We start from the raw sequence: 110,109 nt of genomic DNA, 5'->3' as shown, positions 1-110,109 counted from the left end.
TTACACTCTGTATAGGTACCTATATTATTGGTACCGTCAGTTGCATTTGTTTAATTATTATTTTAGTATAAAATAATATGTATAGGTATATATATATTTAAACATACGTACACTATCTAGACATTAAGTTTTTAACTATTTTGTTTAATATAAAAATCAACTGATTATTTTATTCAGTTATAATTTGAATAATAACGGTCATGTGTTCATAGTTTTTTGTTTAAATTAAAAACATTAAAACAATAGAGATGAACTGTTAAAAATCAAAAAAAAAAATTACGGAGAATTCTAACACTAATTCCAAATCCTCTTATACAGATCAAATACCTTTAAAACGGTATAGTTTAAAAGTTTTAATTTTCCTTCCTGTAGCAATTAAAGAATAGTTGAAAATAATTTATGCAGATGAGTTTATATAATGATCTATACAACTATTAAGAATTTTGTTAATTTTCAAATAATAACTATCCATAAAATTTAACATAATATCATAATTAAATGTTGTTTGTTGAATATTAGATTTTAAGAACGGATTACAAATCGATTGATGCCTAGCGTATTTATACCAGTTTATTTATATATAGTACCTTTTTTTTTTTTGCTGCACCGAACAGCAGGTGCGAACTGTTTGCTTGCGCAACACATTACTTGCATGATGGAGTTATGGTGGGCCAATCCCCCACTCGATAATTCTTACAAAGTTAGATATATAGAAAAACTCTTGGGGCTCTATCCCCAAAAAATTGCCCTTCGCGGGCCACATTAGTGAACTACTTAACTACATGGATTGTAATCTTCTTTCGTCCGCCTCTTTCGTGGACAGCACCGCTGTAATGAACTTGCTGACCAGGTCCCACTTTATCTTCGATTACATCATTGCCTCAACCATATTCTCTGGGCTCAGCTCCACGCCCAACGTCGTCTGTAACTCTCTTCTTGGCCTCCACCACCTATCCCATTCCACGAGTGTGTGCTCCGCATCGTCGCTTGGGCTCATGCAATACACGCACACAGCATCGTTCCTACGTTTGAACCGACAGAAGTATTCATTGAAGAATCCATGGCCGGTCAGAAACTGGGTGACGTGGTACGTCACCTGACCATGCTTCCTGGCAAGCCACCGTCTGACATCTGGTATCAGCCTGAATGTCCATCGCCCCTTCGTCGCCGTGCTCCACTGCTCCTGCCACTTGTCCGTTGTACGACATCTCGCTTCACTACGTCTATGGCCCGGCCATTTGCTTTGGCCCGTTCTATCTCGGCTCTCTCAGCGGCGAGTAAGTGAATCGGAATGATGCCCGACACTACCAGTACTGCCTCGATATGACCATCCGGTACGCACTGCATGTCTCATGTACAGTACCTATACACTTATATTTTACGACACTACATGGTCGATTGGTCAAATAATTAGACATGGAATATAGTTCAGGAGATAAATGTGCATATCCCAAATTTAATATATATACACCATTGTTTTCGGTTATAAATATTTTTTAGAAATCGCACACCATAGTGTATAGATAAAAAGAGGTTTTATCATCAAATATTTAAAAAAAATTCTATAGTTTAACATATTGTACAAAGAAAAATATTATCTACTTTTTTACCAAAGGATTTTATTATATCTAAACGACTAAACAAAATATTTATCTAACGACCGATATTTTTGTTTTCAACTACTTTTAAATGATCAACTATAAATTAGTACTTTCAAATTTAATTTGATCACAAAAATATCTGGCCAAAACAACAATATTGTTTTATATAATGAAAAAGAGCGAAAATCCTTAATTTACAATTTTGTCTGAATAATAACTATGTGAAACTTTAGTGAAAATAATTTGAGATTCGATAAGTCCCCAATATCAATTCGATAAGATTACGTTTATGATCATTAGTCCAACTGTCTTCGTACATAGGTTAAATTTGTAATTTTAGCGTTCGACAGTGTTCTTATATTAATGGGTTTTTTTAGGTTATACAACAAAATATCTTCTGTCAAAATATCTTCTGTCAAAATATCTCAATCAATTTATCTCTAATGAAAAATGTCTCCGATAAAATCATCTTCGTAAAAAATATAACGATTAGACATTAGTACTAATGATTGCACTTTGTAGTTCCGTCTAACATGGTCCAGTGGTCCACTTATAACCAATACAGATAAGATAGCTAAGACTGTATGACACAGTATTACAGTCATTACAAACTACAGTGACAATCATAACTGTTTATGTTACTCAAATGTGTTAATGTATCACGTTAAAATGCCTTTAAAATTTGTAAAGAGCCAAAAAGGTAAACAAATTTTAATAAACAACGGGTATAGGTATGCATTTATATTATAGAAAAGGAAGGTAGCGATAAATTTACCTGGCGTTGTGACGATTATCAAAAATATAAATGCAGTTCATCCTTTACATCAACAATGGATGAAACCGGTATGTAAATTACTTATATTTTTTTTAACAATATTTGTATTTTAAATTAAAGGGACAATTATTAAAGGTTCGGTTCATACACATGCGCCAGATATTTCAAATTTCCAGGCAAAAATAGTTATAGAACAATTGAAAGAAAACGCTATAACCGCGGAATTATCATAAAAAAACATGATTAGTAGAATAAAGTGTAGTTAACCAGTTACCAAGTATATAACTTCGATCTAAGGAGTAAGAGCAAAAAATGAAAAACCACCTGAAAACCGATCAACTATTCACGAGTCGGTCTTACCTGATGAGTAGGGTTAGGATATTTATGACTTTTGCATATTTTTTCTTTTAGTCGTGCACATTCAGGGACGGATTGGCCCACAGGGAAATTGGAAAATTCCCGGTGGGCCGCTGTCTACATTTATAATTCAATATTATTAACTATAATCTTGTAATATAATTATCTCGTCAGGAGATTCAAAAATAAAAATGAACTCTTCTTTTAGTGCCGGTTCTTTTGGTTATAGTAGTAATAAATAAAAATAAGTATTAACTTATACGACTATATATGCGTATATAGCACCAGTCCCTAAAATATTCAAATTTTCGTACTACACACATAGTTTCAAATCAGTTAAATCTAAATTATACATAGTACCTATCAAAATAATAATATGTATTTACAACAAATAATTTTATTTAAATAAAGTAAAACCTCTATTTAACAAATTTAAAGGTTCTTTAAAAAAAATTGTAAAATATAAATTTTGTTGAAAAACAATTGTTTTTTTATATAAAACTCATTTTAAGGCTTCTAACACATTTTTACAATAGCAGGTGAAAAATAAATATATTGGCACAATTTTTATTTACGAGCATTCAAAGTTTGAATTTTGACAACATAAGTAAAAATCACGAAAATTCACAAATTATTTTTAACTAGAAATTCATAAAAATTGTTCTTTTTAAATCTAAGATTTGAAAATTTTTTAATAATCTATAATATATCCTAGACAGATAAACTGTCTTCGCTCAGAATCGTTTTTCGTATACAATGATATAATATCATTGGGTTCAAATTTAATTCCATCCATTACCCATTTGTAACCTACTGTACAGCAGAGCGACATCCATGATACTTACCCGCTTTTTTAAATATGAAATTATTTTTGTTAGGTCATTGTATACGAAAAACGATTTTGAGCGAAGACGGTTTATCTGTCTAGAATATATTATAGATTAAATTAAAATTTTCAAATCTTAGATTTAAAAAGAAAAATTTTTATGAATTTCTAGTTTAAAATAATTTGCGCGAATTTTCGTGATTTTCGTGATTTTTACACATATTGTCAAAATTCAAACTTTGAATGCTTTTAAAAAAAATTGTGACTATTATTATTTTTTAACTGCTATTGTAACGATATGTTAAGAGCCTTGTATTAAATTTTCAAGCTTTTCTGCCTAACAAATAATTTTTTATCGATATTAATTTAAAAAATCTAATAATGATCGAAAATTTCAAATGCCTATGAATAGTTCAACTTAAGTCGAACATTTTTGAAAATTGTATGGTGGATAGAATATACTTATATAAACATTCGGTGAAAATTGCATGTATCTATGGTGATTTGTTTTAAAGTTACATCAAAAACCAAAATCGATTTTGTCGAAAAATGAGTGTGCGTAAAATTTCCCGTTTTCCCCTTAATTTTTAGTTTGTTTTTCTCGATTATTTAGAAAAGTATAAAGAATTTTTTACTTTTGACCCCCCGAAGTACCAACTAGATTCACTTTCTGATCGAACGAGGTACTGAAGTCAAAAATCGAAGCACTTTTACTGCCCCAAAACGTGATGATAGAAAAAAAAACAATAAAATAAAAAAAACACATATCATGGTAAAATCAATACATTTATCACTCCGTTCAGAATCTAATACGTCGAAAGAAAGCAGTGAATACAACATAATATCTAAATTGAAATAGGCTGACAACTAATCAAACTCATACCTCGCGTTTTATACTAAAATTTAAAAAAAAACTACGTTTTTTGAAAAGTAATTTTTATTATGTTGAAAAAATACTATACATAACTCCCAATTAACCAATATTTCTTCATAGACAATATTATTAATTTTTTCACTAGGGGCATATACCTATGTATAAGTTTTTTTCTGGGAGCAGGCAACATAAAATTTCCATGAGTGAAGAAGGAATCGCTGATGTCATTACCTGCAACTTCCATTGTCTGTCCTTGTGCCTTATTAATTGACAGAGTAAAAAAAAAGTTTAATAGGAAATCGGACACGTTTAAATTCAAAGGGATACTCGTTTGTTATCATTGGTGTTCGTATTCATGAGATATATACAATTTGACTACTCGCTGAGCTGATAAATGATTTTATTAGGTATCACACGGTACCGGTCCAAAAACTGTTTAAGAAATATAATAGCATAAAATACCGTTTGGTCGGTTTATTGTGAAATTTATTAGGATTCATAAATGGCATTATTATCAAAATAAATAAATAAAGCGTTAAATTTTCCGCATCCTCGGGGAATGGCGTTTGATTTGTGGCGTATTTTTTCCACCCAATAATATTCTTTCCACATCGATTGTCGGAAGACGAAGTTATGCTATCAGACCGACCGATCATATCTATAACATAATATTATTGTCATCTCAGATTTGTTTGATTTTCTTTCCGCTTGTGTACTCAAAAAATACTATGGTATAAAAATACTATATTATTACTATTATTATTATTATTATCAATAAATTATTTCTATATAAACGAACAAGATCAAGTCTTTTTTCAAATGTTGGCTCTTTTGCATATACCTTGAAAAAATTATCCAAATGACAAATAAAAATTCACCATTATCCAAAAATAAAATTTTCACCCAACAATAAAATTTTTCCGCGTGTCCAAAATTTGCTGCTTTACATTTATCATACTTTTCAGTTCCCTAAAACTCACCTGATGCGTACTATCAGATTTCATCCATAGTTATACCTTGGCGAAGTATTAAAAGCAACCACTCCGCTAATAAACTACTTTGTTATAAAACAATAATTATTACTTATTGAACATAATTTTGATAAACAAATTCTTTTTATCTTATTGTGAATCAAACAAGTACATACAATTAGTTCAATAAACATTAGAACAAAAAGTGCAATAATATTAAGTAATGGTATTTATTAATCACAATTTATTTCGAATATATTATATTTTACAAACAGGTACATCGAATGTCCACACATCGATAGTTTCATCACGTATCTCATACCGATCTCATTCCCATAAATAAACAATTTCAGACCGTTCGATTTCCCATACGCGAACGAGACGGTCATTTTTAGAATGATAGTTTTCTTGCATAATTATATATTGGCACAAACATCAGTTCATGGTGGTCATTACAATCCTCGATTTTAGAAAGTGTAAAACTTGAATAACAATGGGCACTTTTTTTAAATGAAATTATAGACTATTAAACTGCATATACAGGGTGATTCATGAGGCGTAAAACATTCATTATTTATAAAAACTATTTACTTTTTTCAATTTTTTTTTTTTCAAAATTTTATTAACATGCTGCTCTAAAACTATATAAATTTTCAATAGTTTTTACCCTTATATTTATTAGGTAAACCACTATCAACTTTTGATTTTTAAATGGCAACCTATATTAACAATATCATAAATTAATAAGGCTAGGTTAGAATGAATTATTATTATGAAATTCACGCTTAAATTCATTAAAAAAATAGCCTTATTAATTTATGATATTGTTAATATAGGTTGCCATTTAAAAATCAAAAGTTGATAGTGGTTTACTTAATAAATATAAGGGTAAAAACTATTGAAAATTTATATAGTTTTAGAACAGCATGTTAATAAAATTTTGAAAAAAAAAAAATTCGAAAATAGTAAATATTTTTATTAATAGTGAGTGTTTTACGCCTCACAAATCATCCTGTATAACATGTACAATTAAATTTATTTAGGTAAGATATTATACTGAGGTGTATGACATTAATTAATGTAACTACTTTTATTTTTTTGTTAATTGTAATTAACAATAAAATAAAAGCAGGTACATGAATTAAATATCATACGCCAGAGTAGATACTTAACCTAATTAAATTTGAATTGTACACGTATAAATATACCGATTAATAGTCTATAATATTTTCATTAAACATCATCTTATTCATCAAAATAATAATTGAGAATTAAAATGGCAATCTTCTTTTTGGCCGCTTTTTTTGATGGTGCTGCAAAATTAAAAATTAAAGGCAATGTTAACTAATTATTATAGAACAATTTTAAATATCAATACTAAAATTCGTCCAACCAATATTTGTTGGTGGTAATCATACAATACAAAATTATTACCGTATGCACAAAAAGAATGTCCATCTATCTCACATTCAACCTTGTACTGTGGAGGATAATCTTTGTCCTCTAGAGTTGTAATAATGTTGAGACAGGGGGATAACTCATTTAAAAGAAGCAGCGGATGGTTCTTTCTCTTATCATCAATGATCTTCATCTTCTAAAATAAAAGAGCTCAAATTATAATTTTTACTTATATATTATATTACTAACAACAAACAGGCAATTAATATTACGAATTAACATTCATATTCTTAATCTTATATAAAATCTATTCTTATTTACCTTCGGTATCGACTTTATTGGTCTGTTGCTCGGTATCCTCGTAATTGATTTCATATCGTCTGGAATGTTCTAAAACAGATTACATACCATTTATGATTAATGATATGTGCAATAAATTTGATAATTTACACAAGTTTTTTTTTAAATCCTATCTCTTATTCATTTTATGTGGTTTTGATTGCAGTATACTTTTATATATATATATATAGAAAGATAACGGTTAAAATATACTTAGTAATATGTATATATACAACGATATTCAATTTAGTTAAACATAATGTAATTTAATTCATTTATCGAGAACAGTATGGACAATTCAAATATTCGATTGAAAGATATTTATGTGTATCGATATTTATATTTAATCTATGTATATTCTGACCATAAATCTAATATATTTTTGTACCAAATTGTTTTCATAGCAATTAATTAAGCCATTTAGAAATACAAATAGGACAAGCAGACAGAAAACCATTTATATATATATATAGGTTTATAAAATTAGCTTTAGAAGTCATCGTCCACAGGTGGTGAGCTGTACAGTGAACGAAACAATCCTGTATGTTTGCATGAGTAATGTTACAGGATAAACAAAATATTATAAGTACCAAACTTATTTATAAGATATTCAAAATTATTATGTTTATTTATTAATTTGGCTTAAATGTTATACACAGAAATAATCTAACATTTTTATAAAAATAATAAACTATTATTATTTTATTACAAAACATTGTTTCTCTGCCATAACAGCCATTTAGAAATTACCGTATCTACATTAAATTAATTATTTGAATATAAGAATAATACAACTATACCAACATTAAATCATGTAATGTCCTCGTCCCCCAAGATAATTATTAAGAATTTAAATTTTTAGATACTATTCAATAAGTACCTACTATTGAGTATAAACTTTCTATTATAATCTAAAATCAATTGTTACCACGAATGTTGGAGATGGAGACACTGGTCTAGTAATCTCTTCCACTATGGTCGATTCTGATTGCATAACTATTTCCACGTCGGTTGGCTTGATCGGTTGATCGATTTGAATGATTGAGTTTGTTAAATCACCATCTTTTAACAATTTCTTCTGCTTGGTTATATAATTATACAAAAATCCTAATGCACTAATAGCGCCAAATGCAAGACTTGCACAGATAATTCTTCTTGACATTTTTTTTAATGCTATTTTCAAAGTAAACGGATGTATTGAAATGAACAATAATATTAACGTTTAAATTGAATCAAATAATAGCTCATTCGTTGTTATGTATTTTAGTATTTATTATAATAATATATTTTGTCTCCAATCAGCGTTGCCCGGACAAAAATTGTTTTTTGTTTAAATGCATAAGCATTTATTATAAATACTATACAGTATATTTTATTATCAATGATATAATTTTTATTATTAATCCTAAGTCCGGGAACAATAACTATTTGTTTCTGAAATTAGCGAATAAAATACAATGATTTATCTTTCTCCTATTACTATTATATTACGATAATCTGTATGCTGTAACCAAAAGCAACTATTTATTTTCATCTTAAATCTCAAAAAAAACATTTCTCAAATGTTCAATAAAAAAAAAAGCGGGTTAGTCGTAGATGTCGCTCTGCTGTACTGTAGGTTACTGTAATGTATGGGATTAAATTTGAATGCAATGATAGGTATCATTGTATACGAAAAACGATTCTGAACGGAGATGATTTGTCAGTCTAGGATATATTATATTTAAATATTGTCATATATTCTATTTTGAAACAAATATTTTATTTTTCAATTAGGACGCATTTTGCATATGGCATGGTTAATCAATTAGTGTAGTTATCATGTAGTTATCATAATTCATAATACCTTATATTATCATAGATATACGAATACCTGGTTTGAGGATAAATCGTTATCATTACGCGATTTCATAAAAATTTAAAACTCAAACGCTCAAAACATTTTTCCTATAATGACGCTTCAAATTTTCTCTATTGCTATTTGAAGCAACACTTATGGAAAACTTGGTATTAAATTTTATAACCTTAGATATAAATACAAACAATATTATGAATTTTGAACTACAAAATAATTTGCAAATATTCATGGTTTTGACGAATTTTTGTCAATATTTGAAATTCAAATGCTAATAAAAATTTAATTTGAATTTCCGGTGGAAATTTTTTTGTGATAAAGATTGACAAATTTGTAAGGAATCTTGTATTAAATTTTCAAAGCTTAGTTTAAAAAAGAAAATTTTTTATGAATTTCTAGCTTATAATAATTTGCGAATTTTCGTAATTTTTACGTATTTAGACAAAATTTTAACTTTAAATGCTTATAAAAAAAAAATGTGACTATACATTTCTTGATTTTTCAACTGCTATTGCAGAACTATTTTATGAGCCTTGTATTAAATTCTCAAATCTTAGAATTAAAAAGAAAAACTTTTATGAATTTCGATCTAAGATAATTTGAACATTGCCGTAATTTTTATGTATTTAGTCAAAATTTGAACTGTAAATGCTAATAAAAAATATGTGTGACTATATATATCTTTTATTTTTCAAATGCTATTGTAAAAATATTTTAGGAGCCTTGTATAAAATTTTCAAATCTTAGATATAAAAGGAAAAGTTTTTATGAATTTCTAGGATAAAATAATTTACAAATTTTTGTGATTTTAACGTATGTTGTCAAAATTAAAATTTGAATACATGTAAAAAAATAATTGTGACTATACATTTATTTTATTTTTCAAATGCTATTGTAAAAATATATTATGAGCCTTGTATTAAATTCTCAAATCTTAGAATTAAAAAGAAAAACTTTTATGAATTTCGATCTAAGATAATTTGAAAATTGCCGTAATTTTTACGTATTAAGTCAATATTTGAACTTCAAATCCTAATAAAAAAAAATCGTGCCTATGTATTTTTATAATTTTTTAATCACTATAAGAATAACTTATGAGGAACTTTGTATTAAATTTTCAAGTATTTAGATAGGACCAAAAAATTTTTATCGACACTTCAAAAAAAAATTTTTAGACAAATTGAAAATTTCAGTCGTCTATAAATATCTCAAAAAAAGTCAAAATATTTTGAAAATTAAATCATGTAAAGAAAATGCCAATCTCAATAACTGATAAAATTTTCAAGTATCTACGAATTATACTTTTTGAATAATAACAAATGTTTAAAATCGTTTGAGGATAAATCGTTATCGTTACGCTATTTCGTATAAAAATTTAAAATTCAAACGCACTTAAAATTTTTCCTATAATGATGCTTCGAGTTTTCTCTATAGCTACTTGAAGGAAAACTTAGTGTTGTATTTTTAATCCTTAGTTATAAACACAAAACATTTTATGATTTTTCAACTTCAAAATTACTTGCAAATTTTCGCGTTTTCGACAGATTTCGTAAAAATTTGAACTATATACGCTTATAAAAAAAATTGCGACTAATGATTTTTAATTTTTTTTTAGCTACAATAAGAACAACTCATAAGAAACCTTGTATTAAATTTTCAACTTTTTTTGGTCATCCAACATTTTTTTACTGACACTTCAAAAAAAAAAAAATTCTCAGAAAAATTGAAAATGTCAGTGGTCTATAAATAACTCAAAAAAAGTCGAAAAATTTTGAAAATTAAACTGTATATAGATAACACTAACATAAACATTAGTGAAAATTTCAAGTATTTACAGATTAGTTTTTGAATTATAACCATATAAAAAAAAATCGATTTGGTCGAAAACTGGTTTTGCGTAAAAATTCCCGTTTTTCTGTCATTTTTTTTTGTTTTTCTCGATTTTTTTGAAAAATGTTGGAAATTATGTACTTTTAACCTCTATAATGCACCAAGGATCTTCACTTTTTTTCGTGTGTGTATGGCAAACAATAATATATTAATAAATTGTAATAACAGATGGTGATTTAAATGATCCATTTCACAAAATACGTTAAAATGCAAATTTTTCTTTTTAAATCTAAGATTTGAAAATTTTTAATATTCTATAATATATCCTATACAGATAAACTGTCTTCGCTCAGAATCGTTTTTTGTATACAATGATATAATATCATTGGATTCAAATTTAATTCCATCCATTACAGTAACCCACTTGTAACCTACTGTACAGCAGAGCGACATCCACGACTTACCCGCTTTTTTAAATATGAAATTATTTTTGTTAGGTCATTGTATACGAAAAACGATTCTCAAGTTGATTTTGTATTGTAATAACTAAAATGCTATGTTATAGTTTTTCGTTTATGTAAGAATTAAATTATATTAATTATTATTAATAGGTTATACTTTTTTGTCATTATGTATTATAAGATAATGTTAAAGGACCCCCCCCTCCCACCAGAAAAAATTCCAAAAACCGCCACTGCGTTCAGTAATTTTATTGGGCCGTTAAAATATAGGATACCAGCTCATTAAACTAATGGGCCGATTTCGGGTCTTTAAATTTTAATGATTCGATAATTCTTCAGTTATCACGTATAGTCACTGTGCCCTGTAGTTAGTAGATGGCACTCGCTATCATTTTACCTTTATATTATACCTTAAAAAATAAAAAGTCAAGTTTCGATACAAGTTTGTCAATTTCCGATGATGAATTTGTTCTGGATATTTTATATTTTTTACCTAGACCAAGGTTATTTAGAGATCGATCGAATCCTTTGGAGGAATTTGACGTCATTGATTTCAAGTGTCGCTTTAGGCAAGTTATTTTAAACACGTATTAAGTATAGGTACTTACTACCTGTACCTATATATAATATAACGTATGAATATATATATATATAAATAGTACTTAAATTGTACCTACTACCTATACAAATTAACAGCTGTTGACATGATCTCCAAAGATGTTATCACTTTTTCTGTGATGAGCTTAAAATTCTACACAAACTTTGATATCATGTTTAATACCAATATATTTTTATTGTACGGTTTGTGCAACCCAAACGCCCCTGTAAAAATATTTAACGGTTCTATAAAATTATTCATTAAATAAATTTAAAGTTCGGTTTCATGCAACCCGACATAAAAATTTTAGTAAGTTTATAATATAATGGTAAATACAAATAGGCCTCTGCAGTGTACCGTATTTTTAATTTCCCCGGCCGAATTTTGATCCCAATCCGTCCTTGTGCACATTGCAGACCAAGTTATAAATTCGTTTTGTGCGACATAGAATCAGATACATTCAATTTTATTTTGCATATTTTTGCATATTTAGGGATTTTTAAGAATAAATGCATATTTCGCCAAAAATAACTTAAATACAATATACAATATTGTATACCTCAATAAAAACCCATAGGTAGGCACAGCCGGTTTCACATTTAACGAAAATGAGAAAATATGAAACCCGTTGTTTATAATTAACAATTGTGGCGAGAACTGCAGGCTATAACTACAATACAGGAAAAATCCATCGATGATCCAATTTTTTCTATTCAAATTCGTTTACTACCAGCACTTGCTTGTTTGTTCCAATAAATTACGTTGAAAAAGAATTTGTGAATACCTACTGAACAGTGAACACTACAAGGAACATGAGTATTTTTTTCAACCAATAGTAGTCAGTTTTGAAGAAAAATGGATAGGCAGACCATCTCAAAGACAGGGAAGAAGAGATTCAATATTTTCAATTCAGATGTGGAATTGTTACTAAGCAACAAAACACGGATTACCAAAAACAAATAATTCTATTGAAGGTAATCAGAAATTAGTTAATAACTTGCAATTATACATATTATACATATTTTATACTTAATCGTTTAGGCTGAATAGAGGCTTCAATCGTCTATTAGGATCATGTAATCCAACAATTTAGAAGTTCATAAAAGCTCTTAAAAATCAACACTCAACAGACGTTAATGAATATACAGTTATTACATAAAATTACTATATATTATGGCATACGTACGTCAAATAAAAAAATAATATGTAATGTTTCTGCGGAAAAACAAAAAAATATAGTTAATGGTTATTTTAATATTTCGACACTTCAATGTTTGAAAGGTATCAAGTATTATTTTTCATTGCAAGCAAATATGAAAATATTTTATTTTAATTATAATTTATATGATACACATTTATGTTATGTTATTTTATTTAAATTGTATTTGAAACACATATAAATTTATTAATTCAATATTCAATAAGTATTTTAACTATGAACCTATTTTATTTTAATTATAGGTATTTTAACATTATATATTTATAACTTTTAATAAAAATACCACCAACATATTTTTCCTTTTCAGATACAGTACCAGTGGCGGATTTAGGGGGGATGCTTGGGAGCTGAAGCACCCACTGTTCCGCGTCTTTAAGTATACACTTACAGTTCTAAACAGGTTCTATCTAGTGCAATGGAAAATGTCAAAAATATACTTAATGTGTTTGAAGACATTCGTAAAAATCCTGATACAACATTCATCACTTTATTTGAAAGTGCAGCTCAAAAATTACAAACATTTGATGAAGAATTAAAAGTTCCTCTACTTAGTGGTCATCAAACAAAAAAGAATAACATTAGTGCCAAATGCCAATATCAACCATAGTCCAAAATCCTATAGAGTGGTTGTGGTTTAAAATAACAATTTTTATACCATATTATCCAAGAGTTAAAATCAAGGTTTAGTGATAAATTTGTTAAAGTTATTCCACTCGAAGGTCTCATTCCAATTCACAAAGATTCATATAGCACCGAAGCTAGGTATATTAAATGCTGCAATGGTCTATGACCAAGATTTACTTTCAAGTTTAGATTTAGTATTAAAAGCAGAAATAAATCTTTGGAAAACTAAATGGAATAAAATAAAAACAAATATTCCCTCATACTACTGTTACATCAGTCCTATACTTTAATTTGTTTATAATTTTTATATTGCTTAATTATGTTTAAGTATTAAATTATTAATTTTTTTCCCTCCAAATTGTACTTGATAAGTACGTTAAGACTATTATTGTATACAAAATAGCACCCACTATAAAAAAATTCTAGATCCGCCATTGTACAGTACAATTTAAAAATGAACCTACCACTGCTCATACTTTATAATATACAGCCTTGCCTGACTGCCTGTTATTGTTCCTTCTAAACAGCTGCATACGAACTGAGTCTCATTAAAATCTTTTAAGACGAATTTAGTACCTTTGAATTTATAAAGTCTGGAATTTTTTTAAGCACATTTTATTTTGCATAATATACAACACAACATTCAGTTGTCTTATCTGGTTTTTTCTTATTAAATATACAATATTTAATACAAATATCTCATGCACTTAAAAACATTATGATATATTTACAGATTTTTTAATCACAACAAATAATCATAATATTTAATGGAAATACACTTTCCAATGTAAAAATTCAAGCTGATGAAATAGATTTTGAAAAAAAATGCAAAATGTACACCAGGTTCCACCGAGATTTGAACTCGGATCGCTGGATTCAGAGTCCAGAGTGCTAACCATTACACCATGGAACCGTCATGAAGGCCATTCTATTAATTTAATTTTATAAGCAAACGGAGAACAGACAATGGTATTAACATTAAGTGTAATTATTTTATTGTTTATTTAAATACGGCGAAGGTTCTAAGAGTAGTGGAATTGCATAATTTAGTCCATACAATATTGTTTTCAATATATTATTATTTCTAAAAAAATTTAATCATAGGAATACCGAATAATAATATTATGTAATAATATTATATAGGTAGCCATATTATAGCCATATAGGTATAATTTAGAAAAAAAGCATAAGAAAATAAAATAAAATTAAGCCACTAATAATGTAAAAAATAAGCGGGTAAGTATAGTGGATGTCGCTCTGCTGTACAGTGGGTTTCTGTAATGGATGGAATTAAATTTGAATCCAATAATATTATATCATTTTATACGAAAAACGATTCTGAGCGGAGAGGATTTATCTGTCTAGGATATACGAGTACTAGTGATTATAAAAAATGTTCAAATCTTAGATTTAAAAAGTCACTCAAATGTTTTGAAAATTTTACCATGTCTAGGTAAGGATAATATAAGTAAATAACCCAAATTTCAAGTTTTCACAAATGTTTTAAACCGAATTACAAAAAAAAATTCCCAAAACTAAAATGTCTATAAATAGCTAAAAAATGGCTAAATTTGTTCGAACTTTAAACTGTAAGGAACAAAATCTAGAATACAACACAAAAGATCTCTTGTCATTATTCATTAGAAGCAATATTTCTGGTAGAAAATGTCGTCCGTAATTATTTTAGAAAGAGAAAAAGTGTTTGCAGAATAAAAAAGAAATAAAAATCATTCTAAAACCAATACAATCTAAAATTGTTAACATATATATATTTGTAAAAAAATTTCTAAAGCTAATGGCTTATAATATGTTGCCGAAGCTATGATGATCAATAAAAAAAAAAAAATTATGTATAACTGTATAAGTATAAAATTTAATCTAAATGTGTAATGAGTTACATGTTTACTCTTGTAACAACAACTAGCTTAAAACAATGATAATATTAAAAACATGTTTGCATAATATGGATAAATCCAATGGTTTTCTTAGACTAAGTTGTACATACTACATAGTACATACCCGTGATCTGTCCTATCAATAAGTTTTAAAAATGTAATGATTTTGTCGGTGATGTCTTCGATTGGGCTCAGAGCTTCAAAGAGGTTTTTCTAATTTCTATAGTATGCTCTTCCAGCAATAGACAAAGAGGTGCTTGACTGTAATAATAGATTCTCTGCAGTGCGCAGGACTGGCTGCGGCACATTACAAGTAATATTCTTCACATAAGAAACACATCTTTGAGCGACCTACAATTTGTAATCTGTTAATATAAATAAATAACGGACGTCATTTAAATATTTGCCAGGCGGTAGGTTATAGGGGACCCGGCGTTCTGAGTCCATGTGAAAATCGCGAAAAAGAAAACGCGAAAGTAAAAATCGCGAAATGTTTTAACAGCGAAAACATAAATAGCGAAAAGTAAGAAATTATTTTCGTTAGTGGATATACCTTTATAATATAATAATTAATAAGTAATAATAAACATTAAAATACAAATAAAATCAAAATACTGTATAAAATAAAATTCTATGTTTTTTTGACTTTGAATAAACTCCATTAGGAATGAATTAGGTACGTATGAATATGGCAACGGACGACTCGGTAATGGTTATAAGACTGATTAATATTGTTATTATTTACTATGAAAAAGCTTGACAGCGGTTAGGTTTAACCACGGCTTATCTTTATTACATGATCCAAGACGCAAAAGTACAAAATTACATTATTGATTATCTAGTATTATTATTACTTATTATATTATAAAGGTATACCCACTAACGAAAATAATTTCTTACTTTTCGCTATTTATGTTTTCGCTGTTAAAACATTTCGCGATTTTTATTTTCGCTGTTTTATTTTCGCGATTTTTACTTTCGCGATTTTAACTGGCACCCCGGCGTCTGTACCAGGGCGAAAAACGTGATGATGTGGTGGGCCTGGCTAGATCCCCAACCATCATTATATTATATTATAATTATATTCACTGAAAGCACTATACTTGTGATTCTTCCTAAGCTGATTTTAGATTCTGAACGAAGTGATGAATGTACTTATTATATTGATTTTACAATGATGTGTGTTTTTTTTTCTTGTTTTAGTGTCTGTGTACAGCATAACTAGTCGAAATAATGCTTCAATTTCAAACTTTGGGGGTGGTTTCCGATGTAAAAGTGAATATCCTTGGGGCAAAAGTAAACATTTTTCAACAGTTTTCTAAAAAATCGAGAAAAACAAAAAAAAAATGACAGAAAAACGGGAATTTTTACGCAAAACCAGTTTTCGACCAAATCGATTTTTTTTTATATGGTTATAATTCAAAAACTAATCTGTAAATAGGTACTTGAAATTTTCACTAATGTTTATGTTAGTGTTATCTATATACAGTTTAATTTTCAAAATTTTTCGACTTTTTTGAGTTATTTATAGACCACTGACATTTTCAATTTTTCTGAGAATTTTTTTTTTTTTGAAGTGTCAGTAAAAAAATGTTGGATGACCAAAAAAAGTTGAAAATTTAATACAAGGTTTCTTATGAGTTGTTCTTATTGTAGCTAAAAAAAAATTAAAAATCATTAGTCGCAATTTTTTTTATAAGCGTATATAGTTCAAATTTTTACGAAATCTGTCGAAAACGCGAACATTTGCAAGTAATTTTGAAGTTGAAAAATCATAAAATGTTTTGTGTTTATAACTAAGGATTAAAAATACAACACTAAGTTTTCCTTCAAGTAGCTATAGAGAAAACTCGAAGCATCATTATAGGAAAAATTTTAAGTGCGTTTGAATTTTAAATTTTTATACGAAATAGCGTAACGATAACGATTTATCCTCAAACGATTTTAAACATTTGTTATTATTCAAAAAGTATAAGTCGTAGATACTTGAAAATATTACCAGTTATTCAGATTGGTATTTTCTTTACATGATTTAATTCAAAATATTCTGACTTTTTTTGAGGTATTTATAGACAACTGAAATTGTCATTTTTCTAAAAAAAATTTTGAAGTGTCGATAAAATTTTTTTGGCCCTATCAAAATACTTGGAAATTGAATACAAAGTTTCTCATAAGTTCCTCTTATAGTGATTAAAAAATTATAAGAATGCATACAAACAATTTTTTTTAAATTAGCATTTGAAGTTCAAATATTGACAAAAATTCGTCAAAACCATGAATATTTGCAAATTATTTTGTAGTTCAAAATTCATTTGAGTTTTAAATTTTTATGAAATCGCGTAACGATAACGATTTATCCTCAAACCTGGTATATGTATATCTATGATAATGATAATATAAGGTATTATGAATTATGATAACTACATGCAATGTTTTTGGAAAAATTGATTAACCATTCCTTATGCAAAATGCGTCCTAATTAAAAAATAAAATATTTGTTCAAAATAGAATATATGACAATATTTAAATATAATATATATCCTAGACTGACAAATCATATCCGTTCGGAATCGTTTTTCGTATACAATGATACCTATCATTGCATTCAAATCTAACCTACCCTAGTCAAACGTCCACCATACCACCTAATGTACAGCAGAGCGACATTCACTTACCCACTTTTTTAACGATAAGCTTTGGATATTGGGCTGAAAACCAATTTATATACTGCAGAATTGAGTTAACTTTTACCTCTATACCTTAAATCGTAATACTAAGTGATAATATTAAATTATGGCTCAGATACTTGGAAGGTCTTCCCACTCATTTTGCCACTTGGTACAGAGACATTGCGCCATCCATATTTCCTCTCCTTTGGTTTGATAAATCTAAACTATGTCGCAAGAATATTTCCCCTTTCTCTAATCTCCGCTTCGGACACACCTTACTACCTTCGCACTCATTTAAGCTCGGCCTAAATGATTCTCCCCTATGCACCCGCCATTCCATCCCACCACTTGCAATATCACTCACATCTTTTTTAACTGCCCATATATCTTCTCTCAATGCAAAATCTTTCTCTCCTTAATTAATACTCTAAATATTCCAGACAATCCTTAATCTATCCTTTCTTGCAATTCTCAATCTGTTATTTTATCGACACTTAATTTATTCAACCAGGCTGGTTTCATAATTTAAATTTAAAAAAAAAAAATGTTTTCCTAATTTAGTAGATACTAGATATTATATATTCATATATGTTTATTGTAATTGTCGAAACTTATAGTTCTCACCAAAAATAACAAGCTTCTATAAAGTACTTTAGCTATATACTACTATTTATATATACCTATTATTATTTTATAAAAAAATTCTTGGCAAAATTATTTATTAAATTATTATTTCAGTTCTGCGATAGCAGTCAACCGGTGCGCACGCGTTCTCTCTGTGCGCCTCCAATGTGTTTACTGTTCTCCTTACCTACCTCAAATTTCACGAATTTGCTTACGGGTTGTAATGTTATTCAACTTCCTTCGGTTTTGTGCGATTTTTTAAGTTATCTTATTCACTTGCTTCGTTACAAGCATACAACACAAATAAATATTTCGCAAACCACCAGGTGTGCGTATACGCGTTATACGGTATACGTCGTTTCTTATCAAGTGCCGCCGCGGCGGCCTTGTAGTAATTTTAATTACTATTATATTAATAAATACGCTATCGCTGTCCAGTACTTCGATTCTACCGTAATTAAACTAATCACAGTTCTACCTGAAAATGACAAATCATAATAATAAATCTACTTCGTCCACAAACGTAAATAGAAATATTGGATCTCATTCAAACAGAAATACAAACAAAACTAGCAGTTCTTCAGACGGCGAGTGGAAAACTCAGCAAAAATCAAAAAGAATCCACTCAGACTCCTCAGTATCTGATAATCCTACTTCACCCAAATCCCAACAAATACGTAAAAAATTATTTTCTACAACAAATCGATTTGTAGTTCTCTCTCAAAATGATAACACAGACGAAAACTTGGACGACAATCTTATCGATTCAGAACCGCCGATTATTCCGGATACAATCAAACCACCTCCTCCTATATTCGTCAAAGGAGTTGAAGACTTCCCTGAACTTTGCCTGACCTTAATAGAACTTATTGGTGTCGATAACTTTATATGTAAGTCTACGTCTGATTGTTTAAAAATCCAAACGACGAACCCTGTTGCATACAGAGCATTAGTGCACTTTCTTAGAGATGAAAAAGCCGAGTTCCATACGTACCAGCTCAAGGAGGACAAGCCTTTACGAGTCGTTATTCGTAACCTCCACCCAACCACACCATTAAATTTAATCAAAGAAGAGTTAACTGTTCGCCTATTCGAGGTAAGACAAGTAACTAATGTTCTCCATAAGGTAACAAAAAACCGCCTCCCCCTCTTCTTCGTTGATCTTGAGCCTACTACTTTTGCAAATGAAATCTTCAAACTTACATCGCTATTGCACACCAAAATCAAAATAGAAGAACCGTATAAATCAAAAACTATTAGTCAATGCTTCAATTGCCAACAATATGGCCACACTAGAGCATATTGTGGCTATACATCCAGATGTGTCCGCTGTGGTGACGATCACCAGTCTTCTGATTGCCCTAACTCACGTGATCTTCCTCCAAAATGTGCACATTGTTCAGGAAACCATCCAGCCAACTACAAGGGCTGCTCAATTTACAAAGAGATTCAACGCCGGAAAAGACGCAGCCCAACAAGTAATTTTAATTTTATACACGATAACCTTAGATCTAAGCCTATAAATGTACAAGGTAGCCACCTTCCTGATCATACTTTACCTAGTCAACCACCACCTCTAACAAAAACATATGCTCAGGCTACGCACAATTTGCACACCAATAATAGTATACCAACTGCTCCAGAAACCAATGCTCCTGACATAAATAAAACGTTGTCATCGTTTCTTGATGAATTTAAATCTCTCATCCATCCTATGTTATCTCTTCTCACAAAATTAATCTCCAGCTTAATAGATAAAAACAATGCCTAATTCTAACAATAAAAATTCTGTCACTGACAACTCACTCTTAATACTACAATTCAATGCAAATGGACTTAAAAATCACGCCCTTGAACTAGAAACTGTTTTAAATAATAAGCGCATCGATATTGCGCTCATAACAGAAACTCATTTCACTAAATATTCTTATGTTCGTATCCCTGGGTATACATTAATCAAAACTAACCATCCAGATAACACTGCGCATGGGGGCGTTGCTATATTTGTAAAATCCACACTTGCTTTTCAACCTTTACCAAACTTTTGTCAAGATTTTCTCCAATCTTGTGCTATCAGTCTTATTGTAAATAACACTTCACTCACTGTTGCAGCAATATACTCTCCTCCAAAACACAATGTCACTAACACACAATTCACGGAGTACTTTAACACAATTAAAAATAACTTTATTATAGGCGGCGACTACAATGCAAAACATCAGTCTTGGGGCTGCCGTGTGAATAATCCGCGTGGTCTTACATTATATAATTTTATAAACACTAAAGGATTTAAAGTACTAGCTCCACCGGGGCCAACGTATTGGCCATCCTCCTCCTCAAAAAATCCAGATATATTAGATATCTTTGTGTCCAAAATCCCAAATAATTTATATTGCACCACTAAAAATATCCTTGATTTGAATTCAGATCACTCCTCTGTTCTTCTAACCCTTAATACAACTCCTACTAAAAAAGAAACACCACAACTTTTTAATAAATTTACAAATCTCCATCAATTTCACGATTTTGTAAATGCAGAAATTCAATTAAATATTAAACTAAAAACACCCGAAGACATAGATTTAGCGATAAATAATCTAACTAATATCATTCAAAGTGCTGCCTGGTCGGCTACAAACACAAATCCACCCCCTTCTATCCTAGACTCGCTTCCGATGTATATACGTACAAAAATTTCTGAAAAGCGAAGAGCCAGAGCCCTCTATCAACGCACTCGTCTTCCTTCCCACCGTCAAAATTATAACCATTTATCCAATTCCCTGAAAAAAATTCTTGTCAAATTTAAATCTACAGCCTTGCAAAACCATCTATCTAATCTTTCTCCAAAGGAAGGTACTCTTTGGAAAACAACAAAACAAATATTACGTTATAAAGCACCAAATCTCCCAATCAAAAAATCTGATGGCAGTTTAGCGTGCTCGGACACCGAAAAGGCTGATCTTTTTAAGCTTCATCTATTTAACACATTTCAGCCACACTCTAATATAAGTGATGATGCGCATTTGAATAAGGTCGATGAGTTTCTTAATTCTCCACTTCCCGTCTCTTTACCAGTCAAACCATTCACTCCAAGCGATATTAAATATACCATTCAAAAAAGCTCTCTGAATAAATCACCTGGCTTCGATCTTATAACTGCTGAAGTAGCTAGAAGTCTCCCAAAAAGAGCCATCGTCCACATCTCACACATATACAATGCAATTCTTAGACTTTCATATTTTCCACTTCTCTGGAAATTTTCAACTATAATATTAGTCCCTAAACCAAATAAACCTCCTGATCTTCCATCATCCTATCGTCCAATTAGTCTCTTACCATTCTTTGCTAAAATACTTGAAAGGTTAATTCTAAAACGTATACTACCCATTATTATTGAAAATAATGTACTACCTGATACCCAATTCGGATTTCGTGCTTCTCATTCGACTATACACCAAGTGCACAGATTAGTTGACGCTATTTCCTATGCACTGGAACAAAAATTATATTGTACGTGTGTGTTCTTAGACATCTCTCAAGCATTTGACAGAGTCTGGCATGATGGCCTACTGTATAAGCTTAAAAAATTCCTTCCACCTGCTTACTATCTAATTATAAAATCGTACCTCATAGAACGTCATTTTCAAATTCGCTACGGTTCTGCCTTCTCGGATATAGCAGTTATAAACGCTGGTGTTCCACAAGGTGGCATATTATCCCCTATCCTGTACAACATTTATGCTTCAGACCAACCAACCACTCCTTTTACGTCAGTAGCCGACTATGCAGATGACAAAGCGATAATTTCTATCAACAACGATCCCCTCATTGCCTCTTCAAATCTACAAAATCATCTTACCTACATGGAAAACTGGTTTACCATATGGCGTTTCAAAGTTAATCAAAGTAAATCTATCCACACTACCTTCACCCTCAGACAGGCTCCGTGTCCAAATGTTTCTCTATATGGCACACCCATTCCTACCTCTCCTACTGTTAAATACCTTGGTCTAACACTTGATCAAAGACTTACTTGGGCCCACCACATAAGAACCAAAAGACTAGCTCTAAATAATCGCCTACGCATGTTAAAAACGGTATTATGCAATAATAAATATACCTCCACGTCCACCAAACTTCTTATATATAAAAGTCTACTCAAACCAATGTGGACGTACGGTCTGCAGTTATGGGGTAGTGCAAAAAAAACAAACGTTAACAAAATTCAAGCATTCCAAAACATTGCCCTAAGGAAACTAACAAATGCACCTCCCTACGTCTCAAATTTTTCCCTTCATTCAGACCTAAAACTAAAAACAATAGCAGAGGAATCCAAATGTTTCTATAAAAGATTCTACAACCATCTAAGCACTCATGCGAATCCACTTATTAAAAAATTGGCCTCCGCTACTATACCAGGTAATCCCCCAAGACGCCTAAAGCGCAAGTGGTGTCGTGATTTGTTATAGTTATAATAATAATATATATAAAAAAAAAAAAAAAAATTAGTAAATAATTAAGAATTCACAGAAAGTGTCATCAATGGGTGGCTCCTTTCATCAAATTATTTTCCTGTCATATTTACTCTTAGCATATATTCTTATTGTATTATGTATTAATGATACAGATTGTATATTACTTGTAAAAATAAAAATAAAAAAAAATTATTATTTAAATATTTATATAAAAAATATATATAACAATTATATAATCATATAACAATGAATATGTTTAAGTTAAGTTAACCAAAAAAAAAACCATTTACATAAAAACTTTGACTTAAAAAATTGAATTAAACGAAATTGAGTTTTTTATTTATTGTAGGTATATTTATATATTTACAATGTTTAAAATTAAGGAATTGTTGTTCTTCTAAAATTGCATTAAAATATAATTATTCTCTTTGTCACTTTGCTTACTTTTGTTAGATTGAAAACATGTTTAAGAAGCAGAATGATGGGACAGGAACGTTTGACTGGTTAGACTTTGCTAAACATACACTATTCCATATCATAACCATATCAATATAGATGATATTATAAATTAATAGATTTATTAATACAAAATGTAGAAATATAGATTAATTTTTGTAAATATGTTTTTTTTTATCATTTTAGCTTAACTTATTACTTTATAGGTTATACTAGCCGACCCGTCACAGCTTCGCCCGTGATTGGTTGTTTATTTTGCCTTCGGACCATGATATGTAGAATTTTTTATTCAAATATTATTGTTTATTGTGATCGGCTAGTAAATATAAAAAACGGTTTCTAGCGTTATAAATGATAAAAATAAATACTGATAAAAAAGAAATAATTTATGGTTGATAAAGATTTATTAAAGAAAATTTATTAAAGATTTATTAAAATTTATTAAAGAAAAAAAAAGAATTAAAATATGAATTTTATAAGACTTCTGAGTATATGATGTTTTTTGTTATATTTCCTGTTGAAATTAAAATCATAAGATGACTCGGGTCTCCAGTTCGAGAAAATGCCACGTATAATTGCCCATGTGAAAAGCACTCTGTACGAAGATCTACGCCAACGTACTTGAATGTTTGACCTTGTGCTTTGTTTATGGTAATGGCAAAAGAAACTTTAACCGGGAATTGAAGCCGTTTGAAAGAAAACGGCAAGTCAGAGGGAATCATGGGAATTCTTGGAATAAATGCAATTTCTCCTTTCGCTGGCCCTGTAAGAATTACGGCTTCTATAATATTATTTCGCAACGATTTTATTTGTAATCTTGTACCGTTACATAAGTTCGGTGGTTGAAGATTACGTAATAATGTAATTGGAGCACCAATTTTTAATTTTAGTTTATGAGGAGGAAATCCCGAAGGAGAAAGAGAATTGAGAAATTCTTGTGGATAATGAATAGCATCATCTGTTGATGTAACTGTATCAATAGATAGATATTCACGTGAGTGTCCATCGAATTTTAGAAGGATGATATCATTAATTTCTTCTGCTGTTACATTTCTTGGAGAGATTATAGCTCTTTCACATAACCACTGATCTGATTTATTGGACAGATTAAAAATGTCTGGATAAACTGTAGAAATCAACTCTAACACGTTATTGACCACCCGTCCAATCGTGTGATTGACAGAAATGTAACCATTTTCATTTTCTAAAGTTCCATTTCCAATTTTCAACAACTGTGCTGGAAAAATATCGTCCCCTCCGCATAAATAAACTCTCATGTTTGTTCGCAAATAAAGTTTTTCAACATAGTTCCATATATGGGAAGATTTTAAGCAAGCATTAACATCAGCTCGAGTACCTTTAGGGATTACTGGTAAGGTTTGACGGAAATCACCAGCGAAAACGAATGTTATTGGATTAATAATATATATAATAATATATATATTAATGCATTGGCAGTTCTTCTGCTAATGCGTGCACTTTGCGCTCTCGGCATGATAATGAATTGGCCACTTACTCAAAATTTGGGTAAGAAAAAAAGGTAGAAAAACTAAGTACAAATTATGCCAGTGTGCTGATGCCAGTGACTGATGTTCTCTTAGATTGTTTACTATAATGTAATATTACAAAAACTTTAGCCACAGCAACGCGTGGCCGGGTCGGCTAGTAATATTATAATATACAAACATGCCCGATAAACCAATAGCAACCACTATATAATACACTGCTTATTATTATTTTAATCTGCAACAATAAACTAAATTTTTTATAATTTAGTTTGTTTTTTTCTAGACAGATGGCGCCACTGTTGTATTTTTGACATACAGATTTCCTACATTTCGGGTGGATTTTCATAAAATATTCTTTCATAATAACCTTGTCCTATCAGTAACCAATAGTAACTATATGTCATACGATAAGTTTACCATATGTTTCCATTTTATATAAGAACAACTCATCCTCTTTGGATCTGCAACCTATAGAACCGTAACAACTAAAAATATTTAGTATATTTTTTGGCCGAAAGAGGGCGCCACTACTTTGATTCTGTTTTTGATTTTGTATGAACTTTATACTTTTTTTTTATTGACAAAAGTGTTACTATAACCTTCAGCGGAGTGTCGGGTTTCAGCCAAAAAAAATTTCAACCAAATCGGTTCAGTAGTTTTCTCGGTTAGCGCGGTCTAAGAAAAACCCTTACAATTTTATATAATAGTATAGATTATACAGGTGCAATATAAAATTCATTATGTCTAGGTATAAGTTTGTGGGAGTGTTGCCGGTAGGATAGTCTTTTTCATTGATTATAGAATATTCTATTCTATAATCAATGGTCTTTTTAAAATCGTTAACCCCCTTAGACAAACTCTCAAATACGCCACTGTGTTTCCCGGACAAAGATTATTACTATTATTATTTTTTTATTATTATTGTATATGCAGTTTTATACAAGTTTTTTGTGTGAGTATCTAGTGTCTAGTAAAAACAAATGTTGACCTCAAATGAAAATTGATTTACATATAATTTACGGGAGTTTGTGATCTGCACCAAATAAAAGATATGTAATTTGCATTACTGTAGGTACTAGGTAGCCGAAAGTAGTGTTTGTAATTTACACCAAAATGATTATTTATATTTTCGACTAGATACAGTAGCGGATCTGAAGATCAATTGAGGAGGGGGTGCGTTGGTATCATAGATTGATATGTAATAATAAAGACGTAACCGAATACACATTTCCGATTTTCATATTAAAAAAAATACCTGTTTTGTATCATTTATTCATAAGTTTAATATTACAGCTATGACTTATGAATTTCATATTCTTTTTATCATACGGCGCTATATAGTTTAAGTAAAAAAATTCCCTAATGAGGGGTAATCGCCACGTCCCCCCCACGGGCGTCGTTTTTTTTCGGGTGTGCGAAGTTTCAAGCAGGCCATTTTGAAATTTAACCAGGCCATATAAAAATAGATATACATACGTATACGTATATTATCCTGCATTCAATTATTTCCATACATTATAGACCGGCTATTACAATTTGATTTTAATCATATAAATAATTGTGCATTCGTAGGTCATGCATTATTTTAGGCTTCAGCAAGGCGCAGGCCAATTGTAACATTCTAAAAGTAAGGGGTGCAACCGCACACCCTGCCACCATCCAAATGACGCCCCTGCCCCCCTCACAAATCCAACACTGACTAGATATCGAATATTCGGTTTTGAAATATTTGATTATTCCTCGATATCTTCGTTGACGTCAAGAATGACAATAATAATTTTTATATCAATAATAAATAATAATACAACTTTAATTTTACATAATATATTTTTTTTTAATTGGCTAACTTTTTTTACATTCATAATAATTATACAATTTTATATAAATTTACAAATTTACAATATGTGTATAAATAAAAACTAAGCTAAATTTATATTAAGATATATGTATAGAAACTTGTAAGTTGGGACTATCAAGATACTATTGAAAAAATAATCGATTTTAATTTTGGCGCCAATTAAAATTCCTATTTCTTACTACCTGAAGATTATGTAAATTACATATCCTTATTTTGGTGCAAATAACAAACGCATTAAAAAAAAAAAATGGTGCAAATTAGGTACACATGTTGTACATATTTTGGGTCAATTTTGATGCAAATTGACTACAGCCTAATTTACTCATTAAATAATCAATAGCTGTCGCGCCCAACAGATTTGTACTTTTTTCATAAATATATTCATAAAAAAATGAAAAACAAGTATGAGCTACTCTGAAGCTACCTATACAAAAATGAAAAATATAAAATATAAACATCCTCAAAGTCTCCAGAAATTTATTGGCTTAACTTTTATTGAAAACCATCTAGTAGTTCTTGAGTCTATTAACTTCGGATGGAAAACCACTTCAGTGGCGTGGTGAAAGGGATAATCCAGTGCCGACCGTATCACATTTTTTTAAGGGATGGTGGTTGGGTGGGCAGTAATTTAATTTCGTAAGAATGTTGTGCAACTTATATTTAACCCTATTACGTAGAGTACTAAAGACAATAGATGAAATATTGTTTCATTTCGTGTTATTTTAATTAATCTCATCATATAATATTATTTGTATGGTTTTAAACTCGCCCCTATACTTTCCATAATTGTATTTTTTTATAGAACAAATTTTAACAGAAGGATAAAACCACAGCGCTCAATAACAGATGTTGATGGTTCGTGGGTGCGTTATTGGGTAGGTTGATCGTAAACGTGATGGATGGGTATCGAACAATTAACTTGCCTCTGATAATCTTCGAGTTCGCCACGCCCGTGAAAAAAAATTAAAATATAACGTTCTATCCTACGCTTTTCCCTGTTATCTCCAAGAACGATTTGAAATTTCCATAAAATCGGTCAAGAAGTTTGTTTTTGAGTACCTGTCGCAAGCTAACAAACATACATTCAAATATTAACTCTCGTAAATATAAATTTTAATATATAATCTCTCATTTCAAAACCATAAACGTAACGACGTGACACACGTGATACCCGATTCGTTGTCTCCTTTTTACAACTACGGGGTGCAAGCCACGGTTTAAGGATATAATTATATTACATCGTGGCTGCAAGTAACGTAACCCGATGACCACAGATATGACGAAAAATCTCAACCTGCAAAACAGCTACTAAATACGTAAGTGAAAGCTTATGATGAGTGTTAGAGCAATGGAAAAAGAAACTAATTGTGAATGTAATAAAAAAAAAATGCAAAAAAGAACAAGGTCCCACCGAGATTTGAACTCGGATCGCTGGATTCAGAGTCCAGAGTGCTAACCATTACACCATGGGACCGTCACAACCAGGCGAGGTCATTTGAAGATATTTAAATTGAAATCCACTTACTTGCACGATATTTGATTTGATATATTTTTGTATGTATAGTATCATTATTTATTACTTCATTAGTATCATATCAATGATATAAATAAATTATTGACTAATTAGTAATTACAATCAAAAAACTAGTTAAGTAGTAAGTAGTCTAAACGACAGACGTCAAACATTGATCATCGATTAATTAATATTAAATAATCTGTGAGGATTTATATTTATTATCTTAATATAATAATATCTAACAGTTAAAATTATCTTCAATATTCAACAAACTCTGCTACAATTTACCTACCTACTATTCACTACATAACGGTAATAAAATATCATAACACAAAAAATAATTTTGTTTTTAAGTTTGAATGTTCGTACAAATTTAAGAAAAATTACGAAAAAAAACATTTGCACAGTTTCTATTCACATTATTTATTGAGTTTTAAGCCTATCGCAGTATCACACTATCACCTATGACTCTATGAGGAAACAGAGGAATTGAAAAGAGATGCCGAAACTCTTAAGTAGTTAATAGAGTAAAATCATAATATGTTATAGCCATAAAACTATTTAAGTACGAAGAACCAACTAACCTAATTTAAAATTAGTTTTATACTTTTATACCACCAATGATTTTATTATTCAATTTTTTTCTTGTGCTGGAGAATGAATCCGATGGATAGGTACTTATGAAGTGGTACAGTGGTCAGTGGAGCCAGAATTTCGATACGTTTATATTGTATTATTTTCTTTAACTTCATTAACTAAATTAAAAAACCGGTTCTTCATTTTTCGCAAGGGGTTGTGTTAATATTAATTTTCTCGATATTACACTTACACCATACCTACTGATCCAGAGGGACATTTAGATGAATATATTTTGAAGATTTTTCCGGGGGGGGGGGGGGGATTTTGGCCGTTTTACTCTGAGGACTCTATGCCCTATGCTATGAGGCGCAATAATATGGGAGTATGGGGCAAAGATAATATGATTATGACTAGGGCTCGGAAGTTGATGACCTTAAAAACAATAAAAAATGCCCTGAAAAACTATGTAGATATGACATAAAAATGGCTAGGTTAGGTTAGGTTAGGTTAGGTTAGGTTAGGTTAAAAAATTACAAATATTATTTTTATATTAATAAAATACATTTTTTTTTAAATATTTTACTCTATAATTCAAAATATGACAAAAATGTCCTTAAAATAGGAAGATAAAAAAATAAAAAAATTTGTATTATAAATTTATCAAAGCTTACAAATTATTTAAAAATTAAAATCATTGCATTGCACAATTAGAGCGTATTTTATGCTATCGAAAGTAAATTAACGACGATTATCTGTTAATAAATATTTATGATTGGAAAAAAACTTCTCTCTACGTCCACCGTCCGTTTAATTTTTTATTTTGATTGTGACATAAAAAATAAATTGTATAATTTTAGAAAAATGAATGCATAAATCATGTTATTTGAAAATTGCTTATCATTCTTTAATAAGTGCATAATTTTAGATATTTAGTGCATATAAATGCATATTTTCAAACTTTTTAAGGCATATTTTGCCAATTTGTGCATAAGTGCATGCTTATTTAGGCATTTTTTAGGCATGAACTTACAAGCCCTGTTAATAAGGATACTTACAATCCTAAAACAATAAATCATTTGCATTCCTATTGCAGACATAGCAGTGATTTAGAAATGATAGGTAAATTCTAATATAAAAATTGAGCATTATTGAGTACAAGTTGGCAGTTGCTAACCATTTTATTGCAATATTTTAAAACTAACATAATTTATAAACATTATTTGGTGTGATTTTGAAAGTATTAAAAAACGTATGTTGATTCTATTTAAAATTAAAATGAATCAAAAACAATGGAATTCTACCTAAATTGTATACTTAAATTATAGATGACCAATGACCAACCTAAAAATCTAGATATAAATATATATTGGAACAGAAGTAGGTCTATAATTAAATTAGATATATGAATTGAACCAATCAAATATTGTTTGGCATACAGAGTGTCCCGCAAGGATTTACCCATTGCAATATCTCATAAAATAAAGGAAATATCAAAATTCTGGTTTTATAATAAGACTCACAAGGATAATAACAACAATTATTTCATTTTTTAATTTATTTTAATGTGTTGGTAAAATATAAAGAATAAATATTTTTATTTAATTATTTCCAAAAATATTATTTTCATAAATTTCCTGATTTTTAATATTTTTTCTAATAAAATATGATCATAAATTATAACTAGGCACACTGAATGTGTTCAGGCCTGCCATATGAGAACATTGAGAACGCGCACGGTGCGGAGGGTCATGTGTTTAATAACATTACAGTGTTAAATAATTTGCAATTTTTTTCTACAAAATGGCAGCAGTCAATTTTTTTGGAAATAATTAAATTAAAAAAAAAAAATGTTTCTTAACTTTTTTTACCAAAACATTAAATAAATTAAAATATGAAATAATTGTAGTTCTTATTCCTGTGAGTCTTATTAAAAAACCAGAATTTTGATATAGCTATTATTTCGGTAAATATTTCAATGGGTAGATCCCCAAGGAACACCCTGTAGAGTCTAATGATGATACAATTTAAAGCACCAAGATGTTTATACAGTACATCATAGTCATCATACATACATCAAATTTAGCTGGTAATATAATTATTTTTTTACACTGCTTTAAAAAATATAATCAAGAAAATAACTGTCAAGAAAGTCTAAAATAATTAATTTCATAAAAACTTATATCATTAATTAGAATCTTTATACATATTATTGTTAAAAAAAGAGTAATTCAAATATTATATCATTTTAGCACAAATACAAAGGGTGATATGGAACTTTTAGAACAAAATCTAAAATAATTATTGAAAAAAATATACTAAAATGAATTAATCACATAAGAATGTAATCAAATAACATATAACTTTTTTCCAGCTAACGGGACGCAGAAAGTTAATTCAAAATATAAAATTGTATTAACATTATAACTAACAAAGTCAGTTTTGTTTTCTTTGTGATTTTAAGACACTTTTTTGATAATAATTAACAAAAATAAGTTTTGTAATATATTGGAAATAATGTACCTAAATTTACAAATTAAATTATAAAGTAATTGTACAAGATAATGTACATATATATTTCAGTCCACACTAATAACATTTAATTAAACAAATTGTTTTAAGCCAATGTGATTTTTTAACTTATCTAATGACAAACTTGATTCTTGATTGTTTTTATTTTGAGACTGATTTTGGTTCTTTGAATTGTCAGGCTTGAATAAATATATAGCATTTGGTAATAATGACAATTTCATTGGCTTAACTTCGTAATCCTCATTATCAATTGACAGCCATTTATTTTCCTAAAAAAACACATACAAAAGTTATTAAGGCGAAATTAATAATAAACAGTTTTAGTGAATTAAAAAAATATTAGTAATACATCATTAATATGAGGCGTCACAGTCACATCTTTAGCTTCTATAATGGAATTTTGAATTTCACTATTTTCATCTCTAAATTTTAAATAACCTTCTTTCACAAATTCAGTGTAAGAAATATTTTCTGGACCAACATTTATTTTTAAAACTGGTATCTGTTTGACATCCAAATTAATATTGACATTAAAAGTTCTAATGGGAACTTTTAAATAATTACTGCATTCAGGATTGATTATTTTTGAATAATCTGTACCACCTGTAATTATAACAATAAACATTTTTTAATATTTGAAATGAATATTTTGATACATTAATCAGCATTTGATACTCACCAGAATTTCTTTTAAATGAAAAAACCCAACTTATCCAGGAAAATAAATTTGACGATTCATTGATGCCAGTAGTAACTCTTTTATAGCAATTACTACAACCAGTGCATGGAGGGCTATATTCTAATTCGGCATCCACTGTGTAGTGGAGAAATTGGTTGCCAAATACAAAAGCAGCTAAATTTCTCAGTTTACCAAAATACCAATACTGATCACGGATCACTTTGGCCTCTCTCAATGCACCCCATTCAATACTATTTAAAGCATAGACACATTTTTCGGGATTTTGACTCTATAAAATTGAGTTAAGATTAAACTTGTATTATATAAATTGAATAAATTGATTTAAAAACTAATTAACAATAATAACCTCTAAATTTTCAATTTTCACAACAGGATGAGCAGAATTAACCTCATTTATTATAGCCATAGTTGCATTGGTAAGAAAATGCACATGATTGTCGTCCTGGGGTTGTAACAATTGTCGAGCAACATTGTTTGTACGCCCAAGAGGTAAAATTCCAATCGGTAAATGTTCTGTGAGAGATGTGTCACCTTTTAAACGTCTTAACAATCCAGTTACTACCTGCAAAAAAATTACACAATTATTATCAAATATTATTAATTGGTAATAAATTCTGTACTTTTTGTATTTTTATAACTAATATGTGTTTATATATGATTTTGAAAATATATCTAGGGAAGTTTGTTTTTGAATAAGTTATAACTAAGGTTACACTAATGTTTTTGGAACGACTGGAAAACAGTTCACAAATTATGTAATTTCAGTTGAGATAAGGATGAAGTGTATCATAACATTTTTATTTCATGCCCAACTTGTAAATTTTCAAAAATTGTATGCCTTCCCTCAAAATCATAAAGAATATATTATTATAATATATACTATATATATTTTTTTTTATTTATATGATTGTATAATACATCATGTGGAATGATTAATGAAGATAAAATATTTATTTAGTATATTATGTATGATTTGGCCAAGTAGTTGATGCTTTTATGTGTTGAATCTCAAATTTTACCATTTTACACATTGCTTATGAAATAGTCAAGTAGGGTGTTTACTAATACATTTTTTTTTTAACTCCTTGTACTTTCTAAGATATTAGTAAATTATTAAATAATCACACCTAATTGAACAAATTCAATATTTAGATTTTTAAATAATTTAAGAATTTGGAATGCCATTTCACAAGGCTGTTTGTATGGCTAACTGCTGTCAATATTTTATATTATTAAATAGTAAGGTAAAACTTACATTAACCTAAGTACATTTCTCTGTTAAGAAAAAAATCAGGGAGTAATCATGCTATAATAATATGGTTGATCCACTTTAACACAGAAATAGTTTTCAATAATATTAGTTAGATAAAGGGTGGATGAGATTCATTGCGGTGATAGGTACATTGCATTTTATTTAAAATATCACTTACACTTTTTTTTAAATTAAAATAATTAAATGTAATACATTAATACCAATATAAAAGTAATAATAATTTTAAAAATACCTCTGATAGAGTGCCATCACCTCCAGCTACAATAAGAGCATCTGTCTCACCGATTAAATTTTCTACCAAACTTCTGGCACCTCCTTCTCGTTCTGTTGTGAGGACTGTAACTGAGTAACCAGCCAAATATAAAAGAGGAGCACAATACTTTTCAAAATCGGATTTAGAGTTTCTGAATACAATACAAAACCAAATGAGTGTAATAGTTAATTATGTTTTACATAATTAACAGTTTTACAAATAAGATAATATACCTTTTGTTAGCTGCTGGGTTTAATATAACTGTTACTTTTTTTGGCTTTTTGTCAACCGATAATGGCATATCCCCATAGGCCGAAACAGTTCTGCAGCATTGAGACATAAACATGTGAGTCCTAAAAAAAAATTAATTCTAAATTTATAACACATATCAAATACCATACACCGAAGAATCACCAACGAGTTATGTTATTGCATAAATGGTTATGTTGAATGCAAATAACATTGATTGTTCTTTTTATATCAAACTTAAGGCTAACCAAAATGTGCTAAACTAATCAACATAGGGACGAGATAGTTTAGGTAGTTGTCGACAAGCAATAAACCATTGAAATCAGAAATATACAGGACGTAGGTACCTACTCTTTAACCGAGTGTAACTTGAATAATGAATAGCTTTAGTTTTCAAATCGCCTCGACAAAAATTTTAGATTAATTAGAACCTAATCGAAATCAATAATTACTAAAATTGTTAGGGACTCACTCATATTTTTCGTTGGCGAAATTGGCACCGTACGACAGGACGGCGGTGAAGAACACAGACTTTTTCCAGTTGTTCCTAATAGTCTTGAAAACTGCAAACACTTTAGCCATGTTGAACGTGAGGAGGCCAGAGTATCCATGAATCCGAGATAAATTTTAAACATTAATTTTAACTTATGTGATAAGTGATAACAGTTAATGTGATAAGTTCTATCGGTATAAATTAAAAACTATACCACTGATAAACAAATTACACGAAGGCGGAATGATCAAATTGGACTCGTAATAAACAAAATTGTCAATCGAAAAACACTAACAAAATAATGAACGATTGACAATGATCGCATATTTGCATACCGGTCAAAGTGTAGAGTATGTTGTAGACCACAAGTGAATGTTTAGAAGATCTTCATGATATTCTTAAACCGTTGTATAAAGGTATTGTCAAGATCTAAAATAAGATCCTACATAGTGGTGCAGTCTGTTGTGTAGACTATGAATTGGTAGTGGACAATAGACAATATTACATTGGACAAGGTTAGGTTGTTCTGTATCATAATTTTTAATGTCTATGGTGTAGACTAGGGTGACCATACGTCCTGTTTTTTACAGGATTGTCCTTTAATTCAGCGTTGTGTCCTGTTGTCCTGACAAACTTTATTCAGGACGCTTTTTGTCCTGTTTTTTTGATCAAACAATTTTGTTTTATTAATATGAATATGAAAACGAAACTTACAAAAGTAATGAATAATGATTATAATTGTAATCTTGTAATTGTCTGAATTTCTCAGTATGGGGTATGTCTACGAGTTATAGGAGCTTATCGGAGTTATCAGATTGACCGTTATCGGACTATATGCTTTCGATTCTATCTATTTATATCACTGAAAATACGTTTTGTGAATACGGTTATCGTTATTATAGCGAATAGCTATTGCTATTAGTTTGGTACCAACAATCGTTGAGTGTAGTCGACTTGTTAATAATCGTTAATATATACATATATATATATATATATATATATATTAAGTTTTAATAAAAAAAAATTAAATTATTATTAATTTTGTCCTGTATTTTTTTTTTTTTAATATGGTCACCCTAGTGTAGACTAATAGGGCTTGGGGAGATGAAAACTGTGCAAGTACGAAGTACCTCCAATACAAAATTTAGAATTAAGTACTTAGTACCCACCAGTGGCGTATTTAGGTTTTTGTCATGGGGGGGGGGGATATAACTTTTTTTGATAATTACTAACTTGGGGGGCTACGACCCTTCACCCCCCCCCACCCCAGTTTCCAGGAATTATAAAAGCTTATTAATATTAAATATACTTTATACGTTTGCTAAAATTATAATACACAACACATTACTTGAGATTAAATGTTTTATTAAACCAAAATCATGTTAATCATGTTATTACAATACAAGATACACAAAATATGAACTTCAAATGGTCATAAAAATTTAATTTGACTTTCTGGTAGATTTTTTTTTTGATAAAATTAGGCATACTTATGAAGAATCTTATATTAAATTTTCAAACCTTAGATTCAAAAAGAAACATTTTTATGAATTTCTAATTCAAAATAATTTGCTAATTTTCGTGTTTTTCCGTATTTTGTCAAGATTTGAACTTTAAATGGTTATAAAAAAAAAACTAAGGATGACTAAGGATTTTTAATATTTTTCAACCACTATTGTAACAATATATAAGAAACATTGTATTAAATGTTCAAGCTTTTTTACCCAACAAATAAAGTTTTATGTGGGTACTACACACAAAACATAGTATCTAAATTTTATTGTGGAGGAAGCCGTAGTCGTTCCATAACAATTTGAGCCATGGTGTAGACTGTAGAGGAGTAAACCAGACTACCAAAGTCTTAGTATACAATGAATTAGATAAGAATTAACATTTTAGCACCATTTCACCTTATGTCACTATCCAATGTTAAACGTTTATAATTTTCTTATATCATGAAGCTTAATAGATTTATATTATTTTCTATTATTTCAAGCATTATCTGTTTGATAAGCAAAGCAATGTAAAATATGTATTTTAAACATACATTTTCATGTTTAGATTATGAGACGAGTGAAGGAATTTTTAGTATAACATTTATCGAAAATTATCGATTGATTAATTAATATTGTATGTAGTATTTTTTTAATGTTTAAACATATAGATATATATTTCACAACATTTTGGTTGGAGTTAGGTCGAATGGATAGTTTTCAATTATTCTAAATCCTCCACATCCTAAAATATTTATGTTACACTTTAAATCGGTGTTCTTATTATGTTTTTAAAAACAATTACCCATTTATAACTCTATGGACATTAATTAAAACAATTTAAAAGTGTAAAATACAAACTGTGATGTGGAGATTTAATGATTAGTTGAAGGAACACTATAACAGATGTCACCCAGTGTAATTGATATAATTATTACATCAAGTCACAAGCAATTCTTATGATTTATGATCATGATATTGTTTTAAAAAGAAGAACAGGAGACATGCAGACAAAAATATTGTTTGATAATGACCTGTATTTAATTTCATAAACTATTTAATGTATACAATTGAACAGAAAAAAAATCATACTTTAAGCGAATTGCCCAACAATGTAATAACATACATAATTTGGAGTATATCTTGAATGAACACATACATTAATTAAAACATCTAAGTATCACTGTTTTAAGAACATGTGCTTATATGTGCATTAAAACGACAAAAAAATAATTATAATAATTAATAAGTTTACAAAAAATAATTAAATGTTATATAAATAACTATAGTTTTATTTGCTTAACAATAATAAATTCAATAACAATATTATTCTTATTATAATATCATGTGTCAACATTCACATTTGGTGTTCATTAAAAGGCACAATGATAGAAATGTGTTCATTTAAAAAAATAAATAAACAATTATATTATTCATTAATTAATGAAACTTTTATGACTTATGTGTAACAAATAATAATATGTAATATTAAAAGTAGAAATCGTAATAATATTTAATAATATAATGATAAAAGATAAAAAAAATTAGTATAACAACTTAATAATTAGATAGCTGTTACCTATGAGTAGTCATATTGGTAAGGTACTGAAATACTTCTGAGTTTTACATTAACAGTACATTTTCAATGTCTCTAAACGAAACAATAATAAGTAACTAATGATAATAATACTGTTAGTCGTTTACTTGCAAAATAGAAACATAAAATTATTTGCGTTTATCCAACTAAACAAACAACAAACATTGCATAATATTTATGGTTTTGATTGTTTGGGCCGATAATTTTGGTAAAACATATTAACTCTGCATAATATACCGACAAACAAATTTACAAAAAAAAAAAATAATAATAATAATAACTATGTAAACTTAGTTAATCTAAAATTATTAATTAACATAAAAGACAGTCTTTTGGCAATGTAATGTGTTAGTAAAAAATAAATAGCATTTACCTTGAATATAAAATAATAACTTAAAAGTATGTACTCAACTAATTCAAAAATATACAAGAAGTTAAATTGTAACGACACGAAACAACTGTGACTATTAGCAGGACACATTTATCTTAGTAAAACATTTATACACATATAATACATATAATATAATATATTAATAATATATAAAAATAATAATAATTAAAAAAAAAAAACAAAAATATGAACAACTGTTACATTCAGTCAGGGTGTTTATCGATGTTTTGGAAAAACCAGTGTGTGAAGTGTTTAAGTTGCTGTGCAGCGCTGTTAGATTCGTCTTGTAATCGACGATTTTCTTCTCTCAAATGTTTCACCTCGTTTTGCAATTCCATTCTCATTTCCATTTCACTTCGCAACATCATCTCCAAATCACCTGGACTCATGTTTGTTCTAATAAATACATATTTTAGGTTAAACGGGCTGTTTCAAAACTTAGTAAAATATCATAGAAAATACAATAATATTTACTTGTTTGTACTAGTAGAATTTAATATGGGAACACTACCATTCATGTCATTCCAACTTTGATCTTTGTTTTCATTGATAGTAGTAGTCTCTGGTTCTTTGATTTGAGCGCCAGCTGATACTTTACGTAACGCTTCAGTAGCTGTATCCACAAGAATTTTCCAATTCATTCGATCAATTGGAGTGTCTGGTAACGGCAAATCAGCCACACTAGAAAAATAAAAATAAATAATTTCATCAACACAGAGAACATATTTAATTTATAAAAAGTATATTAGATAATGATGGTATCTATAACACTTGATTGTTTTATTAATAATTATCATCAATATTTTTGATACCTTTCAACTTGATTCAGTGGTTTCATTTCACTCAGTGCTGGACTTGGTGCACTAGATATCACAGTGGCAGGACGAGCTTTGGTGAGAATAACTTGACCTTGCTCTACATTTGATACATTCTCTCTGGATGGATTCTTATTTATTGTGGTGTTTGTATCCTATTGATTAATAGTTATTTTAAATTTATATTTATATAATAGTTGTTAAGGGTAAAATTGGCAAGACTTACAATGAATGACGAATCTAAATTATAGTCAGGATCTATTAATTTCATCAGATCTTCTTGCAATGTACTCATATTTCCACTGAGTCTACTACTTGCATTCGAATTACGTCCAGAGATACCAGGTCTAAGTCTTGGTTCACCTCGATCCAATCCAGATCGAGGACTTTGGTTCCGACTGCCATTGTTCTTCAAGCTTTTGCGATGACTATGGGGTGAGCCAGTACTACTGCTTCCAATTGTAGAAACATCATCTTTAAAAAAAAAAATCAAATAAACATTATTATTTATTACTAATAACAAACCATTTAATTTAAATTATAGTGTTCTAGACAATTACCTTCACTAGCTACTAGGATTCTTTCATTCAATGTTTCTGGTATGTTACCGTTGCTCAAATTCTTTTTAAAATGATTGGTGTCAATCAAACCATTTGTCTTTTCTAATTCAGGGCCACTTGTTGCCTACAAAGTAACAAGAGTAAATAAAATACAAAAATGTTGATTATTTAAGTGTATCAATATTACTAACCTTAACTAATCGTTTTGTTGATCTTCGGGGTTGTTCTGATCGTTCATCAAATTGTCTATGGAGATCATTATTATGGTCAGAAGACTTGTTCATATAATCGTACTGTTGAGCAGCAACATTTTTACTACTCCGCAGATCCGAATATACAGAAAACGAATTATTCATAGTGGACAATGGTAACGAATTGCTGGCATGCACTTTAGAATGGGTTTTGGTTGATGTTGGTGTTAATCTCGTGGGGACTGGAGGAGGATCTTCTAATGGTACTTCTAACAGATCGTACCAACGATCATCAGACGAATGACCACTTGAAGAACTCGTCAATGTACCCTGTAAATAATATTATATGAATAACCTATATAAACATGGTATAAACTATAAAATAACTTACCTCAGGATTTTGGGGAAAACGAGAATCATTAGGTGTTGTGTAGGATTTATTACTTCCCATGGTACCATAACCTGAACTATTGCTAGATCTTGGTGGTGACATGCTGCGTTCATACCTATCAAAAAAATTGAGAGCTGTAAGTTAATAAATTCAAAATACCTTATTTACAACAATTACTACATACATTTTTCGATGATTCCCAGTAACTGGTTGTTGCAGTGCTGTCTGTTTTCTAGGACTAGTTACAGCTGTAATACCGGAAACATTTTCATACTCGCTCTCATATCCTTTTGGAGAACTACTACTGTCAGTGCGATAGGAACAATTTTCAATATGGCAACCTCTGAAATATAATTTATTAAATAATTTTACAAGCCTGCATTTTTTTATAGTCACATACCTTCTAGGTGAGCCATCTGAGAAAGGTGGTATTACAGTAACAGTGACAAGGACACTAGTCTTCAATAAATCCACCATTTGATCATGCGTGAGTGTGACAACAGCTACCTTGCATATCTATGATTGGACATTAATTAATAAAATACATTTAAAAAATTGAACTTATGCCAAGGACATCATACCTCTATAAGTCTGGAATTTTGCCTGAGACCAGCTTCCCATGCAAGACCGGATTTTTCCACTTGTGTAACAAGACCATCAGGTTGAACATGAAACCCTAACTGACCCAAAGAATTACGGTGTAATGAAAGTTCCTGGGCAACAGAACCCTGTGTAACTGCTCGTAATCTAACTACAACTTCCATTAATTCATCCCTATCGCCGTCACTGCAACCTTCATGCATATGTAAAGTAACACATTCACCCTCGTGGTAATATATTCTTAAGCTATTAACAAATAAATATTTTTAAATTTAAAAAATATTAAATAATAAATATACTAATTTCAATTTCAAAATGTATTTGTTACAACAAAAATATACCTATTAGTTTGAGTTGTCCAGCCTAATATAGACTTGCAAGGTACAACTAATAATATGTCATGGTTATTTTCTTCCACAAGGACCATGGAGTCTGATGATATGGCCAGAAGACAGTGTCCACCAATAACTCCATTACCTTCTTCTAAAACTACTTGCCAACAAATAGCACCTCTTTGCGACGCATCAGGCTGAAATCTTGGTCGCCATCTCTCTTTTTTCTTACTGCTAAATGACAGCATTGCTGTAAACAAGAAAATATTAATTTAATTAATGATCTTTATTTCTTACATCTAAGATTATGATTATTACAATTGACTTACAAAATTTCTGCACTGGTTCAATAGTAGTGTTTGATGAATGATTTAATGTTAAGTCTTTTAAGTATGCTTGCCTTGTACGAGTTGCCATTGTAGCAAATTTTTCGGATCTATGAGCCGCATTCTCAGCATTTATAACTGGAAGATTATCATTGTTATAAAAATATTTTAAAACAAACTTAGTCGGTAATGTTGTATACATACTTTTAGCTAATAAGAAGTCACTAAATTCTTTGGATTTTTTAAATATAGCTTCTGAAGGAATTGGAGGACCAAACATTTCAACCTCTTTAGATCTTGTTACTGCGACACTAAAATTGTGATTGAAAATAATGAAATCAAATCTACTTTAAGACACTAAATGTTCATTTAACAGCCATTAGTTATTACCTATACTGGGTATTTTCTGTACATGGATTTATGACTCTGACAACAATGAATACGTGTTGAAATTGAGAACGGATATTTTTCGGAGAAAATGGCTGAGCTCCAGGTTCTTGAAATACAATTGTAACAATATCATTTCCTATATGCCTCTTCCGAAGAAGCTAAACAATGTTGAAAAAAATTTACTTATTATATTGAATTGTACAAGAAAATGTTAATCAATATACCTGTTGCCTGTTGTTTGGAGTAAATGGCAACATGGTAGACACATGGAACATGATTTCACAGTTTTGAAATTGACTGTAGAATGAATAAAGTCCAGTGGAATCAGCTACAAGATAATATTATAATGTCAAGAAATTAACTCGGTATAGATTATACTTTGTAGTGAAAACTTACTCTTGTTATCTAATCCTGCTCTGTATTTGTTAAAACCTTTTAGGCGTACTCTTTGAGCAATACTGTCCATGAACTGATAAAATGCTAAGCCTGCTTCTTCATTGTTATACATGTGTTCTTCAGTAAATTGTCCTGCACGGCAATACATTACTCCAACTTTGTAGGTATGAGAAATGCCTTGTTCATCCAGACCTAACAATAGTTCTTCTACTCTGTTACTCGACACACCCAATCTTAAACTACAAATTCAAATTTAAAATTTAATTCATGATCATAATGTATTCCATAACTTCAATGTTACATTATTTTTTTACCTTGGAAGAGGAATTTCTGGAACAATATATTCTAAGACATCTTTTGTATTGATGTTTTTAGAACTGCTTGACATTTTGATATTAGGAATAGCATCTTCGAGAATAGAACCACGAAGAGTTTGCAACTAAAAAGTTTAAAATGAAATTAATGATATAAAAATAAATACAACTCAAAAACATATATTTACTTATTATTATTACTGTTATCATTAAAATTTACTTACTTCGCTAGTTCGGATGATAATCCGGTATCTAAACATTACTAATGGATTTGAACTACAACCGTTAGATGTTAAATCAGTTTCAACTTTTTCTCTTTTTAAGCTGATAGCAACAGGTCCCAACGTTTCATCCATTCCAAACCAATTCTGGTGTTCTAAAAAAAGGTATTAAAAATTTAAGTTTTTGTTGCTGATTGTTTAAAACTATAATATATTAGTTGTAATGCAAATAAACAAATATTTTAAGCTTCTTAAAAATATTCGTAGAAATTGTATTTAATTAATAATTATTTAATTTATTCCATGCAATTAGCTGCATCTTACTGAACAATTTTGATTTTTTGAATAAACATTTTGTCATAAATGTAAATATTATAATAAATTATAACTATGCATAGTCGATTTTAGGAAGTACTTAAAAATGAGAACTTAAAGTGCAAATCTATAAAATAATAATATATACACGTATATAGTATGATATAACTACATGTATCATATCAATAAGTTTGGATGAAAAAGTCTCATTTTTTCAAATATTTTTTCTCATTATCTTATTTTATCTGGAAAAAATAATATTAAATATGTGAATTATTATTTGTCATCCAAATATCCAATGAACAAATTAACACCAATAAACGTAGGCATCATAAATTATTATATATATTATATATAAAATCGAATTTAAAGAATTTTCAAAAGTTCTACAGATATAACATTTTTTTGTCTTAAAAATTATTTGTCGCTAAAAATAAAATAAAAATACATTGTAGAATACTTTCATGGATTATTAAACGCAAACATTTTACTGATGTTTGGTGAAATTGAAATTTTACGATTAATACAATTTTAAACATATTCTTTAAAAAAAAAAGTAAGATTTTATTTTAAGAATTAAAAATTTCGTTCTCTCTATATTGGGCGGTGAACCGTTTTCAAACAACTCAAGTCTTGTTTAATTTAGTTAATTTTATTTGTGAATAAGGGTTAGGATTTATCATTTTCCCAAGTCTACGACTTTTCAGCGTGCGGCGTATATATTTACCTATTCTAGAAGTAATAAAGAATTTGTTGCGACAATCCAAAACTTATGTATGAGAATCCGTGTTCATATACTACGCTATACCATTATTGGTTATAAATGGACTTGACTATAAACGAATGTGAGTATAAGCGATAGCGATGACACCTCCTGCCAAGCAGGCCATTTTTTTAAGGATGTTTTTTGTGTCTAAACGGACACACAATAAAGTCCAATGGACACCCAGTGGAGTAAAATGTTGATAACTTTGTGTTCACGAGAATAAATACTAGTAACTAATAACTATATAATACTCGTATGTTTATATAGTTATTATTTTTTAGACTTTTCTTCTTATATTATATTCTAAATAAATATCCAATGCGCCGACGCTTGGATTTCAAAATGGAATAAATGGAGAGAACACTAAGTTAAGGGAAGGGGGTTTTTCTACAAGTGAAACTTATTTATATGATGGGAGGAGGAGCGGACACGCAGTAAATACTTATTAAAAAATGGTCAGCTTACCAAATATATCAGTTACATAAAAATGGCTACTTAATATAATATATACGTATATTCAGTACAATTAGTTAGGTAAGGGAAAATTATTATATCAGCCGAATTAGGATTGGTCGATAACGCAGTGTATATATTACTAATATATTATATACAATATTTTATGGCGTATAATATTATGTTACCTTGACCGAAGAAGAACGAACGATAGTATAAATCTCCCTCGTCAGTGGTCTCGATCAGCCTCGAGTAGTTTTCGGGGCAGATGCTGTCGGTCCAGTGAGTCGCTCCGGATTGAAACTCGAGGACCGATATACCATAGGCCATGCGCGGCATGTGATACAGTTTTCCGTTGTTCAGTGTGGATATCTGTCCGGCTTGGGTCCTCTGCGTCAGGCTCACTTCCCGTTCGACCTCGCCACCGAGTTCGTTTCGAAAGAACGGACAGCTATCGTCAAATACAAAATCATATTATTCGGAGGACAGAAGAAGATATAATATTACATAACGCATAATTTATAACGCAATTATTAAGAGAATACAATCATATATTTTGGGTATTTACTCTACGCATATTCTAACAGTGGTTCAAATATCCCACATATCGATTTGTCTAAACATATTGTCTCAAAACAGTTTAAACATCATTTAAATTTGCAATATTTTGAAAGTCGAAAACAAAATCAAATAACAAACAAATATGATATCGACATATGTATGTCATTCCCTCGAAAATATTATTCTTTTTTGTAATGGTTGATTTCGTTCTAAGAATATTTATAAACGCAGAGAAAACGATTCTGCGTAAATGCGTTTTGTCCATGTTGAGCGTGGGCCAGAGACAGAAAACAAAAAGTGCGCCGACATCCTCTTAAGTATACGTGTCTCGTTATACAACGACACAACACCAAAACTAACGTCAACTAGGTGTACATCGTTTATACACGTTTAATTCGATCATTATGTACCTGTCCAGAAGATTGTTGTGTTTTCCGTCGCCGAGGTCTTCGTCACCGCTGTCGGGCGTCGACGAACGGGCGGACAGCATGGACGCGGCCGAAGCACCCGTGGCCGTGTTCCGCCGCCTGGACAACATGTTCTGGAGCCTCGATGGCAGGCCCACCGTGGCCGTCAGCGACTGGACGTCGTAATGGGCAAAGCCCCGACGCTTCTGCCGCTCATCTCCCGTGAAATCGGCGCATCCGACACCGGCCACCTGCGCGTTGGAAACGGGAGCGCCGGGAAGTCCGCCGGCGGCCGTGTCATCCGTGGTCCTAGAGAACTTGTTGTTGGCTCCCCAGAACTTGTGGAACTTGAGCCTGAGCTTTGGGCTGCTGGAATTGGGACCCTGAGGCGACGTGGTCGTCTTGTCTACGGCACTTGCGCCGTTGCTCATCGTCACGGACGCCGCGATCCGATCATCGGGCGGCGTGTCGACCGGCATCTCTCTATATCCGAATTCTCGGTTATTACCTGTACGCGGAAATAATACAAAACAACAAAACGGCATGAGAGACGGTAATTTTTAGAAACCTCGGTAGAATACATAGATGCTTTATTCTCCGTGTTCGAAAACCGATGGCAAACAAAATGTTTAGTTATATATAATATGCGAAAGCGGAGGCTACACGAGATAAGAGCGATTCCGGATTAAGGTGGTTGGGGGTCCCAGCGGCACGCTCTCGTTTGTTTTGGACGAGGGTTCTAAGTGAATTTCAAGAAATTTAAAATGTTCACAACACACGAAAAATTACTAGATTGTAAAATTATATTTGATGACAATATCTACTATCGTATTAAGAGGATTATGGAATAGAGTATAGATTTTCTGTCTTATAGTAAAGTACACAACGTGAAACATGGAGATTTAGACGTGTTTTATTCACAGATAATAATATATACATGGATGGGGCATATACTAGGTGACCAAGGTGGTTACATGTAATCAAGATGTGGTATGATAATATAAACTGTGATAAAACCACAAAAAACATTTATTTAAACCATTTTAGTTTGTAGGTTTTAATAATAACTAGTAAAACTGACAATTTATAGGTTCTAAACTAATAACAATGGTCAATAATATTAAAATTAAATATTTAGTTAACAATTGGGCAGATATAGGATTGATGAAAAATTGTCTGTATCTTTACCACTAAATTACTTAACCGTAGATATATATAATATATATACAATGCAAATGAGTAGACTCTTAGCCATTATTAACTATAATACATCTTAGTTCTTGCTTTTCGCCCACAGTATACCATGTATATATTAGGCATAGGGATGTCCTATCCATGTATATAATAATATTATCTATGGTTCTATTTCAAGCGTACCGATCAAACAGAAGTGAGCGATAGGCTTCTGCAAAAAATAGTTTTTAATTTTTCGTAAAGTCTACTTGAGATTGTCACATTTTTTATTTTATTCCGTTATACCCTAAAAAATTATATTAAAATATGTTTATCCTACTTATATTTTTGAATAAGTTGATATTAAAAAATCAAGAATGTGTTAAAGTCAATCTTAAGTAGATTTGACAACAAATTTCAATCCGCTATTAAAATTCTTATCGCTTCACTATATAATCGTCGATACATATTATCTATTCTTATGTTGCGCGTATGTTAGACAGAAAATCACTGCTTCCAATTACCTAATCATACCTGTTATTTAAGGAGTTAAGGGGTTTAGTAAAGTCAATTCTAATGACATTTTGAAAAGAATTTATTAATATGTTTAATCTTAAAATATATATTTAAATACAAATTCAAAATACCTTAAAAGTTGTCCTATTGGAGATCAAATGGGAAAATATTTACAGTTGATTTATCAAATTCTCACACTATATGTAGAACATAATTTTATCTGTGCCATAGTTTCTATTTCTTGATATCAATACTTAATAAATTTTAACAAACATTCAAAAAACAAATCAAAAAAATTAATCTGTACGAATTTGGATTGAACTTACAGTTACTATAAAAAAATTTAACAAATCACTAAGACATACATTTCTTCAATACGCATCGTAAAGAATTTGGTATAAGGCTATTGTGAATTGCGTCTTCGTAGGCTTGCCCCATGCAAAATCATTTTCATGGATAAATTAAGGGTTGCGTATGACGTTCTCTCAAGTTTGTAAATTAAAGAAAATGGGAGTTGTGAAGAACATAGCAGTTCAATTATTAAGTGAATTTTACGCTGTGGTATTGCCGATTAATTATATTATTTTGAAATATTAAATAATTAATTGATATTGGGCGATTTTGATGCATTTAAGGAAGGTATAACAGTATAATATATTTTGATATATTATAGTGTTGTAGAGGTCCAAACAAAATTTGTCAATGCAGCAGTGGCTGTGACTGGCTTTTACGACAATTGACTAAGTACGTACACGATTATATTACATCCATTGTTTAAAGTTTAAATAATTCCTAAATGTCACTTAACTATTTTGCCAGTCTCATCAATTATATATTTTATACGATACACAACCGTACACAACATGTACCTATAGTTATTGCTTCTGAAGTGAAAAGGGTCGAGAAGTTCGAAATAGTAGCATATAATAAGGAGCCCACCACTAAACCCTGTCAGATGTTCCGGGGCCCGATGGACTTCAATTAGGTCTTGGCGTCGAGAGGCGGACGGGATTATAGCCATCGGACAACTGCAGTAAACAACGGTAAATAATAACTCACTGTTACCATCGATCATGTCCAACACGGTAGGTCGGTAGTCCTGGAGCAGCGTGAAGAAGTTTTCACCGGCGGACGCCCTGCCGGCCGAATTCCTATCGGAAGATATGACGTCAATGGAACCGTGACTGCCGTATTCCCGTTTCAACAGCGGGCTGACCATCGGCCGGTCAGTGGCCGCGGCCCGGGAGTCGACGTACGCAGTGCTGCCGCCAAAGTGGTGGCCGACACCGACGCCTCGTTGTTGGTGGTGTTGTTGTTGTTGCTGCTGCTGCTGCTGCTGCTGATGGTGGTGATGGTGGTGGTGGTAGTCCGTGTGGTGTGTGAGCTCCAGACTGGAGTTGCTCCGGTACAACGGATCTTGGACAATCCTTTGCGGCTGGCCACGGGCCGACGACAGGCCGGCGTTGGTGCGGGCCCGCAACACGTTGCTGTTGTAGTAGTCCATCGCTTGGGCCGCATGTTGACGCGCCGTGCTAGTGGAGGTGGTGCCGCCGTTCCGCGTGCCTCCTTCTAGGCCTATCATCACAATCCACTGCGAACGAGAAAAAAAAATCGTGAGTACAGTGCTGTCGAAAACAACGTCATAAAAAATGTATACGCTTAATTACTATTTATGCAATATATAATATTATAATATGATGACAATATTATCTACCAAAATAACATAGTAATATGATATATTTTTTTCTTATATAAATTTTGTTTACAAAAATGACATGTACGACACAGGAAAACGGTTTTATACAGCGTACCATATAGACTTAATATTATATTATACTCAGTGGCGTAGCCAGGAATTTTGTATGGGGGGGGGGGGCTAAGTCTCACAAAAAATTCAAAAATACAAATAACATATTTCTTTTATTTACGTTTTTTTTTAAAAATTATATATACATATATAAACATTTTTATTTATTTATTATGCCTACAGGCTCCAATTTTTTAACTGCATCCTTCTTGGCTATAGCCTACAATAGCTAAAATAAACACAGTCAATGGGGGGGGGGACTATAGCCCTCTTAGCCCCCCCTGGCTACGCCACTGATTATACTAATAGCTTATACCTCGCGTTATCAGAAATTAATAAAGTGCCTTCTATTACGCACCTTCTATTCACCGATAATCGATGTACAAAAATCAGAGAAACCAAACTTTTACCTACCTAATATTGTAATACTAAAAAAATAAAAATAATTTATAGCTTCTAAAATATTTATACGATTTATTCCGGGCCTGGTGCAAATTAGCTCATTGCAGTCATGCGTTTTTATGATCTTCCACAAGTCTGCAACAAACATATATAATATATTTATGCAGTCGGTTAAAATGTATTGCACGTTTTTTTTGTTTTTTTTTTTTTCGAACGCTGTAAATAAGAATAAGGACAGCCGACGGCAAATCGCCCGCCGCTGGTGCAGCGCCGTGTATGACTGCTAATTATTGTACACCACGCGAATCTCTGATTGAAATGTGAGCTTACATAGTGTACCTATAATATTACATTATGAATAATTCATTCTCAATTCGCTCCGGCGCGTTGTGTTCGACGACTTCAATGGCGTTCACAGGAGTACCGCCGATTAATGAATAATACATTTTGAAAATTCGGCGGAAGTTTGAATTTGAGAATAATAATAAGAAAAAAAAATCAAATAAAAACGGTTGCCGGAAAACGTGTCGCTTGCTAAATATATATAGGAAATCGGTATAACACAATGTGCTCTTATTACGTAAGGATATGTTAAGAAATCTATCTTGTATATTTTTTCCGAATTACAAATAAAATATGTAAAAATATGTTAAAGTCCTCATAGTACTTTTATATGTTTAGGTACATTTATATATACATATCACGTGATATATCTGCTCGTTGAGTCTTAAGTTATGAACATTCATAATGTCACCTTTATAGATATATACCTATATTATGGTTATTGTGAACATAATATTGAAATTTAGTCAACGAAAGTAAAAAGTTATACAGTTGCAGACCTCGGGCGTATGGAAATTTGTGGTAATATTCAAAACTCAAAAATTTCACAAAAACACGTATATATGATTATGTTTTATCGTGTAGGGGGTATCCGATGAACGCTATATTACATTATTGAAATTACATTTGAATATGTCATAAATCTGTGACGTTTTGATACCCCGATATACCTTGTATTCTTCTAACCTCACGTATAATATAGGTACGAAAAAACGTCAGAAACTCTTTGACGTCAACGGAAACGATTATAGGTACCTAATGGTTTGGAAAAAAATGTTATGTTATATTCGTCCCAAAAACGAATATCAATTATTATAACACAGCGGCAAGTCAGCAAATGCGTAACGCAAACAATATCTTAGGACCGCAGAAAAAAATAAGGTGAATATCGATCAGCACGAGTCGATAGGTCTAAGGTTTCGAATACAAACAGTAAGTACTAAGTAGCAACGTCAGAAACAGGGGCACTAAACAAACGCGCAATAGTAAATTAGTTACCTATATAATAGAACTTAGATTATAATGGAAATTCATAGTATAATAGAAATTCGTTGATCTAGTGAACATATATGGTTATAAATTATAGTCAACTATTTTTAATTATTTATATTGTATAAGTGAGTTATTGTGTATAATATATATACGCCATTCGCTTATAATGCATACAATTATGCACATACATTGTAAGCACATTAGCTAAATTCATTTTCTTATTTTCTACGTCACAAACAGTCAAATATCAATTGTAGTTAATACTAATTACTGACGATTTAATTTATATTTTAATTTTAAAATTACTAAAATACTTAGGTACATTTAATTTTAAATAAATTTAATTCGTTTTACATTTTAATTTAATTACAATGGAATGTATATAGATATCACCTACCTATAAGCATTAAATCAATGATTTTTTTTTCATTCAGTAGATATTGTAAAAAAATCTACAAGTAAAAAATTATTGTTGTTATTATTATTATTATTATTATTAATATGATAAAATAATTAGAAACTATTAAATTATAATTCTGATATGTTACAGAGAAAACACCAGTAATATATTTGTATGCATAATATTATACAATCATACAATTTACAAGATTGTAATAAAACGTCTGCTTACGGGCATCCCTTAATAGCGGGCATATTCCTGTATGGTGTCCATTATATAAAGGTATTTATGAAGTATGCATAAGAAAAATGCTCTAATTCTTATAAAATACTTTTTTATGTATAATATATAAAAGTAATATACCTACAATAATTGGAATTATTTTAAAAGCTTAGGTAGCATAAAATTATCAACAAGTTTCTTGTACTGATATTCAATTTTATATTTATGTATACTGTATAGGTACAAGTTGGTCAAGTTGCATATTATCGACCTCGGTTTAGGGGTTTACCCCTCCCCCACCTCATAAACGAATTCTGCGAATGTCACCGAGTAGTCCGCATTGTTATTATCATTGCACCCATGGTCATCTCATGTTCTATATAATATGATTAATATAATATGATACACCAACATTAACCGCCATTAGAATATCAGAATTGACCGTCGTTGGCGCCTAGTAGGTTGTAACGGAAGACGCCCGTCTCAAAAAAACATAAAAACGTCAGCGATAAAAAAAAAATAACCTCTTACGCATACAACACTTGACCGATCACAATAATGCACATTTCGACACATTGTCACTGAGCGTAAATGCCTCTGCAGGGGCGTCATTTCACATTTTTTCATCGGATGCAAAACCAATATTGAAAATCTAAAGTAATATCAAAATTACTCGCATCGCTTGCATGATTGTGTACCATTTTATTATTTGTATCACAGATTATATAATATTATAAATTATAATAATCTGATTGAATAATACACGTGAACTATATTATATTTTTTATGCGTAGTGGTGCTCCACAAAATATTGTGATAAATAAAAAAAAAAAAAACTAAAATCATTGTTATTTGTTTTATACTATGATTCTATGAAAGAATCTACACAAAAAGTGTGTTAAAAAAAATTCATGGGATGCATTTGCACAGCACCCTTGCATCCCGCAAATGACGCCACTGAAATACCTCCCCACATTTTTATTGTATCGTGTTATTGTTTTTCCATCTCAAAATACGTTTTTTCAACGGTGTAAGTAACATTATATTATACTAACTATAAGCTATATTAAAAGATTATATCCAAGTAGATATTATCGAATTCATGTAAAATGCAATATATTGATCGTCGAAGATCGTAAACTAATAACTAACATAACCTATATATACTATAACAATAGTTAAGCATAATATTTAGAGTATTAAAACTCACAATATATAATAAACTGTACCAGTGGAGACAAATCAAAATAGTGCAAAGATGAAGCTGTCCGTTACTAGGTAATCAATGTATTTAAATTTAAATAAATATCATTGGTCAGGAAAAATCGAGGGAAAAATATCCATCTATTCCGCCTATTCAGTGAGACCGCGTGCACAATAAATAATTTTCCACGCAGCCATACATACTGTACATATCTATAGCTTATAGGTACCTATATATGATAATACAAATAAATTACCAATACCATGGTTACGCACAACGCATAAATGTATAATAACGAAAATCCTTCACCCTTTATTAAATCATTTAAGATCATCATAGCTCAAGCCTGCAGATGAAATGTTCTCTGCTATTAAATACGGAATGCCTACGGGCTGCCGCATTCCAAATGAAAATTAACTTTCTTTTATAAGGAATCTATTGATGATTATAGTAAAATGTATGGATTATGCTGCATAATCATGTGTATAAATGTATCATTAAGTTTAATAAAGGGTGAATTAATTTTTAAATCAATTTTGAAACTTCTCATATTTACACATATTTTAAATTCCGTCATATATATTTTATGCGTTTTATATAATCGCAAAGCGTATTTAATAATATTTTTAATTTAAAACATTTTACACTTGATGGATTTTTGGATTTTTTTTAATATTGCCAATTCTTTCAGAGTAATCTTACAGAGTATTCTAAACTGAATAATATTTTTAAATTTTAATGCATTAATTATAAGGGTATTTAGTGATAGGTTTTTATCGTACATTAAATTCAGAGAGTAATTATTATAACTATAACGACCATAACCCATAATTATATGCACATAACATTGTTGTAATACTGCTGAAACATTGTAAAAACATTATTAAGTATGTCGTTACAATCAATTCTAATAAATAATAAACAAAAAACCTAAACAAAAGTGATGGCCAAAAATTACTGACTACGTCACTCGCGATTATTGCAACGCACCCCCCCCCCCCCCCCAAACTTCGGAACGCTAGGCGGAATATCGTCGTCACTAGTCGCGGTCGAGGTATTTTCAAGGGTCCACAAAACTATACGCACAAACACAAAATGCACACCGGCCGACCGGGGAGACATCCTGCGGGGCAATAAAAGTCGGAATTCCGAGACGAAAACGCGTACGATACCTACCTAATACATATACGACGACGAACACATATAAAATAACACAATAAAGGACCGGCAGCATCAGAACTGTGCAAGTGGTGATCGAGAGAGACGACGAAGAGGTCTCCTATACTGGTGTGCGTCGCTGCAGCGTGTTCGGCGGACCAGTATGCCATCTGTCGCGCAGTCCTCTCGTTTAATACTACCATTATATTATTATTATATTTTATTTAACATTCTATATGGTAGGTATATATCATATACAGTATAATATACACGCCGAATACCATTGCGGCGGGGGCGGCTGCGCATTTTGACCTGTGAGCTGCAGGGTTGTGGGATGGCGAACAGATTTAATTGTCCGGAATGCCGCGAGGGGATCAGCAGGCCAATGGGCGTTGTTGAGGCGGGGTGTGGAAGATGAGGGAGGTTTTCGATGCACAGGAAATCGAATACAAGACGTAAAATAATAATAATACACCGATTAGAATGCGATGCGGGCCGCGACACGTACACCTAAAATTCAGGATGTAGCACGCAGCAGTTCTATCATCAGTGTATTTAATGCTTATCCTTTTTTGTTTGCTGGAAAAAAGAAAATCACGACTATTTACGTGTATACATAATATAATAAACCTAGGTAATACTACAGTTTACGTATAGTAAGTCCCAAAAGTATCATATCCACACCCAAATTGTACCTGTGTTCTATCGTTGGTTTTTATCTTAATAATTTACATCCTCATAACTTTAAAAAATATTAAAATATCGTAAAAAACCAATTACATAAATAATTTTGACCAAAGGATAATTCGTAAAAATAATTAAATTCAACAACACAAAATTATAAAATTCAACAGACTTTGTACCATTTTGTACGTTTATAAAATACAACACATGCGAGTATAGCAAGGACAACACAGGAAAAATTGTTTTACATGAGACAACTATACTCCCTCTGTATTTTGGTAATTCTACTAAAAATACTGAGAGAGTATAATTTAGTAATTTTATCCCGTGCAAAACAGTTTTGGCTGTGCCGTAAAAGACGGTGACAACACTGACAACACATGCGGGTTTAGCGTCCTCTTAAATTACAATAAAATTGTAATAGATATTAATGTCAAAAATCCACATTTAAATATATTGATATGTCACGGCCTCGCCAAGATACTTTGGGTGATAAGCTCTTTTACTTATATAAATATGCATATTATAAAAAATTATAAATTCATAATGCTTGAAACGATTCGCTGCGTTATCCATATTTTTCTAAATTGTCGAATATTTTCAACAGTAATCATAACTTATAAACTATTATAATATAACCGATATAAGCCATTATTTTTAATTAAGGCTAAATATAGTATATATTGTTAACAATTTCTTAATTCCATTCGTTTTACCATCATGTTCACTCTAAAATATGTTTATTTTAGTGGCCCTGTACCATTTCAAAGAAAAAAAAAATTAAAAAAACGAGATAACCTGAACACAAATTCTGATTTTCAAACATGATTCTGACTGTGACCTGTTGCTAAACCTCTAATATCATATCATATATTGTAAATATGAATATCAGTACTTAAAGCGTTCACTCATATTTAGTTATACAATATATTATATGAATTGAAGTGTTGTTGAACAACATTAGCAACTGCGTCTAAATAGAAACGTGGTTTCTCGGAGACATAATTGAGAGATGTCGAATTCGACATAAATAATGTATATAGACATGTTACATGTATATTATTATTATATTATATTGAACACTAAAATTGAGAACGATGAAAAGATCTTCTGTAATTGGAACGGACCGAGACGACTGCCGGACGTTGACACGACCAGTGTTATTGTCATCACGAAAAATTAATTAATATTAACTAGTATGATACGCATCGACATGAGTATATTGTAAGTCATCTAAAATTTTTTTTTTTTAAAGTTCACAAAAACAATTAAAATTGAGGAGCCGATTCAAAACCGTCGAAGAAAATATTAATAATATTGTATTGTCGTGGGGTTCCACTTCAGTATGTGACCGTGTGCAACACGTGAATTAATCTAGTTTTTCGTTTTCACATATGACATGTTAAATAAATTATAATGACAGCGAAACGGTATCTGTACGCATTCATAACGATCAACGATCTATGAGCTGTGGCACATTATGTGAGCAAGGCGCGTCCGTTCGTCCCATTCTCGTAACGTCGATAACACTTACACATACGCCGATGACAACGGTACGGTATAGAAATATTGTAGAATAGAATATACATTAAACATAATGTGTATCATCCATTCCAGACTTACGTAACTATTTAATCGTGCAAGTGCATTAGCTCGCCATGGCGTATACCTTATTCGTTAACCCGGTTTCCAATTCAACGACTAATCGATCTAAAAAATAGTATTATTTCGTTAGTAAAAGTGTAAACGCGTATTATCAGCTATAATATTATAGAGCATTGTATAACGCACAGGCGTGTGTTTAATGGTGCGACAATGTATAGAAAAAGTGTTTTAATTTAAATCGTATACTATGCGATTCACCAGTCACACAATAATAATAATAATAATAATACTAAATAATATATTATACTCTGATATCCAAATACGGATTTCGAGCGGTTTTGAATACAGTACACAAGCGAACGGGCGTGGACGCGACGATGTCACGAACGTCATGATAATTTATAAATTTGTATATTTTAATAACACTCATATATATTAATTATTATAATATATAATAATAAAAATACTGCACGATTATATACATCAGTGGTGTGTAAGAATAAAAAATTTAAACCTTTTATAGAATCGTCGTCATACAGTAAATTTGGATGTTGAGTGTTTCGACACGGTGGAAAGACTCGAGAGAGATGATACCACCGCGCTGCATAGTATCATATTGTGTTCCTGAAAAACGGACGAAAAATCAAACGGTTTGTAATATAACTATATATTATTTTAACAAGCACAAATAGCGGAACAATTTTATTAAAAACACATTGAACGGGCGTAACGAATAATGCGCAATTCATTTTTTTTCTCTACAGAAGTCATACTTGTGCGCGTAAAAATTTAACCGCGGAAAGTGGTTGTCGCTGCCAAGGACAAACTGTATAACATCGTGTGAGCGAGTGTATGTATGTAGTATTAGCGGTAATATGTATGACAATACAAGTTTGCTAATTATAGTATGGCTATAAATATAATTATTATATTTATGTACCTTTTTGTTCTCTATTTCTAGTCGCACACAAACACACATACATGAACTATGTGGTCGCGTGCTGCAATATTTATATTCACCGACCAAACAGAAAATAATTCATCACGAATCGAACCAGCATTTAGCTCGCCCGTTTAGTCATAACGACTTACAAGTTACGACATCCACAGTCGCAGTGGGTATTGTTTATTTACTTATGCATTATGTTTATATTATATTATTATTATGGTCGTATCCATTTTCCTTCATGCCAATGTGCCGTTTTTCTTAGAAAAAATTCAATTTTCCTTTAATTATAATAACAATAATATAATCTACTATGTGTCTGAACATTATTTTTTACTTTTTTTTTTTTAATATCATACATACTGTATTCGGTATTATTTAAATTCATTACATAGTATAAATTAGAACCGTTCATTAGTCAACTAATTACTAACAATATACTATTAAGCTTATTATAAACGATTTCATTCGATAAAATCAAGTGTTACCTCTGCAGGCTATATTATGCTTGTGTGAAAATATATTTACCTCATGATCAATTTTTCATTATGCTTTGTGTATTACGTAGCTCCTCGCAAATAAATTATAGAAATCAACCAATCATATTTTTTTAGGTAATTGATTGCAAAAAAATAAAATCAATACTAGTTTTTTCGGTAGAAAACAGTACCATGGATCCATGGAATTTAATTTTCGTTGTTATTGTCATTATTTAGAATACGTGGTAAGTATTAAGACGTAACCAAAACATAATTTGTAGATGCGAAGTATTGCTGTGAATTCGCACATAGCTGACTCACAGATAAGACTGTATAGGTAATAGTTGTATATAGGATGTATTATAGTGCCTACTGACTAGTAAATATTAATATAATAGTTGACCGCAACACGTCTGTGCAGTGTGTATAATAAATTATATTATAATGATATATTATGCACACGCCACGCGGTAATATAAATATTGAGAAACTTTAACAACAATAATAAAACAAATTACAGTGAACAGTAAATCTAACCGATATAATAAACATTACTTTAGAGACTTAGGGCCATTCTTACAATGATCGGTTAGTGCCTGATAACACTAACCGGAAGAATTTATCATGAGTTAACCGATAGAATTCTACCGGTTAGTCTTAACCGACACTTAACCGGACATTGTAAGAACGGCCTTTAGAGTATAATATAATAAATAATAATATCATTATAACGTCACTACCACACCACCTACTGCGGTTGTAGATTAATTTTGTAATAATCCGAATAAAACATGAATTTTTTGAATACAACGTCATATTGTATGTATACAGTTACTTAACAATATATTAATATATAACATAAACAATACAGTGAATATACTTATATACAGTGGTGTATTGGGGGGGTATACGGGGGTATACGGCGTATACCCAATACGCTATTTGTATCCATGGCGTATAGCTTATGACAAATTAATGATACGTGGGTATACGGCCGTATCTACCGTATATCCTATATGGCAATTTTAAATAATTTATAAATTATTGTAAAATACCTACATTTTGACGAGCGCGAATTGTAATATAGCCTATAGGCTATAGGCTATAGGACGTAAGTGGTAAGTCGTAACAAAGATTTTATATTTTTATATTACGAACAATTTAAAAATCAAGGGTATCACTTATCGCATTCAATTTAGTATATTGTAACACATAAATAAAAGTTGTAGTTCGAGCGAAGCGAGAAAATTTTTTTTAGTTCCTACCTGGTCGATTTCTTCATTATATATATCTACGTGAATAAGGCGTATACCCATGGTTTATTTTAGCAATACATCACTGCTTATATACTGTATATAAGGTTAGGTTAGGTATATAATATACATATACAAGTTGCGATTATTTGTAGTGTCCGAAGGTAATACCTACTTACTATTTACATGTTTTTTAAGCCATCTACCACAACAATGTTACGAATGGTGTAATGAAATTTCTTCGGTCCGACGAATAGACAAAACTTGTAAAATTTTGACACAAAATTCAAAGGATTATAGGGTGTGTATAAAACATTCATTTCATATTTTATACTTTGAGAATTTCCCGTTTCGTTTACATAGATATCTACATAAAAAGTTATTACAGCCACAGTACGACATTCGATCGATTATTTTCAATTATCTTACGTTTTATCAACAATGAAACACTATATTCGTATTTAACATTTTATTTTGAGCCGTTTCTATGGTATTTTTATACACATCAGATTTTAAATCTGAATGGTAATAAAAAAAGGGACATAAATATTGAGTAGATAATATACTACTACAAAACCCAATGCTTGAGCACAGAAAATGTCTTTACCTAAAAGTTTGATGATAGGTCAATTTACTTTAATATTATCAATACTTACAGCACACTATTGAAATTATGAACACAAAATGTGTATGTTATTGTACGTTCGTAAGTTGGAAACAACAAACGAATGAGTATAGCTTCAACTTAAGTGACAAAATACAATTAAAAAATTATATGAAACTTATGTAAATAAGTAAATTGACCAATCACTATCAAAACATACCTACAACGAAAAAAGGTAAAAAAAAAAGTATCTTAGAAAATTAAAATTTTTATCTACTATTTTACGTTATAAAACTATATATACTATGTAACTACTATAACTACCTATTTTATCTGTAAATATACTTTTTTGAATGATGATTTCTTCAATAATATTTTGACTTTGACTTCGTAGGAAATTTATTTTTATATTGTTGATATCAATCACAAATTTACTAAAAATTATAACCATAATTTACAATGAATAATATTTTTATCGGGAATAAAGATCACCTGTTTTATACACATCATCACCTAAATAATTACACACTAGTACTGAAGTACTAAAGTACCTACAAAATTATAACGTATTTTTCGTAATTTCTTACTACACGCCACAGTTGAACTTGAAATATTTATGTAGCTAATATTTTTAAACGGTAAATGGTCATCAAATATCAAAAAGCGAAAACAGTTTATCAGAGTGCATGACCCACAATTTTATTTATTCGACAAATGGAGTATATACCCATTAAATCATTTTCATGGATTTTTGTTCCACACATACAATACTATAACACATATAGCACAACTGCCATAACATAAGGATTAGATTAGCGTAAATATATCAGTAGCCTCTGGTGATGTTTAAATTATCACTGCATAATATGCGAAAGCCCTTAGGTAAATCGAAAAAAAAAATAATAAAAACATCTTAATAAATAAGGAATTATAATAATGCCTAATAATGGTATAATATGATTAAAGTATAATGTTTTTATAATTATAATAACATACACTTACTACATAATATTGCATAAAATAAACGAGTGAAAGAAAAGACGAAAATTACCCACTTCATATACTGAGGGATAAATTCGTTGTAAAACAACATGTTTATATTGGCTAATTACGTTTATTACGATTATGATTATTTATTATTACGTTTTTTTTTTCGTAATATTCTAAAGGGCATATTTTTACCAAGCCATTGCTAACCAAGCCTAAACTAAAAGTGACTTGAAAATTATATATTATACGTTTACAGATATTCCCACCATTCATTGTTTAAACTTTAAAACAATAAGAATAAAATCCTACTAAATTCTGAGAAGTGCTTGAAGGTCTTAAAAAACAATAATTATTATTGTAGTATTTTTTTTTCACATCAATGGTATTATTGTATTAAGTAGTGTGCAGTTGATCGCAAGTTCATTTGTTTTAGCTTCAAAATCGCAGTTGATATTATAATTAATGACTATTGAATATTGAAAATTGGTTAATTATTTTCTATTGAGTATTATGATTATAAAAAAATTAACGACATTTCTTTATTCTTAATCTAATTTGCAATTTCCTAGGTTTTTTCTTTCTTAAACTTTCATTTGTTTGTATTTTGTTTATATAGAAATAATTTCATCACCATATAAATGTATAACTATAAATTAATATATAATTAATAACACTATTTATACAATATTTAAAATACAAATATAACAAGTATAATGTAGTATGCATAACACCTTCGGTACCATACTTATTTTTTTTTTAGTTAAATTTAAATTAATATTTTAATATTAATTAATAATTATTTATTAACTAGGTACATCCATGTTAAATGATAATAATATTAAATGTTTAAATAATATTATTGCACCAGTAAAGAAAATCAATAATTATTAATTTCTTAATGTTTCACAAAACGTATATGAAACTGGGTTTTAAACTTCCACTGTGTTATACTGTGCTATATAAACGTGATGCCCGATGGACTTAATAAAAACTGTAGTAGGTATACCTAAAGTATTTTTGTTTTTCACTCTTTCGCAGAATACAACTATATTATTGTTCAAACGCGTATCATACGTATTATTGAGGGTATATATAATACTAAAAAATACCGTCTTTTGAGAATTTTTTTGAACCAGAATTGAGTACACCTATCTCGGTAGTTTTAAATGTTAATGTATTGCCAATCATGGCCGACCCCTCAGTCGAGTTTGAGTATATCTACGCAAAACATTATAAGTAAATAAAAAAAGCGCTTATATGACGGCGGCGGTGGCTGAACTCGAGCCAAGAAATGCGTGCAACGATTTTCCGGGTTGGAACAACCCACCCACCGGCCTCAACTGCATCGGCCTGGCCTATAAATCTCAGCCTTCGATGCGACTTAAATAACGAAACAGTATACACCACTATATATGCCGCATAATAATAATATATTATACCGTACAAATAAGTCGTCGTTTTTTTCACACCATTGTCGGTTTTCATGGACAGAAGTGAAAAATAGCAATATTACTTGGAAAAAATTCGGCCACCACTCTTAGTTTAGTGGTGAGGATGGACGGCGTATAAGTATATATATATATATATATATATGTTATATATCATCACCGCCATCGCAGTAGTGAAATAATCGCGAGCCGATTTCGATCATTAGGCTAAAATAGATATATAAATATACCCCGATCCTCTGTACACATTATACAAGAAGTATTATAGAAACTGAAAATGAATTTCCATCAAATACAGATTATATGATGCACTGAATGCAGCAGAGCAGCAACACTAGAGCTCAATCGACCGGACATTTTTGACCTACTTCTCTTATTGGCGGGCACGACGTTCCGTCGTGTACATACAAACGGCACGCATTTATATTATGTACAAATAACAAACGACGACGATTTTCTCTAGTCTCTCGTTAGTTTTATTAGCTCTATGCGACTTCATAACAAAGAAAATGGTTTGCAAAAACAAAAGAGTTATAAGACGTAAGAACAAAAAGTACAATAATATAATAATAATACATTAGTAACGATTATAATTTATATGTATAAAAAAAAGAACACGCATCTCTTGACAGTCTGCATAAGTGGACACGTGAAGCATATTCATTTTTAATTATACGAATACTTAAGTAGTGCTCGCGATGTTATTATGATAATTCAATGTAATGTTATACAACATTTAAATTTAAAATTTAAAATCAGAAAAAACGGTATGAACGTGGGCCTAGTGTATTTCTTATATTTTGACAGCGTCATTAACATGTTCCACCCTGAAACCGTGTACCTATCTAAAATTCAGATATGAAATGAGTGGTTAAATTAGATTAGTCTTCCTAAATAAGTAATGGACACTTATGATAATATGTGTATATACCATTTTATTTGAATTCAAAATGTTTTTGAACATTATACCTACCTAAAACATTATAACAAATTATATATACATTGTCTATATTAAGTAGGTATATTAACCATACGCGTATTCACATATTACCATTGATTATAGAATAATTCTATAATCAATGATATTACTAATAAACTATAACCTGGCATTTTAAATGTATTATATTCGTGAAATATACAATAATTTTATTCATTTATTTATTTTATTTAATTTTTATTTCTTGAAATGAAAATACTGGGTTTCTCGCGATGGTGCCAAGTAAAATCAAACGAATCGTTTGTTATTTTAATAAAAGTTTTCAACCAAATTCAATTGTAATTTAATAAAACACATTAAGTATAGTAAAATGTAATGTAGAACCTGCGAACCGAGTTAGTGAACATCGTTAATTTATCATTACTCATTATAATATAGTAAAAGCAGCTAGTGAAAAAATTTGAATATGCCTACGTAATCTTAGAACGACACAAAGTATAATACTATGAACAAAATAGGTGCAGTGCTGAGTTTGACAAATTATACAGAGCAAAGCTTAACACAAGTCGTCCTTGTGAAAACCATTTAGCGCGTTGCACTGCAGCTAAATGTAAAATAATATAGAGTATAAGTTGTGAATGAAATATACGAGTTTCACAAATTTTATTTTGTTGTTTCTTTCACTTAAAATAATAATAAATTATATCATGAAGCAAGAACGTAATACTAAGCAAATACAAATAAATGTAAATAACAAACCCGTGTACCGTCCATGGTGGACGTAACATTCAATTAAAGTAAGACCCGTGGTAACTTTATTTACAACACCCATAAGCAGTCTTATGTAGATACTAAGAAAAAGTAATAATGAAACGCATTTTATTTTTTGCAGGTTGTTGTTAATTGTAATCAACAAGTAGTAATGATTGGTAAACGCAATTTTTTTATAAAAAAAAAACACTATCGCGCACCTAACTTTAATTTTGAACAAACTAATAATGAATTTACAATGGAAAGCAAACTTATTTTTTAATGAAACTATGAAAAATGGTATTTAATAGGCAGCTATATTATAAGCAATATAATATATCATAAGCACTTAAAGCAATACATAGCGAGGTTTCGTTATTACTTATAATATATTTTGTATATCCATCGACGATAATTTTTTTTCAAATATTTCGAAAGGAGGCGGTTGGAAAATTAATTAACTGATACAAATCAACGAGTCGGCTAATAATCGTATGAAAACATAATATAATTGTGAGGTCGAAATCCTGTACACACACCAAACTCGGGTTCGTGGAAAAACGTCCATTGCGTCTTAATAAGACAAACCGTATATTAGTGTATGTGCGAAACAAGCCGACGCTGCGCTCATGCATGTGCACATTACGGACCACCGGCTGCAACGACATTGCAGTATAATAATAATATTAATAATAATAATATGCACCAGGAAAACCGAACGTCGTGTGATTCGTATCGGACACGTCACACGTGCGCAACGCGGTTGTTACGTTAGTCATCTCAGTATCATAATAGATATTAGAATAAAATAATATGGTACTGGATTCAGTTCGTCTACCAAACTTGAAGTGATCATCTATTCCATTTTTGTCGAATTATAATCCGCCAACTATACCACCCCATATAATTCGGAAAGAATTAGAATTTATTGGCAGTAGTATAACCGAAAAAATTTAAACTAGAGCAAGACAAAAAATGGATGACCCACTATGACGTACCCAAAATATGAAATTTTATGTCACATAAATAATTTTTTACAGCTAAAACAAAAAACGTTATATTTTTAAAATTTATCACACATCCTCCGATTTCAAGCTTAAGCGTTGCCTAAAAAACACCATTCTGATCACCACGCCTGCGGAACTAGGGACCTCCGGTAGTCTGTAACTATCTGCTGTATATAGTGATAAATGAAAAACACATAAAACTTTGAATCAACTTTGCCTTGTCCGTAACTGTTTATTATGGTGAAAAATATGTAGAAGGTTCACAAATTAGAGCTTTTGGCGGAACTTCATTCCTCTTTGATCGAAAAAGGCTGTAGTTGCAAATTGCAATAGAAGAATGGAGGAGACAAGATGATGATCCGTCAATATTAAATGATTCAATATTTAAAGATTTTTGAACGGCACGTGACATTAATCTTTTTGGAGAGTAATTTATTATTATTATTTTTAAGTAGGTGACAACATATTTTCAAGTGTATAACAACTTTTTAAAATAAAATTATATTTAATACAATTAAATTAAATAATATAATATAATTAATAGGTAAATCTTTATAAATTATTTGCAAGTATTTTTTGTATCCCTCCAAATATTTACCGGTAAAGTAGGTAAATCACTTACGACACGGTTACCAATACATAAGGATAACGTAGCAACGTTTCAAACTAAAGAATAAAAAAAAAAACTATTATTACGTAATTTTACCATTAGCTTTTTCCGATAAATTTCTTTTACACAATTGTTTTTGACAAAACACAACAAAGAATAACAACACATAAACGCAACGTCGATAACGTGTTGTACTTAAGGGAGAGAGGTACGTAAATTGTATTTTTACGAGTACGACGACCGCGTAGGCCGAGCATGTTATGGTACAACGATGCCGTGACGATATGGGGGGGGGGGCAAAGTAATGACGTTGTCGTTTGCTGTCCCGGGAGAGGAGGTCGTCACACGAAAACAGAACAAAAAAATAAATAAAAGCAAAATAATCTACTACCTACACCGCGGAGTTCCTACTTCCGATCCGTTGGCAACGGTGGTCGGCCGGCTGGATTGCCCCTCGGGGAAAATACTAGTAATATTAGAAAATACTAGAAAATATTAGTACAGTGCGTGCGAGTACATATAGTGTTATTATTATCTACCCGCCTGCCTGGTCGACAGTAAAAAATTTATATGAAAACGTCAATAGGAACGTCCTTGCGGTACGGAAAATCCGGTAAACGACGCCCCCGATCACGTGTCGTTACTACGGTTATCTTTCTCATCAAGAAAGTATAAATGGTCGTGGTTGGGTCGTTTACGCAGTCTTATCAAATCACGCACACATACGTCACACGTACACACACACACAAACAATACTGCACACCGTCAGTGTGATTTTTTTCCACATTTCTTCGATAATTAATTAATTCATAGTTACACTTTATTTTTGTTTCATCATTATACGCGGCAACACTTGACTGACGTCGTGTTAGTAACATCTGGCAGACACGGGAAGAAGAACGGGGAAGACGGTAAATAATAATAATTGTAATTATTATTATTTTTATCTCGACCGCCCGTAACGATGTATTCGCGTGGGAGGAGGACCTCGTTTTCGGTACGCACCGTATAAACGCGTTGCCCCGTGTCCGTTCTGCAGTGTTCGGACTGCAATAACTATAATCTTTTATAATAATAAATATATGATACTAAAATTCTAAACTACAACAGGCACTATAATAATAATAATAATATATATATAGGTACTAGAAGACGACAACGCGCTGCAGGTGAACGACCTACGTGTGGTATACAACTTCTACTATACTACTACTACTACTACCGTAGTTTTTATACCATACATTATGCCATTAAACATACTCACATTTAATACCGCGTTATTACTATTATAATATACTACATTATTACTATATGTACGACTTAAGTAGTTACGTAAGTATAACACTTATATCGTACAAGACACAAGACAAACCCAATCGGTACTGATATACCTACACCCGACTCGTATAATAATATAATGTTATTATAAAAAATTCATGCAATAAGCCAATAACGCACGAGCGGACCTCGACAACGTTTATGTTTGCCTTTGAGTATATGGTTATAATTATAATTAATAATCCTCTATCTATCTATAATTTCATCGGAAAAATATATTTAAAATTATAAATATAATGGTTATGAAAACTAGCTCAACAAATTTCAGGCTTCGCCGCACCGGCGCAGTAGGCTGCATATAAAAAATATAGCCTCGGTCTGAATTGCACTACCTCGTAATGTTATAATTACACATTATTTTTTTTGAATCCTTCGATGCGAGTCGTATGGACATTTAAAAATCACATTCACGTACACTTTACTGTGTTCAACATGTTGACCGTAATTACTCTTGTAATAATATATAACACATTATTGAGGTGATTATTTACGGCGCGACCACGCAAATATAATTTGTACTTAACGAGAAATGGGATTTCAAAAAGTTAACAATATTTTATATTATGTAGATTATGCCATCAAAACGTCGTTTCGTCTTTAATTATATGTCGCCAGTGGTCTAGACCAATTAGCATCAATATAGATAATACAAGTACCACGACGCCGTGTTACAAATGCCGATGGAAAGGAGAGTCGCCTGAAAACACATTTTATACCTATATAATATTATATCGTTATTAATCGATCAGCGAGTTAAGTCGACGTGGAACGGAAAAATCGGAAAACCCACCACACCTAGTAGATTTACGAACTGCATAAGCATTAAGCGTCGACCTGTGATTAGAATTTCCGCGCCGAATAAGCCGAATCCGGAAGAAGTGTTAAAGCAATGACGTGACTAAAAAAGAGCCATTACTTGAGTCCAGATGCAAAAAGAGGGATATAAAAATATAATAATTTTGCTTAAATTTAAATAAAAATGTCCTTAAATAATTCAAATACCAAGCACATTAGTTAGTTTAAAATTTTATGAACCTGTTATGCTGCAACAGTGTCAGTTTACGGCGAGGGTTACGGTGAGCGAGTGTTATGACTTTTTACGATTACTACAGGAAATTTAAAATGTTATCCAACAACTTTATATGTCCTTATGTGTAAGTATTTTTAATTTTGCAAAAAGCATTTAAGGTTGGGCACATTTAAAATCCGTTAAAATTCTGCTGAGTTCTCGCTCTAATTTCTATAATATATATTGTATATACCTACTATGTACTTTATACTATAAAATGACTATCGATAATTAATGTATTAAAATATGTAATAATATTTGAAAATTGTACGAAATGATTTTAGAAAAAAGATGTGCTGTACTTGGATGTCCGGTATATTTGAATGGATCGAGGAAGGGGCTGGCGAATATTTTTCTCAAAAAGTTCTAATTTAAGCTACAGGTTAAAAGACAAAAAGTTCATCGTACAAGGCGCATTTAAACCACTCACTCGGTCGGGTTGAATATCCGTCCGACTTTAAATTTCTTTCAAAATTTGTACCGGCAAGCCGCCCAACCCACGCCCGCCACCTGCACAGCGCACAACGCGTTTTAATTGTCGCGGCCGAAACGTGATTTTTATTGACCGGACGATTTGTGTGTACTGCAGTGTTTATAACGCGCTCTTATTCATGAGCACATAATAATATACGATATTATCTCCGCGCCGCTCCTACGGGCCGGTACAACATTGCGTCGTTCGAAATCACGTCGTCGTTTATATTATTAAATATTATTATTATTATTATTATTATCACTATTATATATTTTATATTCCAAGGCCGTCGGCCGCCCATATGCGCGGTGGTGGTCTGCGGGCGATGACGAGCGGGGGAAAGGCGTACGCGAGTCTTGAAGATGAGGTAGTGGAGTAAGAGGAGAAGGAGGACGACGTGTTGTTGTAGTCGTTGCCGTCGAACACGGTACGATGGTTTTCGGACACTCGCGAGACACCGGAGAGCATACAACGCGTGCACGTGTGCGCGCGCACTAAGGAGACCCGTTAAAAAACGAGCGCCTGTACAGACCGACAATACGCTTTTCTCGCGGTGGCAGTACACTAAGTGTACTACACTGCGAGTTGTGAGTTTGTGACGGTACATCTTACCCCGTTTTTCATTCCACAATATTATAATAATGGGTGTAAACATATAACAGTACCTATACGTTGTTTGTATTATTTTCTTCGCTCCTCCCCCTCTCTTTCTCACTCTTTTTTTGGTCCTCTCTCCGCCACCATCCAGTTTTCCTATGGTCACATACACCGCTCACACCGCCGTCCACATCTCTGCGGTCTAATGTTTACACGGCACGAACGATGAGCGATGGCGGTGGCCGGTGGTGTACGGGTGTAGGGAATTTTCCCCCTATTCGGCGACCGAAATCCAAACAATGTTTGTTCGAATTGCACTGCGTTTGTTTAGCGTACCGACAAACCACCGCCGCCACCGCAGCCCACACGATGCGAAGTCGGTGAGAAGGGAAGTTGCGGTGATCGAACGTAAAGCAATAATAATAATAATAATAATAATATGTATTTTCTATACGAGTGTGGGATACATGTTACACAAGAAAAACACCACCGCGTAGCCGTACTATCGCGGAAGCCTTGCAAGGGTTGACGCATCGACAAAACCTATGGCTGATTCGAATCGAACTAATATTGTAATATACCTTACTTTTAATCATATATGTTACTACACTTATTTTTTCACCTATACAGAATGCGTGTTGTGGTATTAAAATAAGTATTATCAGTATTGATGGAAAAATCGATACAATGAGGTGGTTCCATGATGGCGAGCAGAATGATTGGTAAACACGAAATACTGTTAATGTTCCATAAATTGAAAGGAAAACCAACTCTAAGAAAACAAGAACAAGAATAAGACGATTTTTCATGTACAAGCGGTAATAGGAGAGGGTGCGACTTCTCCAAAAATTATAACGTGGAATACATTGTATAGAATAAAATAGAGTAATTTTAAGTAAACCGTACAAGGAAAATTTCCAATTATACCCCTCGGGATGCTGTAGTTGATTGTCCAAGTCTTGTATTCATATTATGGGCATATGCGTCATTACATGCTAGTGGTAGCAATTGCTCCCCTACCATTTTTATTGGAGTAGCAAATTAATAGATATGCTACCCTACGAAGCAGTACGAAGTACGAGAAATTTATAAAAAAAAAATACAATTTTATTCAGAAAATCACTACAAGTATAATATTTTTATATTATTACTATTAAAAAAAATCTATTTCTACGACAGAAAAAAATTGTAGCGACTAATTTATTAATCAATTAATGTTGTCTTAATTAATTTAATGTTTAAGAGTTTTTTAAGATTCCACGTGGTCAATGGGGGGGGGGAGGGCTATAGCTCATTAGCTCATGACTTTACTCCAAATGCCGCCCCTGCGTATGGAAGCAGTTTTATGGTAAAACAAATCCATTAACTCAATCCGCTAAAAGGTTTTATACTTCCACGTACATCTCGTGCTGTTTTCATATAATATTATATATGACGTGGACAAGTGGCGTGGAGTCTATTGGAATCGAAATTTGGCGACATTTCGCCGACCTATACGCATCGACCTTCCCACACGCGTCCTCGTGTCTTGGCACATACGCACACTCTAAAATACAACGGGTTACCTAATACCGGATCTGACGAAAATTTTTATTGTTATCTCCTCTGATCCCAATAAATCCAATGCAAATAGTTAAATCACTTAAATCCACCCATTAGTGTGCATAATATAATTTTGTGATATAGATAGATATGGACATCCGAAAAACACATATCATTTATATGATATGACTATAGGCCAGGGGTGGCCAGCGAGAAAAGACTTGCGAGCCACCAAATATATTAATAAATATGGAAGAGCCAAAATGTAAAAAAAAAAAAGTTATATTATTATATAATTTTTATTTATATATATTTATATATATGATATTGTATTATTGTAAATAAGATAAGTTAAGGTATGGTATTTAATAAAATGTGAAGAATAAGATAACAATAATTGTACAATAATCTCAAATTAAATTTTATCTTCATAAATACCATAAATATCAAAATATCATACAGACATACAGACATAGACACACATGGATAATGGATATTATGTCTTCATAGTGTTTTTTGACGTCATGCGTGTAACAACACAACATGAATAAAATAATTATTATGTCTAAGAAACGCAAGTATGAAGAAGAACACAGAGAATTCAAATTACATTAAATGTTACGATAAGATGCGAGCCGCAAAAGTCTATGACACGAGCCGCGGTTTGGCCACCCCTGCTATAGACTATAATATAGTGTCACTAGTGGTGAGACCTAATAACAAAACAACAAAAGGACTACATATAAAAGAGTTATAACTACAATTTTTCCTAGACGAGGGTATGGTGGACAAAGATAACCCTAGCTGTTATATGTGAATTTATACAAAATGTGTTATCGTGTAACGTATACATGGCACCACAATGCCGTCTTCTCAGATCGAGCATGCATCATAATTATAAGTACGTCGTACACTATTGTTGTTCGCATATCGACAGCTCTTAAACAATGTTACGCCTTAACACCTACCTATAAATACGTATGAATAATGTATGATCTATGACCTACAGGCGCGTCATCATAATGCCATATAATATTAATTCACCCTAAAGAGACCTATACTTGTCTTGTATGATGCCGAGTTTTTAAGTCGTATCCGTACTCTATATATACATGGAACAATATGCAAGTAGAGGGGTTATTATCTATAAAGTTGATGGAGATTTATGAGAAAGAAAAAGTCATTTTATAAAGTGCACGATACACAGTCATCGTGATTTCGTTTATCGGTCGAGTCCTACTATTATTTTTTTTACAATTATTATTATGAACCCGGCCGATTACGAACTAGATCTCGTCCTATAAAATAATTAACAATTTCGCGTATATATACGTATATAACATTATAATGTTTAAACAAGTTGTGTGGACCAAATCGTAGCACAACCGCTTGTTAACATTTCTTTCGATTAAATTATGAATGAACATTTTTTCCGCGATTTTTAAAGTGTACGAGCCGTAAATACAATTATAATAAGTATTTGAGATTTTAACTTTTCACCTAGAAATTGATTTAAAACAGATTTTTCTATGGCATATATTGACATGTATTATGTTCAAAAAGTTTTTTACATTATAATTATATTATTTAATCCAGTTACGATACTATGACATTTGATTTAGGCAAAGGTGCGGCAAATCAAGAACATGAAAGAACAAGACTACATAGGCATAATATGACGACCTCTCACTGTACGCCAGATATAATTTTTTTTAAATTAAATAAAAAATTCGTGCGTGCGCATTTTTATTAGTTTTAAATTTAAACAACGCACGAGAAGTCAAGGCCGAGTTAATATATTTGTGTAACCCTGTATGACACTGATCATGCAATATTGGGCTTTGGCCGAGAAAAAACCCACCTACGTGTGTAAGAAAATATTGTATTCAACAGAAGGAGTAGAAAAAATACAGTTACTGCAACGATAGACTGGTTTATTGCTCCAGGCCAGGCTCACCGTGTTTTGTTCCGAATAATATTATTACTAAACCGGCTGCGTGGGTCATTTCGTTTGATAAATTCAGACACGTGCTCTTTTATTGTCAGTACTACAATATTCTCCACTGATTCCTCGCCTAGAGCAGAGTAAACAGAAAATAACGAAAAGCAGAAACGACATTTTCAAACATCGAAGTATTTCGGTACTTATAACCGGAACTAAAATGTTTTTTTTTTATCTAAAATAGGTAGGTATTACAAAAATATTTTACCAAGCTTTAAAATATACATTTTCTGAGCAGTGTTTATTTCGCAATATTGTTTTATATTTTAATTAATTAATAGTTGTTGGCTTGAGATTTGTCTTAAAAAATAGGTACCTATACATTTAGAAATTATTCATATTTTTTTTCTATTAGTCGTATTCGTATATTATAATATTTTTTATTTACAATGTGTACTTTCGTATACAGTTTAAATACACATAACTATTGGAAAATGTTTACAATTTAATAAGTTAAATAATATGAATTTGAAATTAGTACATATTATATTCATTAACACACCCATGCGATTTAAAAATATATAAAATATTTATGTTTATCTCAGAAGAAAAAAAGATTTACAGATGATGAAGTACTACCAACACATGTAATACAATGCATGGTGATATTATTGTGTAACTGATACAAAACATGATAATTTATAGACATCACCCTTATAATACTACATAATATTTTTTGGTAAAATACCAGACCATGGTTTAAGTCACTCATTATTAACGATTAGAATATTAGATTACCGTTTAAGTTGATATTAAAGACTCATCTGTCTGTAGACGTAGAGGGCAATAATTATTAATTATACGTTACAATGGACATATTATATACGATTGTAATATAAAACTGAACTAATATGAAATTAAATCATAAAATAACATTTATGATCTTCAATTATTGGTTTTAAGATCTATAAACATAAATAATTGATGCAGGAATGTAAAAATAAAAAAATTAGAATTTATTAACAATATAATGACGTTAAACACTGTAAGATAAATGTGTCATTGAGATCTCTCGCAGAAATAGCGGAATGAAACATGAGTCATCAGTGCGGATATATAAGAATTATTATTCAGGAATTTAACCATCACCTGTATTATATTATCATATTGATAGTTTCACAAAATAAAAAATAAGTAATTAAATGGTACGAGTCACTATTTCAATTCCAAACTTTAAAATATAAATATTATTACAATACACCTAATAGGTACTAAGATTGATTATAAATAGTATTAGGTGTTTATAAGTTTAACTTAGGTACGATTTATTATTATATAAACAATTCTAATAATTTTTAACTGAGTAACTACTAATAAAATAAATATAACGAAAACGTCGAAAACATAATATAAATGTTGTGACACATAATAAGTCAAGTTTTTAATATTATTATATTTTATTGTCTAACAAAGATTAGATCATTTGTTCTGATTACATTACAATAAGTTTTGATTTTAATCATTATTACTTTTGTTCTGTTCTCAAAATGGTTTTTATATTTTATAGATTAATTAATTAACCGTTATATGCAAAATAAAATATATAATTAATTATAAATAACTCATTTATAATTAGGTTCAATTAATTTTAGATGACCAGTAGGCTAAATTGTACAAGAACAAAAATAGCCTATGTTATAAATAATATAATTTATAAGTTTATAAGTTTATAAAAACTTAAAATAATAACGAAGATATATAATGTCATACTATCTATACTAACACACGAATCTATAATGACTATAATATTTTCATTATTTGACAAATGAAAGTCATATGAAACAGTATATCTACATACACACAAAACCATAACATTTTTTATATAAACACATACAAGTACCTACGTACCTTGGCCTTGCAAATGCATTTTAATTTTGAATAATAAAACGACTAGTTACAACTTAATTGCTTTATCTATATTATTATTCATTCAAAATATAACTACAAGTATGTCAACATTCATAAACACGCCGATAAAGTATTCAGAAAATCATGTATTAAGAGGACGCTACACGTAAAGCGAAAAGTATACAACGGCCGAGAGAACGCGCTGTTAAGTGTTTTGGCGATCCGCAAGCGCGCGGCGTTTAAGTCACGCCCACTACTCATAGTCCGTGGCACTGCTCATTCAGCGCGTCTGGCCGTTTCGGGAGCGCCGATTATTATTTCTTGAACGGTCGACCATGACGGATCGCATCAATATAAATTTCACACACGTAAACGCCGCGGTATTATTTTTAATATCCGTGCGTATCCATTCGAACTTTTTTTTTTTAAAGCTGCTGCTTACCTAAATATATGTAGCAATATTTATATAGTAAATACGGTAATACAACATAGCTTGATTTGTAGTTATTGAATTATTACTTATTCAAATATAATTATATAAAAAGCTACAATATTACTTATTGCGTGTGTCAATTCTATTTGAACAGAAACATATTATTTTTTATTCAAAAAAAACAAAAAGGTATTATAAATTAAAACAATTTTGTTTCAATTGCTGGTTTTATTGCCACAATACCTATAATAATATGGAATATTTACACAAATAAAAAAACATTTATAATTTTAACAGAAGTATTATTATAATTTGTTATTTTTTTTTTTTTTTGCATTTAAAATATGTTTTGGTTCTCTTATATCAGAGATACTTATTCGCTTTCCATATAGAGGGTCTATGATTTCGGGTAATAAACACTCAATATAAAACCTAAAAAAAATATAATAATATATTATTATATTACCTAATATATGTATAAAATATAATATATATAATATATTTAAATTTAAACATATATTGTTTAAATCACTCACAATTTTAGTTTATCGACCATTTTTTTCTGCCAAAAAGATACATCAAAATAGATTTTTTCAACATTAGTCCAATTGGGCGTGTGTATGACAAAATAGCATACATTTCTTCTTGTGACCCGTAATTGACCCATCACTTGGTAAAAGTATATATGGTCTTTTTTAAGTAAAATATTGCCTTGTTCGGTGATGGTGCAATATGATAGCTTAAAAATACAATTTTATGAAATTTAAAAATATCATTGCGATTATAGACTATGTATTAATTAATAAAATTGTACATATTTTTCCATAAAATATTTAAATTTTAAACTTATTCGATTTTAAACAAAGTAAAGAATGTATTGTTTTATACAAAATAATAAGAGATTTACCAATTTATTTTCCACTGCTTCAATGGCACTCTTCGTATTCTTTGCTACAAATGGACACTTAATTTCTAGTATTTCATCATCACCTATCAACCCATCTTGAACAATCCAATATAATATTTAAAGTTAAAAATAGTATTATGAATAAAAATAAATAATTTTTAGTTTTACCAGGGCTTGCAGCCAAATAAGGGAATTCTCGGTCAATAAACAAACCACAAGTACGTACGGTCAACCCATTCAATTCTTCAAACTGTCTCCTAGCATGAGGCTCCATTTCAATACCATAGCTCATTGATTTACACATTGTCGGATACTTATATAAAATGTTATGGACTTTGATTTTACAGCTAGTGTTCTCTCTCATTTTACATATTTCTCCAAACTTAGACGCTGTTAATCTTTTTCGACGCTCGTTTCTCCATGCATCACATTGACTTTGCCCTCTAGTTATTTGTTCAACCTCGTCTATGTCGACATCATTCAGTTTTTTTAAAAATGCGGTTTTTTTTTCAGCAAAAGCTTCTGGGCTGAGACTAAAGAGGTCATCCAAAGGCTCTGCTAAGCCATAGTCTTTGTCCGGCGCACTAGATTTTGTTTTCGGTTTGGATCGTACCACTCCCGCAGCGAAAAGTTTTCGTCGTCTCATTGTTGTGTTACTTCGTATCCGGTCTATATTATTTGAATATTTTTTAGCAAATTTTCCTATTATAAATATATTTTATTATTACAATGTACAGGTGCTTATGTATAAATAAATACTTTTAAATAATTTACCGGGGCTTTTTAGCATAATTTTCTTATTTATAGTTCGTATGTAGTTTCCTGAATTATGTGCAATAATAGCAGCATGGACCCGTGTTTGATAATTATTAGATTGTGTAAAATTAATTCGCTTGCCTCCGATATGCTTATTAATAAGGGAATTAAACTGCTCACACGGGTTGTTATCGACATCCTCTAACAAGCTATCAGCGTTTATTTGCAGCCTATATACTATGTTTCGGAATTCAGCCATAAAACCCGATATTTCTGCCTCAGGAACAAAATTTATTTTACCAACTTCTGGCCCCGTACAAAAGTATGAAGCACAACTGTCGTGTTGACCCAAACGGTGATATGGAGCGTTTGATATGTCTTTTCTAAGCCCTAAAAATATTGTTCAAACAAAATTAAAAACAAGGAAATATGAAATAACCATAAAAATGTTTAATGAAAATAATTTTTAGTTATTATATAGTTTTAGTTTTATAAATGTTATATATTTGTGTGTGTATAAATTTGGTAATTCCAAAATATTCATAAAATTTGATATATTTTTTTTTATGTTCACCTGTTGTTTTTTGCTGAAGTGTTAAATCCGTGCTCAAATGATATCTAACTGCTTTCCTAATATCAGACCGAAATCTCAGAGTGTTGTTTATTATAAAGTTACGTATGATAATGGGATATTCTGTTCTTTTTGAAAGGGCACTCAATTTCGTCATATAATTTCGCAGTAGATGATTTCTGCATTCAATTTTTTTAATTTTGAAATCTGGTCCATACGGCATAACTTCGTTTATTCGTTTGGTGACGCTACTGTCACCGTCACCTGAAAAATATAATTAATATATAATATAGAAAGTGGAAAATATAATTTCTTGAAAAATATAATTTACCAATTAATTTGTTATATTTTAAACCATGCATACTCATGCTGTTAAGAAATCCTTCCATTATTCCGTCCGCTTCCATTGCCGTTGATGCTTTATTCCAATTCAAAAAACATTTGTGAGTTGGTGCCTCTATATTTAAATTATTCGCCCGTTCACAAACGGAACAGTACCGATTGCGAATTCCAACGAATAACACCTTTTTGGTGTTATACCCTATAATAGTAGCCTGTAAAATTATTTAAAATTATATTATTAAAACAGGTACCTATACGAGATAACAAAATAATTTATAAATGTACACAATTTTAAATACAGCTACAGGTAAAAAAGATGTAAAAGCTTTGAATTTTTAGATTCTGAGTGAAACGATGAATGTATTGATTTTACAATGATCTGTGTTTTTTTTTATTTATTTCTTTTTTTTGTGTCTGTCATCACGTTTTAGGACAGTAAAAGTGCTTGGATTTTCTTCGACAGTATCTTTTCTGATAGGAAAGTGAGTCTAGTTGGTACTTTGGGGGGGTCAAAAGTTAAAATTTCCCAGTAGTTTTCAAAAGCGCCGTGAAAAACAAAAAAAAAATTAAGGAAAAACGGGAATTTTTACGCAAAATTTGTTTTACAGAAAATCGATTTTAGTTTTTGGTGTAACTTTAAAACAAATGACCGTAGATACATGAAATTTTCACTGGTTGTTTATATTTTATTTTTATAGTCATTTTAAGTTCGAATTTGGACGAAATTACTTAATAAAACAGTTTAGTCAAAAATATCCGGACAGAAAAAAGTCAACTTTAATATTATAATAGGTAATGTAAATACTTGTAGAATGTAATTATAACATAGCTAATTAAAATAATAAGGTACAAAAAAATAAAAACTATTGTTTCTTACCGCTCCAGAAAATGAGTTATACTAAGTCTTATACGATCTTTTTGACCATTGGCCATCTGTTACTACAGTGCATAGCGGTGTACCATTTTCATCAACATTACCAGTGTTGATGGCAATTTGCCTTTCTTCATTACCAGCTTTTATCATCTCATCAAAAGCCGTTTCTTGAATAGAATTGCTCATAACGGACAAATTTTTTAAATAAGATACTGTTGATAAAGAGGGGAGTTCTATAGATGCCGACAACTCGCTAAGCTGCGTATGTCCAATACCTTTAAAATATAAATAATTAATACAAATTGAAAATAATTTTAGAAAAATAATTTAATTACCAATTGCTAAACTGCCATTTACAATAGCTTTATTGATGGGCAAATATTTATCTTTATTCTTAATATTTTCAGATGTAAAAGATGAACTCTTATTACACATTTTACACCGAAAACTAAATACGGACAGGTATCCTTTATGACATTCTGATTGAAATGCCATATCCAAAAATGAACAGTCAAAAGGTTTATGTCGACTATTTTGTATTTGATCAAACAAGTGTTTGATATCCACAATTCTCCGGCCTTCAAGACTTCTATAATAATTATATAAAAAAAAATACAACTAAATGCTGAAATCGCTATAAAAAATAATGACATACTCAGAAATTGTTGAATTATCCTCACTATTATAATCAGTATCTAAACTATATTCCAACAATTCGGATCCATTTTCTTGACCAAATCCAAATGACGATTCAACTACTTTCTGCCTTTTACTTTGTGGTGTACTAGTATTTTCAGGAGCAAACGGACTTACGTGTTTCTCAGCGGTAAAAATTTGTGAATCACTATATTAAGTTTTTAGATTCAGAACAGTGATGAATGTACTGATTTTACAATGATTTATTTTTTAGATTCTGAACGGAGCTAAGTGATGAATGTATTGATTTTACAATGATGTGTGTTTTTTTTTTTTATTTTTTTTTTTATTTTTTTTTTTTTTGTGTCTGTCATCACGTTTTAGGACAGAAAAAATGCTTCGATTTTCTTCAACAGTACCTTTTCTGATAGGAAAGTGAATCTAGTTGGTACTTTGGGGGGTCAAAAGTAAAATTTTCCAGTAGTTTTCATAAGAGCCGTGATAAACAAATGAAAAATTAAGGAAAAAACGGGAATTTTTACGCAAACCCGATTTTCGACAAAATCGATTTTGGTTTTCGCTGTAACTCTAAAATAAATGAAAGTAGATTCATGAAATTTTGACTGAATTTATATAAGCATTTTCTACACACCACACCATTTTAAAAATATTTTGACTTATTTTGAGCTGTTTACGGACATTTTCAGTTTCCATTTTTTTGCTATAAATATCAATAACATTTTATTTGTTGGGTAAAAATTCTTGAAAATTTAATAGAAGGCTCCTAATATATTGTTTCAAATGTAGATGAAAAATATCAAAAATCCGTAGTCACAATTTTTTTTTCTAAGCATTTAAAGTTCAAATTTTGACAAAATACGTAAATTTGACGAAAATTTGCAAATTATTTTGAGTTAGAAATTCATAAAAATTTTTCTACTTAAATCTAAGATTTGAAAATGTAATACGAGATTCCTCATAAGATTGTTTATCTTTATTAACAAAATAAATGTCTACAAGCAAATCTAATTAAATTTCGTTGAGCGTTTTAAGTTCATATTTTTCTAAGATTGGATATTCACTCAATTTCTCATGTAGCGATTTTGTTATTTTGTTGTAATTCAAAAACGAATTACCGTAGATACCTACATGAAAATTTTACTGAATGTTTATATTTTCATTTTCTATACACCATAAAATTCAACACATCCATTATTATAGTCGGTGAAACACGATTGCGCCCGTCCTACCTTTTTACATGCAAAAAACGCAACATGATTACGCTCCATGAAATATAGGTCTAGCCCTTATAAGAATTTTCCAATGCCTTTTAACTGGTCATAACTCATAAATATAGGGAAAATAAAGTACTTAAAAACTTAGGCTAAGTTTACCACCCCGACTGTATTTTTAAAAATTAATTGGAACATTGTTATAAGGGCAAGACCTATATTTCACGTAGCGCAATAGTGTTGTGTTTTTTGTAGGTGAAACGGTAGTACGGCCGTACGGGAGCAATCGTGTTACAGCCATTATAGTGACCTACTCTATGACCGAGGTCCACTGATATACACTATACAGCAGGTTAACTTCCCCGGTTTTTACATATTGTAAATCGTGTATACTTGAAGTTATTATTATTATATTATATATTTATATATTTATATTTAAGATTAGATTTACATATACTTACGTAGATATAGACAAAACATTACTATGAATTATTGTTGAAGTCACCAGATTTGATCCGTTTTCCGCGAGTTGTATACTAATAAATATCAAATATCATAATATATGTGATTGGTATTTATAGTATTATGTATGGGTAATATATTTTCAAATTGAAAATTAAACACCATATTTGCTATACAATAGTTTACAAATGACTAATTTAACATATTTTTTAATCACAACAAAAAAACATATGAACACATATAAAATTAAATTATCGAGTTTGTAAATAAATTACAACTTACTCGACAATATCAATGTTAGGCTCTTCTAGGCTCAAATGTTGCCTTATTTCTCTTTAAAATCATAAAAAAATAATCATGATGGGTATTCAAGTTTGAAATTTTATAAACAGATGATAGTCGATAGACAACTAATTAGGTAGTAAATATATACTTACATATTATTATGCCGATTTTTTTTAGCCATACCTGCCATACTTAACCGGGTCTTCATATCTAATTTACGCTGTCTGTTTTTTTTTTTAACAGTACGTGCTTTTTTGTACGGAGACATAATACAAAATCAAGTTTCACAGCGCAGTGGCAAATGCCAAGTAAAAGTTAAAATAATGTAAAAATAAATAAAATCGCATTGACATCGAACGTTTGACGTTCACTGTTGGATGTAGAAGTCACAATGAAATAAATTCATATTTTATAAAATAATATAATACGGAATTATAATATCATCGGCAGTATTATTGTTTTCGTATCGACGATTTGGATATTTATAAACTATGCGGGCCTGCGATAGATAGCTATTTTCGACCTATGGTGCGGTACGGTGCTTATGCGCGCGGTGTACGTGTATGGGTACGTTTTTAGAACACTGCCGCTAGAGTAGCACTGGCAGCATTATACGGGACTATTACATGTTACAAATACGAAATATTTTTCAAAAACATGTCTCAGGAGAATCAGTCTCATTTGGGTTACATTAATCGTACAAAATCCAACTTTCGTTAACATAAAGGTAAGAATATTGTCTGTGTTCCTATGTTTTATTTTTTAGATAGCATTAACATAGTAATAATTATTAAATGTTGAATATATAGTTTTTTTATACTTTTCTACAATCCATAAAAAATTATTGAGTTAAGTTATAATCATAATAAAACATAGGAACACAGATAATATTGTTATCCTTAAGTAGTCAAGATTTGATTTTTGTGCGATACCTACAGCCCAAAGGAGAGCGATTCTCCTAAAACATGTTTTTAGGTGGCAAAAATGTGTGTGTAGCGTCCTCTTAATGTTATACACTATTACACTAACCCATAAAATGTGCTTTTAATGAAATATTTTTAAACGTTAAAAAAATAAACTGTAATTACACACGTATCCTGTGTACTTCCGAAACTAAATGACTTATCTTGTTCAACTATTTGATTATACCATTCATAATACAGGAAGAAATTATTACATAATACTATATAGGACATAGGTACTAAAATATTAATACTAAAAATATCATACTTTAATATAATTATGTTAATGAATTGACACACTTATTTATAACTTTACAACATAATAAACGCAGACGTACAATATTAATTATTTATCGTCACATCGTTTATAGATCAATTTATATTTAGGTAAACATTAAAAATAAATTATAACACTTCAAGAATTTCAATTCATGATGAATGCTAATTAAGCGTCCTATAAAATAACATGACTTGTAAATTGTAATATAGTATTTGAATAAATGACCTGAATAAAAATTACCAAGACCTAGTACTGTCAACATAATCGGAAATGACGATCGAATTACCAGAGTAACACCGGAAGACATAGACAAAAAATTATAATTTAATGCATATTTAGAAAATTACTGTCCCATAACAGTAGTATATAGCCGTATAGGTATAGAATAATTTGTAAAATTACTCAAATTTCAGTATTCGAACAATTTATAATAGAGAGTATATAATTTAAATTGTCTACGTACATATTCCTGATAACTAAATTAAATATATACTCATTTACCTAAATAGGTATAATACTATAATAGTAATAAGTCCCGTAATAAGTATTATTAAATTAATAAATATTTTCATTTTTCAACCGATGTACTACAACAACAGCATAATGTTTAAGTTACAATCGTAAAAAACATAGGAATCAGTAATGCCGACTGATGTTTATAAATAACTATAACTATATATACATATACATACTATGTACAATGTAAAAGCGCTTGAAATATTAAAATAAGCACAAGACTCGACGAGAAAAAAGTTTAAAGTTTAAAATATTTACAATCTTGAGTCACTGATTATATAAAATGAATAAGTAGCAGTTGCACAATTCGCGAGCACGCAACAACTAAATTTAGATAACCTACCTAGTTTTTGAAGTCGAACTAACTATACTATAACGTGCATTGAATAACATCGAAATTCTGTGTTTTTAAAATTCCTTAATTTTAGACGATATGCTTTACATATTATTATTTTAATCGTATTTTACTTTACTTATCTATACCTAATTAAACTTTAAAGTTTAAATAACATTTTATTTTGAAAACAAGTCAAAGAAACGCATATTTATTATTTGATTTACTGGGTTGTACTTATATCGTGTGCTGGGATAATAACAATTATGCTGGTAGGTTTTTGGGTTTGTGTTGAATAAATGAATAAGAAAAACGCAGATAACGGGTTGCGAGGCCTATAATAATGCACGGTGCATATTATATCACGCATTCCAGCAGAGTCGACGATTTTCGTCTGTAGACTGTAGAGGTAGTTTGGTACCCTTAAAGAGAGAAAAAAATGAGAAAAAATATAGTAATAACGTTTTAGCTGCATCATCCCTGGACAGCTGCAAATGCCAGCGGCGCGCACATATAATCACAAACACACACATACAAACAAGATGTATTATATTATAGTATATACTCTTAAATAGATGTATAAAAAGAGTAAAGCAGAAACAGCAGCCAAACGAAATTCCTCTCGTCTTTGTTTCTATACACGCATGATGTTTAGAGTTCCTATATCAACCACACGGCTTACAATATAACATTCGGGGTTGGGGGAGATCCGGAGGTGGGACTTTTGGTTCGTTCAATTAATAAATTAATACCACCAGTAGAACATAAACAAAACGAAAAAACGACGATAAGCATAATATTATGTATATTATAATATACAGGGTTGGGCCAACACACGATTCACCAGCATATACAATAAAACCGGAAAAAAATCCTCAGCCCACCCTGTAAATGTGACGAAACACATTAAGCTAAGGGCGGTGGCTTCAAACAGTTTAAACGGCACACACTTAAACATCGATGAAATATTATAAAACACACGCGGTGGTAGTGGAGGACAAGGTTGATAGATACTTTTTTACAACAAATAATATGTAATATAAATATTATACATCTTGACTATATAGTATATACAGGCTCATTCGCGCACGTAAATTTCAACCCCGAGGCGCATTTTTTTTCAATTAGTCATAGTGTTTGGTAAAGTATGACTACAACGCACGAGATACATTTATCAATATGAGTATTTTAAATTTTCTTTAATCAGATGATTAAACAAGGTTTGCGATATCGATATCATTAAACCAAGCGGGCCTTTCGTCAGCTGATCAAGCACAAGACAAAAATCCGTTCGCTAGGAAACGTGTATTTTTAAAATGAAAAAAGAAAAATTGAACGTTTGCACCAAAACGGTCAATTCTCACGACGGATGATTGGACTGTAAAATAACAACACAAATACGAGCCATTGGTCATTCTTTAAAAAAAAAAAATTATATTCACAAACACGCACACATAATAAGTATCGAATCCAAAAATTCACCTTCGCAGCTGCTATCCCACCCGCCAGCCATGATATAGTTTTTTTTGTAATGTGCAGACGTGCAGTACATAAATTATAAATTATAATATTATATTATGCACACACGCATAATCACGTTATTGCATAAACGATATACACACACACACACGTTCAGTGTTATTTTTTTCTAGAAGAGGTGCTCTCACGTCTCACAAACATAAGAATACCGCGCTAGAATTCGGTAATGGTATGGGGACTGTTCGCACGCACAAAAATCTCAGTGAAACGGAAATGGCTTGTCGGCCGGCGGCAATGGCGTTGTAAAAATACGGGCCAAGATAAATTTTTGCTGCGTTTCCGTCGGAATGCGTGCGCGAAAGGCTGTCGAAAGACGCGCACGCGGTTGACACATCCGTTGGCTGTTGTTACTTTGGTGCTTCGTTCCTGCAATATGCAGTGTGTAGCTGGACCGACACACGAGACACGACCGCAATGACAATGACCGGCACCGTCGAGTTGCAGTGGTTCTCATGGTGTGCGCAAAAGAGAAGAAAAAAATAAATAGTACACACACACCACGACTAGGTATATAGCCGGTATAGGTACGACGCGGAATACAGTGGCCGTAAATGTCCGTGTAGTGGTGTTAAAAAAAATCCCGAACCGGAAATTATATTTACTGAACCCGAACAAGAATAATATCGTCGTCGTTGTCGGTGACGAGCCTTCAACATCAACTGCTGCTGCTACTACTATTACTTACTAGTTATGTGCCTACGACGGACGGGACGAACACCTTACGTGCGAATGGTATACTACGAATGACGATGAACAGAATCACACCGAAACACAAAAGCGTTTGTTCTGAGAGGAAATTGCAAATCGGTTTTGGATGACAGGCTTTTTACGTTTTGTTTTTTTTTTTTTGTTATGTCTATCGTCGTTTTGATGGGGTTTTTTTTTTTTTATTAATCTTTTTATTTGTTGTACGTTTTTTCACAAAACAAAAACGTCCCGAAAACCCCATCTCATTTATTAATACTTTCCATGCAAGGATCCTAACGAACTGGAAATCCTCGGGCGGCAAACAATGATTAGTGATATACCTAGTTATGATTATAGGCACTCTATACATTATATTATGTTAATGTATGAAAAAAAATATTAAGTGCAGAGCTATTTTTTATATCCTTGACAAACCGGCCGCCTACATACACCTATCTATTGAGACTGGTGATAATTATTATAAGTACTAATGCCGAATGGAACACTAAAAATATATTTCAGAGATAATGGATTATCCCATTGAGGACTCGAGTGAGTAGATAAATACTATCGAAAACGCGCTATTTTGTTTTTCCTCTCGTTTGTGTGTTTTGTAAATGTCTAATATTTATTATTATTTACGTTACCTATAGGCTATAATATAATATTATAACTAATAATACTAAGGTATATTTTTATATTTTTACTAACGTTTACGGGAGTATCTTATAATTAATATCTGTTGTGCAACTTCCATGTATAACAGATACGTTGATGATTTCGACATACGTCAAGGGATAACTGTAAATCTCAGATTACGTATACTTCTGAGGTTTACATATTATTATTTTGTATACTTACTTCAATTTTCCTACATAATATTATTATTAAAAGTATGATAGAAGAGAAACTTTGCAACGCTATGCATGTATGAATTTATGTTTATTGCAATATTAAAGGATAGCTGGCTATCATTATTATACCGATGCTGTTTACACAAAAAATATTATTAAAAAATAAAAATAATAATACAGTTTTTCGCGTTAAAAACACTAAGTTCAATGATTAATATAAATAAAAAAGTTCAAGTTAAAATTAGTCTATTATTATACACCTAATCATATTATAAAACATATTTTATGGAAAAGTTTTTTTAACCCGACCTAGTTCTATCTCCAGTCTCCACATTAAGTAACAAAACGCTCACAATTATCTTTCAAGAAAATATGTCGAATGATTAGTGAATTTGACGTTTTAACATGCAAATCAACATCAAATCCTAATATACATGTACTAACTATTAAAATCGTATTGAGGAGAATTTCGGCTATGATATTAAATACATTACATTTTCGTAGGAATCAACTAATGTGTGTGACTTGAGTAGACGAAATTGAAATCATGTACATATACAGGGTGTCCCAGAAATCTGACATTCTGACAAATGAAATAACTTTTGTTCTAATCAATATTTTAAAAAAATTTCTTTTAAATATAATTCATAGACACTTGCGCTACATTTTTAGAATACATTTTTTATTTTTTATTTTTTAATACTGAAAATAAAAAACTTAAAAATTGATAAAATTTTTTTCGAAATATTCAATATAACCAATTTGTAAATCTGATTTTTAGAAAAATGTATATGGTAAAAACACTTATTTAAGTCAAATGGCTGATATTTTACAATTTTTTTAAATATCAATATTTTCGTTAAGTAAATTACGATCTAGTTAATGTTAGAAACCTTGTAATTTCAAATAATAATAAAGTTTTTTAAAAATATTTTAAAAGAACATTTTTAAATAAGTGCATGTTAAAATCTAATTTTTTTTTTATTGTATTTATTTTAATAATATGTGATGTATAAATTATAAATTACTATAATTTACCTAACGAAAATATTGATATTTAAAAAAATTATAAAAAATCAGCCTTTTGAATTAAATAAGTGATTTTACCATATAAATTTTTCTGAAAATCAAATTTACAAATTGGCTATATTGAATATTTCGAAAAAAAATTTATCAATTTTTAAGTTTTTTATTTTCAGTATTAAAACATAAAAAATGTAGCGCAATGCGCAAGTGTCCATGGATTATATTTAAAAGAAATCTTTAAAAAATATTGATTAGAACAAAAGTTATTTCATTTGTCAGAATGTCAGATCTTTGTGGGACACCCTGTATATATAATTCTAATTTATATTAGTATTTTATACCCAGCACGAACAGTCAAATAACGCACGTTTTTCGGTTCCGTCAAAATAACGGTTATCGATGTAACATAATTTTCTATAATCCAATCGCGGAATCGGATAACGATAACAATTCAAAAAAATAAATTTCCAACAAGTGCAATGAAAGCCATATACATGTAAAAAATAAATAAAGTAGTATACAGATAAAACGCATTAACTGTAAAATAATAATATTATCTATGATATCCACTCTCATCACGCTCGCCAAGTCGCATATAAAACGTGCGCGTGCTCGTTTAACAGTAGACAAAAATCAAGGCAGTATTTATAGCTTTAGAAAGTGTAATGAAATAGCGATGTGTAATTAATTCGTAATATAATATGTACATGTACCTATATGTACACATTATGTATATAATTTTTTTTATATAAAACATGCCTTGTTACAATAAAGTACGATGCGTCGCCGTTGTCGTCTACCAAGGATGCGGCGCGCGGCGGATGCTTAAGAAAACAAAGTAAACCGAATCATAAAAATGTAATTATTTTCTCCTGTTATTATATGGTGCATTGTTCCGTAAACTTTACACGTCGGATAATTATGTACATGGCACAACAGGAACCGAGGGGAACAATGAGAACGCGCGATATTTTGTGAAAAGAAATCCAGGGTCCACTAATTTCTGCAGCGCGCGTCAACTTAGTTTTTGTTTAAAAACGCAAAAACAAAAACTTCACTGCACGGTCTACAGTAAAATAAAATAGATATTTAATGATGGTGTGGAATGACAAAAAAAAAACAGCAATTAGGTATAGATATTATATGTCGTGAAAACGATTTTTTTTTTTTTTTCAAAACGGAAACGGTAATACGTACTCAAACACGTTTGGTCTCGCCCTTCAATCCCCAGTGCCTCTATTCTGTATCGGTATTGTTGTATAGAAAAACCTTTTCCGAAGAGATGCGAAATTGTTTCGAAATGGAACAATCCGAACCGAAGCTCGAAGACTTAACTTGACGAACCTCAAGAGGATAACAGCAGTAGGGTTGAGTGGCAGTATGAGGGTTAGGGAGACAGGTCAACAACGTGATGACACACGAAAATACCGGATTATACGGGGCGGACGCAGTATTCCGGAGATCTTCATTTGTGTCGTAAAATAATGGCGATTCACCACATTAAACTCAAGACATCCAGAGATTTATAACGCCCGAAAACTATGCCCCTGAGATCGATATATCAAATATTAGTTATAAACTTATGACTTATAAACATCAACGTATACAATGAATGTACGTAGATTTTTTGAAATCTATGGTATTTATGTTTTTCATTGTTTGTCAACTCATTTATTTTACATTTTATATTTTTAATTCCAATGGAAACGTGATTCGTTTGTATGTTTAACACGATACCTATGTCATTTCACAGCAGAATTCACCGGTAACTACTGTTGTTTCATAATCGTTTCATCCTTGAAACACCAAATCATCGTCTAATTAGTCCCATAAAATGTACAAAATATAATATGTACCTAATGAAATAATATCAAATTCTAAGTGAAGAGCTTACCGCATACGTTTAAATCGTATAATATTAATTTCCATACATTTTGAGCATGCTTAAGCTGAGAACATACATTTAATAACAAAAAAGACTAGTGGTTGAACGGCAACAAGAGACAATTTTTTTTTAAGTACACGGGTTTTTGACGAATAAAATCCACAAATATTTTACATCATAAATATACTTCGTTACGTCTGTGTATAATTACATGTTTTTCTATCACGTAAGGTTTAGTTTATGTTTATAAACCACTTAATCGCAATTATATAAAATGACCAACGAGTTCGTACCTATATGGCATAATACGATATGTGTTTCAAGACAATATAGAGCAATTAAATAAAAGTGAAGTTATTAATCACAGCGTAAATTGGCGCGAGTACACGACGATAGTGCGATGCCGATAACGAAAATCGGCAGTTACTATTTATAGCGCCGCACAATGCACTTTATATATTGTTATGATATAGGTACACATTGTTCTACTTATTAATAGTTTCTAATATCCCGGATGAGTTTTTGGCCAATTATACGGACTACTTTTCGCGGTTTACTGCGCTGAGAAAATGTCCTAATGCCATATTATGATATTACGTACTACTAGAAGCAGTGTAGAACCCTTGTACCTATCTATACATTAAAGATTAAATAAAATGTATAATTATTGTCGACGCGGTCCACACATCGACCGTTTTACGTGGCTGCCCGAGTGGTAAGTCACAAGTGTACACTAACACAATATGTCGAAAACTCTTTGACGAAAATACCGTGTAGCAGTTGTCACTATTAATAAAACCAGACTATAGCTAACTACTGACAAGCTTTCTCAATGAGTGCGGCGGCATATCAAACATTATTAATATATAATATACCTGCTGTAATAATAATATTATAATCCGATGGGGTTATTCTCATGGCTTTACTCAGTACTCGCCTATCCCCTCCCATCGAAAGCCGACCGCGTTGCCCAGCAGTCGGTGATTTAATAATTATTATTGTGTAACACACGAGTAACTTCTAATCCTAACTATAATTATACTACATACCTAATTAGACGTCGACCAAAAAATTCAATCGCATCTACGGTATTTGTCAGTTAGAAAACCGAATTCGACGACGGAGATGTGAAAAACGACAATGACGATGATAATAGTGATGGCTAGGGTGATAAATTGCAGTCAGCAAGAGGACCATTATAGAGGGGAGACTACAGGGACGGAAATACTTTGAGGAGTGAGGACAGGGGATGGTATCGCCGTCGTGGCCGTTAATATTAACGCGTTATCAGCAAGCAGTCGGCATATGCGTGTGATAAGCACTAGTGTAGTGCAACAAGTAAAGTAATAACCAACATCAATAACATTATACTCGTAAAATATTATTAGTATTTTTAATGTGCACACTGTTCCACTCACTTCGAATTGACCACCGTCCTAGTGTAGAAGTAGCAATCGTAGTAATGGTCGGACAACGACGGGCTAACGTCCATTTGTCATCAGGACTCGAGGTAAAGCGGTGTTCGACCCACCGTACACAAACAATATTATCGTTCGTACGACTACCACTCGATAGATTCGTTTCGTTTCGACGTACGCCGCAACAATAACGATGAGCTACCAGATCAATTGGCACGTAAAAAGGCTATAATATTAAATATCGCACAGAGAAAAACGGAAATGGAATAAACCCAACTCGGAAATCGAACAGACGTCGGTAACGGACACAAACAAACCAACAGCACGCTCGACACCGACGGACGGACTGACACGAAGAATAATAACAACGACACAACCGGATTCGGTGCGCTGGAGGGACGCGAATCGGAATTCGTAGTCTATAGGCGCGGCGGTGGTGCTGGTAGTGGTGGTAGTGGCGGCGACGACCGATGTCTCTCCGGTGGCAGCGGGGCCGGTGCTCAGCTCGCATCCTGCCGTCACCGCACCGCCCGGCGTAGGAACGATAATTAGGGGTTACCAAACCTCTGACGGATGGATGTACGCGCGCGCAATCGGCCGGGCGTGACCATCCACCCGCCTGTTTTCCTACTATCCGCGCGAGCTACGTTTTCGACGTACGGATTTCTGGCGCGTCGCTAACATCCTATCGGTCGATCGTACGCTCCACAGGCCACGGCATAAAAATACAAAAAGTAATATTATAATTTATAATGTTATTTTACATTTACTTCTTTTTGTTTATCGTAATTCGTGACGGGTCGCTGCCCACTGGGATTTAAATGATTTAGTATGTTTTGCAATGGGTATTACTAGGAATATATACATTTAAATTAAATAAAGAATTTAAAAAACTGAATAACGTGTTATTATTTTGGGTTGTCTTACCACAGTCTACAAGTTGGTAACTTACCTAAATCATAATTTGTATTTAAAAGTTTTGAGGTGATAATGAAAATCATTGGATATTGTTTTGATTGAATATTGGATATACATATTATACTATTATTTTGTCCAAAGGATTGTATTTAATTTTAAGGTTTAATAAATACGACATACAACTAGGTTTTCTCCTCTTTAGGAATACTTCCTAAGTTATGCATTGATTACTATATTGCAATCGATACATTAAATAACACTAAATATAGATTACGCCAATGCAGTCTAATGTTAGTTAAGCTATGCAATTGCTTATATAAAAACTAGAAGAATTATAACTGTTTGATTTTCTTGTGGTTGAATTTGTTTTTATTATTTAATTATATAACAAATAAAACTACTGTCAAAAAATTGACATTTATATAAGAAGTGGCAACAAAATTAGCACCAATTGCTGATTGAACGCAAAACATTATGACATTTTCATACGCCTCTAATATTAGAACGTCAGCTGAATATATCTATTATCCCCCGAAGTGCAATAATATTAATACAGCCATAATGCCATGTACCCATATGGACGATATGGCAATATCCCATAACGTTGATAAAGTGCTCACTTTTGAGTCTCGACATTGCCTGACATTTTGTAAAACTTTTTTATGTGTGTGTCGTGTGTGTAATGTGGGTGTTTCCCTTACATTTTAATCCATAAACCTTACCTTCGAATTATTATTTACATAGTTGTATTATAATCCACAGATGAACTTACTATGCGATTTGGGAATACGATTCCAGTAATATCTCGTTCCAAGTCTCAATAATCAGTATTCAGTATTTCCTCGTTGGAAAATAGTTTCTAATATTACAAAGTTTGATGACATCACGTAAAAGATCTCATGGCGGTTAACGCGATGAACATACAAATGTATGGTAAACAATCAATAGATAATAAATAGGCACTATTTTATAATATTATATATACAATTTACCATTATTTCATAAATGACATTAATAAAGAGAGAAATCAAATGGAGCGAATACTTACGTATTCCGAATACAAAATAAACGTATTCTTTGCAAGACTGGATGTATCGCTCATTATTATATTTTTATTCATATTTCACAGATTTCTAGTATTATGACGCCTATCTGGTCTCTACGACCGATTATTGTAGACTCTCAAAATAATAATTAGTAATTACATACCTACTATTTTTGCCAAGTAGAATTGTAGAAACCAGGAAGTCCATTAAGCACTCGCTCTGTACCAGTGTGTGTGTGTCACCTAGCCCCGCATTTGTATGCTGCAGCTGATATCTACTGACTACTGAGCAAAGTAACTACAAAACAAAACCTTTTGCTGTGTTTTCTAATCTCAACGATTAGTTAATGCAAAGAAAACTAACTAAACAATCGTCCATGTCCCAAGACTTATAACTTTTACCATATGAAAAAAAAATATACACAATGTTAGCGAAATATCCAAATCATAGACAGCCACAAAAGCATACTTATTTATTTGTGGCCTATATAGACACAAATGGTTAATTTTACTAATTTTAGCATACATTGGCAAATGTATAAATATGACATGAAAAATTAATAAAAAATAAAAAATATTTAGAAACAATCATAATATCTTATCACCACAGAAAAAATCACCGTGAACACGTGCTGAGCCCATAGACATAATATTATATAGTATATGATCTAAGTACTGAGCGTTATCAGTTATCACTGTTATTTATTTGGGAATCATATCATACTATCATAATTCCTACTATTCCTACTTAGTAGTTTAGTACTTTCCTAGACAAATTTTTCCGATCTTGCAATAGTTTGGATAATTGACTTCATCAAATTTGGGTTTCCATCCAGCATTAAAAATGTGTTAATACACAATAAAGTAAAAGAACGTTCACCCCAGTTTATTTTTGTTTGAAATGGCACTTCACGCTCGTTCTATTAGATTCGGTTTACAGAGGATTTGTTTGGCACCTGTATCGTTTCGATACAACACACACGCCGTATGGCGTTTCAGTTCGGGATTTAACGATGTCTCTAAATGTGCCCCAAACGTGAGTGATTTTAATTATTTTATCGAAATGTGTATTAAGTTGTGTACATTTTCACAGACCAATAAGTTAAAATTTAACCAATCTGATCAATCAAAAATTTACCATATATTTGTTTTTACTGTTGACTTCTCATTTAACTGTCATGTGTAATACTTTATACTTGCCCTGAACTAATGATAACATTTAGTTTTAAAATTAAAATAATAAATACAAATTTATTTTAATCTTACAGGCACGATACTTGAGCTCAAATAATGAAAAAGTTATCGATCTTAGTTATTCCGACATTGATCCAGTATATGTACCGATTAAGAAAGAAATAGTTGATGAACAAGATTTACATGAAGAAGATCAGCATTCAATAAATTCTGTTTGTTTTCCATGATTAGCCATAACAGTTTAATCAATAAAAAAAATGTATTAAATTCAATTTTAGGTTATTATTGGTTTTAGGATATTGTTATTAAATGTAAAAGAAAACATTTAAATCATGAGAGGAATCAGAAATATGATAAGTTTAAAGAAATTCCACTTGTATCAAAAGGATGGAAGAACAAAAAGGCTAAAGATGATTATTTTACTATTCATATTTATAATGATGTAAGTTATTTTTTTATTAACATTTATATAATACTGTTTTATGTATTTTAATTTATTTTTGAAACTAGGATTATTTGCCTCAAAGTAGAAAGAGCTTGTATGAATTTAATAACACCGGATTATCTCAACCTATTCTTAATATTTTAAAACAACACAAAATCACTATTCCCTCACAAATTCAAGTAAACCATTTTAACCCTTTCATTAAACCAGTTAAAGTATCAAATCATATTATTTTTTTCAGGCTCTTGGAATCCCATCAATACTAAGAGGAACTAACACTTTGCTTGCTGCTGAAACTGGTTGTGGTAAAACATTAGCATACTTGACACCAATAATTCAACAAATATTAGCATATAAAGAAAGAGTAAAATTTAAAAATCAGTTTAACAGCCCGTTAGCCTTAGTTATTGTACCTGGCAGAGAATTAGCTGATCAAATTGGAGTATGTTTAGTGTCTATATCATATTTAATAGATGGAACAGTTTCAAAATTATAAATTTTGTTAAATGACAACTATATTTTAATTAAAATCTTTTAACTATAGGAGATTGCCAATTGGTTTACTGATGATTTACCATTGAATGTGAAAGTAATTACTGGTGGACACACAAAAAGGCAGATAGTTAATCCAGTTTTTGAGGACAATGATATAATTATTGCTACATTAGGAGCGCTGAGCAAATTAACCAACACTGGTATGATGTTTAAGCCTAATTTTTTATCAGATAAAACACATTGATTGTATTATTTATTTTAGGCATATACTCAATGCGTTATGTACGTCATGTTGTACTAGATGAAGCCGATACTTTAATGGATGATAGTTTCAATGAATTAATGACTCATTTCTTATCTAGATTTCAAGTACAGATAATTTTTTATTTACTTTTTAATTATTTAAAACCATATGCCTATATTTTAATATACCTATTTAATTATTTATCAATGTCATAAATAATTTTTATGTTTATGTTAACAGTTTAAAGGCCATAATGAAAGTTCTAATTTGACTCAATTATTGTTGGTTAGTGCCACAATGCCAACAAGTCTATCCGATATATTGGGTGATATAATCGACGTAATATTATTATGACGTGATATGTTACATAAATTGTAAAAGTAGTCGAGTATTGAATTTTCTCAATTATAATTTTTAGATTGACAGTTTGAACAAGATAAAAACGGACAAATTACATGCCATTCTTCCTCATGTTCAACAAAGATTTATTAAAACTAATCTGGGCGAAAAACCATCAAATTTGTTGTTACATGCAAAAAAACTCTCTAAAAGCAATACTCCAACAATAATATTTTGGTATCTTATTTGATAAGTATATAGTTAAAGTATACTATTATTTATTTTAGTCAAAACTATGATCGCGTGAAATACTTGAGAAAAGTTTTTATAACAGAAGATCAAAAGTATTTCAAATGTCGTAACATTTTTATATTTTAATAATAGTTTTGTATTGATCAATTAGGTACAAAAGTTGGATGTTTTTATTTTTAGAAAGCATCTGGTATTATTGGAAAATAAATATTCATAAATGTTATCACTATTCATTTGATAACTTATTTAATCCAAAACTTTTTAAGTCTTAAATATTTAAAACTAAACTACTCACTATTATTATTAGTGTCATTGATTGGCATTGAAATATCAATGTAAAACTTTCTTGACAAATGTACATAAAAAATTACACATTTCTCATACTATTTCTAATCTATTAAAATAAATGATTATTAAATGGTTATTGTTATAGTAATAAATCAAGTACCTGTGATTGGGCTACTATGTTTTTAAATGAAAATGGCATCAAGGCAATAAACTTACATGGAGACATGCCATACGAAATTAGACTTGGAAAATTTAAAAAATACCAAGATGCTGAAGTTAACATTTTGGTTAGCACAGATGTGGGATCCAGAGGATTAAATACAATTAGAGTAATTTGGTTATATATTTTATAGGAAATGTCTATTGTACGAAAAAACTTCAATATAACGATCACCGAATGGACTGTAAATTATAATCACTATTTAGAGTTAGTTGTCCTAAAAAGGCGACTGTTAATATAAGTGCAATACTTCCAGATTATCACTATAATAAGGCCATGCATAAATAAAAATAAAATATATCAAAGATATAAATAATTTGGAGTTCTTAAAAAATTTATTTCTAATATAATATAATAAATGAAGTAATTTACTACGTACAATTTAAAATTTAAAATGTAGTTACACAAAATTAATGTATTAATTTGTTCAAAATTAATTTCTGCAGTTTTTACAAAATTAAAACCATTTACTTGACTTTTTGATGACTGTAAACATTTTCTTTTTCTCCATCACAGTTTGCCATCATAGAAATTACACACTTAAAAACACTTTCAACTGACATTGAACACTAATGAAATATGATATTATACAATTTCATGACAGTAAAAAATCATTGCGTTTTGTTAAAATTTGTTGAGATAAATAATTTGACGAAAATAACAAAAAATTTCTATTTTGGATACTTATATTTTTACCATTATTTAAAGTACCTGTTATATAGATGTGTCAATGTATTTTCCCTTATTACACTTGGTAGGACCAAAAAAAAAAAAAAATTACTGTTACATAGAGCCACAGAGGTGACTGTTAATGGAAGTTTTTTTACCGTACTTACTTAAATATAAGTTATAATATCAATGTGGTTTTCAGACTAAGCATATTATAAACTATGACTTTCCTACCTATATTGCTGATTATATTCATCGATGTGGGCGTACTGGACGTTTAAATGCTGGTACAGATGGCAAAGTCACAAATTATATCAGTACAAATAATGATACTGAATTGGTCCAAAAAATTGAAGTAATTTCTACAGTTGTAAATTAAATAAAAACAAAATTTTTACTTATACATTCTAATGAACTTCTGAATAATTTTTGTTGTATTTGTTTTATAGTTGGCTGCACGCACTATGAAATCTTTACCGAATGTCAATGGCAATATAACTAAAATACGAAGATTCTACATATTAAACAAACTGGAAAACAAAGCAGCCAAAAAATTAGATTAATTAATTATCAAATAAACAATATTTATTATTTTTTGTATTTTATATTAAACACGTTGATAACATTATAATTAAATGTGATATAAATGACACAGTATTGTTATAATAACCTAATAATAGTTTCTCATTGTTTTGAGTATCTTTTCACGAATTGTCAACTATAGTTCTATGGACTATTGCAGAATTTCAGTCAGAAATTATTTCATAGTCCTGGAGAAATTATAACCATTAATTACAAATATTTGATCCAACTTTAATATAAAAAAAATACAGTTGATATTGTATGATAAAGAACTGTTAGATCCAACCTCGAGGTTAGCGACCGGAGCTAGTAGCTGTTAAGAGTCACTACTTGTTATATTTTAAAACATTTTAAGACTTCAAATAGCGATAACTCTGGAAATAAGTTAATCGCCTAGTTAACCAAAGCTTTTTTGCCAATGAATGGTCAAAAAAATGGATGTCCTGTAATATAGCTAACGATTTACACTGTCGATATTTAATCTATTCTGTGATAGTAGGTAGTATCTATGAGGTACCTACCTTATGAGAATGGTACTTCAATTATTTTTCAAATAACAAGTTTATATTTTACTGCAAATAAAAATGTTTTGTATTCAAACTGGATTTCGTGAACTCAAACTTAATTTTTTTCATTCTATTCAAACTGTATTCTTATACACCCACTTATCAACAAATTTTTTCACATCATTTTTTTTATAGTTGTGTCATAATTTAATCATTACCAATTGTTTCATTGTTATTTCCTTCATCATTTTAATACTAGCTAAAAACATACAGACTTTTATTGTACATATTTGAATGATAAACAATTAATTATCATTTTTCTGTATACTTTCTTAATACTAATTTTGTTATGTATATATATACTTTATTGATGTAATCAATGGTAAAAGTATTCGATTTTTGTGAAGAAAACATAGTCATGTGTAAGCCAAACCCTAAATGGGTGATAAAATGAAGTAAGCACTTCTTGGGTCTCAAAAAGAAACATAGACACTTTAAGCGTACAAAATGTAGTGCCAAATAGTTAAGAAGTTTTTAAGTCTATAAGCCCTAAATAAACGTACATTTATGTTATGTAAAGAGAGATTTAAAATTTAAATTTAACATATCTATCTTACTTTTGTTCTCTCTAAGTACTAATACTTAATAGTATCATATAATGAAAATTAATGTGATAATTTAATAATATTAATGAAAAAAATAACATAGGTCCATAATACTATTCTAATTTACTTTCTAATTTTCACTTAAGCAAATCCACTTTACTGCATTTTTAAGTCTAATGTTTTTATCATTCTTTTACTAGTTTTATTACTATTTAGTATTTATTAAGCCAATTAATAGTTGATCATCCGTAATCTGTTGAGGATCCAAAACAAGATTTTACCCTTTTAAGTGAAAACTTTCATTAGACACATTACCTAATAAGTGGAAGTTTTAATAATTTTATGTAGGTACTTACCTTTAAATTTTTCTTAAAATATGTTTCTGGAAGTTGTTTGTTCAAGTATATCCATTAAAATAATTGAATTCAAATTAGGTTGAAAAACTATTTACTTATTTCACTGTTTATTGTTTAAGTAGGTAATGATTTGGTAAAAGTAAATTTAGAAGGAATTTACAATACATTAATTTTAAAAAAATATGCAGAGAATAGTAGAAAAAAAATATGTTGTCTAATTTTCATGGAGGTCACTTTAAATTATAATAATGAATGATATACAGTGTATTAAGAAATATATCTATATCTAACCTATATCTAGAAAGTTGGAAATAGTTTTACGCCTGTATTTATGCATATTCATATATGTACAACATGACTTTTGCTTGAACTAAATTAGTTATTTAATGGTATACCTAAACTCAAGCAAGCAAGCCACAGCAGATGACTACCACTAGTATCACTAGTAGGTGAGATCTATAATAATTCTATATGAATCATACAGTAATATGATAGGTGATGGGCAGTGGCGCCGAGAACATGATTCAAGTCTAATTCACCTAATTTAGTGGGTGGGTGTCTGATGGTGTCAGCCTAATATAGGTAACTGTTGTATTTAATATCAACAGATAATATATTTAATATAATATAGTGTCAACCAGGTTAGTTTAGGTTAAAAGGTAAAAGTTATGATTTTATCAAGTAAAAAAAAAAAATATGAGAATTATGATTATGTTACCACCTCAACTTGGGTGGTTCATTAAAATGATTTTTGCCAGACCATTTTTATACTAGTTCATCACCACTGGTGACGGGTACTGAACATTGATGTGTGTCACACAATTTTCAATATATTTTTATTTTTTTGATGCATGGAGAAGTGGAAGCAAAGATTGTTATAGTATCAGGAATAATTAACAACCACCAATGATTGTAAATTTTTAACAATCGAGACATTCCTGAATTTTGGTTTTGCTATTATTTTTGCATTAAACATTGAGAAGTTTGGATAATTCACAATAAGTATATTGACAGGAAATTACTTGGAAATGCACGTTTGTAGAGTTTAGAATTATATTTGTAGATTTTGCTTTCTAAAACCATCTAAACACACAAGTACAAAAAAAAAAAAAACATTTACTAATCTAATGATAATAATATGTCTAAATAATTATCTTACATTTTTAGGTCTTATAAACATCAAAAATTCAAAAATTTTACATTTAAGAAAAAAAAAACATACAATAGTTATAGTTCCCATCGATGCCTTATAAATATAGTACCAATTTTTTTATGATCCAGAACCTGTGTAGGTAAAAACACCATTATTAGATAAGAAAACTAAAAAAAATAAAAATAAATATCCCGCTGTATGTTAACTTTAAAAAAATCATAATATTCTATTTATAACAATGATTTTACAACTTACTAATAAATAATAGTAGTTATGCGAAAAAATTTCACAAAGATAAAACTTATATAATTAATAGTGTTCTCTACTTTATATAAATAGAAATTATTGGTAAATGTAATTTGTTTTTTGAGGTAACAATTTTTTTCCTTGGCATTTCTCTTGTGTGAATCAAAAATATTTCCTTTTTTTTTAAATATGATTTAAAAATTAATTAATGACACTTGGGGAAAATATTTTAAAGAAAAAAAAATAAGAATTTAAAAATTATTGTTGAATGTGCAAAATATTAAAACAATATTATCTAAAATAATAGTTCCATAATTGCAAAAAATTCAAGTTATTCTATTATAAGTCGGTTAATTCAGCTGTTTCAGATCTGAATATAATAATAAACAGTTATAAAGAAAATTAGGAACACATATTATATACGCCAGTACACAAGTATTGACGAAACAGCTGCATATTGTGCACCATTGAGCATTATTGTAACAAATTGAATTATTTTTTTTTCATACTATGTATAGTAAAAATAAATTTGTTGTTATAAGTATCAAATGAAATTCGGATTTTTTTTAAAAAAATGTATGAATGGTACAGCGAGGTAATTTTAGCATCTTTGCACTACAATCCAAAAAATGATTTTGGGACAAAAGGCAAATAGTAATTCTCATCTGAAATGCCTTAATACCTTGCATTTTTAAATCGGTTTGTTGCCATGATGTATTGAATGTTAAATCAATTTATTGTTAACACATTTAGTGTATAAACAAAATTATTGTTAAATTCTATTAGCATCAAATTATTAAATTGATAATTGGTATGCCAATATTGAGTTTATTATATAAAATAGTCATAAGCATTATTATATCATAATGTGCTCAATAATTATTGAATTAATATTTAAACTTTTCTACATAAACCAAAAATTACGGTCGGAATTACAAATAATACTTTCTTAAATAATGTTTAATTTTGTAATACGAAAATAAAGATAAATTCTCAATCAAAAGTTATTTTCACTTGTCAGTATTTAACTAAAAAAAATTATAAATGTTTTTTATATTTGTTTTCGTTGATAAAATATGAGGGATATTACACATAGATACCAAATAATAGCTTTAGACTTTCCTAACAAGATTTTAATTCTGTAGGCAGTTAACTTATGTTAGTTAAAATTATTAATATTAATATTTGTAATCATAGAGGTAAGACGGTTTTTAAGTTTAATTAGTGTTCACTCACTGATACTTAATATAATATTGATGTTAATTTGATTATTAATTGTTTTTATAGTTATTAAATTTAATAATAAGTCCACAATATGAGATACTTAAATATTTTTAAACAGACTTAAAGACAAAAATAATTTATGTCCAAAATGTAAGCTGTAACAGTAATGTTTTTGATTTTTAATAATGTATGTATTAAAAACAATTAAATGTAAAAGGAAACTGATGTGGTAGGTACTCATTTAAAATGTGTATGAAAATAGAGTATGCACCCAAATAATGGTTCATATTTCAAAATGATGTAAATTAATTAATTATTATAAAAACATTAAATACTGATTCAGTTTAAATCGTTTTTAAATAACTAGAATACGTGATGATAATGAACTTAATTTAAAAAATACATATTCATTTGTAATCTGTTCTAAAAGAAAAATATTTCTATAATTTAAAAAAAATTCTTGCTAACAACTTTGATTAGATTTATTGAAAAACATTTTTTCTAGTTTTGTTCTTCAAAATTAACTATTTACTGTTAGAAAAAAACAATATTTTTTCCAAAAAGTAAAATCAATTTATTTTCTTTAAAATTGATTACTTAATATTATGCATAAACATTCATAAACAGTTTTAAAAATAACAATTTCATTTATGAAATACGGAATTTGAATGGTACTTGGTTTAAAATGATTATTCGACAATAAGTTCAAATAAAGTGTAAAGGCTATATTACAAAATATAATTCATAATGTATAATTATATAAAAACTTGATTGCAAGCCTTTTAAATAGTTTCTAGAGTACAAATCCCGCTTGTATACATTTTCTACCTACAATTTTTCCCAATCACACTCCCTTATAACCCAACACAACTATCTCTAGAGCTTGCTATGATGTAAAATTAAGACAAACAGTAAATACCACATCGAAAACATAAAAAAAAAATAAATACTTTATAATTTTAAAGGATAAAAATATATCCTGCACATACAAGGGAGGCCGGTAAAATGTTTTTAGAATAAATTTTCAACAATATGTACACAAAACAAACACTTTCAACAAGAAAGAAAAAAAAAATAATAATAATTGAAAAAAAACAGCAATAATTTATAATAAACAGCTACATACAGAAAAAAAAATAATGAAAAATTCTATAAATACTGAACGACTTTTTATAAGAGTGACTTTTTGAGTGTTATATAAGTTTCAATAAGTATTTGACCAACGATCAAAAAAAAAAAAAAAATTCACTAGTTCAAAACATTGTATAGTATTAATATAATTTATATACAGAAAATAGCCTAATGTCAAAAAGAAAAAATATGAAGAGTAAAGTCAGTTTATCGTTTGTAGTAAATTAATTAATTGTTAATCAATATTTTACAGAATCACTTACATATTTTTATTTTGTTCACGTATGACTAAAACACGAACTGGCACTAATTGATATTGATCCAGCTAAGTCTTGGTAGCTGAATTGTGGGAAGTATGGTTGGGATTGTTCCATTTCTTCAGCAATGCTATTGAGGTGATGCGATGATAAGTCAGGTGGAGTAAGTTCGACAGATTCTCCAGTAAATTCTGAGTCGAAATATCGCGTGTCTGTGTCTGATGATACCTGAGGTTGGAATGGTGGAGGAATCTAAAACAAATGATATTTTTTGGTTAATTCTAATAATATAAATTTATAACGAAATATTATTATTATTTATTAATTTTAAACAGAATCAAAAAATTAGATTTATATTATTTTAATGAGTTTAAAATAATAATTTCTATTACCTTTTTTTGTTCCAAATCCAACCAATTAATACTACTAAAGAAAACATGACTCATGATTTCTTGGGCATCATCAGGACCTCCGCCCAATCGCTTTTTGGGATCTTTGATTAAAAGGCCAGTAAGCAAACTTTTTGCAGCAGAAGAGAGTCCTCTTGGAAATCGTACCTAAATGATAGTTAAAAATATTTAATACAAAAAAAATTACTATAACAATATATTACATACGGATTCCATTAAAATCAGAGTGAACAATTTGTCATGATCTTTGTTATAAAATGGTAACCTTCCACACATCATTTCATACATGACTACTCCGATTCCCCACCAATCAACAGCCCGACCATAATCTAAATCTTCTAACACCTCAGGAGCCAAGTATTCAGGGGTGCCACAGAATGTTTTGGTTGTTGACCCATAAGTGATATCTTCTTTACACAATCCAAAGTCAGCTATTTTAATGTGACCATCTTTATCTAGTAGTAAATTTTCAAGCTAAAAAAATATCAAATATTAAGTAAGAACTCAACAATTATAAATCAGAACAATATTTAAAAATATATATATATATTTACTTTTAAATCCCTGTAAATAATTCCTTGGGAGTGTAAGTAACCTAAAGCAGATATAATTTCAGCTCCATAAAAACGAGTTCTATCTTCAGTAAACACACGTTCTCTTGACAAATGGAAGAACAGTTCACCGCCATTTACATACTCCATAACAAAACATAATCTATCTGCAGTTTGAAATGAGTACTTCAATGACTATTAAATAAACAGAATTAAACAATAAATATAAGTAAAATTAAAAACAAATTTGAAATAAAATTCCAAAAATTATTAATTACTATTAGAAAAGGATGACTAGTAGTGCGGAGAACCCTGTTTTCAGTTAGCGTATGAGCAACTTCATCTTTTTGGATAATAACTTCTTTTTTAAGAATTTTGATAGCATATAAATGACCTGTAGCTTTTTCTCGGCATAAAATCACTTTTCCAAATGTACCTTTTCCAAGTACTTTAAGAAACTCAAAGTTCTCAAGAGTCTAAAATAAAAAATATGAATAAAAAATACAATATTCATGTATTTTAATTTCTTTAATTCCTATAGATATACATACCACTTTTCGTTTTCCAGTAGATTTACTTGAAGATGTTCCTTGAACAGAAAATTTAGCACTGAAGTCATCTGAACTAGGTCCTGACATTGTGCTTGACATGCTAGTCGAATGAGAAACACCTTCCATTTCAACTTCATCAACATCAGACAAACGTTCTGATACACCTTTAATGGCAGTCATCCATTCTTCTCTAAAAATGTAAATATTTTTAGATTATATCAACTGACAATCACACCATACAAAGATTTAAGAAAATTGTTTTATAATTTTATGTTATTATATATTTATAAAAATTGTTAGCAAAAAATGTAATTTTTAAGGGTCTAACATTTACTAGTTATCCATTGAATTTAATTTATCGATTATTAAATAAATAATAATTATAAAATACATTTGAAATAAAAATAGACGGGAATCATTTAATACTGTTGTCTATGCATTAACTTCAATTTAAAACTAATTTTTAAAGATAATAATTCCAATTCGACCAACCAATTTATGTTAATTGTAGCAGAATATAATTATTATGTTACGCATGTGTTGATGTTATTAATTTCTTAGATACCTATTAAATATTGACTAACATCATAATTCAAGTTGTTTATTTATTTTAAACTGATACATCATAGACATAAGAACATGTTGTACCAAATTTTATGAATATGAAGGGTTACTAATATTGAATGCTATCTACTCACTAGAAAAATACTTTTTTGTAGTTTTCTAATATTAATTTCAATTAAGATCTTCAGGGCAATAGTATTAAAAAAGGATCATTTTAGTGTTAGGTACTCAAAAAACCAACATCTCACAATATAAATTTGTTCAGTATTCATAAATATACAATACAGCAAGTTAGCACATTGTATTTTCATACTAAATATAGCTGATAATAATTCCGAGTGTAACATATTCCCTTCCATAAAAATATATGAGTATACTAATGCAAATTATTTAGAATTAAAGTAAAAACAAATATTAAAATTAATTTTTTAATAAATAATTGTATATTTAGGTCTAACAAAAAAAGAATAATCCTAAGAATGAAAACAAAATATTATAATGAAAAAAATAATATATTGACCATGTGTTTGTGGAAATTTGAATCTCTTATGCTCCATGTTTACTAACACCATGACCTCTACAATTGTTTGTAATTATTTTGGATAACAAATTATGTACTTTGAAACTATTTTCTACTTAAAAGTTTTGTAGGAAGGTAGTAAAATATAAAGCATTTAATACGCTTGGTAATATGACAAATAGGGTCATTATAAGATAAAAACTACCTAGTATTTTCATCTGACCTTTGATGTATAGTAAGATGATGAATGATGATAGTATATATTATATACATACAAAAATTAATATTCATACATTCAAAATAGATATGATATTATAGTGGGCAGACTAAAATAAATAAATAAGAGTTAATTTATCAAAAAATGTATAATATTTATGTATATGTTCACCTGAATGGCAAAACATATAATTAAATGCATAATTATTTGTAAATATAACTAAATAAGGTTAGTTAAGCTTATAAACCTAATACTTTAATACTTGAATAAGAAATGATGAAATAAAATTATTGAGATATGCAAACAATCATATATAAGCTACTAAGTTGGATTTAAATAACTTCTTATATTTATGAAATTGTTAAATCTAAATAGCAAGTAAGTAATATCATTGTAATTGTATTTTTACTCATAAGACATTTTTTAAATTTTGTTTTTGGTATATTAATTAATATTTGTGTGGAATGAAGTTTGTTTTAGAATTTTAAAAAAAAAATGCCTGTTTAAAACATATACTATACTAAATTACATTTGATCCAAAATAACGACTTCCTTTTATAATAGTCATAGGTTAACTGTTAACCTCTAGCTTATCACTTATTTATTTATGGATAAACATATGGTTTGTTTTAATTGAAAAAAATAAATTATTTTTAATGTGGTTTTTATTAAAATATTTTCATAAAATTATGAATGGTTTTTATTTTTTAACATGCAGATATCATTATTTAGAAGTCATGAAAATTGCGGGACCAAAGTTCTAATATAACAAAATTTTAATATTTTAAATTGTATTAGGTATAACTGCAGAATTCTAGCAGTTATCAAACAAAATAGGTACCTAAATGAACCTGTATATAACTTTCGACACATCCAAATTTATTTATATTTGGAATACTTCATTAATTTAACAAATGATTAGCCAAATTTATGCTTATAGTAATTCGCATCATCATTTATTTCTATAATAAAAGTATGGCTGAATTATAAGAGTTAAATATAGCTTATGTAAATTTATAACCCATTTTTGGATAAGCAACTATTAGTTGTTTGCATTTTTATTTTCCCTTCAATCTAATTTCAACTTTTTACAAAAAATAAAAAACCAATAAACCAAGTAACAAAATAAAACATTTCACACTAGGAGAGTAATTTGCATAATTACTAATTAGCTGCAAATAGTATACAGTATATGTAACTATACTTGTGTAAGGTTTTAACTTTAAATATAAATGTTGATTTATATACAACCAGTAAGGGTACTAACTAGTCTCGCAAATTCAGTTGCTCATAATATAAGGCTATAAGCTAAAAATTATTAATATCATACAATTTAAATATTGAATTTATATAGAATATATGATTCTGTTTAAAAACACTTGTATTTGATAGATGAAGCTCATGGGTGGAAAATAAATTTAATTAAGTTAAACAATTAGTATAAATTTATGAAACATAATATGCATATAAAAATTTTGAGTTTAAATGTTAAAATGCTCGCATTGATACTTATTCAAATTTTATAATTTTCAACGCACTATATAACTATAGTGACTATGTTACTTATTTATTAAGTAAGCAAGAACTTTCAGTACCTTTACATATAAGTACTCAAAATTAGCTATATTTACATTCAGATAGCTACCTTGATAAAAACCACATTCTTTAGGTGTAATAGTTTGTTTAGGAATACTAGAATACTAACTATGAGTATATTGTTAAAAAATTATATTTCATTGATAGATGAAAAGATGGATGTTTGTAAGATAATACTAACCTTTCTTTATCAGAAGACACATGAAATGTTCGTTCAATAACAGTCGTCCATTGCAATCCTCGAATTGTGAATGTGTATGGTTTGGGACGATCAACACTCATTATTTGACATCTCTTTACAGTGAAATTGTTGAGTGGTTCAGTCATTGGACCTTCAGGCTTGTTTCTGTAGCCCATGAGTGAACCATCAGCAAACAGTATAAAATACCTGGATCTCCAGTTTTTAATATGTTCGCCTATAATACACAATGTTGGTAGTAATTTGAAAATAGCAATAGAGTATGAGCACTTAAAGAGTGTAGGAGGGTTGGCTACCACAATAACACTAACCTCGTTTGAACAGCCACCCCTCTTTAACTATAGATGACTGGCTGGACGACAGTGGCAATGGGTTGCAAATGGACTGCAGTACGTCGGCCATGGTTACAAGATAGATTACAAATCAACGGTTGCAAAAATGACTTTAGCTATGTCAGATCATCTAGAACCAAACCATTAAATGAGCACAAACGAGATCCCATCGAAAACAATATAAAACATTAAATTGCAGACAACTAACAACAAATGCGACAGTTGGAAGGCAACACGAGACTTTTGGGTGTACATGAAGAATTTCTACTATGGATAAAATCGTTGTCGTCGTCAATTGGGGAAGGAGAAGGAAGACTAGACTTCTACCAGGAGGAAGGAAATATACCCGATAGGAGTCTGTTTTGAGAAACCGTAAGGGAAAAAGTTGTCGTCGTAATGCTACAGGATCAGTTTTTCAGCACAAAGGACGCGGCGCATTAGGACGTCGCAGAAAGCATGATCAAAGCGTGTCTCGGGTTCCAGAGTCACGGTCGTGTACTATAATATTATCGTCGTAGTATTATACTAGTATCGTATTCGCAAAAACGCGCACGCGTGTGCAACGCGTGTGTGAGTGCGCTCGTACAACGAATGTTCGATTGGGATAGGCTCGAAAGCGGCGGCGACGGCGGCGATCGAGGAAAACGACATGCGATCGTGATCGAAGGGGCCTGGAACGCGGATTGGTATCCAGTCGTCGTCGGGATACGGTAAATCGATGCGAGCGTTATGATGGTTGCCTGATCGTATGTTTTGCAACGGGCGCGCGGACAGAGAAGATCGTGTCTGGGCAACGAAATTTTACGAACGGCGGCGGTTGTCGACGTACGGTATGCGTGTCCGGGCGAGCCACATCACAATTCACAATATTATGCCTTATGCGTTTCCGAATCGAATTCCAGATCCGCGTCCGTGCCGTGCGACGACAATCGTACTCGTTTCGGCAATACGGCGGCTGATGTAACCGCTGACGATTCGCACGCGCACGCCTTGTGAGATTCCGGCGATTCCGCCTCCCGCCAGACGGTATTGCATTAATAATATAATACATACGTGTTCATGTTAAATGTCTTACTTTGATGATATTTCCTATAGTTACTGACTCGAGACACGCGCTCGGGGACTGCCGATGCTGGAATTCCTTAAATGTTCGTCTCACGTCGTCGACGCCACTGCCATATTATTTGCGATCCGTTTTTACTTATAACGTTATGTTTTATTATTTATTTATTTTTGTTATTATTATTATTAACGCACTGGGTTTGTTGTTGTTTTTTTATCGCCATTCAGTAATCGGCAGCGGACGTAGACTAGGGCGGCGGCGGCGAACGATTTACACACTCATACATACACGTACACACGTACACACACACGCGCGTGCGAGCGCGCGCCGAGGGAGGATTGAACTTTACAGTGTCGCCGGGCGCCGTTTCCCCGTTGCTGACGGCGCGCGCACGCACTGTCTGACAACAGCTGTCGCACGTCCGATTAATGGGTATGCCACGCGCCGCCATCGTTTGAAAACGATTGATTGCCGACGGGTTTTTAACGACAATGACGAACGCACGAAAATCGAAATTCACCTGTTTTTTCATAAGATGTCAATATGCGAAAATATAAACACCAAAATCTGAGCTAAAATAATAATAATAATATCTATTGGCCAAAAGAAAAATACAATTTCAATAAGTATCATATTGATTATATACATAATTTGGTTAGATGGCCCACCTCACCACTGAGGATAACCTCTTATCGGTGATGATGGAGTACTATTAAGAGCTAAGTTAGTATATATTCATAATTTTATAATATTTTAGATATTTTGTAAAAAATTGCGTCATATCTGACTATAATTCAAAAGCCTAAATAGACATATCTGTACAACTATATTAATAAAAGCATAAATTGCAATCAATATATAAATAAAATTTAAAAAAGTACATAAAAAATTGAATAGATAAATAAATAAATAGACTATATTATATAGGTACATTGATATATTAATACATAGGGTGTAGGTAACTAGTATTATTTAACAACCATAATTAAATACTGTAATAGTCTACTTCACTATAACGCAAGACACATATTATTATTTTAATTAATATGTTTATGACATAAACATAAACATGGCATGTTTATAATCTTCTGTTTTTCATGATGGTAAAAAAAAAAATAACAACAGTTATCATTATTATCTATATTGCTATATTTATACTCAATACTCGCATATACCATTTAGGAGATCGTAATAAAAAAATAACTTCACAACGTAAATCCCGATACAACCCCATTGTACAATATTGTCCGATTTTCTAAATCACGTTTTAAATTCTATACTATTGGGCAACAAAATATTTTTTCATCGGTCAACAAGATCATTATGGAAGAGCATGCTGGTCGCTCTACCACGACGTACAGTATTAGCGTATTCAATAACTTTGTTTTGATGCATTTTCACTAAATATTTTATTTACATTGACTTCAAGAAGAAAATCAATATAGTTAATCCTGGTGTTTATGTATAAACATGTATACATGAAAATGCTTGAAGATTCTGCTTAGGTATGTTTTTTATAACTCGTTGAAATCTTATCTTAATGACTTTATAACAGATAATATAATTTATAGTCAAAGCATTTGGCACAAATTTATCAGTCATTCTAGCCCTGTCCAATGTGGACCATCAACTCACATCTACCATATGGGCCAAAGCCCTACTTTAATAATATTGAATAAGCGTAAAACAAAATGTAGGAAATGTTTGGAGGGCTATCGACATTTTTTTTTTTTTTTTTTGATGAAGCGAGGGCTTAGTACCTTAAGGTGTACTACATTTAAATAAATATTGGGTAATGACTTTCACAAGAAAACCATCAGTAAATTTCGTACAGAAAATTATATTTTACTATTTAAGAGCTACCAAATAGTACTAGATCTTTCACTGTTATTCTGTGATCTTAGTTTCAAACTATTTAGGTAGTAGTTGTTATCCATAATTGTTGTACATTGAAATTATATGTTATAGTGCACTAAACATTTTGTCATGCAAATAACTTACTATACGGTAAATGAGGTTAAACAAAAAATAACGTTATTCTTCAGTCATTAATGTTAAATTTACAAAATACATAAAAAGGACGCAATTATTGCTAAAAACCATACATTTAAATGCATCCCAGTGGGATGATCCCACATAATAATAATAAAAAATTTGAAACATGATGTAGTTATTATTTAAAATTTATAACTGTAGGTAAGCGCGTAAGCTAA

The 110,109-nt window shown here is 30.4% G+C and overlaps 7 protein-coding genes, 1 long non-coding RNA gene and 2 other non-coding genes across 17 annotated transcripts; 2 read left to right on the top strand and 8 right to left on the bottom strand.

The window, feature by feature from the left end:
* Positions 1-6,337: 6,337 nt before the first annotated feature.
* Positions 6,338-8,386, bottom strand: LOC149056309 (uncharacterized). Its single transcript, XM_089227393.1, has 4 exons — positions 8,070-8,386; positions 7,124-7,192; positions 6,839-6,998; positions 6,338-6,717 (listed from the first exon to the last, which is right to left on the bottom strand). The coding sequence occupies exons 1-4, from the start codon at positions 8,301-8,303 to the stop codon at positions 6,650-6,652; spliced, it is 531 nt and encodes a 176-aa protein (XP_089083519.1). The 5' UTR covers positions 8,304-8,386; the 3' UTR covers positions 6,338-6,649.
* Positions 8,387-14,569: 6,183 nt separating this feature from the next.
* Positions 14,570-14,641, bottom strand: TRNAQ-CUG (transfer RNA glutamine (anticodon CUG)). Its single transcript has one exon. It is a non-coding gene; the product is annotated as a tRNA-Gln (tRNA).
* A 9,128-nt stretch (positions 14,642-23,769) lies between these two features.
* On the bottom strand, positions 23,770-25,124 carry LOC149056307 (uncharacterized). The gene is made up of 3 exons (XM_089227052.1): positions 24,722-25,124; positions 24,469-24,610; positions 23,770-23,788 (listed from the first exon to the last, which is right to left on the bottom strand). Exons 1-3 carry the CDS (start codon positions 25,122-25,124, stop codon positions 23,770-23,772), a joined length of 564 nt encoding a protein of 187 aa, XP_089083178.1.
* A 3,491-nt stretch (positions 25,125-28,615) lies between these two features.
* TRNAQ-CUG (transfer RNA glutamine (anticodon CUG)) lies at positions 28,616-28,687 on the bottom strand. The gene has a single exon. It is a non-coding gene; the product is annotated as a tRNA-Gln (tRNA).
* Positions 28,688-30,453: 1,766 nt separating this feature from the next.
* LOC107170329 (acylglycerol kinase, mitochondrial-like) lies at positions 30,454-34,981 on the bottom strand. The gene is made up of 7 exons (XM_015520417.2): positions 34,785-34,981; positions 34,297-34,416; positions 34,043-34,214; positions 32,884-33,099; positions 32,517-32,805; positions 32,187-32,440; positions 30,454-32,106 (listed from the first exon to the last, which is right to left on the bottom strand). Exons 1-7 carry the CDS (start codon positions 34,892-34,894, stop codon positions 31,909-31,911), a joined length of 1,359 nt encoding a protein of 452 aa, XP_015375903.1. The 5' UTR covers positions 34,895-34,981; the 3' UTR covers positions 30,454-31,908.
* A 2,334-nt stretch (positions 34,982-37,315) lies between these two features.
* LOC107170332 (signal-induced proliferation-associated 1-like protein 2) lies at positions 37,316-90,145 on the bottom strand. Of its 3 annotated transcripts, XM_089227505.1 has the most exons (23): positions 89,725-90,145; positions 56,345-56,454; positions 48,073-48,604; positions 45,328-45,832; positions 44,545-44,807; positions 42,826-42,977; positions 42,602-42,726; positions 42,288-42,526; positions 42,116-42,219; positions 41,892-42,049; positions 41,706-41,812; positions 41,505-41,639; positions 41,185-41,425; positions 40,825-41,089; positions 40,644-40,759; positions 40,428-40,586; positions 40,244-40,358; positions 39,853-40,182; positions 39,662-39,785; positions 39,328-39,575; positions 39,099-39,256; positions 38,761-38,967; positions 37,316-38,682 (listed from the first exon to the last, which is right to left on the bottom strand). In XM_089227505.1, the coding sequence occupies exons 3-23, from the start codon at positions 48,593-48,595 to the stop codon at positions 38,490-38,492; spliced, it is 4,467 nt and encodes a 1,488-aa protein (XP_089083631.1). In that variant the 5' UTR covers positions 48,596-48,604; positions 56,345-56,454; positions 89,725-90,145; the 3' UTR covers positions 37,316-38,489. The 3 variants fall into 3 exon arrangements, with proteins under 3 accessions (XP_089083631.1, XP_089083630.1, XP_089083632.1); XM_089227504.1 differs by lacking the exon at positions 56,345-56,454; XM_089227506.1 differs by lacking the exon at positions 56,345-56,454 and having other exon boundaries at positions 48,079-48,604.
* On the top strand, positions 56,365-57,029 carry LOC149056305 (uncharacterized). 2 transcript variants are annotated; one of them, XR_016191683.1, is made up of 3 exons: positions 56,365-56,480; positions 56,595-56,680; positions 56,792-57,029. It is a non-coding gene; the product is annotated as an uncharacterized LOC149056305 (long non-coding RNA). The 2 variants fall into 2 exon arrangements; XR_016191682.1 differs by having other exon boundaries at positions 56,595-56,684.
* On the bottom strand, positions 74,351-81,471 carry LOC149056304 (uncharacterized). Of its 3 annotated transcripts, XM_089227509.1 has the most exons (9): positions 80,221-81,237; positions 79,938-80,012; positions 76,724-76,946; positions 76,396-76,656; positions 75,840-76,211; positions 75,234-75,767; positions 75,066-75,160; positions 74,695-74,897; positions 74,351-74,590 (listed from the first exon to the last, which is right to left on the bottom strand). In XM_089227509.1, the coding sequence occupies exons 3-9, from the start codon at positions 76,797-76,799 to the stop codon at positions 74,464-74,466; spliced, it is 1,668 nt and encodes a 555-aa protein (XP_089083635.1). In that variant the 5' UTR covers positions 76,800-76,946; positions 79,938-80,012; positions 80,221-81,237; the 3' UTR covers positions 74,351-74,463. The 3 variants fall into 3 exon arrangements, 2 of the variants coding, with proteins under 2 accessions (XP_089083635.1, XP_089083633.1); XM_089227507.1 differs by having other exon boundaries at positions 79,938-81,237; XR_016191681.1 differs by lacking the exons at positions 74,351-74,590; positions 74,695-74,897; positions 75,066-75,160; positions 75,234-75,767; positions 75,840-76,211 and adding exons at positions 77,612-77,883; positions 77,944-78,197; positions 78,264-78,452 and having other exon boundaries at positions 76,518-76,656; positions 80,221-80,271; positions 80,376-81,471.
* Positions 90,146-92,412: 2,267 nt separating the features above from the next.
* Positions 92,413-96,483, top strand: Dbp21E2 (putative ATP-dependent RNA helicase Dbp21E2). The gene is made up of 12 exons (XM_015516071.2): positions 92,413-92,723; positions 92,956-93,093; positions 93,177-93,323; positions 93,392-93,505; positions 93,568-93,768; positions 93,871-94,021; positions 94,084-94,190; positions 94,306-94,404; positions 94,484-94,641; positions 95,090-95,273; positions 96,036-96,188; positions 96,283-96,483. Exons 1-12 carry the CDS (start codon positions 92,589-92,591, stop codon positions 96,394-96,396), a joined length of 1,701 nt encoding a protein of 566 aa, XP_015371557.2. The 5' UTR covers positions 92,413-92,588; the 3' UTR covers positions 96,397-96,483.
* Positions 96,484-98,917: 2,434 nt separating this feature from the next.
* Akt (AKT serine/threonine protein kinase) lies at positions 98,918-108,160 on the bottom strand. Of its 3 annotated transcripts, XM_015516080.2 has the most exons (10): positions 107,909-108,160; positions 106,813-106,963; positions 106,484-106,718; positions 103,406-103,595; positions 103,133-103,330; positions 102,858-103,049; positions 102,511-102,777; positions 102,286-102,450; positions 101,900-102,145; positions 98,918-99,166 (listed from the first exon to the last, which is right to left on the bottom strand). In XM_015516080.2, exons 2-9 carry the CDS (start codon positions 106,901-106,903, stop codon positions 101,915-101,917), a joined length of 1,569 nt encoding a protein of 522 aa, XP_015371566.1. In that variant the 5' UTR covers positions 106,904-106,963; positions 107,909-108,160; the 3' UTR covers positions 98,918-99,166; positions 101,900-101,914. The 3 variants fall into 3 exon arrangements, with proteins under 3 accessions (XP_015371566.1, XP_015371565.1, XP_015371567.1); XM_015516079.2 differs by lacking the exon at positions 98,918-99,166 and having other exon boundaries at positions 101,210-102,145; XM_015516081.2 differs by lacking the exons at positions 98,918-99,166; positions 107,909-108,160 and adding an exon at positions 107,042-107,776 and having other exon boundaries at positions 101,210-102,145.
* Between the last annotated feature and the right edge of the window lie 1,949 nt (positions 108,161-110,109).

Source organism: Diuraphis noxia, unplaced genomic scaffold (assembly GCF_037042655.1).
Source record: "Diuraphis noxia isolate RWA-SAM2 unplaced genomic scaffold, SU_Dnox_SAM2 contig0004, whole genome shotgun sequence".
NCBI lineage: Eukaryota > Metazoa > Arthropoda > Insecta > Hemiptera > Aphididae > Diuraphis > Diuraphis noxia.
This window is presented reverse-complemented; position numbering and strand designations above follow the sequence as displayed.

Excerpts from the sequence above, each read along its gene's own strand:
- LOC149056309 (XM_089227393.1), bottom strand. The coding sequence starts at position 8,303 with ATGTCAAGAAGAATTATCTGTGCAAGTCTTGCATTTGGCGCTATTAGT. Across the intron at positions 6,999-7,123 it reads CAATAAAGTCGATACCGAAG|AAGATGAAGATCATTGATGA; the intron begins GTAAATAAGAAT and ends CTTTTATTTTAG. Across the intron at positions 6,718-6,838 it reads ACATTCTTTTTGTGCATACG|CACCATCAAAAAAAGCGGCC; the intron begins GTAATAATTTTG and ends TTAATTTTGCAG.
- LOC149056307 (XM_089227052.1), bottom strand. The coding sequence starts at position 25,124 with ATGAGAGTTTATTTATGCGGAGGGGACGATATTTTTCCAGCACAGTTG. Across the intron at positions 24,611-24,721 it reads TAAACTAAAATTAAAAATTG|GGCCAGCGAAAGGAGAAATT; the intron begins GTGCTCCAATTA and ends TAATTCTTACAG.
- LOC107170329 (XM_015520417.2), bottom strand. The coding sequence starts at position 34,894 with ATGGCTAAAGTGTTTGCAGTTTTCAAGACTATTAGGAACAACTGGAAA. Across the intron at positions 34,215-34,296 it reads AACCCAGCAGCTAACAAAAG|AAACTCTAAATCCGATTTTG; the intron begins GTATATTATCTT and ends TATTGTATTCAG. Across the intron at positions 32,107-32,186 it reads TGACGCCTCATATTAATGAT|GAAAATAAATGGCTGTCAAT; the intron begins GTATTACTAATA and ends GTGTTTTTTTAG.
- LOC107170332 (XM_089227505.1), bottom strand. The coding sequence starts at position 48,595 with ATGATAGGCCTAGAAGGAGGCACGCGGAACGGCGGCACCACCTCCACT. Across the intron at positions 42,527-42,601 it reads CCAGAAATTCCTCTTCCAAG|TTTAAGATTGGGTGTGTCGA; the intron begins GTAAAAAAATAA and ends TTGAATTTGTAG. Across the intron at positions 39,257-39,327 it reads ATTTAGATTCGTCATTCATT|GATACAAACACCACAATAAA; the intron begins GTAAGTCTTGCC and ends ATTAATCAATAG.
- LOC149056304 (XM_089227507.1), bottom strand. The coding sequence starts at position 76,799 with ATGGAAGCGGACGGAATAATGGAAGGATTTCTTAACAGCATGAGTATG. Across the intron at positions 75,768-75,839 it reads AATTATGCTAAAAAGCCCCG|GAAAATTTGCTAAAAAATAT; the intron begins GTAAATTATTTA and ends TATTTATAATAG. Across the intron at positions 74,591-74,694 it reads ATGGTCGATAAACTAAAATT|GTTTTATATTGAGTGTTTAT; the intron begins GTGAGTGATTTA and ends TATTTTTTTTAG.
- Dbp21E2 (XM_015516071.2), top strand. The coding sequence starts at position 92,589 with ATGGCACTTCACGCTCGTTCTATTAGATTCGGTTTACAGAGGATTTGT. Across the intron at positions 93,094-93,176 it reads ATCAGCATTCAATAAATTCT|GATATTGTTATTAAATGTAA; the intron begins GTTTGTTTTCCA and ends TATTGGTTTTAG. Across the intron at positions 94,642-95,089 it reads ACTCCAACAATAATATTTTG|TAATAAATCAAGTACCTGTG; the intron begins GTATCTTATTTG and ends TTATTGTTATAG.
- Akt (XM_015516080.2), bottom strand. The coding sequence starts at position 106,903 with ATGGCCGACGTACTGCAGTCCATTTGCAACCCATTGCCACTGTCGTCC. Across the intron at positions 106,719-106,812 it reads GGGGTGGCTGTTCAAACGAG|GCGAACATATTAAAAACTGG; the intron begins GTTAGTGTTATT and ends TGTGTATTATAG. Across the intron at positions 102,778-102,857 it reads TTATTTACAGGGATTTAAAA|CTTGAAAATTTACTACTAGA; the intron begins GTAAATATATAT and ends ATATTTTTTTAG.